Source organism: Cupressus sempervirens, chromosome 3 (genome assembly GCF_028749045.1).
Source record: "Cupressus sempervirens isolate cs-2001-9-10 chromosome 3, ASM2874904v1, whole genome shotgun sequence".
NCBI classification, from domain to species: domain Eukaryota; kingdom Viridiplantae; phylum Streptophyta; class Pinopsida; order Cupressales; family Cupressaceae; genus Cupressus; species Cupressus sempervirens.
Window position 1 is genome coordinate 600,016,698 of NC_143120.1, and position 144,179 is coordinate 600,160,876.

The window sequence follows — 144,179 nt, forward strand, 5'->3', positions numbered from 1 at the left end:
AGCTCCAACCAATCACTTTAGAGAGTTGAAAAAAGCTCCTGAACAACTTCCATGAACTAGCTAATAAATGAACACAAGAATAATTTTGATGACTTGCAATTGAGTGGACCTTTTAGGGGTTTGGCTTCCTAGTATTCATTTGTTGGAAGGGTTGATTTAGGAAAAGTTTTTAGTCACGTGAATTAAGTTCTAGACAGTGTCGGAAACTCATGGTCAAGTGTAGGAACAAGTTCTTTAGTTATAGATGCCAATTTAATTCTCTCTGGTGGCACACAAATACAATAGAGTGTGAGTAATAATACATATTATTTAATACACCTTCTAGTATCACCAATGCCATTTTCATTTGGAAACATAAGCATGTATGGTTTTTCTATTATGGATGGTTCATCCTTAGCATAATAGAGTGGCTCTTCTATAACCTAGATTGATTCAAATCAAGACCAAACATCACAACAGAAGCAACATAAATAATGAGTGTCAACTCCAACCTCACAAAAAAAAATGTAGCAAATTAAATACCACCGCCATAGGTTTCATCTTAACAAATTCAAGTCCCAAGAACTATACTATAGCTTGCTAGACAACAGATGAATGAGAAACCAAATGCTAGGAATTTTCAATAGCTAGGAAATCAAAAACTTGGAGAATAACTTTATGGTCAAGTAATTATGACTCCAATATTTGAAAAGAGTGACCAAATGTTGCAACCAACTCAAATGTTGAAGCGTGTAAAATAAGAAGGTATAATACAACAAGAAGCTCAAAAAAAATACAGAGGTTGTCTACATTGTTTTGGCTACCCATATTTAGAGGAAATAATCTTTACAATGCCCCTCACAATAGTTGTAGGGTATTGTGTAATATCAGATTTTGTAACAAAAACAACAACAATAGTTGTTTTAGTCTTTACCAGAACATGTTCAATGTTCTCATCTTCAAAAACAAGAACAATAATTATGCCACCATTTGCAACATCACAATATCTAGCCCCCACATTTGACCAATCAACCTACATTTGAGAATGGTCTATGTGTTTATCACTTCATGCAGTATATTTACCATCAGTGACATCATGAACCTGGGAATAGTATTACTTTTTGGAGGAGTTTTGTGGCTGAATACTTTGCTCCTCGTGCTAAAAAAAAGGTGGTGTCTGTAGAAAAATGGGAATGTTAGAAATCTCACTCTTTTGAAAAATCAAGATGTGGATACAACTCAGGAGACATTTCAACTACAAAAAACTGAACAATGGTTAGTTTCATTCCAAAAGCATTTAAATCCATGTTTCTATAGGAACTATGGAACTAGAGCTACAAAAACTACTGAGTAGATAAGGCCAAGTTAGGGAGATATATAGGTGAAGATGTGCACACTAGCAATGATACCTATGCAACTCATTCAGAAGAAGAATCAAACAGAAGTAGGTGATACAAGATTAGATTGTTGAGCTTGAATATGAGCATAGATCTGGGGAATATATTTTAGTTGATACTTGTTCTGTCACTAAATTTTCTCATTCTATTTTGTTGGATTTAATTATTTGAGATCCCAACTACTCTTGGAGAGTGGAAATGACTAGCTATTTTCTTGTTACAATAATGTTGATTAATAAATCAACAATATAGAAACAAGGAAAGAAAACCCCTAAAAGAGAGCATTAGCTTTTCCTCTTTACAATATCTAATTAATCATGAGAAGAGAATCAATTTTATCATTGAGTAGTAATTTTGATAAGTAAAGAACATAATGTGCACCAAAAAATTTGTAATGTCCCCATTTTAGCAGTTGACCTAGTGTGTGTGTGTTAGCCTTGTTCTACATGGTCTTGAGGGCTAACGAAGGGTTTAATGGGATCCTGGAGTGTTTTGGCCTAGTCATTTCCAGTTTGGGCCAAAACGAAGTTGATTTACTCAATTTCAGGCATACTTACTATTTTTAGTAAGTCAACAAACACAGTCCAAGTCCATTTTGGTGATTGGATTTGATACTCCTCGGTGAGAGCTTTCTGATGAGCTATCACTCGCATTATTCAGAGTCTGATTGCTAATACATTTTAATGCTTGAAGTTTTATTAAAGTAACGTCTAATTTAATTGTAAAATATTAAAGTGTTACTTTAATATTTATTTTATGGGGATGTGTACCCAAGGGAGACATAAGGGGTATTTTAATATATGTTTTATATATTACACATATTTTATCCCACATTGCCCATACGAGTTGAGCGGACCCTTGGTAATAGAATAAAAGGAAGCATTTGTGGCTTCATTAGGCAAGTTGAATATGAGAAGAAATTGGTGTGTGAGTTGTAGCTCCATTCTTGGCATTTGAGGACGTTTATCCTCTCTTGTAATATTCTAGATGTCATTCCCTTGGGGTTTGGCCTTTGGAATTCTTTGTTATCGGCTTCATTATCAGGTAGTTTAGTTGCATTTCCAGCTACAGGCAGATTTGGTATTTTGCTCATATCTTCTTCACTACTTGTCCGACGCTTATGCCGCTTTGAGAGAATGCTATTACGAAGGTAGTGGACTGATTGAAGGACAAAGCACTGTACCAGCAAGTTCGAAAGCATGGGCTGGAGTATTATGTCAATAATGCTGAAGTAATTAGTGAGTTGATAAATCTGCCATGTATTTGGTTTTATGAATTCTGAAAATAACATTTTATTGGCAGTAGTTCATTTCCACTTTGCATATTATTGTAGTTTCTTTCTTGTTTATATTGTATGATACCAATTCCATGCACAAAACACAACAAACAAATAAACTTTTGATTTTTGAAGTTATAAGGGGTTTAAACATTAAACAGAGAAATAAGAGGTTGAATGCAAACTGTTTAACATAATTCCTTTTAGCAATTTGGTTTAGTTTTTTGGGACATTCAGGGGTGCCCATTACAAATTTAGCAGTTTCAATGCAAGAAATAAAGTATTCAAGATAAAAACAAATTATTCAAAAGAGAAAGTTTCTTACCAAGGATACCAACTTCATTGGGTGAAGAGATGCTAAATGTTTTTTAGCAACTCCCCCCACCTCCACTGCAACTCCATCCCTAACCACCATCATGCCTCCTGTTGCAACATTAGTTGTTTCATCTCCCCCTATTCGTTATCGATGCTTCCTTGTTTTTCTACTAGGGCATTCAAACTTATGCTTCTACATTTTCAATTATGTTGTCATGGATGTCCATACCCTTTTCCAAAGATTCCATTTCAACATAGGCTAGAATGATAAAGGTGAAGGTTGTAGAGTCTGTCTTTACACCTCTCAACTATATTTCTTTGAAATCTTTTAAAGCCTTTTTAACAAACCCTTTCTGTGCATATCCCATGATCAAGGTAGCTTATGACATCAAATCTCTTTAGGTCATTCTGTAAAATAGCTCCTACATATTGTCTATGCTTCCACGTTTTGCATGTTGTTTATGTTTTCAAATCACTTTTAGGCATTCTGTTAAATCTACTCTTAAATAAGCTTTGATAGATGTTCATGCCCTATTCTAGAACTCCAATATGAGCACATATAGTGATAATGCACGAGTAGTATTCTTAACACCAACTAGTTCCATGTGCTTAAAAGTTTTTAGTGTCTTTCCAAAAAAAAAAAAAGCATATCCTACTATTATTTTTGTCCATGACACCACATTTCTTTGAGGCATTTTTTCAAATATATCATGTGTCTTTCCTATCCTTCAATATTTTACGTACATGTCTACAAGGGAACTTGCAACTATGACATCCCAAGAAAATATCCTCCCATTACTCTTTGATGGATGTGCATACCTTATTTCAAAGATCCCATCTTGGCACGGGCTGTGAGTTCACTGGAAAATATAAATAGATCAAGTTGAAACCCTCTCTATTTCATAGAGTTGAAGAGTGTGACTGCCTCACAAGGAAATGCATGACTTGGGATTGGAGTCACTCCAGTCGCGATGTGAGCCTATGCTGAGCATCTATTCCTACCCTTTCTCCATTATCCATTGCACTCTGCACATCCTCCTCCTCGTAGGTCAGTATCCATCTCCAATTTGATATTTTGGCATGCACCTATTGTGGCAAAACATGAAATCCTGTGAATTAGTGCTTTTATGAGCAACGAGATAATTCATGATCTAAAAGAATTCAGAGAAGATGAAAAAAATATCTACATAAAATCTTTGAATCGTATGCATGTCTGGAGGCACAGGGCGATAATCACTATCTCGCCACATTATTTCTCACTCAACACCATCTGAAAGTATAGAGATTTAAAAACCCACACCGTGAGAACAATCGCCATCTCCAACTGACCTTCCTGGGATTGCTTCGAGCGCCATCAAAGTTGTCTCCGTGGTCGCATTGGTCTCGTCAAGCACCACATTTGAATATTTTAATTATGCTTTTATTGTATAGTATAATTAATCATATTTAAATTTGATTGTAGTTATTTTTTGAAAAAGATCTTATTATAATTGTTGATATGATTGATTGTTTTCACTTAGGTTCCGATTGGTTGCTGGCATAGGAATAGAAAATTGGAATAGAAAAATAGAATGAGAATGGAAATGGGAAATGGGAATAGAAAAGGGCAATTCCAATCGTGTTTGGTGCAATTGGAATTCGACTAGGAATATGTTAATCCATTGTTTGGTTGTACAAAAATGGAATAGGAATAAGATTAAGTTTTGTATTTTTAAAAACATTTCTCCTAAAAAAAAAAATTAATTTATTATTTTTTGGTTAATTCAATTTCATTTTTTTAAACAAATAGATATAATTTTAAAAAATGTTATTAAAAAAAAATTTAAAAAAAAATTAACAAAAAAATTCAAAAAAAAAAGTTAAATTTTTTTTTAATTCAAAAAATAAATTAATTTTTAAAAAAAAAATCAAAACAATTTATTTATTTATTTTTAATTTTTTTTAAAAAAATTTAATGGAAAATCAGAATGGGAATGGAAATGGCCTATTCCAATAAAAGATATTTTTTGGCATAGACATATGCTCATTTTAGGGGCAAAATTGGAATATGTCTTCCTATTCCCAATTCCGATCGAGCTTACCAAACAGTGAATATAAAACATATTCTAATTTCCTTTTCCTATTCCACTCATATTCCAGCAACCAAACGAGGCCTTAGTGAGTTTGTGAGCATGTAAAATATTAAGAAACAAGTTTGTATTTTTCATTTTTAAATTAAACATATTTTTTCAATACAATTTAAATATAATTTTATTAATTTAAAAGTGACGAGTACAAATTTATTTCGTAGTATTGATAAATAAAAGATATTTTTACATCAAGTTAAAAACAATAAATGTTGTTTTAAATGTACATAATCTAAAATGCACAAAGAGAAAAGAATCAATTATATAATACTAGTTATAATCAAATACAAAAATGATAGTAATATAATTTTTTTAATAAAATAGGGGTTATTGTTTATTAAAGTAAGAAGAAAAATAATGTAGAGACATTAAACGACCTTGTCAATATCCATGAATTGATATTGCTATATTTGATGGACATTTTAAGTGTATTGCAAATCACTTGGCCTACCCAACCCATAAAAAAACTTGGCATACCATAACAAAGAAAAAAAATAAAGAAATCTCCATAAACTTAGATAAGACCCAATTTATAAACCACAAACATTTGAAAGTATCTTACTAATATATGTAAAACCCTAATCACCATCATCAGGAATGATATGTATGAACTTATAATACACTCAAATACAAAGACCAAAGGAACTTGTGTGGCTTTTGTATTTGCATTTCAATATTTGCTCACATAACATCTTACCAAAGAATAGTAATTATCATGATTGGAAATGGGATTCCCATGAAATCTACTTCTCCCATTGATCTCAACCAAGAATCCTTCTCTAGTACACTTTTCTTCTCCTTTGGGCCATTCGTTGCCAACTCAAAGATGGATCCTTTGATGCATAGAAAGCCCTATACTCTTTAGATGCAAATTGAATGGGATAAACACTTTTCATATTCCATTGACCATTCTATAGAAAAATACACTTTTCTTTTGTGTTAATATTATAATTTAAGCAAATTTAAAAAGTTTTATATTTAAATTTATAATAATTAAAATAACAATATGATTATTTAAGATAAATATTAATTTTTTTGTGAAAGTACTCTGTAAAAGTCCTTTCTTATGTATTAGTGTGGGTAAAGTTTACATAAAAAATATTATAGAATGCTATCAATTATGTATAAACTTATTTTAAATGAGAAGACACAAAATCAATCTTTATATTCTAGTTGTTTTAGTTTTCCTTCAAAAAATTCAAATCTCATATTCTAGAGTGTTTGTATTAAACAAGATTTAGGAGTCCTCCAAAAAATCCTTTTATTTTATTGTATCCCCTTAAAACCTTATTTTTATAAACCAAAATTGTATGGATCTAAAAATGTCTATCTCATAAAAAAAATTGAATTGTAGAATAAATGAGTTACCGACTAGAAAAATTAAATGAGTATTGGTCATTAATACATAGATTCAACTTGGGCTTGTGTTAATGTCAATGCTAATGTTACTCCTACAAATAAAAAAATAATCTAATGAAATTATACTTATCTAAAAAGTGGAGAGAGTTTGTGGAAAACATATAAAGGAACCCTACCAAAGCAAAAAAAAAAAAAAAAAAAGCTAAAATGTATCCATACAAAATGGTCGATGCATTGCTCCAAATGTAGATTCAATAAAAATGATCTTAAGTTAGCTTCTAGTTGAATATCAGTTCAGAGGACATTTGAGGAATTTGACTAATTATGATATATTAATATGAAATAAACTCCATTTGTGAGTAATAAAAGTTAAAAATAAATAAATAATGAAAGTATTAATAAAATAAAAATATGTCGATCGTTCATTTAGTCATTTGTTTAGGTGACTAATTATTAGTGACCTATTGTTTAGTAAATTATTTAATAATTCATTTGGTCATGTATCTTTGTCCAAGCTTATGATTTTAGTTTATGACCAAATTAGTCATTTATTTAACCACTTAAACTTATAAATTGTAAAATATTACTAATGTTTGATCATTTTTAGTCATGCAACTAAAACTTTTAGTCTTATGACTAAAAGTTTTAGTCACATGGTCAATTATTTTCCAAAATTCTACATTTCCATCATTTTTTGCAACTTTGAGAATTTGTACAACTCCATGGAGTTTTGGAACTTCAAATTTTTCTACGACCTCAAAATTTGTTGGGATATCCACACTTATTGCAACATCAGAACTTGAAAAAAATTCATCACTTCCAATAATTTCAACAGGTTGATCTATCTACACTAATACATTAGATATTGCATGTTGGCAACTAGCAGATTCCAACTCTAAATGGATCCTTTGATGGAGGCGATAATAGTTAGGAAGCAAAAGGATGTTTGGATTCTGAACTTATCCAAGATACTTCAAATTTCTTGTTATGTTACCCATAAAACCTTTCAAAACCTCATCCTTTACATGTAAATCCTTCTAAACTATTAGGGTACTGTTGGTCAGAGCCTCATAATGCATTGGAGTGTTACAGATCTGCATGTCTAAACGAGTGGGATGTAACCATAGAGAGACATTATCCATTAGAGACTCTTCTCTACTTTCAAAACCTTGTGTGTTCATATTATTTCTACAATAAACATGTATCCCAGAGTATCCATGCTCTTTCTCTTCATTGAATGAGGACATAAACTCCTCTTGATCATCTTCATCATTTTGTCCTCCTACGCATTTATCATATGATTTAAACACCATTACACTAAACTGCAAAGGTTGTTCCTCCATGATTTGGGGAGGCTAATCTAAAACATCATTGTACCCATATCCATTTTCACTTGGACTCATACCTATAATACCATTATTCTCATTATTGATGTTATCATAGGGGTCATAATTTATGCTCTGATTTTGAGAATAATTATTTTGGATAACAAGTTGTCTTGGATAATTGCCTTGGTTTCTTGAAGAATTTAACTTTATTATGATGAGTTCATTGGACAAAAGAGACATCATCTTCTTCATGACCTTAAACTCACTAGCCATATTATTCTTGAATTTAGCAAGTGGAGAAGTCTTTTTGATGCAAGAGCATCCAGTGGTGTAAGGGCAATCCTGTATCACCCAAAAATATACTTAGTGTTTTAGTTTATGTTTAATGTGTCTTTATTTCTAGATACCCATTGGGGTCGAATGGAGATTCCAACTCTCATAGTTCCACCATTGATTTTCTGAGTTAAAGTATTTCAGCACCTTGGGATACATACCAATACAGAAAATAGGTTATTTTGTATTTGAGCCACAATTATGATGAGTTAGAGGGTGCAAGTTGGAGGCATGATTATACTTTTAATTTAAAGCACTCCAAAAAAAATTAGGTCAAAAGACTTTATGGTTTGAAAGTTATTACAGTTTTAAGTTGCCTGGAGACCCCTTAAGAATGCTTCAAAGTCATATTTGATGCACTACATATCCTCTACGGGCACAAAAAATGGGAGATGAGAAAAGCTAGTCTATAAGGCTATACAACGCTTGGAGAGCTTTCTAAAAATGTAAATGGTTTGTCAATCAGAGTCCCAGATCAAAAGTTATGCCTCCTAGAAGTTGGACTACCATTTCTAGATTCTTCTAATTTTACACTGACTTCAGACATGTTTTCTAGAACCTTCTATTTTTGCAGTGGATTCCAAATGGCATATTTTAGAATGTATTCCTAACCCTAAACCTAATTTGGGCTACTTAAGTTCATTCATTGCATTGTAAACACAATTTTTGGTAGAGTTTGGGAGAAGGTACAGTGAGAAAAGTTTTTCTCCAGAATCAGATAACATTGTAATTCATAGGACATGTCATTGAGTTTGTTTTCATGGTACTGAATGTAACATCATATCACTTTTGATAGTAATATTCCCCTTTTCCTGTTGTGTTCATTTTTTCTTGGGTTATGCCCTCATCAAGTGGTATCAGAGTGAGTTTTCCTAAGTATGTAGATAAAGCATTAACTGTGAGGCAATTTGCACCAGGACTGTGTGAGTTGTGGGTTTTGATATAGCAAGAAGATGCCTCCATGAAGGGAGTGTGGTGTAAGGGTCAATGTTGTTTCTCCTGAGGTTAGAGCCCTCCATAGACAAGTTCGGGCATTGTAAGAAGAGATCCATAGAGGGATGAATATTGTCATAGGCGACAGAAGTGAAGAGGAAAATAAAGAAGAAGGAGATATTGGGAAGGAAGGGGAAGTAGACAAAGAAGTCCTAAACAATGTAGAGGAGAAGCTTTTTAGGGCCATTTCCAAGCTGGGAAAAGACCTAAAAGTGATGTCACATATTTTTGGGAAATCTAAACCTAGATGAGTTGATCAAATAGATCAATGAGCTAGAGGAATATTTTTAGTATGAGGATATCAGGGACCCTAATAGGGTTAAGTTTGTGAAAGCTAAAATGAAAGGCCATGCCAAAATCTGGTGGCAAGAGATTCAATTGGAAAGAAATAGAAGAGGAAAGGAGAAAATCACAAGATGGGTTTGCATGATGGAACAAATTAAAGAATCAGTTCATTCCTATTTATTATGAGCTTGATTTGTTCAAGAAGATGCAAGGGTTAAAGCAAGCGGAAAAATCTATCTAGGAATACATAGAGGAATTTTATTGAGTCCTTATTAGGGTGGCACATGTGGAAGCAAACAAGGAGAAGGTTGCCCATTACCTTAATGGGTTGAGACCTAGCATTCAAGAGGAGTTAAGTCTGGTTAGAATGATTAGCATTGAAGAGGCATACTAGTTTTCCTTGCGAGTTAAGGAGAAATTAAACAAGTAGTTTGATAGAAGGTAAAGAGGGTGCAATCAAGGAGGAAGAGGCAGTGACAAGTCATTTAGAGACTGAAATGAGAACCAGAAAAAAATGAAGATGTGGGTACCAGCTAAAACTAGAGGAATGAGGGTTTCAACCGCTCCCATGATCAAAACTTTAGAGATTAGAGAGGAAGAGGTAGAGGATGTGGACAAGATTTAGGAAGAGGAGGCTTCTATGATACCTATTTTCATTACAATGAAGAAGCTCATCATGCCTACAAATTCCCTAAATGCCAAGGAAGGACAAATAGGAGAGTTGATGGTCAAGAAAAGGTTGCTCATGTGGATGATGATTTATAGTCATCACATTTAGAGGATGCAGAAAGAGGAGAGGTTTTGGTTAATGAAAGGATCTTAGACAAAGGAGGATTTTGTTTCGTACTAGGTGCAAGTGTGAGGGTAAATGTTGTGATGTGATTGTTGATGGTGGGAGCACTAACAACTTGGTGTCAGAAGAGATGGTCTCAAAGATAAAGCTCAAGAGGGAAAAACACCCCCATCCCTATTGGATTTCTTGGGTGCAGGATGATCATAAGGTCCTGGTTAGTGAGCAATGTTTGGTAAAATTCAAGATTGAGACTTACAATGATGAGGCTCTCTGTGACATCATCCCAATGGATGTTTTCCATTTATTATTGGGAAGGTTGTGGCAGTTTGACAGGCATGGTAGACATGATGGTCATGCAAATACATACTCTCTGACAAAGGATGGAGTTCACCACAAATTGAAGCCCTTGATAAAGGAGGGTGAAAAGGTATGCAATAGTGCTAGGATATGTCTTGTCGAAGAATTTTTTTTGGATGTCATGAAACATTAGCATATGTGTTATGCTTGAATTCCTAGAAAGGATAAGGAAGGTAGTAGTGAAGTTCCACTTGAAGTTTTGAGTCTATTAAGTGAGTATGGAGATGTCATCTCTGATAATGTTCCAGAAGGGTTCCTGCTAATAAGAAAATCAATCATCAAATAGATTTAGTCCCTGGAGCTAGTTTGCCTAACAAGACTGCTCATAGGATGACTCTTACTAAGACTAAGGAGCTAAACAAACAAATTCAGGAGCTATTGAGGAAAGTTTTGATTCGAGAGAGCCTAAGCCCATGTGCAGTACCTACAGTGCTGGCAACAAAGAAGGATGGAGAGTGGAGAATGTGTACAGACTCTCGGGCTATAAATAAAATAACCATCAAGTACCAATTTCCTTTGCCAAGGATGGATGATCTTATGGACTACTTGAGTGGGGCTCTATACTTCACAAGGATAGATCTCAAGAGTGGCTATCACCAGATACAAATACAAGAGGGAGATGAGTGAAGACTGCATTCAAGACCAAGGAGGGTTTATATGAGTGGTTATTCATGCCCTTTGGACTAATCAATGCACTAGGCACCTTCATGCAGCTTATGAATGAGGTATTAAAGAAAATTTTGGGAAAATTTGTTATTGTCTATCTGGATGATATTTTGATTTTCAATAAGTCTTTGGATGAACATTTATTGCACATTCGTAGTATCCTTGAAAATTGTTGATTAATTTGAAGAAGTGTAGCTTTGTCAAAAGGGAGTTAGTCTATTTGGGGTTTGTTATATCAGCCGAAGGTCTCAAAATGGACCCAAAGAAGGTGAAGGTCATCTTGGAATGGCCTACTCAAAGGTTTTCCATTGAGGTGAGGTCAGTCCATGGTTTGGCTAGTTTTTACAGGAAGTTCATTAGGAATTTTAGTAGTATATGTGCACCCCTAATTGAAAAAATGATGGGGAATATAAAAGAGTTCAGGTGGACTACAAGAGCTGTAAGGAGTTTTGAATTGTTGAAGAAGAAGGTGACAGAGAAACCTATGTTGGCACTTCCTGATTTCAACAAAGTGTTCCAAGTGGATTGCAATGCTAGTAGAAGTGATATTGGGGTTGTGTTGAGCCAAGAAGGTAAGCCTATTACCTATTTTAGTGAAAAAATGAATGATGCAAAGAAGAAGTATTATGTTTATGATCAAGAATTTTATGCTATAGTTCAGGCCTTAAAGAAATGGAGGCATTATTTGTTGCCAAAAGAGTTTGTTTTGTATACTGATCATCAGGCATTACAGTACCTAAACAACCAAGGTAAATTGAATCAGAGACATTTGAAATGGGTAGAGTTATGCAAAGCTATACATTTATATTGAAACATAGAAGCGAAAGGTCTAATAGGGTTGTAGATGCATTAATTAGGAGATAATTATTGCTTACAATAATGCAGGTTGAAGTGGTTGGGTCTAATGAACTTAAGAATCTATACCCTGAGGATCTTGACTTTGCAGAGGCTTGGAAGGCTTGTAAAGAATTTGTTACTCTAGACAGGACTAGGTGGCTAGATTACATGATTTAGGATGGTATGTTGTTCAAAGGCAGTCAATCGTGTATTCCAAGAAGTTCCATGAGGGAGAACTTGATCAAGGAGAAACACAATGGAGGGATGACAAGACACTTTGGTCAAGATAAGACCATTGCCATTATTAGTGAACATTATTTTTGGCCTCAATTGTCATAGGATGTGAAGAAGTTTGTGCAAAGTTGTCGAGTATGTAAAACAACCAAAGGATTTAGTTACAATATTGGATTCTATCAACCATTGATTGTTCCATTGAAGCCTTGGGAGGACATAAGTATGGATTTTTTCTTGGATTGCCAAGGACATAAAGGGTTAATGACTCAGTATTTGTGGTAGTTGATAGGTTCTCCAAGATGGCACATTTCATTCCATGCCACAAAATGCATGATGCAGTGTATATTGCAGATTTGTTTTTCAGAGAGGTGTTGAGGCTACACGGTCTCCCAAAAAGTATTGTTTATGATCGAGATACTAAATTTGTTAGGTATTTTTGGAAGACTTTGTGGAAGAAGTTGAAGATAAAATCAAAGTTCAATTTTGTACATCATTCACAAACTGATGGACAAACAAAAGTAGTGAATAGAAGTCTGGGCAATTTGTTGAGGTATTTAGTAGGAGATAAGCCCAAGGGATGGGTAGCACAAGCAAAATTTGCTTATAATAATTTTTTGAATAGGACTACTAGTAGATCATCATTCCAAATTGTGTATGGGAGTAGTCCAAAGACTGCACCAGAGTTGAGGAAGATGGAGTAGGAGAGGAAAAGTGCTAAGACATAAGACTTTGTTGAACATGTCAAGAATCTACATGAGGAGGTACATGCACATATTACCAAGATGAACCTACATTATAAGGCTAGAGCAGATCAAATGAGGAGACATAAGGAGTTCCAAGTTGGGGATATGGTTAAGGTATACTTGAGGAAGGGACGATTTCCAATGGGTACCTACAACAAGCTGAAGATGAAGAAATTTGGTCCTTGCAAATTTTTGAAGAAACATGATTTAGGAAATGCATATGAGGTGGAGTTGCTAAATGGGCTTCACATTTCTCCTATTTTCAATATTGCAGACTTAACAAAATATCATGATGATGGTGCAAAGGAGGAGTTGATGCTAGAGCCATGTGCACTTCCTACTTCTAAGAAGGAAGAGATTGAAGAAATTTTGGATAGTCGTGTGGGTTGGAGCACCATAAACAAGCAGTATGAATAATACCTGGTGAAGTGGAAAGGAAAAATAGTGGAAGATTCAACTTGGGCATCTGCAACAGAGGTTGCCCATTTAGGTTTTCCTCTACTAGCTATAAAGTGATAGGGTCACTTTTGTCATGCCCAAACTACGAGGGCAAAACCACACAATTTTTTTTTTTTTGAATATTAATAAAAAATTAGAAATGCTCTAAGTTTAATAAGGTTGAGTTTAAAATCAAAAGGTATGATTAGATCATCAAAATTAAAACTTTCATAGTTTAGTCGGTTAATTAATTTAAACAAATCCAAATTTAATTAATGAAAGTTTTAACACATTGATATTCCATCTACTAAGATTCTCTTCATTACATCATAAGTTATAAACTCTTGTGGAGGAATACATTGTTAAACTGAAGCTCTCATTATAAAATAATATTGACGTTTATTTCATTTCAAATTAAATCTAAAATAATAAATTTAAATTTCCTTTATAACATTATAATTAAAGATGGATTTAACATTTATTACATAGCATCTTTTATCTCATATAAAGTTATCATTACAAGAAAGAAATTATAATCAAGTTCCAATAGATCAAGTTCAATTACAAATCTCATGGACAATTATCGATTTACAATTTAATCGATATTGTAAAGTCACTAAGAAAAACAATCAACTAGTAAAAACATATTATATATATATATAATTTATTAACTTTAAATGTTTCGACTACTTTAACACAATAATTAACTATCAAAAAACTACTAAAAATCAATTAACAACTAGCTAAATCTAAATTTGATCTAATCATAAGCAGAATAAGTGACTAAATTTTAAATAAAACTTAACTTTAAAACTTAAATAAAATTAAGACTAACTAACTAAAGCATGCAAGTAAACTAATAATACTAAATATAAATTAAAATTTAAACAAATAACTCAAAACAAATAGCCATTAATCAAACAAAATTTAATAACTATCTTAATGTAAAACTAGCTAAATTTTAAAAGGAAAAGTAACATACTAGAACTTTATCTAATCAATTTAAAACTTAACCAATTAACGTTTAACTATGTAACCATTTAATTTCTAAGTATTAATTTCAACTAAATTATAAAGAAACTTTATTTAAAAAATCTACTTACCAAACTAATCTTCTTAAACTAACTTTAAAAAAAGAACTAACTAAATTATTAACAATAACAAAATTAATAACTAATTTAAAACTTAAATAAGTTAAACTAACTATTAATATAAACTAATCTTTCTAACAATGCTATACTATCAAAATTACTAACATTTTAAACTAACTAAAAAAATAAATAAATAAATAAATAAAACTATCATAAACATAAAATACTAACCTAACAACAACTTATAAACTAAAATTAACTAAACATAAATTTAAAACTAAACTAACCCTATACCCTAACCTACATCCTATACTCCCCTAAGACCCTACACCCTACACCTAACTCCCACTAACCCAGGCGCTTCCCAAGCGCTGCGCTTGGGACAGCGCGCTGCCCAAGTGGAGGGGGCGGGTACTGACCAAAGCCTGCCATTAAAAGTGGCGTCCAAGCCAAGAGAGAAAGGATTAAACAAAAAAATGTTAATCTCCTTCCTTTACACATTGCAAGAGGGGTAATAACCATGGAGGTGACAGGGTGACGTCACCCATATGATTTCAAAAAGACTAGCAACATAAACATTTTAAAAATTGCGTTTATAAACTGACGTGCATGGAGAGAAGACATGCATTGATGAAATAAAGTTTTATAGGTAAGAAAGTAGATATTTAGGATAATAAAATTTCTATGATATTTTTATTCACTTGGTGTTTATTTTCTTATTGTTTTTTAATTTTAATCTAATTTTTCAATAAGCAAAAAGGATCTTTTTAGAGAATCTTTTGATTCTCTGTTACCAAATGAATTAATTTGAATCTCCCATACAAAAGACAGAGAGTTTTACTCTCTTGCAACATTTATTTTTTTGAAAATTTTCTAAGTATAGATTTCAAGGCCATGCATGAATATATATTTTTTTGTCTATATTTTTGAATAGAATTAAAACATGGATACAATAGTTTGAAGCATATTAACACCATATTTAATATGATCTCCTATACAACTTGAATTGCAATATATCAACCATAGACGTTATTTTCTTTCCTTAACATAATTATCATTTTGAACATATAAGGAACATATAAGGAACTTGAAAATTTGTTCAATTAAACCATCATCAAATCCTCTTATTCCTGATGTGCATCCATCTAATTTGAAATTTCGATTAAATCACAAGATAAATAATTAGACTCAAAACACCAATTTTATTGGCAAACTTGATTCAAAGGCTCAGCCGGGAAAGAACCAGGAAGAAAACTCGGCTTCGTTGCCATTTACAACAAAAATTAAAAATACAATTTACAATAGGATATCAATCTCAAATTTCAACAATTTAATCAAATTTTCTTCATGACCCTCATCAAGGGATTTATAATGTTTTCTGCAACACATTTCTAGAACCATGGATGGAACAGAATCTGATCAGGTGACAACAAGCATGTCCAAGAAACAATTCAAACATGCATAATCATACAAAGTTTTCACAAAGGGATTCACAATGAATCAAAACTAGGGAAAGGTGGATTCTTCCAACCAGGAGAAGTCAAGCACAACACCAAACAGATGCCCAATCGGGGCTATATACCAAGAACTTCCGCTCTTCCATTTCAATATACCATAATCATACAAGGTTTGTGCTGACAGGTAGGGGCCCATAACACCCTACCCTTTCTCCCTCTTCTCATCCTGAGAAGAGACTCTACACTGGTTGGAGTCCGACTAAACAGACCTTCCCAAAATTGGTCACTTCTGCCCTCTCCAAGGGTGAGTAATACCAAAACACCCATGCAAGAAAATCTCAAAATTTCAAACATATACATGAAAATAAATCATACAAAATAACATGGTTTTCAAATCTTCCCAACATACCCACAAACAGACAAACATTTAAACAACAACAAGGTAGTATAAGCATGAAACAAACCTGGAAACTGAACAAGGGAGATGAGAATTTCCTACCTTCACAAGAGGTAATGGCAATGAACAAGTTTGAGTAGAGTTTCCCTTTCCTTGCTTCAATCTTCAAAACTCCTCTCTAAATGTAGAGATTGGGTAACAACCTCCACTAGTCCAAGAAGGGCCTCTAAATAAGCCCCAAACTCAACCACCAAAAGGATCAATAACTTCCCCCACCCACTTACAATTCTAGAAACTCCTAACTCAACCCACACCATGGTTAAACACTAAGTGGAGGTGGGGTGAGACAACTCATGGCAACCACTTGCAAGTTTCGCACATAGGCAAAAAGAGACTTTTTGAGTGGCCTCAAAAGTCAATAAAAGGGGCTTAGGGGTTGGAAAAGACCCCTAACCCATACCCATAACCTTTGGGTATAATACTCTCATGTTTTAAGCCTTAAGAAAAAGGTTTAGACCCAAACAAAATCTAGGAATAAAATAGGACCATCTAACAACTCTAATCAAAACAGATTAAGCACTAATCCAAATTAAGGGTGACTAAACTCAATTAAGAACCCAATTAGTAAATTGACACTAACTTAAACCAACTTGGGTCCAAAGGTTACACAACTAACCCTAATCAACATACTGAAGAACATAACCAATTTACGAGTGTCAAGCGACACTAACAGAACATAGTTACGAACATTAACATTAACTAAACAGAGAGAGATACATACATACATCTCACAATACAATACTTGAATTACGAACAATAAAGTTTCCAAAATTAATGTAGTGCCTGCCCCTAGTTTACATTTTCAAGCTACATTTCTGATATCATTGCCAAACTCTTTTAGCCCAATTTATGTTTGATGATTAGTATTATTATTTTAGATATTATCAGATGTTGTTTTACACTCAGTTTATTATATGATGAGATTACTTGGTACTCTATATTTCATGCATGTATGATGATTATTCAATGGTTTCAGTTATCGATGATGATTAGTTAGATGGTTTATTATTCCATGTGCTTCTTATAGATACTTACCCCATACTGCATGTGTATGGTGTGTGTTTGTTTTATTTATGTATGGTGTTTCTGATGTGGTTAAGGAAGAGAGTCGTAGTCACCTGCTAGTCGGGATCTACACGATGCACCACTTCCTGCCATTGTCTGTTTAGCTTAGAATATTGTGTTTGTACATGCGTGGATTTTATGCAGGTTGCAGGTATCGAGTATCGACTTCCCTGAATTGTCAGGATGAGCGTACCCTATCGCACTGTCTCAATGGTAAGAGAGGGGAGATAAACTCTTAAGTCCAAATCCTAAACCCTTTAGCCAATTGTCCTAATTGATAATTAGGACAAGTATCTGAGTTAAGTACCCTCTGAATGCATCAAATGATGTAATTTCGTGATTATAACCCTTTTGTATGATTTGGTATGTATTTTTCTATGATGGGTTTTCGTATGTTGCTTTATGAGTCCTTGGTGTATTTTCTATTAATTAAGTATAATTAAAAAGATTAATTAATGATTTAATTTAATAGAGAATTATTATGATATCTTTATATTTAATTAATTAATAAAAGAATTAAATTTGGAGATTAAAGTTCAAAGATAAATTTAGAACAGGATAATATTTATTTAATTTAATAATAATATATTTGGAGTTCATTTTTAAATAAATGCTAAATATTATTGTTATTTAAATTAATTAAATATTTTATCAATTAAGTTCTAAAATAAATTAAAAGTTGAAAGATATTAAATTATTAAGAATTCTAGATTGCATGATCTAAACATGAGTTTAAATATGAGAATTAAATTAAAAGATTAAATTATAGAAATTAATAATGTTATTTTAATTTCTTAAAAGTGCACATAAGATTAAAGTAATAAATTAATTAAGAATAGAAGTCAAGTGGAATATTAAATAAAGGTATTTTATAATTCAACTTAATGTGCATGAAAGTTGAATGCAAAAGAATAAGAAAAGATAATAAAGGTTAATTTGGAGTTAACTGAGTTGTGCAAAGAGTCTTCTCGGGTAAACGCACAATTAGTGCCCCGAATTGAGCAGAAATTGCTTATCACAACTTTGGGGGTTCATTTTTGGGATATACGAAGTTGGACGGGAATTTTTGGGAGACAATTTTTGGAAGCGAATTTCAGAAAGCTGATACCAAGAAAGTTTCCCAAAGGAAGGTTATTGAGAGGAGCGAATTCCTTTACAGTTCCTGGAGATTGCATAATAGCATCAGGATCAGGTAGGGTCTTGTGTTTTCGATTATCAATTTATTACGCAATTATCCTTTCCTGTCTTCTTCGTGTCTGGGGTTTGTAGATCTGAATTCTCTATGATGAAAGTTTTAACTTTTCAATATTGCAAATTTATTAATTGCTCTTCAATAATTTCTATATCTATGGAGACTGGAAGAGTTATTAGAAACCCTTGTTTTCTAGATTAAGAAATTAAGACTTAATTTGGTAAGGGTTTTGTTTTGAAATTGAAAATTCTAGATTAAAATATATATATCCTTTGGAGGAAATTGTTTTTTTTATAAAATTAAACAAAACTAATTAAAAATAAAACTTAATTTGTTTTTAAAATAATGATGAAAATTTAAAACAAAAAAATATATATATATAAAATATATATTGGAGTGGGGCGGGGCCACCACTTCCCACGCCCCACACCCACGCTGCCGTGGCAGGTGGTACTACTGCGCAGTAGCAGTAACACCTGCGGCCGCAGGGTATGGCAGGCCGGCGGGCCTTTAAACACGCCAAAATTTTATTAAAAGAAATAAAAACGATTTAATTTTTATTAATCATTTTTTTTAAAAAACGTTTTAAAATTGTTTTAATTAATATAATTATTATTTAATTTAAACTTTATTACATTTGAAATTATATTGAAATTTTATTAATATTTATTAATAATTTTATAAATAAATAAATTATTAATAAATGTAATATGGTCCTTTATGTATTATTAATTAATTTTATTTAAAGTTTGATTTAAATTAAGATTTAATTAAATCAAAAATTTGTTTAAGCAAGTTTAATATTATAATACTATTTTTAATGAAAGTGTAGATCATTATAATCAAAGATCAACAAGTATTATTATTAATTTAAATATTACCCTTAGATTGTTTTAGGACTTTGAATTAAATCAACTAGGGGTAATTAAGTGTTTCATTTGGAGTTAGGAACGGGATAATTTGTAAAAGTGAACTATGGATTCTATCTGTTTAAAACATACGTTCAACTGGAAATGGAAATCTCACATTAACTCAATAGTATATTATCAATCAAATTGAACTATAAAACTTTCTACTTGAATATAAACACTGAAAACTGAAACCTTATTGTTTAACTCATCTGTATGTTTTCAAATTAACACCAATTGTGAGACTATGATGTTTTCTATATATTGTCTATGCTTTTAGTGTTATGGGGTTGGTTTAGCTTTGACCAGTTTAGGATGTTACCAGAGGCTCGGGGTTTGTGAATGTGAGGCTAGGATGATTTGTTCTCGATCTTTTCAAACCAACCAAGGTAATGTGATAGTATGCTCTATGATGGATGTATTTACTGTTTGTTATTGCTTTCCAGTTTCCTTGTGTGAAGCTGAGGTGTATGTATTTGAGATACCTAACTTAACCATTTTTGAGTCTCGATTAGTTATATTTGATAACCATTTCTGAGTCTCGATCAGTTATACTTGTATTACCTTCTGGTTGCTTAGACTGAAATGTTTGTTATATTCTTGATGATGTCATGTGTTGACTTGACCATTTGGAGTCTTCGATCAGTATTATAATTTACTTTTGAGATACTTTCTGGTTGCTCATTGGAGAACCATTGGTTTTTGTGACTTATCATTGATGCCTTCAGTTGCTGATAGAGAACTGTCGTGATCATATGATTACTATTTGATATTATCTGTTGCTCATGAAGAACTGATGTAATTTTGTGGATTATCTTTTATGATGTTTTTCAGTTGCTTGTATAGGACTGAGGTGGTTTTATTATGATTTTTTGATTTATGATTTCATGAGCCTAGGGTAGGTTATCTATGTGTAGAGTCGGGAAGTGGCTTGCAATGGGGGTCGGAGCCCTAAGAGGCTGCCTTGAGAAACCCATTGTAAGTCGTTTTTAATAAGTGAAAACATTTACACTAAATGAGAGAAAATGAACCTAACAAGATAATTGTATGTTCTCTCCCATGCCTTGAGTGCTAGTACAGACTAAGATGGGGTAGAGAGAACGCTTGGTTACGACCTTGCATTCCATAGTAGGCCTCGTCAGTACGAGAGGATACTAGTGGCCGCAGGATCAGTAGGGACCCGGGATTCCTAAGGGATTGCTCGGGTAACTTCTACATGACTTTTGCGATGGCACTTTCCTGCTTGCATATTAGGTTTCCTACATGTCTTGTGGTACCTCTGGGATTTAGATGTCGATCTTTTTAAGAACCCTTGAGTTAGCATACTTATAGGATTTCCTGGACTTAGAGAGTAGTTATGATTATAGGTTTTGTTATCCTATTTGGGACTTGAGACTATCTCCTCAGCGCGGTGGGAGTGGACCATTTAGGTTCCATGCGGTTGGGTGGTAGTGCTTTTACTCTTACCATTGAGATCCGTTCCGTGGTCACCGTGGCTGGAGTTTTCGTGATTGGCATTTACCTTCACTGTGTTCTTGGATTATTATGATGGATGGTTAGAATTTATGATAGATGTTTTATCATTATGGATGTATGGATGTATCATGTATGGTGAATAGTTTCATATATTTTTACTTTACTTTGTATCATGGATTTGAGGATGTTGTATCTTGATCTTTACATATGTATATTCTTTTAAGCCTTTCATACCCTGTGACTTGTACAGTGGATGATTGAGCATTCCGAATTAATTTGCCAAGAGGCATTCGGAACAAATGTATAATATGGACATGGGACTTCTGATTATTCTTTCATATTTATGTGATATTTGTTAGACTTAGAATTAATTAAATTTAAATGTGACTCAACGTCTTGGGATCTTTAAGAAATGTATCTTGCAATGTATGTTTGTCGATGATTACATGTTATTGCTTCCGCTACTATGTGTTTGATGTGTATGTTATACTTTCTTACTTTAAAAAAAAAAAATGTTTAGCAAACTTAGTGAAACTTTAGGTTAATTCTTTTGGATCCCTTGGCGGGGCGTTACAATCAACACATAGAAATCAGTTCTGTTCCTCCATCGGTTTCCTCGGCTAAAATATTTGCACACTCATTGCACACATTAGTAGTCCCATAAAATCACATGTACATATGTATATATACGTATCAGAAATCACATAAATTAAATCATACATCAATAAGGGTTTCTTCATCCTACTTAATTCTTAATCATAAAGATTCCAAAAATCAATGTGTTAATCCTACATTTTACTTAATTCATCATCATGCATAAACATAAAGCCTTAAATGACAAACATCAATATATCTGAAAGTAACATCACATAACATGAAATAATATAATATGTTCTAAGTATCAGATAATGTCTCGACATCTCGAGTCGTGAGTATCAAAATGATAAAGTAATAACTAAGGCTACGAAGGGTCGGGGTGAGGCCTCACAACTTTTCAATCTACCCTGGGTGTCTGATGCAGGAGCATCCAATGGTGTAAGGGCAATCTTGTATCACCCAAAAATATGCTTAGTGTTAGTTTCTGTTTAATGTGTCTTTATTTCTAGATACCCATTTGGGTCAAATAGAGATTCCAACTCTCATAGTTCCACTATTGGTTTTCTGGGTTAAAGTTTTTCAGCACCTTGGAATATGTGCCAATGCAGAAAATAGGTTATTTTATAATTGATCCATAATTATGATGAGTTAGAGGGTGTAAGTTGGAGGGATGATTATACTTGTAATTAAAGCACTCCAAAAAAAAGGTCAAAAGGTTTTACGATTTAAAAGTTATTGTAGTTTTAAGTTGCCTAGAGACCCCCTTAAGAATGCTACAAAGTTAGATTTGAGGCACTAAATGGCCTCATATAGGCCCAAAAAATGGGGTCCAAGAAAACCTAGTCCATAGGGCTATAGAGTGCTTCTTAGAAATGTAAACAGTTCGTCAATCAGAGTCCCAAATCAAAAGTTATGCCTACTAGAAGTTTGATTACCATTTTTGGATTCTTCTAATTTTACACCGACCTCTGACATGTTTTCTAGAACCTTCTATTTTGGTAGTGGATGCCAAATACAATATTTTAGGATGTATTCCTAACCCTAAACCTAATTTGGGCTACTTAAGGTCATTTATTGCATTGTAAACACAATTTTTGGTAGAATTTGGGAGAAGGTACTGTGAGAAAGGTTTTTCTCTAGAATCTAATAATTTTTTAAGCCATAGGACATGTCATTGAGTTTATTTTCTTTGTGCAAAAAGTAATAGCATATCAATTCTGATAATAATATTCTCCTTTTCTATTATGTTCATTTTGTCTTGGGTTGTGCCCTCATCCCTTTTGCTCAAAGAATTCAATCTTTTGGGGCTCATACCCTAAATATGTAATTGTTGGCATTGGAGCAGTAATAACCTGTGGTAGTAAAGGAACTGGATTCAACATGGGCAATTTATTGGGCATAGTAGATTCTCTTGATAGAAATGGTGGTATGACTACTATATTATTCAAAATGAAGGAAGACACAAAGTTCCCTCCACCATGGGTATCTACTTGTTTCACGAATGTTACAACCTCTTTGAAGACCTTTTCAATGGTATCGATGTCTTTGGGTGGGAGCCTTCTTAGAAAAATAGAAATTTAATGAATCCATTGTTCCCAAATAGATATGGATGACAACCTCTTGTGGTATAGTGTAAGGAAACTCCATTCTTTGATACATCATATAGAAGCAATGATTAAAACATGAAATAGTCTCGTGTGGATCCCTCTTGATTGAGATGAACCAATGATGTAGGTTACTTGGATCAATATACATCTTGAATTATGCCAAAAACTTGCTATTAGAAGAGTTCCAATCCCTTATTGATGCTAGTGGCAGATTGAGGTACCAATTAAATGCCATTTCCCCTTCAGTGTAAGGGAAAAGGCGATAGACCACATCCATATGCTAAATATGGTTTTGATTACAGATTTCCTTAAAAATTTTAATATGATCTTCTTTTGTCTATGATTCTTCGTAGATGAACTGTGGGAAAAGCTTTTTAGGATTTTTGGGCAAGTCGTGTAATGGACCGGTTAGGTTCAAAAGTGAACTTTGGGCATTGAAGAAAACCATGGCGGATAATGATGGGAATAGGTAAAGTAGAATGTAGAGTGCATGATGATGACAAAATTTGTGATGTCAGTGGGTGGAGCCTAGGTATCCCTTCATCGCTACATGATTACAAAAATGATTCAGTCCCATGAACTCTTGCTTCTCAAGTGAAGACCTCAATGCTTGTTGAAAGGGAGACAATTGATCAAGATCTTCCAGTTTAAGTTTACTCTAAAAAGTGCACCTTCAAAAAGTGGTCCTTTAAAAAGTGCACCTTCAAAAAGTGAGCCTTTAAAAAGTGCACCTTCTAATAGTGATAAACTTGGAAAATTTTAGAACATCCAAAAACTGTAGAACTTTCAAACAACAACTTGGGTTTTTTGGCAGAATGGTTTGTGGTCCTCTTTCTAGTGCCACTTCTATTAAGCGATCATTTTGTATGATGTTGAATGACATAAATCCTTTCAAATATCTCTTAAAAATATGATCAATGACCAACTCCAAGGTTCCAGATGGTTGTTTATTAACCTGCTGGGTAACTCAATTGAAGATAACTGTGTATGTTCACAAGGACGCCTTTGCTGGTACCCACAACTCTACACACCTATTGTTGAAATGTAACTAGAAAAGAAATATTTTATTTATATTTTATATTTTATGATGAATGCAATTTATTAATGCAACTATATGAATTCCTATTTTAACCAATTATTTGAAAAGAAAATAACAAAGATGGAGTAACAAGAGATTAAAGCAAATTACTAAAAGAGAAATTCCTAATGGACATAAGCCAACGTAACAACATGTCTGGGAATTAAATTATCAAAAGGATCCGGTAGGAAATCAATGAAATTAGGAGCAACACTTCCTCAACTCCACTGATGCAATTGTTGATGGGAACTTCAATAATAACCAAAAGATGTTTCACGTTTCATCAAATTGCGAGGACACAGAAAGTGCACTCACACAAGACAGAACACTATGCAAGAACAAAGATAATCCTTTCTCCAATTCATCACAACAACGAAATTTGTTAACACTAGGTAAACACCAGAACTAAAAGATCGCACAATTATAAAAACACAATAAAACCATTGGCTCTAGTATTATTCATGAACATGCATTCATAAAATAACATACTTTGACAAGAATAACTATACAAAAAATGAGAGCACCAATAGCATATATTATTGCATAAAAATAATGGCCTGGAGTACATATTACATCCATGTATTTAAAATAAATCTTCTCCTCCTTTTGTGTTAGGAGTGAGAGCTCTTATAATACAAACTCATGCTAAAAAACTAATAAAATAAAGTTAATTACATACAAACTAACTCTCTAAATGGTACTATGTAGGTCTCCACCCTTGTTTATATGAATTAACAGGTGCATGAGCTTTTACATGACTTAAAGCAATAAAAGAAGAAGAAGATAAGAAGAGAGAATTCATGAGATGATCTAAGAGTCACTAGGACTTCTAAAAATACAAGTTTGGCCTTCTCTAAGTGTTTCTGGGAGTTGAACTACCATCATAATGTGTTTTTCGATGCATGGAATGCTAAAAAACAATAACTGCCAGTTATTGTCAGCACACTACTTCTCCTTCAAAACTTTCGGAGCACCTTCAAAAAATGATTCTTCAAAAAGTGCACTTTGGCACCTTCAAAAAGCGACCCTTCAAAAAAATGCACCTTCACACCTGCACACATTCAAAAAGTAGTCCTTCAAAAAGTGAACTTGTGCACCTTCAAAAAGTGGTCCTTCAAAAAACACGCCTTCAAAAAACCCAAGGTGCTCAATTCACCCAAAAATTGAAGTTCTTCATTTTGAAAATAGTTTATGGGTTTTGCTCAAATGAGGTTTAGGACCACTCTTGTCTACTTGTTTTGCTCCTTTTGATGATTTTTTGTCTCTTTATTGAGCCCAACATTGTCATAGAATTGAACTCCTTCTACTTCTTCTATCTAAAATCCCAAGACGCCTGTGTTGAATATGCCCATGCAATACCATGGTAATTTTTGGTGCTACGGATGATAAGGATGCCATGATGACCTACACAAAAGAGAAAAATCAGTATACTAGTGCTAGGGGTTAAAAATGATGCTAATTGACCAAACTCGTAAACCCAAACTACAAAGTTTCCACTCCCTGATGCACCTTGGAAGATACCCTATTTTGATGAATGAGCTTTTGTGAGCCAAAAAAAGGGGGTCCAAATTTTTGAAATAAAAAATGGGGTGTGTGTTGTGGAACCACAACACTATCTTCCTCCATTTATTTGCAAGCACTCATATGGAGCACAAACCTTGTTAGAGAATGAAGAACATCCATGCAGATCATATGTTCAAATTGATGACCTAGGATGTTCTCCATCACCATGGCCACAATGTTTTTGTATTCCATAATTGTTTTGTTCAACCAACCAACAACATAGTATCTAACAATTGATGAGACATGTGTGCTGTACTCACCCTTAGGTTGTAAATAACATCAATCACCTTTTCTTCAACATTGTCCATATATTCCTTGAAGTACCTTCCAAGGTTTGTTCCTTGTTGATGCGTTGCTTCCCAACATGCCTAATCTCCCCGTCTTCTAGATTTTTTTCATGTATCATAAGTAATGCATTATAAAAACATGTCCTTGATGTGGGCAAGTTTTGACTATGAGATCCTAGTTCAATATTGTCCACATTGGTGCCTTAACTTGATTCATTCTCTCAACATGCCCAATACTAGCTCTCGTCATTCTTTCAAAGGTTTGAAAGGTTGGTCCAACTTGCTACATTCCCATTGCAACTTTTTTCGATCATTGAAATAATTAAAGATTCATGCACACTCAACTTCCCTTGTAAGATTTGGAACATTCCCATTCATTGTTTCTATGACACTTGTATACCCTAGTTTTTTCCACGAGATCTTTAGCTTCTATAGTTTGATTCAAGATTCCAACATTGGATACAAGCTCAATGGATTTAGAGACTAGTTGAGTGGGGTTCTAGTTGATGCAAAGCCTAATATACTTGCTAAAATCATTCTTTTCAATGCCTTTACCCACCTTTATGAATCTACTCAACTCGTTTCCTATCATCTTCATAGTATCTAGGTCCCATATTCAAACAATAAATTGAACAACAAAATTCATACATGAATATCATCAATTTGTGCCTTTAAGGGGTTACAATTAGGTTCCCAATCTTTGATGAATATTCCATGCCCTCCCATTATATAGGTCCTTGATTTAGAATCTATTGCTTCACTTGTCCCATTTCAGAAATGATCAAAATGAAATCATTTGGAAGGGTTTTTGTCTCAATTTTGAAGGGCCACATCTTCTCACACCATTTCATTATTTTAGACATGACTAGCCATACACTTTCCCATTTAATAAAGAAACCCTTTTCCCAAAACCACTTCATGGAATCATTCCAACATACATTGTCAACATTGATTGAAACAAAGGGATCTTTTCTAGATGAAAAATATACCTTGGATGATTGGTTTTTGATTGTGTCTCCCTTAGACTTGGTTGAATCATAATCCAATTTCGAGCACCAAAATTTCTTCTCTACCTTGTTCCACCCAAAGTCATTATGCTCGAGGTGTGTCCCATATCCATGTTCCATTTTTAACCAAAACCTCTCAGATCTTGTTATCTTAAGAAAATCATTGAAACATCTTTTGGGTTCAAGCCAAGCCGCTGCCCATTCAAAGAATCTTTCAGTCTGACTCATTCAGTTGGTTCCCAAATAGAGACAATATATGAAGATTTGGTTTATTGGATATTATGATCCCACAATGTTTGAGAAATCTCTACCCTCCCTGCAAAACCTTTCCAATGACTGCTTCCTCTATTGCCTGTCATCCTCCTTTTTCTTATTGCAAATTTTCAAGATAGACATTATTTGAAAAATCAAATTTTACTCTTTCATATAACAACTTTTATTTAATTTTCTTTTGACACAACCATTACATCTATAAGAGCGAATAGATTTTTACAAGTCATGAGATTCATAAGTTGCTTATAGATTCAATTGTATGAATTTTTTTTAATGAACATTTGAGTCACACTCTTTCATCCATGATAGAGTGATAATGATAAAGAGTATAAGAAAAGGTAGAAAGAAAAAGGAAAATAAAGAAAAGAAAAGGAGGACCAACTTACCATTATTATTATTATATTACATGCCTTTTTAATCTTAAATCATCTAACTGTTATCTTTTATGTAATATCAATCATTCAAGTTAGAATTTTTAATACATACTTGGAACCGTTGTAAGGAGTGAGCAACGGAAAACGTATAAAATGAAATAGAGAAACCTACGAGAAGAGATCTCAGGTGCGGGGGAGGAAGACAGGAACCAAAATGACTGAGATTCTGACAAGGAAATTTAGTACGTAGAAAGGGGGAAAAGGAGGACGTTTCCACGGTAAAAAAAAAGGAGAAAACGAGAAAAAAAAGGAGAGGAGAAAATGGCAGCGGCCTTAGAAGATGTGGAGAAGGAGAATGGAGAGGGTAGCTGCAACGCTGCTTGTAGTGGGCACCTGTCAGGTATTTCTGCTTAGCTGTATTCACACCCTACATTCTTCATTTTTTGTGTGATTCCAACTCCCCCTATTTATTCTCGTACAAATCGGAAATTTTACTTAGGTGGTAGTCGAAAAGAAGAAAATTATTGACAAGTTAAACAAGATAAAAATCCTACTCACTTCTCGTCACTATTCGCTTTCCTGCCGTCAGTACCAGTGTCAGATAGGGTTTCTGTACTTTGTTTTGCCGCTTGTGGTAGCGGTAATGGCGGATTGGCAGGTTTGCGAAACGCCCCCCACGCCGGAAATTGAGCACGCTGGTGTAGCAAACGGTATTGGGAGCCCGGAAAGCTTGGATTACTCTCAGTCGGCGCCGGCGGCGGAGAATTATTCGCCCGGGAAAGAAGGGGCGAGTTATTCGCCGGTGAAGGCGAGTTCAAAGGGGGAGGGATGGCCGTACGCGCCGGAGGGATGGCCAGGGGCCGGTGACAAATGGTGTTGGCGGGTGGGTAAGAGGAGGAGTCCCAAGGGCTACTGGCTGGACCGTTACCTGATCTTGCCCAAGCGCTTGCAGAAGGGAGGCAGGCGAGTCTATTTCTTTAGCAAGAGGTCTGTCCAAGAGTACATTAATACGGAGTTTCCTGGGACTGATATTGAGAGTTTTTTCAGCACGTTTCAGTGGGAGGTTCCCTGCATTACTGAAGGTTCCTTTTCTCATTCAATTTTGTGTGTTATGTTGAGGATTTTGTTCAGAGCTCTCTGTCTGCATGTTTTGTTATTTTGAGCTTTATTTGTGCATTGGAGAATTTGCCAATGTTATCCCGCTGATATATCACGAGTCCGATTACCAATGTTGGAAATTGCATGCACGATTAACTCCAAAAGAGTCTGATTGTTACTTGGTATGTTATAGATGTGATAGAGGAGCTCTTTTCCTAGGCCAGACAATGGTAGCCAGTAGATTGACTATTAAACTGTTAAGGTTTGACGTAAACTAGATGTATCCGTTTGCATCTGATTTCGTTATGGATTAAATGGAAGTGAAACAAAATTTTTTTCGTGCACCATGGTTGTAGACCTTCAGTTCAATGAGTAAAGGTGTCACTGGTTGACAAATTGCAAGAGAGATATTGAACTACTAGCTCTGCTTATATGTTAGTGTCACTGTTTGTTCAGTCACATAGAGACGTGGGAGCATGCCGAACAAGTCGGATACAGGATTAATTAAGTAATACCATATCTATATTAAAAATTTAAATCTAATAGCTATAATTATAGTTACTAGAATAAATGAATATGGGGGCAGCGATGTGGTCGTTGTATAAGCCATCATTGTTCATTTGTGACTGACATTAAGTAGTGTTCCACCACCCACTGGGGAAGGGGACGGGTTTCAGGGATAGGGAACAAAGAGCCTAAGTTCTGGACGGCTTGACACGACAGAGGGGGGTGGCAGGGGGCGGTGCTGATATACATGTAGTATTAGAAAAACTAGTAATGAAAATATGTATAAAAATTACATTTTAAGTGAAAAAACAGTAAGATTCCAAATACTAAATGCTAAGATATGGATTGTATGTGTCAAATATGACTGCTGATTATGACTGATATTTTATTGACAGTCATACTGTCATTCATCACTGATGTTATGAAGCCTTTATACATTGAAATTAACCATATATGAAAATGGAATTGGATTATGAATCGTTGGATATATATGATAATAGTGCTACATGAATTGCAAACAGAGAAACACCAACCTAGAAACCTCACTTCTGATTTTTATTTAGGGTTAGCCAGCAGAATCAGCAATAATGTATGGAATAGCAGCCCTCATAAGTTTTCCATATTATGTTTGCAAATGATCTGAATATATTTTTTCATTTGGCTTAAAATATATGTATATATCTGAGTTGCTTGCAAATATGTATTAAAGCAAAAAAAAAAATAACACACTTTACTTCTGGGTATCCCCGAGATATCTCAGGGACTTTTGAGTGCCTTCGGCTGTCCCTTGGCAGTGGTGGGGGATGCCCTGTCCCTGTCCACATCCCCAAATCCCCAAGACGTACCTGTTTTGGAAAAGCGTGGCCCAAGGGATGGAAATGTTTCCTCGCCCTTCACTGATATTAAGTAATGGAAAATTGAATTGGTCTGGTTGAGGTTTTGAATTTGAATAGTTGTTCGTACAGTCACTCGTGTTTCAACTGGACACCATTTTTGCTAACATTTCAATTGATATCAAAATGATGGTAATTATGATTTGTTGATGTATGTCCCATCAAGCCCTTACACAGTCAATGCTGTAGCTGAAAGAGAGACAAACCAGTTTTCATTATGGAACTTTTCTCCAAAGTGAAATGAAAAGCACCTTTCCATGAAATATATCTCTTTGGATTAAAAGGGAGATATAAAATAAAGGTTATTATGACCTTTTGGTTATTTAAAATTGAGATAAATAAAAAAAAGAGACAAACGAGTTTTCATTATGGAACTTTTCTCCAAAGTGAAATGAAAAGCACCTTTCCATGAAATATAACTCTTTGGATTAAAAGGGATATATAAAATAAAGGTTATTATGACCTTATGGTTATTTAAAATTGAGATCAATAAAACAATATTTGTAAAAGCCCTTCAAAAGTTAGGAATAATTGTATGTATTAAATAATTAGTAAAGGCAATTATACAAAGCATCTATGTGAGACTTGTAAATAGCAAGGAGATCCCTCAAGGAAGTAGAAGGTAAATTATACAAAGCATCTACGTGAGACTTGTAAATAGCTATGAGATCACTCAAGGAAGTATAGGGTGTGGTGGGCTATGGAAATTGGAGAAGTGGCATGTAGGATATGTCTAACTCATGGCATAAGGTACACTTAGGATTGGCCTAGTTAAGGGCTTTGTGTTGAGAAGTTGCTGTTGTGCATGTTTTATATGCCATTTTCTGAATTGAACTCTTTTTTTCGTGGAGTATGCTGTGGTTATAAAGGAGGAAACCTTTGAGATATAATGGGGGTGACAGTGGCTATTCCAATTGGTCTAATTTATATAAATATTGAATTTGTTGTATAATTTGGGTTGTTCAATCAAGATGTCTCATTGCTTTCAATCAAGATATGATAATAGTTTTTTTTTAAAATTCATCTTTGAGTATAGTATAATAAAAATGTGCCATTTCATATTAATGAATTTTCTAAAAAAAATATAAATAACTTTGGGAAATCACATTTTTGTATCTGATTAAAATAATCAAGTTTTCAATCTCTGATTTTTTTCTTATGCTTTTAAATTCCATATTCACTAGCATTTGATGTACTCCTTTGAATATGTATATCCAACATTATTGTTCACATTAACTTGTGAGTTATCAAATTCTATATTTTTGAAACTAACTTATAACCTTAGTACATATAAATCTGGTTTCTTCATTTGCTTTTTGGTACTAGTAAAGTCTTGGATCATCAATGTGTGTGCATATCAATGTTCAATATCTTATCTTGGGTCAGTGTTTCTCTGAAAAATCCCTATTTATGCCTTAGTTTAACATAAGTTATTATGCCCACAGCTATTCGATAGTCTTTCTTTGTGCGCTATTGAGTGAGATATTGGTCTGGGAGCTCATTTGTTTTTTGATATGGTAGGCTACCATTTCCTAAGATACATATCTTGTAAACCTATCATATTTGAGTTTCAAGACTATCCTTCAGTCTATTGAAGCCTTTATGCACTTTATTATGCATATGCTTTCAACTATTCAATCCCATTGTCTATTCACACTCTAATATGTATTTGATGTGGTCTACGCATCACTTTTTGCCTTTTTGACCTAAGAATGATTTGTTTCATAGGTTCTTTTGTTTTAAGTCTTCAATGATCAGTTTTCAATGATAGTAGGGTGGTAAGTAAGTGGATAACTTGGCTTGCATTTCAAGATGACCAAAGACTAGTACATTGGTTTTCAAAGAGTGGATAGTAGTTGTTATTGATGTCTCTTTATATGTAGTTGTACACTTTTGATTCTAATTTGTAGTGTGTGATATCCAAAGTTTTGGCTTACATGTCATTCTATTGAAGCCTCTATGTATTTTGTTATGCATATACTTTGAATGGATTAATCCTGTTCACTATTCACATTCTAATATGTACTCAGTGTTAATGTTTTAAACAAGGACTCAAGAAAACAACAAAACAACAAAGCAACAAAACAACAAATGAACTAAGAGACGCGAAAAATTTATCTTGGGAAAACACTCCACTTGAGGGAATAAAACCTAACCACACCAAGAATAGAAGTGAGTACAATCTGAATCAATGAAAAATCTTAGTATGAGACCAATTCCTTAATTCCCTAAAAATACATATCATCCTCTCAGCCATTATATAAGACATCAGTTAAGATTTATCTTGATTGTCTTAACATACAAGAACCAATTGTCTCCACACAAGAGACTCTCCAGCTGTGCATCTTCCTTTTACTTTTAATGGAAGACTCATCACAAGTCTCTTCAATTCTTAATTGAATGCTCTTCATATATCCTAGTGAGAGTCTCCTCATATAATTCCCGAGGCTATATCATCAACACTTCCTGTTAGCTAGGGAGTTACTGTTCTTGATATCTGAGTATTGTAGTGATATCAACCATGTCTACTCCCAAAGGGTGGGTCCTTCATGGGTACTCTCATGAATGGAAATGCTTATGAACACAAACGCTCATCATGGAATCACTCAACATGATGTTGCCATTTCATTATGATGTTCGCCATGGCTACTCCCAGAGGGTGAATAAACACAAGCACTAAGTCATGAAATCTATCACATGACATCCATCATGGCTACTCCCAGAGGGTAGAACAAGGGCTTTTACCTATAACTTCTCTCACAAAGAAGAATGCATTAAAAAGGGCTTGCATCTCAAACTTCTCTCATAGAGAAGAATGAATTAACAAGGGTTTGCACCTCAAACTTCTCTCACAGAGGAGAATGCATCAACAAGCATTGCACGTCAAGCTTATCTCGTAGAGAATAATGCATCAACAAGCGTTACACCTCAAGCTTCTCTCATAGATCAACAAGGGCTTTCACCTCAAACTTATCTCGTAGAGAAGAATGCATTAACAAGGGCTTTCACCTCAAATTTCTTTGTCTTAGAGAAAAATGCATTACAAGGAAGTACTATTGATGCTAAAACTCCCTCTCATGCAAGGGCACAATACTCTCACAACTTGATTATCACAATAAATTTCAGATGACTTCAATGTCTGACCAAACAAGGATCTTTTGTAGTCGCATTGCTACACGAGCTTGTTCATCCTTTGCCAAGGACTTGGCCAACAAAAAATGATAGCTCTTTTGCGGATGTATGAAAACCCTTGCAACATTAAACAAAGGAAACTACTTGTAAGGGAGAATTTTTGACAAAAATATGGGCAATAATTTTAGTGCTATTGTCATTGTATCGACTTTTCCATCTCTAAGATCCCACTTCCCGCTCTTTAATCTTTCTCTACAACAGGGTCATAGCATATAATGGACAGTTACAAATTGCCCTTAAAACAACTTTTAGAAATGGCCCTAGAAAGAGCTTGTAGAAATAAAAAGAAATTCTTTTTATCTTTGCAATGCCAATTTGAGGGGGCAACCTCTAAATAGAGCATACGGTCGAAACATAAATATTCTAAGATGAATTTCTAATTGAGAAGTCATTACAATATACAGAGTTTTGGTAAAGGCAATTACTACCATCCTATGTAAGTGTGATAAATATTTTACCATAACTAGTGGGATGCCGTAGAAAGCATTCCTCGCTTAATGCTACTTAAGAGTGACTTACGAAGCATGGGCACCCCACTAATACTAGTTTCCATAAAATAGCACGAGGTACATAATAGGTAAGGTAATCATGTAGGTTGGAATGCACAATTATTATGTTGAAATTTATTTTGAGTACATAGATAGAATCAACAATAGGTGATTACATAGGATGGGTTATGTATGTTACGAGTGTTGATAATTATTGAATGATACTTTTGTAAAATTTATATTGAAGAAGAAAAAAACGTCCATGTCAAAGATAAAAGGGCACATGAATGATCAAATTAAGAAATTTAAAATGTAGGAGATCTAGCATTTCAAACTTTTGTCACCTCCACAATTGCAAAAGATAGATAATGCTTATTCATGTGGCTTTCTGTAAAATCACATGTATGGCTCTAGTTATGTTAGGGATCAACATAGTTTTTTTGTAGAATCTATGAATTATTGAAAATTTGGAACTTGAGAAATAAAATTATATATGAAGTTAACTTGAAATAGGTTTACTTCGATGTTGATAGTGCTATATATGATTGATTATGTTTTTGAGTTTTATTATAGATACATCTTTAGCGATTGAGGACGACTAATTTATAGGGGATAGATTTCATGGCATTTTTGCCCCTACATGGAAAGAGAATTATATAATTATTTGGAATTAAAAGAGAGAAAATAAAGGTTGCTATGAGCTTTTGATTATGAAAATGGAGATTAGTAAAGAATATAAGGAAAGGCTCTTAAAAAAATGAGAGGAATAGAAGATTATTGAAAGCATCTATTTGAGACTTGGAAATGACATGAAGATCACTCAGTAATGTGGTTTGGTGCGGTGTTCATAGCGGAGGAGCATAAAGAGTATGTCTTAGGGCTCAGGGTACTCAGGATTGCCTTGGCTTTGACTGTGTTAAGTAGTTCCTCTCTTGTGCATGTTTTACATGTGTTCTTAATTGAATGGTTTTCCTCGTAAATTGTGCCATAGCTACGACGGCCAAGACCATTGAGATCTTGGGGTGAGTGATTATTTTAGGTGATCTTTTTTTGGATAAGTATCGAATCATTTATCAATACAAGATATTTGGAAAATACAAAATATTATAAATCTGGATTGTCATATGTTTCACTTCTTTTGATCAATAATAATTTGTTTAACTTTAAATTATGTTTGATTATAATATAATAAAGTACAAATGTTTAAATTAATCATACTAACTCCCTTGCAAATATCTATTTAACTTCTAGGCAAATTATTTACCAGAATGCATGTATTATCTTTGAAGATTATGTATAACTTGTTGCTGCTGCAATTGTTTGAAGTGAAGGCATTATTGAGAATCAGTAGATGAATTTTAGAGTTGGTCTAGCATGTTGATCATCGACACAAAACTTTGTAGTTCATTTTTAGAGATGAGATGAAAATGTTGAAGCTTTGCCTTTTCAATATTGCATATGAAGAAAAAGTAGGTAAAATGAATTTCATATTTATCTAGTACTAAGTAATATGTAGTAATTTAGGTACTTTGATATAACAATTTATTTGGTGTTGGATTCATTTGTACTAATATATATATATATATATATATTTGTACTAATATATATATATATATATATATTAGTACAAATGAATCCAACACCAAATAAATTGTTATATCGAAGTACCTAAATTATATATATATATATATATATATATATATATATATATATATATATATATATATATATATATATATATATATTAGTACAAATGAATCCAACACCAAATAAATTGTTATATCAAAGTACCTAAATTACTACATATATATATATATCCCAAGATACACCTACATAACATACAAAGTCTAAAACATATATACATAACATATATATAGATATGTTATGTATGTATGTTTTAGACTTTGTAAACATACATACATAACACACACACATATATATATATATATATATATATATATATATATGTTTTAGACTTTGTATGTTATGTAGGAGCATCTTGGGATATATATATATATATATATATATATATATATATATATATATATATATATATATATATATATATATATATATATATATATATATATATATATATATATATATATATATATATATGTATGTATGTATGTATGTATGTTTTAGACTTTGTATGTTATGTAGGAGCATCTTGGGTTTGGAGTAATTTTTCATCAACAAAAATGTTTAGTTTCCAGTTTATGCTAGTTTGTTAGTTTGGAAGATCAATCAAATGGTTCTTATTGTCTAGTTGTGTTCATAAGTTTGTAGCTTATTTGGATCAATCTTGCTTGAGCTATGAATTGTTCTCTCTCGTTTAGCGTGTTCTTGTCTGTTCTTGGACTTGATCGTGGAATTTGGATTTGTGATGGAGATCTACGACTTGCGATCTTTGATGGTGCATCTAGCTATGTTCTTGGATTGTACGAGGACCTAAATCTAGAACCGCAAGCTCTCAAACGGTTTATGCCTTGAGTTCCTTATGATTTGAGACCAAACCTATTTTGTAATATGTTTCATGTTCTTGGGAAATGATAAGGATCTTGAGACTGGCTTGTGCTATGCGATGCCTATATATTGTAATGTAATGTTATCTAGAAAGGTAGAATTGATGGTAGTTGATTAGATGAAGGATAGGTATCATTACAATTGGATTAAGGTCTCTAACTAAAGATTGTAATCATGCAGGCTTGTTGTAGCCTAGCATGCATGGGGTTATATGTGTTGTTAATTGAATGTAATTTGATTCCTGATTGATATTAGATCTAGACATATGGACGATGAGGTTGAAAGAATTGCAAGAGTCCTTAATGGCTTGAGTATATCTATTGAAGATGAGGTTAGTTTGGTTAAGATGGAAAGCATTGTGGAAACTTAACAATTTACCTTGAAGATTGAGGAGAAATTGGACAAGAGGCAAGAACATAGACAAAGTGGAAGAGCAGACAAATTTCAAAGAGGTAAGGCATTTAGCACAGGGGAAGATCTTATTTAGATCCGAGGAAAGGCAAAGTGGAGTGGAAAGAAGAAAGTTCATACCAAGGAAGAGGAGGAAGTTACCCTAGAGATAACAACTATAGGAGAGAAGATAGGAGTTTATACAAGGAAACTTGTTTAAAATGTCGAGAAGAAGGTCATAGAGCTTTTGAGTGCACACAAGAAAATTCAAGCAAGGAAACTTGTAGCAATGCTAGAAATGTATTTATAGAAGAAGAGCCACTTGGATCTATGAATTAATCGAAAGATAGAGAAGCCTTGATTTTTGAGAAGAGCATTATAACCTGATCTAGAATTGGTAGTGAGGAAAAGTTTGTATAATACCAAATGTAAAGTTGAAGGAAAGTGTTGCAAAGTCATCATTGACAATGGAAGTTCAAATAACCTAGCATTAGAGGAATTAGTTACCAAGGATGAAATATTCGAAGCCATATCAGATTGCATGGATAAAAGATGATTATAAGGTATTGGTAAGTAAACAATGTGTAGTGAAATTGAAAATTAGATCTTATCATAATGGAGTCCTTTTTGATATCATGCCGATTGATTATTGTCATATCTTGTTGGGTAGACCTTAACAGTATGATAGAAAAGCATTTTAGCAAATCAAATGAAGCAAGCATTTTTACCTTTGGTAGGAGATCCTAGGAATGAAAATTGTACCATAGTAAGGGCTTGTTTGGTTGAAGGAAGAAAATTCTCTGATGGTATGTAGAAAGAGACTCTGTGTTATGTTTTAATTATGAAGAAACGTACTTTTGAAATAATGAATGAGCAACCTAATTATTGACAAAATTTGAAGACATATTGTACCTGATGGATTACATGTTGTTAGAAGTATTAATCATTGTATGGATCTAATTCTAGGAGTAAGTTTATCAAGCAAAGGACTATACCAAATGATACTTGTAGAGAATGAATAATTGAATAGGCGAGTACAACAATTGTTAAGGAAAGGTCTGATCAGAGAAAGTTTTGAGTGCTTGTGTAGTACCTACCTAAGAAGAATGGAGAACGTGTACTGATACCAGAGCTATCAACAAGATCACCACAAGATATAGATTTCCTTTGCATAGAATAGATGACATAATGGATTGTTTTAGTGGAGCAGAGTACATTATTAAGATTGATTTGAACAGTGGTTATCATCAAATCAGAATAAGAGAAGCTGATGAAGAATGGAAGACCACCTAAGACAAATGAGGGTTTTTATGAATAGTTGGTTATGCCTTTTGGTTAAACAAATGCAGCTGGTACTTTTATGAGGCTAATGAATGAAGTATTGAAGAATTTCTTAGGTAAATTTATAATTGTGTACTTGGATGTATTTTGATTTTTAGTAAGAGTCAGGAAGAATATTCGTTGCATCTAAGACAAACATTATAGAGATTGAAAGAAGAAAAGTTGATCAATATCTAGAAATGCTATTCCTTTATCTTGGATTCATGATTTCAGATGATGGTTTGATGATGGATCTTGAGAAGGTTAAAGCAATTATGGAAGGACCTACATTGGAGAGTATTAGGGAAGTCAGTTTTATTGAAAGCTTATGAGGAAATTTAGTTCGGTTTGTAATCCTATGAACAGAGAACATGGGAGGTGTTTGGAAAGATTTCAGATGGACACATGGAGCAAATTGGAGTTTTGAGTTATTGAACCAAGATATTTCTGAGCAACCTGTATTGGCTTTACCGGATTTCAACAATATATTTTAAGTGGATTGTAGTGCAATTGGAGTTGTGTCAAGTCAAGAAGGTACTTGTTGTTTTTTATAGTGAAAAGTTGAATGATGCCAAGAGGAAATATTCAGTCCATGATCAAGAGTTCTATGTCATAGTTCAAGACTTGAAGAAGTGGAGGCATTACTTGTTACCTAAGGAGTTTGTGTTGTATATTGATCATAAGGCATTGTAGTATTTGAGTAGGCAAGGAAAATTAAATCAAAGACACATGAGATGGGTTGAGTTCTTGCAGAGTTGTACTATGTTAAAACATAGGAGTAGAAAGTGAAATAGAGTAGATGATGCATTGAGTAGAAGGAACAAAGATGAAAATAGAAGTACTTGGGTTTGATGAATTGAAGACCTTATATGAGACAAATCCCGATTTTGCAAATGCATGCAGGGCTTGCACAAAACCATCTATAGCTGATTGAAGCAAGTGGTTAAATTATTTTATTTATGATGATATGTTATTCAAACGAGCTCAATTATGCATACGTAAAGGATCAATAGGGGATGATCTAATTAAGGAGAAACATATTGGAGGACTTGCAAAACATTTTGGCATGGACAAGACAATAAGTTAGGTGAGTGAGAGGTATTATTGGCCACACATTTAAAAGGTGGTTGCTAAAATGTGGGTTTGTTAATACCTTTGCTTGTACCTAGTAGACGTAAGGAGGATATTAGCATGAATTTTGCTTTGGGATTATCAAAGACACAATGAGATAATGATTCTATATTTGTATTGGTGGATAGATTTTCTAAAATGTTACACTTCATTTATTGTAAGAAGACAGCATATGTAGTTAATGTAGATGACTTATTCTTCAAGGAAATTGCATGGATCAACAAGGAGTATAGCTGCAGAAAGTGATAGAAAATTTGTAGAATATTTCTGGAGGATGCTTTTGGAGGAAGTTGAATACTTTTACTTTTCATCTGCAAACTGATGGTCAAACATAGGTTGTAAACAAGAGTTTAGGGAATTTATTGAGGAGCTTGTTTGGAGATAAGGTTGAGAATTGGGATTGGTTTTAGTACAAGAAGAGTTTGCATATAATAGTTCGATAAATAGAATCATAGGAAAGACACCAATTGAAGTAGTTACTCGCATGAGCCCTAAGGGAGTTCCAGAGTTAAGGGATCTAAAGCAAGAGGACAAAGGGACTGTCGAAGCAAAGGAGTTTGTGAATGTGAATTTTATGAAGTCATTGCATGAGGAAGTCAAGCATCATTTGGAAAATATGAATCAAAAGTACAAGGAGAAGGCTGATAGGACTAGGAGACATAAGAAAGGAGATGAGGTTATGGTTCATTTGAAGAAAGGAAGATAAATAAGTTTGGACCTTGTAAGCTCTTGAAGAGGTTTGTTTCCAAAAATGCTTATGATGTGGAGTTACCTAAGGATATGGATATTTCACGTATATTCAATGTTGCAGATTTGTATGAGTATCATGAAGCTGATGGGAATTCAAATGATGGTTGAGACGTGAAGCAACAATATCCTAAGAAGCAGTTGGGTAGGATAGAGAAAATATTGAACAACAGAGTTGGAAGAAGTACATGAGGTAGAGAATATAAAGAGTATCTGATTAAGTGGAAAGATAGACCAATTGAAGATTCCTCATGGATTACTCAAGTTGAGTTTTGGTTCTCAGGTATCAAAGTGAGAGACTCAATTTCTTATCAACCCTAGGTCTTCGATGTAGGAGCATCTTGGGTTTAGAGCAATCTTGCATCTTCCAAATTATTTTGTTTCCAATTTATGCCAGCTTGTCAGTCTGAAAGATTAATTCAACGTTTCTTTTTATTGACGAGTTAGCTATTTTGACGATTGGAGTATATTGAGGACCTATTTTGGATCATGTTCCTAAGTTAACAACTTATTTGGATCAATCTTTCTCTAGTTATGAATTGTTCGTTCTCGAGTAGCGTGTTCTTATTTGTTGTTGGACTTGATCATGACATTTGGATTTGCAATAAATTTGTGGCTTGCCATCTTCAGTGATGCATCTAGCTATGTTCTTGGATTGTGTGAGGGCCTAAATGTAGAACCACAAGCTCTCAAACAATTTATGCCTTGAGCTCCTAAAGATTTGGGACCATGCCTATTTTGTAATATGTTTCCTATTCTTGGGGAATGATATGGATCTTGAGGCCAACTTGCATGTTGTAATGCTTATATATTGTAATGCAATGTATCGCTGGAAATACATAAATGATGGTAGGTGATTAGATGAAGGATAGGTATCATTAGAATTGGATCAAGGTCTTTGTCCGAAGATTGTAATTAAATAGGCTTGTTGTAGCTTAGCGTGTACGAGGTATGTATGTTGCCAATTGAATGTAATTCGATTCTCTATTGAATAAAGGCAGATTTGGCATATTCCTCTCTCTTCCTATTTGTTTTCCTTGTGTTTTATCTTACTTCATGCTTGGACATGTCACGTATCTTATTGAGGTCCCACCATTTGTGGCTGTATATAATCACATAACATGCACAAACAAACTAAAGCCATGAAAGCTAGCTCAAGAGTGGATGCCAATTTGTCAAACTTGAAAATCATGATTGATATTCATTATTCAATATTAAATAATAAAATTGTAAATATTTGTTGTATTACTCTTCATAAGAGCATTACCATTATCATTGAGATTAGACTAAGCTACAGTAGAAGAACCACAAAAGCATTGTTGGCATTGAGACTATATGTTGACTATTTGACTCTAAAAATAAGATTGCTCGGAAGCAACAACAACCAAGTCAACTTACTTTGGTTCTACATACCACAGTTTTGATGCCCCTTCCATTCGAATCAAGTTGCTTTGGTTCTGCCCAACTCAACTTTTATGCCCCTTTCATCCACGTCAAGCTGCTTTGGCTCTACATAACACAACTTTGATACCCCTTTCTCATAGCCAATTTTCTTGTACAAAAGAAGGGGCATTTATTGTCCTTATAAACAATTTTTTTAATGTAATGTCCTCAAAACAATTAAATAACTGAATAAAATTAATTGTTTATATGGCCCTGAAATTAGTGATATCGTAGACGCCCTTTTTATTAATTAATTTAGTTATAAATTATTAGGTCATGTCGGCCCCTTTGTGACCCTCCAGGAAACTTCCCAAAGCCCTTTATAAGGCCGTATTTGGCATTGCAGTAGGTATTGGTGAATTTTATGTTTCCTTTGTGTTTGCAATTCTAGTCGGAATTCTGCATTGTTCATTGTTTTAGAGGTGAGAGATCCTCCATTTTTTGGCATTTGTAGTTTCGGTGGGAGTCACCCCTCACTCTGTTCTTGCTTGTGGCTCAATTTTGTAAGGTCTTCACTTGAGAACAAGCTTGCATTCAAGTATTAGATTAAATATATGTATATGTTCCAAATCTTTCATCTTATGCACGAAGTTGAGTGTTCCATTTAAACATTTGTGGGGTCTTTGTATTCAATATCAAACTATAATCGGAAGTGCTCTAGAGGGCTGCCATCTTGTAATACAATCTTGTGTAATACTAAAGATTGTAAGTGGTCGTGTAGTGTGAACTATATGTGTGTATGGCTGTACAGTGTGAATCATATGGGCGTTGCCTAGTAAGTATGAACCATCCGGGTGTAACCATTCACTGTATAGGTGAAGCATAGTCATCGTATGGGAAGATTTTACCGTACGTAGGGATGCCATACAGTGGAGTTGTGCCAATGAAGGGTGTTGTATAGTGTATGGTGCCATTCAAAACATTGCACTTTACCTTTTTAGATTGATGCATATAAAGAAAAATCACTTATCTGTAGTTAGCTACCCATTAGAAGTGAAAGCAATTGAGGCTGTTGGTGGCATTGGAGACTTGATTGTGGGGAAAAACCATATTTATTTGGTTCTTAGTTTCCATTACGGATATGATTACCAGGCATTGTGAGTTGGGTAAATGGCCATGCAATTTTTTGAGGGCTAGCTACATTTTTACCAAACATACATATTTAGGCCAATATATATAAAATCACCCTAGATTCATATATTCATGGACCATTCATAGGACAAACAAAACAACCATAGAATACCACTCAATAGTCCATGTCATTGTCAATGTCAATATGATTAAAACATAGTGATTCTCATATTGTTCTTTATCATCAACATGGTCAGTGACATTAGATGCTATCTAATTTTATTTAAAGAGAATGGGATTCATAGTTAGAATGTTTCACATAATTCAAAGGGATGGAATTTCTTGATCAACTATATCATGTTTTGCTCAATCCTACAGGTTTAAGCTCTATACTATATTTGTAGAAGTGTGGGTGCAAGCAGGTGTGTTAGGGTCCCAATATTAGGATGCAGGGAAGTCCACATCTAAGACATATTTGAAATGAGAATTGAATCTATTAAAAATTGAAATATATGGATGTTGAATCAAATTATCATCAATATGAAGTTGAAGAATAACTACTAAAATATGATAGATTCTACTTTGCTATATGGTGTTGAAAGCACCCTCGTTGCATGAGAAATTGTGTATATTAATTTTGTATTACATTATCTTCACGATCTCAAAGGACTGTTAGAAAGTAGGCTTTGGATCACCTAGTAGTCAATTTATAATGTGATTAAATGTAATGTCCCCTTTTTGACAGGCACCAGCTACTTATTTTAGTTTAGCCTTTATTTTCCTTGGAGGCTAAAAAGGAAGAAATAAGGGGGAAAAGATATATTAAATTAATTACTAATAAGGTTACTAAACAATGAAATATTAAAAAGTAACTTTATATTTAAGTGATTTAATATTAAAGTGACTAACATAATAAAATATCAAAAAGTCACTTAAAAGAATAAAGTACTGGATTCCTCTAGAAGCTTCTTGGAGTTGCTTGTAAAATCTTTATAAGGAGCCTTTGGGGGGTCATTTTACACATCTTGAGTTGCATATTCATCTATTGTGCTGAGAGCCTTAGTGCTTGCATACTTGCTTGAGGGTTTGAAGACTCTAAGGTGCCAATTTTGGTTGTGAGATATCAACCCTAGTTGGGAGTGAAGGAATTGGTATTTAGCCAATTCATTTGTGATTAATTTGAGATAATATTCAGTGATTTTTGTTCAGCCTGTGCACCTAATTTTTGACATCAGTTGGCAAGGAGAAAGGTTTCAGTTTTCGCAGCGGATCTGAAAAAGCAAAGCGAAAAAGCAGAGCCGAAAAAGTAATCCGAAAAAGCAGATCCGAAAAGGCAGTCCGAAAAAGCAAAGCGAAAAAGCAGAGCCGAAAAAGCAGTCCGAAAAAGCAGATCCGAAAAAGCAGTCCGAAAAAGCAAAGCGAAAAAGCAGAGCCGAAAAAGCAGTTCGAAAAAGTAGATTCGAAAAAGAAGTCCGAAAAAGCAAATCCGAAAAAAGAAAAGCCAAAAAACATATCATCTCAGCTACTTATTCCAGGTTCTTTTGGTATTTACAGTTGGCAATTGTAGATGGATACATTTGACAAGTAATATATGTCTTTTTGTTACCAAAGTATTTAGTCATTGTAAACATTGAAGTATTGAAGGGAAATCAACTTAATTCAGCTGTTCAGTTTGTATGCCAAATGTTTGTAAAAATGTCTCATTGCATAGTCATTCATAGGATGCATGCCAAGTGTTTGTGAAAATACCTCTTGGCTGTAGGTGTGCATTTTACATTAGAATTTCATGTACTTGCATTTGGAAAATAATAAAAAGAAGTTGCATATCACTTTGATTTCCAATTAGTTATTTTGCAATCATTTGTATTCATCAATATCAAAGGCAGAAAAACAGGGATAAAACTTCAAAAATTGTTAAGGAACTTTACATTAAAATACTTGAATGATTGATGTCAGTTAAACTATTTTCATCAAATAATACATTTCCAGTATCTTGGGAAACATTTTTCAAAGCATGCGCACTAATGGTTTAGAGGGCTAGGATAATATTAAAGAAAAAAACCATTTAACCACTTCCACATAATTGTGGGAATACTATTTCTGATTTTTAACAAACATATAGGTAAGGTATTCCTTAGTTCACTTTCAAGTGAGAAACTGATTATGTTTTAAGACTCCCGCTGGATTCACAAGGGGATTGTTTTTCTATATACCTCTTTACTTTTACATAATTATGGGAATACGATTTTTGATTTTTAATAAACATAAGGGCAAGGCATTCCATAGATCACTTTCAAGTGAGAAACATGTGAGATTTTAACATCACCACCACATTGCAAATAGGGGACCCCCTCTTTTCGCTCTTAGTTGTTAGGTTTTGCTAGTTGAGGTGACAATCCAGAATGTAAAAGTTAAGGAGTGTTTGAATAATCAAGTTGTTGGGTTGTGAATGCAAATTGGAGTGTTCAGATTAAGGTTCTGCATTAATATTTTGGCTAGTCAAACAGTCTAAAATTTATTATGAAGGGTTATTTTATGCACAAGGGCCTTAAAATTCTTATAAAAATTGATTTTCCAACTTCAAATGTGAAACCTCGTAACTAAAATCAAAGTTTCTTTATAAAAATTCATAAAATCTCGATGGAAATAGATGTTTTCCACTTAAATTGATGAAATTTGGATGAAGATAGAATTCCCCCACTTAAATTGATGAAAATCGGATGAAAGTAAAATTTTACCACTTAAAATGATGAAAATCTAAAAATCCGGACTGAGGTAGAAATTCCCCACTTGAAATGCTGAAAATCCACATGGAGGTAGAACTTCCCTACTTAAAAGAATGAAAGTCTGGATGGAGGTAGAATTATGGAAAAAAATACAAAGTGTTTGAACAAAGTAAAGAGTCCAGATGTAGAATACTTTTCCCCCTTGGATTTATATTTAGAAAATTTTAAGGCATTTACTTTACCTCGATGAAGATGATTTTTCTCCTTTTTCAACACTCAAAAATTTCTGAGCTCCCACGTTAGGAATTCCGAATGGAGTATGAAATTCCTCTTTGTCCAGATGAACATAGAAATCCCCCAAATCCAAATGGAGCTCGATTATCACCTTTATGGCTATTGAAGAGAAGTGAAAAAATTCTAAGTATGGAAATGAAAATTTATCCTTATGGGGATCAAATTTCCCCTTTTTTGGACAAACCAAGATAAAATGGCCAAGTGTTCTGATGGGAATTTATTCCTATGGAGATCAAATTTTGCCCCTTGGACAAGTGAGAAGAAGTAAGGAGGAATCCTAATGGGGTTTGAATTTCCCCTTTTGGGAATGAAGAAGGGCGACTTGGAAAATAAAAACAATCTTTAGATAAGTCAATTCCCCTTAGTAAAATAAAATAGAAATAAAATAAATAATATTTGCATGAGTTTCTGGGTGGCTTGTTTTAATCCCACATTTTGTGGGTGAAATGAAAACCCAAAACCACTTTAAAAGAGCATGCATTAGCATTGAGAGAATACAAGGGATTGACTTAGTGATCAAAGGCAGTGAAAATAAAAGCTAGAAAGTTGAATAGAAGGCGCCCAACCATAAGGAGGCTGACAATTGATCCAAAGAAATGAGGAGGCATCAACAATTGCCATGAAATCTGATATGACTGATTGCTGATGTAAATTTTTTTTTTAATCCTAGCCTGCAAGGAAGAAATTTACAAGGTAAGCTGGTAAAGAGCAAGTGTATTCAAATTTTAATCCAAAAATTTTCTCCACGGGGGTGGATTTTTGCAAAAATCCTTGAATTTTCCTTATTCCCTGAACTACATCAAATCTGATTGCAAGGGTCTTCTCAAAGGAAAAGCTAGAGTGTCAAGGCCATTTTAATGATATCAAGGGGCTGTTAGCGTATGTCCTCAGAGCAAACTCTGAAATTTCATCCATACGGTGTGACTATTTTTTGGGAAAAAAAAAACCAAGCTCTTAAAACATTACAAACTTGTTTGCGGATTGATTGTGAGGTTAAAAGATTATTTTGTGGACTCGTTGGAAAGGCTGAAACTTGTGAGTTTGCAGACTAAGTCTCAAAATTTCACCATGAGGTTTAGTTTTCTTTGACAAATATTCTATCTTATGTTGTCAAGTCTAATGGATTTTAATTGCAGACCTATTGGAGTGATTCGATGCCCATTCCAAGGCTAAGAGGGATCTGAAACAACATTTGTCTTCATACTAAAGTCTGTAATTACCTGAACAGGGGTGATTTTCAGAAAAATTTTCATAATTCACCAACTTACGAAGTCATTATAAGGGCTGTTGCTGAGAGTTTGGGGATATTCTTGCACAAAAAACATCGGGTTTAAAGGTTAAAATCATCCAGAAAGAGGCAAGTTTCAAAAGTTGTCTTAAGAAAATCTGTATTTTTCATAATGGTGAAGGTGGATTTATCGTTATAATTCATAATGTAACCTTAGATATGATGTAAAATGAGTTTTGACTAGGTGTTATGACTGATTTCAATGTGGTTTCAGACTTACCATGCACTGTCCTCAGAAAATCAGGGTTCATACTTTGGTGATGAGGACTGATTTTTGTCATTTTGAAATTTGGTCATTTAAAGATATGTTTGGACATTCTTAAGGTCTGATTATACATGCGTGTGGAGTGTGCGAACTAAGTCTTCATACTTAGTTTTCAGAATTTAGGGACCTCAAAAGTCCGATTTTGTTTTTATGCAAATTCAAGGCATTAGGGGTTAAATTTGCTCAGTTTGGTTAATCCTAAGACTTTATTCAAATCCATATTTCATTTGCAGCCTACACTGAATTTTTTAAAAGTCTTTGAGTTGGGTTCGAGGATTAAAGTAAATGTTTAAAAGGTCTGAAATTTGTTCCTTATTTGAGTCCCTTAAACTATACTGACTTCGAGCTTTTCTACCAAGAATCGTGTCTGTATTAAAGGCAGCGATAGTTACCTAGAAGTGAACAAAAGAAGGCGGAAGACAAGTTCAAGCTCAAGGCCAAGGATAGGAATGAGGGAGGAATAGTTTAGAGCAATCAATTTCGAAGGATAACATTTTTAAAGATAATGCAAGGTAGCGGATAAGGAAAGTAGAAGGATTTAATAAGGCAATTACAACATAGTTAGTTCTTCAACAAGGCAAAAGGGACTTGATACACTCAAGGAGACTTGGAGGATTCAAGGTCAAGCCTTCATCAAGCAGGAACACGGATGAGTCCAGATTTAAAAACAAGGAATCCATGGACAAGTTCAAGTTTAAATTCAACGTCATTAATGTGTACACCTATGTAGGGAAAATTTCCACTTGATTAAATTCTTGAAGAGCAAGTGCTATCTTATTGGGAGATTAACTTGTCCTTGTTCACATCAGTTATCCATAACAATCAAATGAATTCAATTCATGGACAAGTTTATAGGGACTCCAATCTGTCCCAATGAGAGATAAAGGCTAAAGGATTCCAAGCCAAGGAGGTAACACATAAGGGCGTCCCAAACAATGGGAGATGAAGACTCCAGTACATAAGAATGATCAAAATATACAAGGAGGAACAAGTCTACAAATGAAGAAGGATTACCATCATCAAGGTTTCGAGAACATGAAGATTTGCCAGTCCATGATTAATAAGGGGAAATCCATCACTTCAATAAAAATGAGTATCAAGGACAATTTCAAGTATAAGTTTGATGAGAGAATTTCCTAAAGGAGAGGATAAGAGACAAAATTGAAACAAGGATCATAGATGAGCAAGTTGAGGTGGCATCATGTCATCATTCAACCAATTAGAGAGCTCCAAGGTGACATGCCTAAGATCATCCATTCATAGCTAGACATGCGGAACTGATTATTTTCTCATAGGTTCATCCTCAAGGGGGCGTGGAATGCAATTTTTCTCATTTTGGTTATTATGTTGGTGCCTTATTTTTATTGGCTATTTGTGGTTGTCCTTACTAGGGTTTGTCATGGATTAATCTGTGCCACTGGTTTCAAATTAATCGTATCTGTTCATTGTATTTGGGGTTGCTATGCAAACTTCACTCCTCTCATTTGTAACACAAAGAGAATCATTAGAGAATTGTTGCTAATATGCTGCCAATTTTTTCTAATATTCATTGTTGTGTTTTCTATGGTGAATAATTGTGATCTAGTTGGAGTATTGCATGATCGACATTCTTCATTTAGAATAAATTTGATTTTAAGTTGTTTAGTCAGAATTTTCTTCGAGTAATTTAGTTGGATAAAAGTAATTGTGAATGCATCATTGCTTGGCTCAATCATAGACCAAACCACTAGCTTCTTACTGATTGTTAGTCTTTGCTTATATGAACTTAACTTCAGTCCTTACTAGGTCTTTGGTTTGCATCCATTGATGGGATCAATGAAGTGGTAGTGATTTGAACATCATTTGAGCACCCCTTAGAAGCTTGCACTAGGTGAGCAGACTCTATGACAAGAATCCATCTAGTAGAATCCAAGAATATTCACTCTTTCTTGCATTCTTACGTAGAAGTAATCAAGACTCATAAGTTTAAGTTTAATTGCACTTCACAATTGGAAGACAAATTATATTTTCATTGCACAGTATCAATGGAAGTTAAGTTGACAAAATCTTAGTGAGCAATGTAAGTCCCTTTATAATAAGCAACACATCAATTTATTATCATTGAGATCTACCTTAAGAAGGAACCTTGGAGTCACCTTATGATCTTTCATTATCTTAGCATAAGTGGCGTCTTTGTTGTTAATGAAGTAACTCTGTCATCATACTGGTCTGAATCTGCCGATCATACAGTTCCTATATAAGCATGAAATCGCTGAATGAAGAGGCTTGGTATTGCCTTCATTGTGATCGGCATCTCCTTGGGGCACTTTGATTAAAATCAGATTGCATAAATTGGTTAGTTTAATCACTAACTAATTGTTATCCAACTAGAGACGCCGATTTACATGGAAGCATTTGTAGGGCTGACCTAGAGAGGGACATGCCGTTTCTAAGGACATGCCCCTTGGGTGTTATATGTGGTGTAAATTTGGATAAAGGACACACAATCACAAATAAAGTCTGCTCCTTTAGCATCTTACTGCCTCATTAGATTTATAGAAGAAATAAATATTTATTGCAGAACTATACATCATTGCAAAACACTTAACAGAGGTCTAGTATAAACAAAGATCATCTTCAGCAAGAGTAAAGGTATTACATCTGTATTGACATATCAGAATTTGCAGAAACTTTACATGGTATTAGAGCTCTGTTAGTCGAACCTTGGCTCTGCAAATTAGTAATCAGACTTAATTAATAGCTAGCTTCATCCTTATACCCACAATGGCTGCAACGACTAATGCAATCAGACCCGAAGATAGAGTCAATGGTAAAGACCATTTCATTGCATGGAAATTCATAATTATGATGGCTCTTGACAAAAATGATGTATCACAGTTCGTTGATAAGGAATCCAAGCAACCTGATATTGAACCTAATAAAACTACCTAGATCAAAGGAAACAGGAAAGCCATGATAATCATATTAGATGGAGTAAAACATGAAATAGTACCTATGCTAATGAAACATCAGACGACATTCAAAATGATGAGTGCAGTAATCAATGCATATGAGGTTAATAATAAAACCAGAGCCCTGTCACTAAAAATGCAACTAAATCATATAAAAATGAGGAAGGGAGAATCTATGAATTCATACTTCCTAAGGGTGGCTAGTCTAAGAGATGAACTTACAAGCATTGGGTTATAATTGATGATGAAGAATTAACATTAATGGCAATAGATGGATTACCAGATTCATGGGAAATATTCTCACAAGGAGTAAGTGCTAGAGACAAACTTCCAGACTTAAATAGACTTAAACGAGATTGCCTTCAAGAAGAATCTAGGCAACTCAAGAAAGGAGGAAAATTGAAAAACGAAGATGAAAAACTTCATGTTCTCAACACAAATTCATATAAAGGTAAGAAGAAGCACTTCAAGAAGAAGGGTAATCAAATAAATGACAAACCTAAGAGAGATTTATCCAAATTAAAATGCTTCAAATGTGAAAAATTTGGACACTATAAATCTAATTGCCCAGAGATTACAAAGCAGCAAGTAAATTGTACAAACGTTACTAGGAAAGAGGAAAACTATGATCTTAAGAAACATGTATTGTATTCAACACTACTAAATGAAGTATCAAGCAAAGAATGGGTAATTGATATTGGATCATCTCGACACATTACAGGATACAAAGAAGTACTAGACTCAATATTAGAAGAAGTTAATGACGAAGTTGCTATAGGTGATAATTCCACTCATTCTGTCAAAAGAATTGGGAACTGCACCTTGAAACTGAAGTCAGGTATTTCTCTCCATCTTAAAAGAGTACTCTATGTATCAGGAATCAAAAGGAATCTAATCTCTATTACAGCACTTGAAGATGTTGAACATAATGTTGCATTCATGGACGATAAAGTAATGACTTGCTCTAAGAACTCTTCATTTAAAAAATCAAAGTTGATTGGTCAAAGAAAGGGATACTTGTATGAATTAAATAGAGAACCTATTCAAGCCTTAATTCATGAAGCTGCTGATATAAATGAAATGTGGCATAGAAGGTTAGGAAATCTAAACTTCAAAGCCTTATCGACTATGGAGAAGATGGTTACTGGTTTACTTAAGTTGAATAAAGATAATTCAAGCGTATGCAAAGGATGCGCTCTAGGTAAGAACACCAAAAGTCCATTTCAAGATAGCACTAGAAAAACTAACAATGTTTTAAATTAGTCCACTCAAATTTATGTGGACCTATATTTGCTCCTTCTCTTGGAGGATTCTGGTACTATATATACTTTTTATAGATGATTTCTCTAGGAAAACATGGATTTACTTCTTAAAATGTAAAGGAACAAAAGAAATCCTTAAGAGATTTAAAGAATTCAAATCCTTAATTGAAAACCTATCAGGACACAAAATTAAAACTCTTAAGAGTGATAATGGAGGGGAGTATACTTTATATTTGTTTAAAGATTTTTGTAAAGAAGCAGGAATTAAGAGGGAGTATACTGTTCCTTATAACCCTTAGCAAAATGGGGTAGTAGGAAGGAAGAATAGAACAATTATAAAAGCAACAAGAGCTATGATATTTGATCAAAATTTAGAATATTATCTTTGGGCATAAGCCTCATGTACTGCTATCTATATTCAAAACAGAAGTCCTCACTCCCATCTTAGAGATAAAAATCCCGAAGAAGTCTTTTCTAAGGTTAAACCAAATATAAGTCATCTTAGGATATTTGGGTGCCCAGTATACATACATGTTCCGAAGGAAAAGAGAACTAAGTTAGAACCCTCTGGGAGGAAAGGTATTTTTGTCGGGTATAGTGAAACATCTAAAGCATATAGAGTTTTCATACTTGGTTAGAAAAACATTGAACTTAGTAGGGATGCAATATTTGAAGAAGATTTAGCATTCAAAAGAGACCTAAGTTTTGAAGATCCTACACATATACTTAGTTATGAAGAAAATCACGAATTTGAGTTTTAGAGGAAGAACATGAAGAAATTGAAAGTGAAATTCAAAATCTTAAACTTTAGGAAACTCAAAATCCTAAGAAAAGACCACTTTGGGCTATCAAGATCGTAGAGGAAGCACAAGACTTCGCTGCACCATCTGGGACCTTCAGAGAAGGCAAAAGACCCAAAAGATTTTCTAGTTGTGTAGCGAACATGAGTGATTTGTCTAAATCAAAACCAACCAATGTTTTAGATGCTATTAAACATACATTTTGGGAAATTGTTCTAAGGCCTGAAGGAAAATTTGTTGTTTCTTTTATGTGGATATTTAAAATCAAGCATGTTGTTGATAGTAGCATTTAAAAATATAAAGCGAGATTCGTAGCCAAAGGAATCTCTTAGAAGGAGAGAATTGATTATGAAGAAACCTTTGCTCCAGTTGCCAGATACACCTCTGTAAGAGCAGTCCTAGCTATTGCAGCTTCGAAGGGATGGAAAGTACATTAGATGGATATGAAAACAACATTTCTGAATGGAAAGATTACAGAAGAGGTATTTCTGGAACAACCTGAAGGATTTGAAACTCATAATCCTTAAATCTTTGTTTGCAGACTCGAGAAAGCTCTCTATGGGCTTAAACAGGCTCCCAGGGCATGGTATGAAAGAATCAATACATATCTCACCAGTTTAGGATTCTCTAAGAATGAAGCTGATCCAAATCTCTATTATAAAAGTAACAAAGATGATATGATATGTTGATGATTTACTAATAACAGGTGATGATCATCTTATAGATTAATGCAAGAAAGATCTAATCAAAGAATTTGATATGAAAGATTTAGGACTCCTTCATTACTTCCTAGGACTGGTCTGACAACATCATACTTAATCAAGAAAAGTATACATTAGACATCTTGAAGAGATTTGGAATGTGGAACTGCAGACCTATGTCTTCTCCAATGGAGACTAATCTACACAAACTTAAGGAAGCAACGGTTGAATCACACTCCATAGATTTTATTCTTTATAGACAGATGATTGGGTCTCTTATGTACTTGGTAAAACAAGACCTGATATTTGCTATGCCGTTAATGCCTTAAGTCAGTTTATGTGTGAGCCAAAGGAGATTCACCTAGTTTTAGTAAAACACATTATGAGATGCTTACAAGACACTCTTAATCTTGGGCTCAAGTATGAGAAAGTTGACTTGGACTTACATGGGTTCACAGACTCAGATTGGGTTGGAAGTGTTACTGATAGGAAAATCACTTCAGGATGTTGTTTCAGTTTAGGCTCAACGATGATATTATGGATATGCAGGAAGCAGGCATCAGGAGCACAAAGTTCCGTAGAAGCTTAATGCATTGCAACAACAATGGCCTCTCGGGAAGCAGTTTGGCTTAGAAAGTTACTTGTGGGATTATTTGGTCAACCCATGAATCCCACTATTATTCACTATGATAATCAGAGTTCCATCAAGCTTTTTGTGAATGCAGTTTTTCATGACAGGTCCAAGCATATTGAAATTGCTTACCATTATGTAAGAGATATGGTAGACAGGAAAACTTTCCAGTTAGAATACATTTGTACTGCAGAGCAGACAATAGATATTCTTACCAAATCTCTCTCTTGAGTGAAGATAGATCACTTCAAAAAAAGACTTGGTATGGTTGAATTATAATACATTTGTATTCTTTAATTATTAATGAAATTATTGTGTTAAAATTATTATTCTCAGGCTATTGATTATTATGGGCTTCACTATTTGTATTCATTATCTAAGAGGCGACAATCTCTGAGATAATGAACACCTGTATAAAAGACATTATGAGAGATGACGATCTCTAAGATAATGTATTGAACAATAGAGAACTACTGTCAGATTTGGATGAGTTCAAGATCTTATTGTGATATAGACATTTCCATGCCTATGAATCACAATTTGGATAAAGGAAGAATTTAATTATTCTTTGTTCCTAGCCATCCTGTGTACTGGTAGATCTTAACTGAGGATCATATTGTGATATAGGTCTATTAGCACCTATGGGTCACAACTTGGATAAAGGGAGAATTTAATGACTCTCTGGTTTTTATCTTATATATTGCATTCCATGTAATACTGTTATCACAAGTGATAAGTCATAGCACAGGTATAGTAATATGACATAATATTATGTGTTCAATGATATCACATGCTTAGAAGATTCAGAAAGATATAGAGTATCAATCTATGTTTATTCATCTTAATTAATGGTGCTAGATGTGTTATCTCTTAGTATGATTATCAAGTTAAGAGGGAGTGTTAATGAAGTAACTCTGTCATCATACTGGTCTGAATCTGCCGATCATACAGATCCTATATAAGCATTTAATTGCTGAATGAAGAGGCCTGATATTGCCTTCATTGTGATCAACATCTCCTTGGGGCACTTTGATTAAAATCAGATTGCATAAATTGGTTAGTCTAATCACTAACTAATTGTTATCCAACTAGAGATGCCGATTTCCATGGAAGCATTTGTAGGGCCGACCTGGAGAGGGACATGTCCTTTCTAAGGATATGCCCCTTGGGTGTTATATGGGGTGTAAATGTGGATAAAGGACACACAATCACAAATACAGTCCGCTCCTTTAGCATCTTACTGCCTCATTCGATTTATAGAAGAAATAAATATTTATTGCAGAACTATACATCATTGCAAAACACTTAGCAGAGGTTTGGTATAAACAAAGATCACCTTCAGCAAGAGTAAAGGTATTACATCTGTATTGACCTATCAGAATTCGCAGAAACTTTATATTTGTTGAAGAGAGGATTCCATATTTGGAGTTTCGTCCTGAAACATTGAGCATTCTATCCTGTCTTTTGTAAGGGAAAAAAACTCACATCAACAAAACTGATTATGTTTTAAGATCCCTTCTAGATTCTCAGAAAGGGATTGTTTTTCTATATACCTTAATTCATACAAAACCTCCCTTGCAGAATCCCATGAGGATATATTGTATTTTTATTTACCTTGGGCATCATACCTAAAAACTCACCAGGGTTGAACCTTTGCCTCCTCTACTGAGTAAACAGACTGCTATTAAGCTCACTCAGATCTAAAATTTATGGGTTATTTCATTTGCTAGATGTCCAAAGGCTATTTACTTATCGTAAAAAAAGCCAAACACACATCATCATTGGTATCAACTTTAAGTCTCAAGTTCTTGGTAATGAAATAAAAAAACAATAGTAATTATAAATTTGAAATTGTGATTTGGATAGGATTTGGTCTAATGCTTTATAAAAACCCATCTTTGTGAGGTTGGTGGCCAAAGTTGGTTTTGCTGCATTCTCATTATAACACATTGCAAAATATACACAATTGAATAATGAAAAGCTGCTCAAGGGAAATTGGACAAAGAAGTTACTGTAAAGCAGATTATAAAAAAAGATGCTGCCGTGAAGTAGATTTTAAAAGAATTAGTTATAAAGTTGTATCCTACTACCCAAAATCATTCTCGTTGCTAGAATGGACTAGTCCTTCTGAACATTTTTGGGCTGTTTTCTTTTTAGTCTGTTGAATATTTTCTTGAGTTTGTTGATCATCCACTTTTTTAGTTAATGGCTTTATGAAATTACCTGCTATTGTAACAACAATTATTTAGAAATAGAAGGCTATTTGATGGGGTGGCAGGGTTTGCAGTTTGTTGCATCTAACATGCACAACTAAGCAGCAGTGAGTGAACATACAGTCAAATATTGTGTCAAATGGAAGTTTACTTCCTAGTTGAATTTCTGCATATGCTAGCTTTGTTTTTTTGATCTTTCTATCAAAGTGTTTTATTCAGTTGTTCTGAAGGGTATTTTATTTTGTGATGTCATTATGTGCATTTTACCTTTATTGTCTACATTAATCACCTTCCCTATAAATTTTATAATTTGAAATTTACTGTGAGATTATATTGTATTCTCAAGTCACTTCCAGCTTGGTACATCTATTGGATTAGTTTCGGACTTGTAAAATGTTTTTTTGCATTAAGGTTGCCAATGAAATATTTATTTGCGAGAAAGTAGAAACATAAGTAATATCTAGATTTTCTCAACTGAAGACCAGTTTTTAGTCCATATAATATACATCGATGCCCCTTAGTGAATTCATTTTACTGGCAACTACAGGGAAAATCGCTACCTGTGGAAAGCGTGGGAGGGAACTAGAAGTAGCTGGGAATGTTGCCAGTGATGAGAGGGTCTGTAAAGCTGGAAATCCCAAATGTGGTATACAAACTCACAAGCACAAGTCACTTAAGGCCATGAATTGTGATATATGTTGCATTGAATTTGGATTTTGCCGTGAATGTTCTTGTATTCTTTGTGGGAAGGCTACTGACCAGAGTGAGGGGGAGTATACTTCTATTCGTTGTGAAGGGAAACTAAATGAAGAGTTTGTTTGTGGGCATGTTGCTCACCTAGAGTGTGCTCTTCTTTGTCACATGGCGGGTGTTGAGCGAAGCATTGGTTTAGATGTGGAATATTATTGTAGACGTTGTGACAAGAAGACAGACTTGATGATGCATATTGTGGGTTTGCTTCGTGCATCAGGGTGCCTCAAAATACGGGCTAATGTTGAGAAGAACTTAAGTATTGCACAACGTATCTTGCAGGGTACACGGAAGGCTGCTAGAAGAAGCTTACACAATATTATTAATTCAGCTGTACAGAAGGTGTGCTTAAAGTTCCTACTTATTTTTCTTTCCAATGAATCCATATACTGTGTGACATTAAACATTTTCCTCTCTATAAATTTATTTTCCAAGCTTTTAAAGTTGTAAGACTCAAATCTGATGTTACCTTATTTAAGTCTCAAAGCTATGTATGTCCTCTATTGTGTTGGTTATTTTCTTAGACTGATTGGAAACGTTTGCCAGCTTCACAGTGGAATGGATCTGGAAGATATTGTGGAGTTGCATCAAGAGTCAGTGGCAGTGGAAGCAGGTAAGGAATTTTCAAATTTAAGAATCTGGATATTTAATGCAAAAGACATTTGTTTTCTTTGCTTATTTTGAATAAAGGCATTCAACAGTTTGGGTTAAGGAAATTTTTTCATGCACATGGAGTATGGATTCTGTCCTGTATGGATTATTTACCTAGATCAAACTGGGAACAATCACTCTTCAGTCTTCTTAGAAAATTATCTCCTAGACCAAACTGGCTAACAATCCTCTTATTAAAATTATCTTCTGCTTTTGCTTGTAGTCTAATGTCAGTCTCGCCAGAAAAGCATTTTCTAAACTGATATGTGTAGATGTGGACCTGTAGCGTATATATGAAACATCCTCATTAGCATGAGATTGAGTATGATAAAGAATGGCATTTATATTATTTCGAGGTGTTATTGAAATTGAACAGCTTGGGAATAATACCAGCAAAGATGATTGGTGGAAGTCAAGCAACACAGAAACTTATTATTCAAAACCTTAGTTCCCGATTCAGATGCGGGATGCAGTTTTTTTTTTTTTTTTTCTCGGTTGGGGGTGTGGGAAGCAGATGCGTATTTATATATAAACTATATATAAAAAAATTAGAACATTTGACAGCTTGTAACTTCACCAATACATATTCAAATACTCAATAAGTTTATAAAATATAAACCATATCAATGATCTGAATATCATATGCGTTTATGTTCATGATTCCAGTGCAAATCAGCAATTTACCACAACTACAAAATCAAAATATAGTTTATCATCCAATGTCACAACTGCAAATCAAAATATATTTCATAAGTATATCACAGTTTGACTTACTGTGGAAATTATCTCCTACTTATCAATTGATGAGCTTAAGGGGCTTTCTAATAAATGGTTCAGAAGGCATAACACTTGGTGAAGATTTTGCAGATGGGGTTGCAAGCAGAGTGGGTTTAACCATGGAGGAAACGCTGTAGTTAAGCAGGCTCAAGCTGGAGTAGTACTGGGATGGTTCACCTGGATCCAATGAGTGTTAAGTGTTCCACTTATTCTCAAGAGAGATGGATTCGCGTTGAATCGCTACTCATGAAATATGGGCCAATGAGTTTGACTCAAAAACTACACAGTTAAATCCTGATAGCAATATCACAATTTGACTTACTGTGGAAATTATATCCTACTTATCAATTGATGAGCTTAAGGGGCTTTCTAATAAATGGTTCATAAGGCACAACACTTAGTGAAGGTTTTGCAAATGGGGTTGCAAGCAGAGTGGGTTTAACCATGGAGGGAACTTTGTAGTTAAGCGCGCTCAAGCTGGAGTAGTACTGGGATGGCTGACCTCCTGGGAAGTCTCGGTGCTTCACCTAGAACCAATGAGTGCTAAGTGTTCCATTTATTCTCATTAGAGATGGATTTGTGTCGAATCACTACTCATGAAATATGGGTCAATGAGTTTTACTCAAGAAACTACACAGTTAGATCTTGATAGCAATATCTCAAATTATAGTTCACATCATTCAATGTTTATCAACCCTAATCCGTGTCACATGGATTCGCAGAAAACTCATCATCATCTCAATCTCCTCCAATTGCTACAAGTTCAAGATCATTTGAACAAAAAATTGTTCCACTTGCGCTAGATACACATGTCATGATATTATTATCATCATCATCCGTGATTGTGGTAATATATTGAATCATTGCATCCAAGATTGCAAACTCAAGTTCTACATGCCAAAGCTTGGCCGCCCCTTCCTAGATCCTCCTTATGTGACAAAAGATGCAAGTTGGTATGAATGAAAACCAAGTCTTTAGCTTTTTAGAGCCCAACCGGTTGCACTTTATTGAGTGGATAAAGGAGTATGTACTCCAACTCCTTTCGGCAGCAGAAGAACTTGCAACCAAGACAATGTTCACAATTACAAAATTAATTATTAAGCTAAAACATAAAAATGAAAACCAATTTAAAGAATTGTAGAATACATGTGCTAAAAAAAAGTTAAAATAAAACTTACTTCAGAGAGGATTTTGATTGCAAGAGGTTGTAGATGCTTGAACAGTGGACCATGGAGGTACCACCCTGTAATAGCTCCCATGTCACATTGGTCCTTTATTGCAAGAAGATTAAGTTTGGTTCTTGAAGTAGACAATCCAAATTCAGTCCCAACCTTTCTGTGAGTGTCCTCATCGAGGAAGAGTCTTGCAAAAGCTTTGTAGCACCCACTAGCAACTTCTTCATCTACATATGGTGGTACTCTATCAGGTATACCAAGTACTCTCTCGTTATAGTACTTTGGAGATCAGGCATATGCATGGAGGTGCAATGAGGTAGTCATCTTTTCCTAATGATGATGAATGATTGATTCAAGTTTATTGCAAAAGGCTTCACACTTTGTGGGGTCTTCCTCATGTGCTTGTATTGAAAGTTTTACCTTCTCAATCATTCTGTCCATGCCATCATATACATCCCCCAAGAATGATATTTCCCATGTCACATTGGTCCTTTATTGCAAGACTAAGTTTGGTTCCCAAAGCAGATAATCCAAATTCAGTCCTAACCTTTCAGTGAGTGTCCTCGTCTAGGAAGAGTCTTGCAAAAGCTTTTTAGGACCCACTAACAACTTCTTCATCTGCATATGGTGCTACTCTATTAGGTTTACCAAGTACTTCCTCATTATAGTACTTTGGAGATAAGTGTATGTAATGTCCCCTTTTTAGCATTCATAGCATGATGTTGTTGTTAGCCTATTTCCCCACGGTCTCGTAGGCTAACCAGAACATTAAAGGGGTTACAGTTGCAGGTCTTTCTGAGGGGTTTTGAGGCAACTTTGGGCATACTTACTATTTATAGTAAGTCATCTTGGACATGGGTGGACATCCAGTGGCAACGGTATGTGGATGGTAATTGTTTAAAATCGACAAGAAGACTTGTTTATCATTGATAAGATTTGTTATGCATTGATAAAACTATTTTATAAAGTTAAATTTAAATATTTAACTTTATTAATGCATAGACTATAGTTTGTGGAAAATATTTAAATTAAAAGTCCCTTTTAGTTTATAACACATTGGAGACATAAGTTAACATAAAGGGAGTTATGTTTTATCCCACATTGAGAAAACGAAGGATGAAGCTCTTGTGAGAACACTATAAAAGAAATGGAAGAGCTTCTTTTAAGGATGGTTGGAAATATCAAAGAAATTGGGGAATTTGCTGGAGATTATGTCTCAATAGTTTGGAGGACGAAATCCCTTCAAGCTGAAAATCTTGACGCCATTGAAAGATATGGTCTTGAGATTCAACATAGTAGCAATCCGAAAAAGTAGGTACGAAAAAGCAGTCCAAAAAAACGGAATAAAAAAAGCAAGCTAAAAAAGCGGATACAAAAAAGCAGTCCGAAAAAAGCGGAACCGAAAAAGCAGGCCGAAAAAGCAGTTCGAAAAAGCAGGCTGAAAAAAGCAGGCCGAAAAAGCAGTTCGTAAAAAGCAAAGCAGAAGGGGCAGCATTGAAGGAAATTATTGCAGCCATCTACAACCAAGTTCTTTTGTTAGTATTGTTTTTTAGGGTGTTATAAACTTTCAGCTGTAATTGTGCATTATACCAGCATTATCATTTTGTAATCCATGTAAATGCCAAAGTCTTGGCCATATTTCATGAGCATTGTATTTTTTCATTGCAAATTAATAAGATAATAGTTGCTGGTGTCATTTAAGCAATTCAATATCACTATTTATCAGCTAGTTAGTTTGCATACCAACTGTTTGTAAAAGTGTCAGTTGGCTGCAGGTGTTAATTTCTCATGCTTAGCTCATATATATGCACTGAATATTGTCAAAATTAGTAGCACACTCATGTTGGGTCATTGTGTAGTCCATTATAGTCTTCTAGCACAAGATTCTCATTGATGCAAAATTGTAAAAAGAGTCATTTAAAGCCAGCTGAAATACTATATCAGTCATACATCCCTTGCATGTGAATTGTTTGATGAAATTCCTTGAGCCTTCATCAGCATTTTTTGAGAGCAGATTTGAGGAGGGTTATTACAGTGGTATCAGAGCTTGCTTGCAAAGTGTTTGATGAAATGTCAAACAACTGAAGTATAAAGATTTTTGGTGTCTGAAGAAGTTATAACCTATTGGGGTTATTACAGTGGTATCAGAGCTTGCTTGCAAAGTGTTTGACGAAATGTCAAACCACTGAAGTATAAAGTTTTTTGGTGTTTGAAGAAGTTATAACCTATTGGGGTTATTACAGTGTAACAACCACTTTTCCTAGGTCTCAACTAACAACTAACATATCAAAGAAATATAGTTATTATTTCATTTTCATAGGAAGATAGTTATATCAGTTACGTTCGATTTGAATGAGATTAAAAGTTATAATTACTTAAATGGAAAACTCATAACTAACATCTGAAAACACCATCAATGAATTTACTATGGAGATTAAAAAATTTACATACCATGGAATTCGAACTGAAAATCAATGTAGGGATGCTTCTGCGATCACCCAAATTAGTCTACAAATATCAATATCAAATGATGATTACCATCAAATACCACTATATCATTTAGGGCATCACATAGCACTGTATCAATTAGGGCATCAATTACCATTGAATCATTTAAGGCATCAAATACCACTGTATCATTTAGGGCTTCAGATACCACTATCATAAAGGGCTTCAGATACCACTGTATCATTCCTTTCCTTTTGATTGCTTAACTGTGGCAATAACATAAAATTAGAAGATATGCTCATAATCATTATTTTTATAAATGAAAGACTGAAATAACAATCCATTAGATAAATATATCTCTCACAAATAAATATATTCCACGTTCAGTTAGAAGATCAACCGATCTAACTGGTTGCCAATTATATTGATAATAAGCGCTGTTTTGTTTTAAAGAAATAACTGTAATGATGATGCAACTCAATTAATTTCACCTTCTACTTGAATATAAAAAATACCTGTTTGCGACAAACGTTTGAATGCATAGCTTATCTTTATTTGATTCACGTTTGACATCTTGTGGAGAGGGAAACATTGTCAGGAGCTTAACCTCCCAACCATGGACCTTAAACTTATCCCCGCACTTTTTTTAACTAGAAAGACCCTCCCTACCTGGACTACACATGGAACACCTGGTCAGCCACTGAGCATCCTAGTATCTAATCACACCATTCGACTTGACAATAGGAGAAAACAGTAAACATAATCATGCATGAGCTATTAAATGATTCCTTTTAAAAATAATAAACATTGTTATGTCACATCTGATTTTGTTTCATGTTATTGCAGATTCCTTTCTCTCACCTCTTCACCCTTTTCCTTGGCTATACAACCGGGTGAGTCCCAGGTGTTTGAATCTTAGAGCAACCAACTCTTTCTGTTGATTCTCAACTGTTTCATGAATAATATATGTTCTAGCTTATCACAATCTGTGATTTGAAGAATGTGTTCTTCAAGACTTGTAGAAAATATCATTTGATTCTGATTCTAGTGGCATAAATATATCTTGATTTCATAACATGGTTTCTTGGCTTATATTTGCCATAAACAAACTAACATAGAGAAGGTCAATCCTATGATGTTAAGTAAAATGATTTGCATCATGTTGTAAATTGTAGCTTATTGCTGTATGATTAAAATGCAGTATCAACTGATAAAGAAAACATATAGCAATACTTGGGTTTCGTTTTACCACATAACCTGATATAATATGGAAGAAAAGATGATGTCTTGCTGGATGCTGTGATTCAACTCTTCCTTGAAATGATCTTCAGATGCCAAAAACCCGTACAAAATGTCACGTTTTCAATAAGAAGATTTATACAAAGCAAAAAAGAGATTGGCAATAGACGTAGAGATATATCAGATGATATTGCAGAGATATCGGGTGGTAGATGGAAGTCAGAGGCTTGGAAAATATAACAGTTGAGTGCTTGGTAAATAATATATCTCCTCTGCCACTCTCTCTACTTCTTAAATAAAAAGGTAACGTGTCTCTTTGGCTTCCAAGAAGTTGTAACATAAAAAGAATATCTTGGCTGTTGAACGCCAAATAAAAATGGCAAGTGTTTCAATCGGTTTTCAAGTAAGAAAAATGAATAAAAAAATGGAAAAAGATTTTAAGGTTATAAATCGAAATTAATTATGGTTTATATCTATTTACATGCATGTAGATATACTTATGAGGTGGCATAATTTTATTATAAATTTTTTTTTATTATGGTGTCACATTATTCTTATAACTATGTGTACATACATAGCTATATATTATAATAATATAGAGAAAAGATCAATGAAAAATCTTTAAGGTACGTATTATTTTTAATTAAAATAATTAATGTTTTAAATGTTTATTTAATAGCTCATGCGGTTCTATCGATTGTATTCTGATGTTCAAGTCGCTAGGTCCTCAACCATGGTGATTCAGGATTCATACCTAGGTGATGCTCCTGAGCTCAATTCTTTTTTGACAATGCTTCCACCCCTTTGACGTGCTTCCTACAAGGAAATTCTCCGCAGTTAAATCATATTACCATAACAATTTATTTAATCATAAATAATCATAACGGCTAACCACCTTTTCAATTCTATGAATTCATGATAAATAATCAACTAACATGTTATCTTCACATGAAATTATAACGACTAACCATCTTACCATTTCGTAGGATTATAACAAATTTAACTATCAACTGACTTACATGTGAACCTCAACAGCTATATGAACATTTTAAATTAGGTCAAAAATTGGGATGTAACATTAAGGCATATGCAAGGAGGTGCAATGGGGTAGTCATCTTTTCCCAAGGATGATAAATGATTGATTCAAGTTTATTGCAGAAGGCTTCACATTTTGTGGGGTCTTCCTTATGTGCTTGTATTGAAAGTTTTACCTTCTCAACCATTATGTCTATACCATCATATACATCCCCCCAAACAAGGCTGATCTAAATCAGTAAAGCAGAGTATAGTCATGATAGGGTTTGTGAAATCTAATACAAATCGCACACGATCCCACCTCTTGTCATCCAAGATCAATGCCTTGACCTTTTGTACCCTCTCTAAATTTGAAGCCTTCCATATACTCCTTTGGGTTGAAAAAACCATTTGGCTTAATGCCTCTTGCACCTTGAAAAGTCGTCTCATAACAATAGTATAAGATGCGAACTGATTTTCAACCGCCTAAGTAAATCATAACAATATGTCAATAAATATTGAACATGACATATAATATATTCAAATAATTTAATTAAATAAATATATATTAAATTTAGTATTTACTAATTACAAATTTACAATTTGAATTTACCTTTAGCAACCCCAAATTGGAGAATGATTTGAATATGGATTGTGACATGTGGTGGTTTCTCACAAACGTTTGTATCTCCTCCCCCTCTTGGTAAATTCGCTTCACCCAATCTATTTAGGTGCCAATTTGTTGCATGACCAAGTTTAGGGACTATACGGTGTAGTGTCGAAAAAAATATGGTTATACCGACCCTCAACCAAAGCAATTGCACCCCTACAATTTTTTGTATTATCTATAATCATTTGAACTACATTCTCACTACCACCATCTCTATGGCCTCAATATTGGAATTTTGGAAATGAATTATGAATCTTTCACTTCCCCTTCATAATTAACAACCTTCAAGAACATTGCCCCTTTGTGTGACACTGCAATCACATTAATCGATGGCCGGTTTCTCATATCTTTTCATCCATTTGAAACGATAGAAACACCCAAACTTCTCCATGAATATCTAATTGGTTGAAGAACTCTATCTATCCAAACCCTCTCTTTTGTGAACATAGTAGTACTCAACTTTTCATATCTGGGACTTGTGTAATCATTCAGTGCTTTAAGTATGGCGCTACCATTTCCTTCTAATATGGCGATCTCACCAAATTGAAAGGAAGACTGTTAGCGTAGAATATCGTGCAATGGCTTGATTAGCAAGATCTCATGCCTCTATTATCAATGCTTTGTCCAATGGACCTCTTTTGTGGGAAATAGTTTCCACTTCTTCCTCTTTCACTTTCATCATAGGTACTTGCAAGAATGGGTGTTTGGAGGATACAATTGGCTCCTTGGGTAATTGCATTGTTTTCTTTGAGGATGGATGTTGATTAACACTTTGTTTTGACCTTCTAGCCAATTTATCAGCAGCTTTTTCTTTTACAAATGAAGCTATTTGGGCATTAGACAAACCCTTCCCATCTATTCCTTTGCACACTGAAAACCCTTTACCAATAGGGCCCAAAAACAAAGTTTTACCCGAGAGTAAGAGCCATTGAATGGTTTGCCTTTGTTGCTTTGAAAATAATTACATTTCCAAAGATAGGACCCACCTCCAGAAACTTGTGATATTCTTGTGGTATGTCTCCATAAAGGAGATGCCACATCAACTTTAAACCTGTTAGTTGTTTGGCCCACTGAACTTTGACTCTCGATGGCGGCCATCTATAAGAAATTAAATTAATTTAAATTTAAAAAAAACAATGAACATCAAGCATATAAGTGCAAAAAAATGATAGAATACTAATTCAATAGATTGGTAAACTTCTTGACTTACTCCACAAAAAAAGTTAAAAAAAACTTGAAAGAATTCTTCACAAACTTGAAAAAATTCATGAAAGAACACAAGAATGGGATTAAATGCTTACCTTGGCTGCCTAAAACTCGTTTGTTGAAGCTATCTCTTGCTCTACGAACGATCCTCTTCGAAAATCATCAACTTTTCTTCAAAATACAAAAATGGAGAGCAAATGAGAAAAGAGAGTAGATACAAACAAAATAGAGGTAGTAGTGGTCAAATGGCCTCTTTTAGGCTGTTTTGGGGTTCCAAGGAAAAAATAGATTAAAAAATCTATTTCCACGTGTGTTTTAGGTGAAAAAATATTAAAAAATGCTTTAAACGCATTTTTGGGCTTATGTTATGGAAGCCTGTGGATGATCTTGGATGTGTTCAGAAGTTGGCCGAAAGCCATTCCCAGCTAGTTGGATGTGATTAGAAGTTATTGCCAATTGCATCCGGCTGGCTAAGGATGACTTTCGGCCAACTTCCGAACGCCCCTGCTCCTGCAATGGCTTCCCCAAGCCTCAACTTTTGCATCTAGAGTTGTAGGGGCCAAATTGGCTTCCAAATTCAAAACCTCAGTTAAATTAAAAATGCCAAAGATGGATTATTATGAAGTACTTGGAGATGATGGTCAACTCAAAATCCAACTACATAACCATTGCAATTATTTTATATCTGATGCAGGAGCATCCTGGGTTTCTTGCATATCTTGCACTTTGTTTTTTTCCTGTTGGTGCCGAGTGATTTCCTTTGGGTGCTGAGTTCGTAGTTGTTGCCGAGTGCCAGTTTCTGCGAAATCTTCATCTGCCGAGTTATCTGTCTGGTTCCAGTTTGGTTCGATTTGGCTTGCATTTAATTTTCGTATAGGTAGTTAATATTTGTTATGGGCCGACTTGTGGCTTTCCTTATTCTAGAATCGTCTGTAAACCATTTTGGCTAGTATTTAAAGAGGTCTAGGTTTGAGTTTAGGAGCGAAGGAGGGAGTAGGAGAAGTGGGGAAGCAGAACTGAAAGGGCGAATTTGCCGTTGGATCTTCAAATGTGAATGTATTTGTAATTGGCCGTAATCCAAAAGGCCTTACAACTGGGTATGTACGTTGAATATTTGATGAATCAATAAAGATATTCTTGTTCTCTCTCTCCTTGGTGCTGTAGTTTGTGTTGTGTTTTCCACTGTGTTAACTCTTGCAGGGTGGTTTGGATAGTTGGGTGAGCCTTTGGCCCTAGTTATTTTGCCTTTGCCTGCGTCAACATCAAATAGTTGATGCAAGAGCATCTTGCATCACAAAATAAAAGGGGGCATAATTTAAATTTAAAAAAAAAACTGTGGAGAGAGAAAGTGATGAAAATTTGAGGAAAAACAATAATAAAACAAAATAAAAATAACAATAGAGAGAAAGGCTTTTCATAGGTGGCATTATTTTGTATTTAATATTTGTTGCAAGTTGACTTGTGGCTTAAATATGCATTTAATGTAAGAGTTTATTTACTTTGTAACTTGTTAAGCCGACTTGTGGCTTAGTTGGGTATAAGTAAGGGGTCTTGTGGAGTCCTAAGTCATAATCATCTAGCTTGGAGAAGAAGATGTGGAAGAGGAGCAAAGTTGAGCAGAGCTAGTAGTTGCGGCTTGGGAAACAAGAAGGTTGCTTGGTGGTTTGCGAAAACGAGTTTAGATTCTTCTTGGGGTTTCTACTAGATTGTGGATCTGGGCTAGTTAGGGTTTGGATCTTGCGAGATCTTGCAGAGCTTGTTGCTGTATTTGCTTATGTATTTGGTCGTAACTCGGAAGGCCTTACAGCTGGGCATGTTGGATGTAAAGCTTATGATTATATTATGAGAATTAGCATTATTTTGGATCCAACTCTATGATAGCTGTACGATGTCCAGGTTGCACAATGACACTATGACACTTCCCTTTTTTTAGCGTAGCCTCTCTAGGTCCATACAATGTCTGTCTGGTTGTGATCCCTTTTCCTTCTATGCTTTGTACGATGCTTTCTCTCCTCTGCTCTCTATGATGTCTTTTACTTGTTATGGGCTGTACGACCTCTGTGAATTGTCTTTTACTTGTGTTGTAGGATCGTACAAATTTCTTTCCTTGTGACACTAGCTGTATGGTGTGCTTCCCTTGCTACTGTATGATATGGTATTCTATTTTTTTGTGTTTGTGTGTAATCTGTACAACCATACGACATGTGGGCTCCTGATTGATGTCCTGAGTGTGCCTAATCGATGCTATCTACACGGGTTGTACACAAACAACTACTCCTAACTGTACGGTATCTCCTTTGCTCCTTTTACTGGCCATACGATATGTGGATTCACTTTTTATCTCATTCTGGGGGTCGTACGGTGTATGGTAAACTAGTATCTTCAAGCCTTTCTATATGGTGATCTTCTGCTGGTGCCGTACGTGTTTTTGTTTCTTGGTTGCTATTCTTATACCATATGGTGTCCGTCGATTCACTACTATACTCTTTCCTCTTGTTCTCTTCCACATATACTTATAATAATTAACTATTTTTATTTATTTAGTATTCTTATATATATATTTTACCACTTATTACTATATTTTTATACTGCGAGTTATTCGCTCGGGGGAGTCTTCTTTTCTCCCATAACATTTTCTTCTTTCATGGTAGATTTTTAATTTGGACCCATTTACTGCATCTGTCACCTCCTTTTCCCCCAACGTCCATAGTTTTATTGCTCCGTTATCGCCCACTTCACGAATTTAATATGGCCATACCCACTTCACTTTAAATTTGCTTGATTTGATTTTGTTGCGCTCATTATATTTTAAAACTAATTCGCTTGGCTGGACCCTGTTTAGTTTCAAGTGCTTGTCGTGCCATACCTTGTGTCTACACTATGACACTTCAGTGGCCCATTGGACTTGTAATTGTCGTTCGTCGAGTTGATTCAGGTTGTACAATCTTTCCTTGAGGTTTTCCATATCTCCCAACTTGTTTTCAATCGCTATTTGCAGATTTGGTACCATGAACTCTGTTGGTACTACGACTTCCTGACCATAAATTAGATGGAATGGATTGTGTCCCATGGTCACTTTATTAGAGGTACGGTATGCCCATAATGTCGATGATAGCTTTTCCTTCCAATCCTCACCTTCAACTGCGAACGACTTGTAGATTATTGCAACCAAGATTTTGTTTGTGGCTTCCACTCGTCCGTTTGCTCTAGGATAGTATGGGCTCAATAGAGAATGGTATATTTTGAATTCCTTGGTCGGTAGTTGAGTGACGTGATTGACAAAATGTCCCCCACGGTCGCTTGTCAACTCTATCGGGATCCTGTACCTTGTGATGATCTGCTTGTAGATGAATCTCGCCGTGCTCAGTGCAGAGTTGTTTGGTAGGGCCCGCGCCTCTACCCACTTGGTAAGGTACTCCGTTGCTACAATAATGTACCTGCATCTTTGGGTTTTGCTCACCTTGAGGGGTCCGACAAAGTCCAACCCCCAATGTTCAAATTATTCTTGCGTGTGTGAAGGGTTCAAAGGCATGAAATTCCTCTTGAGTAGCTTTCCAACTATTTGACATGTATCGCATGCAACGACCCACTCCCTGGTGTTGTTGTGCATGGTTAGCCACCATAATCCTGCCAGGAGTATCTTTCGTGCAGTTGTATCTAGCCGCATATGTCCTCTTGCGGGTCCTTCATGTGCTTCCTTCAATACCTTAGGTATTTCTTCCTCTAGAACACATTGTCGTAAAATCTGGTTGGGTCCCATCTTATACAACCACTCGTTGATCAATTGGAATGTTCGACTTCTCAGCACCAGTTTCCTCCTCTCGCTTAGTGGCATTTCTCGAGGAAATTGCCCCGTCGAAAGATATTCTTTGGTACTCGCATACCAGGATGGTAGTATGACAATCTGGAATAGTTGTGCGTCGGGGAAGTCGTCATTAACTCCCTCCGGCGGTTCTCCTGATCTGATTCTAGATAGATGATCTGCACTAACGTGGCTTTTCCTGGGCCGTATCACAATTTTAAATGTAAACTCTTGCAACAAAAGTAGCCATCTACTTATGCGTCCTTGTATGATCGGTTTATTCACTAGATATAGCAAGGTTTGATGATCTATGTAGAATACGAATGGAGTTGCTAGTAGGTAGTGTCTAAACATCTGCACGGCGTACACCATTCTAAGAGCCTCCCGCTTTGTCGTACTATAATTCTTTTCTGCCTCAGACAGTAGTCTACTCGCGAAGTTCACTAGATTGTCCAATCCGTGATCACCTGTCTGTGCCAACGTTGCTTCGGTTGCGTAGTTTGATGTGTTGACATGTACGTGAAACTCCTTGTCCTAGTTTAGTTAAGCTTGGATAGGTGTTGTGGCTAATAGTGTTTTCAATCCCTCAAAGGCTTCATTCTGTTCCATTTCCCATTTGTAGGGTTCTCTCTTGTAGGTTAGTTTCTTTAGTGGGTAAGATATTTTGGCAAAGTTCTTGATAAACATTTGATAATATCCTATGTGTCCTAGGAATGATTCTACTTCAATCACATCTATCAAAGGTGACATTTCTAAAATTACCTGGACTTTGTTAGGATCTGTCTTTAAGCCTACTTTGCATATGATATGTCCCAATAGTTCCCCTGGTGTACCATAAATCTGGACTTCTTCAGATTCAGTGCTAGTCGCGCTCGTCTACATCTTTCCATGCATTCCCTGAGTGCGGTCAAATGCTTGTCCTCCACGCTGAAGACTGACCAATCGTCCAAGAATGCTTTGAAGTTTTCGACGGACATCTTGTCGAAGATGTGCATGATAATTCTTTGGAACGTTGCCGGGTCATTACATAGAGCGAACATCATTCTGTTGTAGACGTATATTCCATCTTCTACTATGAAGGTTGTTTTGAGCTTATCTTCTTCTGCAACGGATATCTGGTTGTATTTGGAAAATCCATCCATGAATGAATAGATTTCATGCCTTGCCACTTCTTCCAAAATACTGTCAGTGAACGGTATTGGGAATGGGTCTTTAATCATTACCGCATTCAAGCATCAAAAGTCTACACATATCCTTATTTGAGTGGTATCTTTTTTTAGAGATATAACAATTGGGGATACCTAATCACTCGTCTGTACCCTAAAAATAATGCCTGCTTCTAGCATTCTGTTAATCTCATCTGTGACCCATGCAACATAGTTTTTGTTCATCCGGTATGGTCGTTTCTGTACGAGTATTGCTCCTTCTATCAGTGGGATGCGGTGGACGCACAATTTCAGCGGTACCCCTTTCAGGTCTTTATTCGTGCATGCAAAAACAATTTCAGCAGTACCCCTTTCAGGTCTTTATTCGTGCATGCAAAAACATTCTTATATTCCATAAATATTTTGAACGTTGCCGCTTTCAGGACTAGATTCCAGTCATCTCCTACAAATATGTTCTTCGGATTAGCCTCGTCCCCTAAGCTCACTATCTTCATCGTGGGTTCTTCGTATTTAATAGGCTTATCATCACTAAATGTATGTGCGGGTGTTTCATTTATTTGTGCCTCTCCTTCTTTGAATTCTTTGTATTCTGTTGGAAATTCGTTCTTTTCTTCTCCCTAGCTTCTTTCCTTGACGCCTAACATTTGATAGCTCGAAAAGAGCTCATAATCCTCCATTTGCCAATGGAGTAGGCCATTCACCGAATCCAAGTCGTCATTGTCAGATCCTCCTTCCAGTCTCAGGATTCCTTCTTTGTCGGGTTCCATTTGCTTTTTCCCTTCATTGTCCCCTTCTTCGCCTTCGAAGTCTGACGCTGCCTCTTCTCCCACCATTTGGGTGTGTAGGTCGATTGCAAACCTCTGACCTCCTTTTTTCGAAGACAGTGTGTTCTTTTTCCAGTCGTGTTTTACTTTCACGTGCACCAGCCAACCCCTTCCGAGGATGGCATCGTACCCTTTCCTTTTCAACGAAATGACCACAAAGTCCAGTAAGAATGGTTGTGTCCCAATCATTGCGGGTTGTGCCATTAAGGTCTTCAGGGGTTTGATCCCTTGTTGTTTGACGGTGAGCAGTTGGAATGTAGGTGGCCATAGAGTAGGTTGCCCCAACTTCCTCCATATTTCTTTAGGCAATATGTTTACGCTCAACCCTTCGTCTATGATGGTGTCCATGAGGGTAGTTTCGAGAATACCCATTTCGACTATAACAGGGTGTATTCCCGTGTTCAATGCAGTAGCATTGGGTTTGTCGTGGTTGTTTGCTTCCACCTTGTGTGTCCTTCCTTGGCTCTTATACTGCCTTTGGGGATGGTTTCATGTTCAAGATTGTGGTTCGTAACTGAGGCATTGCAAGAAGAAGGTCGTTCAATTTCATGGGAACCTTAGCTTGCATTACCTATCGTATGATACTTTGTTCTGCCTGGTTCCTCCTTGAGGTGCCGACAGTGTCCTTTGTTTGTGGTTTTTCAGTCTCCGTCTCTTTTTCTATTTTTGCTTGCGCTTGCTGTATCCTTGTCTTTTCTTCTTCTGGATCTGGATACGTTTTCACTTGCGCACGAGTGATTACTAGTGTTTCCTTGTCACATGTTTCGATAGTTAACAGGTTCACCCTCTGCACAACAGTTACGGTGTTCCCTTCATAGTCAGTCTCTGGCGAAGTGTCTCCAAAGGTTGCACACACAACATTGTATCATTGGTCGTCCACTTGGATCGTACTGTATCCGACTACGACCTTGTTATTATTATCGTCGTTGCTGCCCTGTTCGCGTCGATTGTTGTTTCAGTACCGTCCTGAGGTTGCTGCATCATTGTTCGCATTTGTTCCCGCTCTCGAAGTGGACATTTCTTACGTTAGTAATACTTGTTGGTGTCCCTTCATTTTCATATTGAACGAGCATTCCTTGGTGGAATATCCTGCAATTTGGTGGATATTGCAAAATTGGTTCTCAAGATAGGAGCCCTTTGTGTGGCCCTCCTCGCAATCTGTACACCATAGTTCCCCTTCTCTCCCCTTTTCTCACTTGGCCAGGATTCTTTTTCATGTTTTTGAACTCTTTCATCATACGTAGCATATCCTTCTGTAGTGCCCAAACCTTTTTACTTGATTCCTTGTCGCTGTTGCTTTAAGAAGATGAATCTTCTGAGTTTGACGATTTGTCTTTCTTCTTTTGCTTGTTTTTTGTTCACTTTCCAAGTCCATTGTGTGGTTATATGCATCAACATATGATGCTAGAGGTACAATATTCCTCTTTTTCCGTAGTGCTGGTTGTAACCTTTCGACAAATCACCTTTTCTTCAACCCGTCTACTGGTTGGCTTTCCATTTTTCCTACCAACTCCTTTAGCCTCACATATATTCAAACTGTTTCATTCTTGCCTTGTTTGGTACTGTAGATTTCTGCTACTATCTCATTATCATCCCAAAGTAGTCAGAACTCTGCTATGAACTCTTTCTTGATGTCCTACCATGTAGTTAACTTCTTTGGATCAGTGTCTGAAAACCAATCAATCACTACACCTCGTAGGGTAGCCGAAAACTGTCGGGCCCAATTATCCTGATCCGTTACACCGTTCGTAGTCTAGATTGTTTCACATGCTTTACAATGTCTGATTGAATCAACCATCCCATCGCCATTAAATTTTGGCAATTTTCCCTTTGGTCCTGCCATTGTTAATTTCTTTTGTATTTGTGGTACTTGTTGCGCACCCGCATTGTTTTGTGTACTCGCGTTGTTCTGCTGCGCACTCGCGCTATTTCGAGCACTTGCGCTGTTTTGAGCACTCACACTGTTCAGCTGTGCACCCATACTGTTCCAAGCACTTGTGCTATTTTACACAACCGCGCTACTTCTGATAACCATATTACTTTATGGTGTAAAGAGGTCTCCTACAAGCAAAGTTATTTGATTCTCAACTTGTATCCATTCGTTAGGTGTGTCGGGAATGAAGAGTTCATCCCACGCTTGTGCTCCTTCGACACCTTGAGCCGTACGGGTTCCTTCCCTTCCGTTCAGATTCTGTACCCTTGGTGTATACAAGTTTGGGAACTCCTCCCTTGTCTCTTCTACCAAATTCAATCTTTGTCGCGTTTCCTCAAGCAAGTCCTTGACACTCAGTCTGCTAGGTGAATGCACTCCCTTGGTCCGTGCTCCTCCACCACTTTGGTGCCCATCGTTGAGCTGCTGAAACTTCTGCCTTCGCTATGCCTATTGTGTGAGGATTAATGGTTCCCATGTTGTGTGTATCTCATGTTTACCGTACAAGGTAAACGATTTAGTAATGCATTCAGACAATAGACAAGAACATGTAACATTGAAGTATTCCTTTTATTATTCGCATGTATGCAGAAGATACTACAATATTTGATATGCCTGATTACAATGGTGACTACAAAATCCATTCCGGATGGTGTACATATACCTTTTCGAAGGAGTGACTCAACTGTCACGCGCCCATTCAGATACTATTCTACCTGTCGGCTACAATATAGATTTTACCGACAACATCATCGCCCCCAAAAGAAAAGTCGTCTCCGGACGACATTACAAAAACTAACGAGATAGATTAATAAAACGGAATATATTAACTATGACTAACTATAACAGGATAGATTTGTTTTCGTCGCATCACATTCACATTTCTTCCATGCCTGCACCAAACTGGTCTCCAAAAACATGTTGCATTTGTAGCCTCTGCTAACACAATACTGTCACCTTAGCCAATCTGACTTTGATAGCCACCCTTGCCGAATTCTCTGCTTCCAAAGCTTGGGTACGCCGAGCCAAGTGTTGCTCTACTACCTCCAACTGGATGATCAGCTCCTCCCGAGCTCTGTATGCATCCACCAAGACAACCTCACGCCAAACAGCTACTCCGAGTGCCTCAAAGCGTAGCACCTCTTGAAAGGCTTCTCTAGTCCCCCTTTCCACCTTTGGCAGATAGACACTCCATGCTTGTAGTAGCTCTAGGTCTCATCAACTTGTCACACTTACCACGATTGATAATTGAATTGACTGGGGGTCTATGGGGCATCGCCCCCAGCAGGTTCGAGGGGCACACTCTCAAACCCACACAAAAGTCCATGGAACACACCATTTTTTTGATTATCTTCCAATCCCACACTATTTCTACCAACTGCTTATGTTTTCTTCATTACCTGTTTTTGTCGGTCCCTCCAATACCATACGTTTTCCATTCTCAACTGTTTTGATTTGTTATCTTTTTTTAATTTTAATTTTAGAAAACCTCCTATCACCCTTCTTCTGTGTTAACGGGTGTATTGCAATCTGCTTCCCTTCAAGTGAGTCTGTACGGTGATCTCAAACTTGTGTGTTGTATAGCTGACTGTGCCTATGCCGTACGGCCTCCCCACTCCGATTGTTGCTACCGTATAGTATGGTTCTCCTGTTGCCGATGTTTGTACGAGTTCGTTGTACGATCTCTCTCCTTCACCGTACAGTCAATAATCACGTATAATGCTTGCACAACAGGTTTTTTTTTTCCTTTGGTTTATCGTACAATTGATATGCTCCAGGAATGTCGTACAGATTAGACCCAGGAATGCCGTACAGTTCTTTACCAACAGTCATACGGCCTTTTCAGGTGTTGATATATCTTATTCCTCTTGGGCTGTACGACCAAGACTCTTTCCTCCAATACCTGTACGAGCTCTTACAATATTATGCCGTACGGACAATGTTTTTTCCCTCCACGTTCGTATAGATTATGTAATCTCCTCTTGGGCGTACGGTTCCTATCTCATTCCTTGTTGACAATTTCTTCATAAGCCTTACGTTATGTGTTTATTGCTTTTGTGATCTATTTCTATCCCTACGGCCGTACGGTCATCGTTTTAGTACTAGCTTTCCCTCTGTGAGTCGTACAATGGTTTCTATTAACACTTTATCCCCTTAAAAGCTGTACGATCTGTCCTTTCTTTCCGCTTCTTGTTTGAAGGCCGTATGGTGTTAGTTCATTTATCTCTATCAAACACTTGTACTGATCGTACGGTGTCAACATTTCCTTGCATGTTTCTTTTCTCAGCCGTATGGTCAAAATTCTCCTTCATTGCTTGTTCGTATGGTCTCCATCCCACATATAAAATGTCGTAGGGTGCCTTTTTTCACTTTTCTAATTTCGTACGGTGTGTTTTAATACTTCTTTAGTCTGTAATTGCTCTTTGTACGGTATGATCTCCCTTTGGTGGCCGTACTGTAGGGAACTTATGCGTACTTCATCTGAGCTGTACCGACAAATTTTCCTCCCTCCCAGTACGGCCATATGGTGTCTTTCATTTGTTCACTGTTCAATTTACTTTGTTCTCCGACGAATGTTATCTTTCTCTATTCAACAATATTTATAGTCTTTTCTTTCTTTTTTTTTCTTGGTGGCTGTATAGTATCTACTGTACAGTGGTGGATTCCTTGGTTTTATAGCCGTACCATACACAGATGATCCCTTTGACTAATGTTCTCCTGCCTATCAAATAAAAAGATTTCATTTTACACTTAATTTGCATATATACATTAATATTCATTTTTTTAGATCGTCTCTCAGTTGCTCATCCATGGAGGTGCGTTATTTATTTCATGATAGACTTTCAGCATCGACCCATTCATTGCATCGGCTACTTCTTTCCCATCGAGTGTCCATAATTTTATTGCTCTGTTATCGCCCATTTCGCAGATTTTGTATGGCCCGACCCACTTTATTTTAAATTTGCCTGGTCTGATCTCGTTGCGCCCATTATACTTCAACACTAGTTGTCTCAATTGAAATCTGTTCCACTTCTTGTCGTTCCATGCCTTATGCCTGTTCTGTGTAACCTTCGTGGGTCCTTGTGCCTGCAATTGTCGCTCATCAAGTTTATTTAAATTATACCATCCCTCCTTCAGAGTTTCCATATCTCCAAGCTTGTTTTTGATCGCAATCCTCGAACTTGGTACGATGACTTCCGTCAGTTGCTACTCCTTGTCGTTAATAACTGTATTCTTGATTATAGAACCGTCACTCCGTACAATTGCAGTTTTTATTAAGCCTTTCCTATTTGTTTTCTATGTAGACCGTACGATGTGTTTTCCTTGCTGCCGACATCTTTCTACTAAATCTGTGGTGCGGTGTAACTTTTTCTTTCCGTGTGGTCTATTCACCATGTACCGTATGGTGGAATCTTTCCTTTTACTGGGTTTGTACGGTATGTTCTTCCCTTAAGCTTTAGTTGTAACCGCCTTACCTTCTTCCGCTTTTTCGTATTCCTTCGGACATTCATTTTCCTCACCTTTCTCACCTTTGTCAACCCTTAACATACTACAGCTCGGAAAGAGCTTGTAATCCTCCATCTGCCAGTGGAATAGGTCGTTCATTGAGTCTAGATCGTCGTTCTTTGGTCCACCTTCCATCCATAGAACTCCCTCATCCGGTTCCATTTGCTTCTTACCTTCGTCCTCTCCTTCTGAATTAGACAATCCGGCTTCTTCTCCCACCATTTGTGTGTGTAAATCAATAATAAATTGCTGTCCTTTGCTCTCCATTGATAGTGTATTCTTCTTCCAGTCATGTTTAACCTTTGCTTGTACGAGCCATCCTTGTCCAAGAATGACATCATATCCCCTTTTTTTAGCGGTTATGACTACAAAGTCGAGCAGGAATGGTTGTTTTCCAATAGTCACTGGTTGTGCCATCAAGATCCCAAGAGGCTTAATGCCATGTTGGTCTGCAGTTAGCAATTGGAGGGTGGGTGGCCACAACGTTGGCTGCCCCAATTTATTCCAGGTATCTTCTGGTAGGACATTTACTCCTGAACTTCTGTTCACAATTGTGTCTGATAGGATGGTTCCCAATATACCCATTTCTACGACTGTCGGATGCCTTTCTGATGTGAGGGCTAGCAACATTGGGTCTGCTGCTTTCCTTATCCTTGCTAGGTTCTTCTGGTAGTTTAGTAGCCGAAGCCATGTTTGTGAGTGCCATTCGTAGTTGGGGCATTGCGAGGATCAGATCATTTAATTTTACTGGCACTTCAGTTTGTAATATCTGCCTTATGATGTTCTGTTCTGCTCAGTTCCTCATTGAGGTATCTACAGTGTCCTTGTTCTCCGTTTGTAATTTCTCTGTTTGCATCCCTTTCTCAATTTGTGCTCATGCTTCTTCTAGTCTCTTCTTTTCTTTTGTTGGGTCTGGGTACAACTTTGCCTGTTTACGTGTGATTGCTAGGACTTCCTCTTCGTTCATTCTTGCTTTGATTTTGATTAAATTCACTCCTGATTTCGATTTCGGGCACTTGGTGTCTTCATGGTCTTTGGGACCACACCATCTGCATAACATTTTTGGTGTGTTTGTTGTTGTACAGTTTCGTGCAAAGTGGCCCGACAAGTTGCACGCTCGACATTGAACCATCGGTCGGTTGTTCACATCATACTGAATTCAACTGCGGCCTCCGTTATTATTATTTTTTTGTTGTTGTTGGTATTGTTGTTCTGTCCCCTTCTGTTGTTTTTGTACCCACTCGAGGTGGCACCGTCATTGTTTGTGTTTCCGTTTCCTCCCGATGTGGATGCTTCCTGTGTCAAGAGCACTTGTTGATGCCCTCTTGTTCTCATATTGAATAGACATTCCTTTGTGGAATGCCCCACGATTTGGCATATATCACAAAACTGATTCTTCAGATAGGATCCCTTAGTGTGACCTTCCGTCTTGCATTTTGTGCACCATAGCTCGTTTTCTTTAGTCTGGCTATTCCTTTTCTGCATATTCTTAAATTCTTTCATCATCCTGATCATATCCTTCTGGAGAGCTCAGACCTTCTTACTGCCCTTTTCATCCCCACTACTATTTTCAGAAGGGGATTCATTCGAGTCAAATGATCTGCTTTTCTTCTTCTTTGTTTACTGTTCACTTTCTAAGTCCATCGCTCGATTGTATGCTTTAGTGTATGATGATGGCGGTACAATCTTCATTTTCCTTTTAACTCTGGGCGTAGTCCTTCTATAAATCATCTCTTTTTCAACCCATTTGTTGGCTTACTTTCCATTTTATTTACTAATTCTTTTAGCTTTCTAGCATATACACGGATTGTTTCATTTTTTCCTTGTTTCGTGGTGTATATTTCTGCTACTATCTCATTGTCATCTTGTAGTAGTTGAAACCCTATTATAAATTCATTCTTTATGTTTTCCCATGTGGTTAGCTTTGCCGGATCGGTGTCTGAAAACCAATCGATTGCTACACCTTGCAAGGTGGCTGAAAATTGGCTTGCCCATTCGTCATGATCGTTTTCTCCATTCGCTGTCCAAATCATTTTGCAAGTTTTGCAGTGTTTGATTGGGTCAGTCGTGCAATCCTTGTCGAACTTTGGTAACTTTTCCTTTGGACCGGCCATTAGTACCCTTTCTTTCTTTTGTTGTGCGTTGTTGTCTGTACTCGCGTTGTTCTGTACTTCCATGCCGCTCTGAACACCCGTGTTACGGACACCTACGTTCTCAAGTAGCGTGAAGGCTTCCTCAAGGACTTGGTTGTTTCAACCAAATTGTATCTGCTTGTTAGGTGTTTCAGGGACGAAGAGTTCACCCAACGCTCGAGTTCCTTCGACACTCCGACCTGCGCTGGTCCTTTCCCTTCCGTCCGGATTCCCCCTGGGTGTATACTAGTTTGCCAATTCTTCCTTTGTTCCTTCGATCACCCTTCGCTTCTCTCGGGCTTCTTCTATCAACCTTTCCCTTGATCGACTTGGCGACTGCACTCTGTTCGTCAGTGCTCCCGTGGTACCGTGCTCACTTCCTGTGCCATCACTGTTTACCCTTCAGCGAGTTCTTGGAGTTTGTGCCTCCGGTCGCTTTGTTGTGTGCGGTTTAATACTTCCCGTGCCACCCTTATGCCGTCATCTTTTGGATTCTTATTTCTATCTTTATTCAATGTTTTCGACATTCATAGCACCCAGTCCTTATAGGCAACGACGCCAAATGTTTACCATACAGGGTAAATAGTTTATTAATGCATTCAGACAATAGACAAGAACATGTAACACAGAAGTATTCCTTTTATTATTCGCATGTATGTAGAAGATACTACAATATTCGATATGCTTGATTACAATGATGATTACAAAATCCATTCCGAATGGTGTACATTTATCTTTCCGAATGGATGACTCAACCATCACGCGCCTATTCAGATACTATTCTACCCATTGGCTACAATACAGGTTTTACTGACAGCATCTCATCCTTGTCTTTTATTGTGTTCCTATCCTTATTGAGCAAAGTCGGCATTAATCTTCATAAATCCTCTTTTGTACCAGGCTCGACTGGCAACGGCGCCAAATGTTTATCATACAGGGTAAACGAATACTCATCGCATTAATAGATTCTAATGTAACACGTAACATATACTTTATTCATATAAGTAGATATGCAATTCCAATTACAATAATGATGATTCATAAATCCATTCAGATGATGTACATATACTTCTCGAAGGGGTGAGTCAACTGTCACGCAACCTTTTGGATACTAACTCAACCCCTTGGCTACAATATAGTTTTTAGCGACAACATGAATTTCATAATTGAAACTCTGGGAAAATCAAGGGTGGTTTTGAATTTTGCAATTGAAACTTTGGGAAAATCAAGGCAGCTTTGAGTTTCATAGTTGAAACTTTGGGAAAATCAAGGGCAGTTTTGAATTTCATAATTGAAACTCTGAGAAAATCAAGGGCAGAACGTTCTTTCCTGCACAGAAATAAAGAGTCATTCAAATCTCATGCTTGTGGATTCTAGGATGGCATTTCAGTACTGATGTTTCAATACTCGCTAAAAAATAAACAAAACTAGGGCAATGGACATAGAGGGGCTGCACTTGGAGAATAAAATGACAAGTTTGGCAAGGAGTGTGTTGACAGAATTCTTTTATGTCAATGGTTTGGCATAGGCTGCTTGTTCCTAGTTTTAGTGCAGTCAAGATTTATTTCTCACTTGTGCAAAGCATTACAATAATGATACCTGTGAGATTCAAGGCAAAGATAGTGAGTGCTGTGAAATTATAGTGAAGCCTAGTCCAAATTTTGTTCAGAGACTTTATCTTTATGTCCTATGAGGAATTATAAACAGTGGATCTAGATCAATGTGAGAACACCATGAAGGAGATTATGAAAGATTTCCTGAAGCACATTGGCAAACATTGGTATGAGAAGGAAAGGGCTTCTGAGACTGTAAAGTGTAAAGTGATGAGAGTTTTGAGGTCTGAGCGTAAAGATGCTGAATTGTGTGATAGGGCATTAAGAAGCCAAAATGGTCAAACCTGGGATGTTCTAAATCACAAGCCTGATGTGCAAGTTTCAAACAGGGCATTTAAATGTCAGACAGTTACAGTCTTGCAGATGGTAAGTACTTGTATGGGAAGTTGTCAAATCTAAATTTGAAAAGTTACGGATCAACGATTTAAAAGTAATTATGTTGGATTGGAAGCAAGTATAGAGGACTGCTGGGCAAATTTCGATGAATTGAGAGTTCAAGAGGTGTGACTATTGGCATCTACAGGGAAACTATAGACATTCTTGAATATGAACATGAAATTCGGTCTCCCTTCATGAAAACAACCAAGTAATACAAAACCATCTAGCTTCTATGGGTTGTTTCACCAGAGAAAACACCACAATGAAGGATCTATTAGGAGGGTGATTGATTGGATGGCCGCCAGTGATACTCAATAGAGCAAAAGAAAGGATAAATAGCCATAAACGAAGAAAAATCAAAGCTTGAGCAGCCAAGCAACAACATTTCCTTTAATACCCATTTTGGAAACTACGAAAGGGTATTAGAGGTATTGGGAGTGTTGTTGATATAGCATCGGGAGTTATATGAGGAGACTCTCACCGGGATATATGAAGAGACATCCGATTGGGAAGCCATTAACGGAGCAAAATCAAAGCCTAAGCAGCCAAGCAATTTCTCCTTGAGTACCCATTTTGGAAACTATGGAAGGGTATTAGAGGTATTGGGAGTGTTGATGATACAGCGTCGGGAGTTATATGAGGACACTTTCACTGAGACATGAAGAGACATCCAATTGGGAATTGAAGACTCATGTTTGGAGTCATGAAGAGTCTTCCCAAAGGGAGATGAATTGTTATCCGCGTGGGCAGCTGAAGAGTCTCCCATGTGGAGACTATTGGTTCTTGTATGTTTCAAGATAAATCTTTTAGTCATTTATAGCATTTTGGGCTGGTGATGGAGGTTTTTACCGATGTCTTATATTATTGCAGAGAGGATGATCTGTATTTTTGAGGATTAAGAGTTTGATCTCAGATTAAGGATCTTTCATTGATTCAGATTGTACTCAGACTTCTATTTTTATTAAATCAAGAGATTATTCTTGGTGTGGCTGGGTTTTTCATCCTTACGTGGAGGGTTTTCCCAGGATAAGTTTTCTGTGTCTCTTTGTTCATTTGTTGTTTTACTACTCATCTTGTTAATTTTGGTAGCGTGAAAGCTGTTCCATTTGCCCTAGTTAAACTATATTTGTTTTTCCGAGAATACCTTGGTTAATATATGATGCAGGAGCATCTTGGGTTTGCTCGCAATCCTGCATGTTTGGAGGGATTTTGGTTAAGTGTTGTGGAGCATCGAGCTTGGATTTTGGTGGATTTATGCTTTTCATGGTTAGGGATGTGCTGGAGACACATTAGGGAACCTTTCCTCATGATTGCATAGAGATTGGATGGATTGAGTTGAAGTTTGAACTGTTTTTACCTTGCTGCTGGAACTGTGTTTTTTCTGGTTTCTGGGTGCCTGTTGTAGAGCGTATAACTAATTATCCTTAATGAATGAGAGGCTGCACACTTCACGGATTGAAGAGGGCCTAGAGTACTATTGTTGGTTAAGGGTGCAAGTCCTAATTCATTATAGGTTGGGAGATATGGCAATTCTCCTAGAGTATCGATTTTTGGTAGTTTCGTGCGACAGTCTGCTGTGTGTGACTTTCGGGATGGATGTGCACTTTTCCTTGGGGAATCGACCTTTGTGCACTTAAGGGGTTGTAGAGGACCTAAATTACTATCTATGGTTCGAAGCGTGAGCTCTAATTCAATCAGAGCTAGGAGATATCGCGATTTTACTCGGATATCAATTTTGGGCATTTAATCTCTGTTGGAGGCCGACTTGTGGTATTTAATTTATGTATGGGCATTTAATCTGTGTTCTAGGCCAACTTGTGGCTTAGTTGGGTATGAGTAGGGGGTCTTGTGGAGTCTTTTATTCATTCATTCGGAGGAGTGAATGTCGGAGCAACTGAAGGGCGAGTTTTCCTAAGCCTGTGGACAGAGCGCCGAATGTGAGGCAGTCTACAACAGGATTGTGATGAAGTTGTGAATGTGTGGATAGAGCATCGAATGTGAGGCAATCTACGACAGGATTGTGATGAAGTTGTGAATGTGTGGACAGAGCACTGAATGTGAAGCCGTTTACACTTGGATCTTGGTTAAGTTGGAGAAGAGCTAGGGCTGCAGTTGGAAAACAAGGAGATTGCTTGGTGGGCTTGCGAGCACAAGTTTAGATTTCTTTGGTGGTTTCTTCCAGACTGCTGTTATGTTACAGACTTGGGCTAGCTGGGATTGGTTTTTGTAAGTTGGATCTTGAGGGATCTTGTAGAACTGCTATTGTAATTGCTATTGTATTTGGCTGTAACTGGGAAGACCTTACAGCCTAGCACATTGCATGTAATAGTTATATTTATGAATACATTAGTGTAATTTGGTATCATATTTTGCATTATTGCTTCTTGTTGTTGTCTACGTGGTTATATTGTTGGGGGCTAGGACATCTCCTTTGGGGATACTCCTGCCTTGCACTGCGTCAATAAATATTTGTTTAATTATTAGTTTCTTGCAATTGATTCAATTTTGGTTTTTAAGAGGTCTTTTATCTCAACCGTTGATTGAGAATAAATCTCGGGCATTGATTTTTCAGCGAGAGTAGTATAAAATGGGGGCTAGGGGGCATTTGGAAAGCATCAAGTTTTGAGAATCATTTGCAGTGATAGCAAATGTATTTGTACTGATAGCAAATAAATCTTGTGGTGGCAGCAAGAGCGCAGCGATAGTGTTGTGATTAGCAGTGGGGAAATATCAGCGGGAGAAATTGGGAGTTGTTGGAGTTTTGCCAATAAGAGGCAGGGAATTTTTGTACCTTTTAATTTGCTGATCTGCAGAACTGGTTTTCCCATAGGGTTTTTTCCAAGGGCAATTTGTTCGAAAATAGTGTGTTAATTGTGTTGCAAATTTCTTTCCGTATTTATTTTTGTGAAATTGAAGCTTTGTTATTTTTTATTTTTGTTGTGGTTTAATTTTCAGCAGTTGAATAATCTTTTAAAATAGGAGATTAATAATCAGTGATTGCAATAGTAATTTTCACATGGTATTAGAGCGGTGTGGAGGTAGAAAAAGTTTGCACTAGGAAATGATTTGAGGGTTTATAAAATCTAGTTTGATCTCTGTGGAATTATTATTGCTTTTATCCCTTGAGATGGCTTCAACTAGTTTGAGAGATCAAGACAGATTGGATGGTGCCTCGAATTTCAGTCTTTGAAAATTTGGTGTTGGAAGAGAATGGTATCAAGGATTTTGTTACTAGTGTTGTAGCTATGCCTATAAATGCAACAACTTGCGGCATACAAGAAGGATGATGCCAATCCTTGATAGTGTCAAGGACCATATTGTTCCATATATCTCAGAGTTAGATATAGCGAAGAAAATGTGGGATGCCATTCTCAATCTGTACCAAAATGCTACCACTAACAAAAAGTTGATCCTTATGGAAAAGTTGAAGAATACTCGAATAAACAAGGGAGAAGACGTCACAAGCTGCCTCACTAGGTGTAGACTTGTCAAGGAGGAGTTAGCAGCTGTTGTAGATAGCCCTAGTGATTATGAGCTAGTGAGAATAACTTTGAATGGGTTTACTAAGCAGTGGAGTATCTTTGTTCAAGTTGTTATGAGACAAGACACCTTACCGAGTTGGGATCAACCATGGAGTGATTTCACTCGGAAGTAGTTTGGACCAATTCTTGTCAGTGGGGCCAATAAGAGTCAACAAAGTGAGGTGGAACAAGAAAACATTGCCTTAGTGGGAAAAGGGAAAGCAAAGAAGGGTTCTAGTAAAGGATCTAATTCACAAAGTGAGAAGGAGGACCTATCTAAGATCAAGTGCTCTGGTTGTCATGAGTATGGTCACTATGTTAGTGATTGCCCAGAAAAGAAGAAGGCAAAGAAGCAGGTGGCAGCTTCAACAATGGTTGAAAATCTCTCTAGTAGATTAGAGTATGAGTTTGCACTCATAGCTTGTATGGTTAGCTCAACTTCACAATGTTAGAAATAGATAATATTGAGAGGGGGGGGGGGGGGGGGAGTGAATCAGTATTGTCAATTCTTTAACTCACAATTGAATATTATTAATTACTTTATCATGTGCATATGAAAATAAACCAGTAGTGCTGATTAATATAAACAACCATACACAAAGAGAGATCATAACACCATATTTTGTTAACTAGGGAAACCCTGGCCAAGGGAAAACTCTGGTGGGGATGGAACCTACTAGATGATTCACTTTATAAAGAATTCGCTTAAGGATATTGACCCTGTTAGGAGTCTATGAAGCATGTATAGTGTCTCAAGTCCCTGTTAGGAGACTAGGCTTTCTTAGAAGCCTCAACTTTGTTAGGAGTTGCTTCAACCCTGTTAGGAGTTGGTGAATCATATACAAATGTGTGCAAGAAGAGCCCACTGCCCTAACATGCAACTATACGATAAGTTCTTCAAGAAATAGGTATACATACAATATTGTGTTATTTGCTGTACTTCGCAAATCTTCTCATTGACGATTCTTCACACAAGAGCGACTGCGCACATATTAATTTGCATCATGTCTTCGCATCATATAGCAAAGTATCGCATTCACTTGTTAATCGCATTTCACAAGATCATATCGATTTCACATTTACTGATCATTGAATCATCATCCACCCTTTTTCACTCACCTGTTTTTTTTAACTTCGCAAACAAAGTTCTTTACTTATACAAAACATTTTGGTAAATTCTTCCTTAGTCGGCTCATATAACATTATTAGAGTCGGCTCAACAAGAAATTATAACTCAAAACAATAAATCAAATTGTTAAACACATTCTGTTGATATGCTCTGTTCTATACTGTGTCATCACTGCATCACTAATTCCTTCATAACTCGAACTCGGTTGATTATACGGACATGCACATTAGTATACGTCATCATTATGATGTCATGCATCTCTGATCAATTGCGCAAGAGAATATTCTGTTATCATCAAAACTGTCCTGCTGTTGTAACACTGTCTAATACTTAGACAATTTTCTTCTGCAACTGAATGAGGCTAATCTGCAAAACAAATATGTTGCCATAAATGACAACCATAACTTAACTTATCTGGTTGATTGGACATATTGCCAACAATCTCCCCCTTTGGCATTGATGGCAACATTTTGGGAAAATTGGCTAAGTCCCAAACATGCTGTCATGCCAATCAAAACAAATAGCTATAGCATAACATTAAAAAAATATTTGTATTTATGTTATGAAAGACTACATCCCTTATCGCTTCCTGTTGCAACTTATTCCTCCCCCATACATATTATACATATTACAATTTCTTACAATACAATTTTCCATATATCTCCCTTGTTGACATCAATGACAAAGGTATCAAAAGACTGTCAAAATTTGGTAGCTGCATATCAAAACTTGGAAAAACAATCACTGAAATTGGTCTTTAACTGCTCAAAGTGTTTCTTCCAACTGTCCTTCAGTGCATCAGATACACTGATAAGCGCACATAAAACATATGCTGCCAATTCTGTTGCGTTCAAGTCTGTAGCCACAAACTTGTCATATGAAGATTTTGGAGTCGAGCATTCTTCCAATTGATTTTCCAATAATGTTATTTGAGGTAATAAGTGTACTCTCAAAAGAGTGAATCTCTTCAGAATTTTCTCATTTTCTGCATGTATTTCCCTTATATTGTCATGAAGTAGCTGTATTGTGTGCTCACTTGTGTTTATTCTCTGATTCTACTTCAAAAAGTTGTCAGTGACTGTCTGAAGCTCAATCACTTTCTCCTTGATCTGATCATCAAAATCTTTCAGATGAATGTATGCTAAGTTGCACTTAGCATATGCCTGTTTTCCTTCCTCTATGCACTACCTTAGTGCTTTAATACATATATTCAAAGTTTCCATATCATTTCTCATGTTAGTGCACAGTGTTTAGAAGTTTACCATCGAGTGTAGTGAACTCATCATCAAAAGCTTTGTACAAAATTGTTGCGCGCTGTTGAATATCTGCTGGGGTGTCAACAGGGCTTACTACCTTTTCCATCTTCTCCAAAACTGTAGTCAAAGTCTTCTCAATTGACTTGACTGATTTCTTCTTCTCAAGAAGTTTGCTCAGAGAAGATATAAGATTCTTCGCTTCATCTTCTTCATCAGATTGAGCTGGAGCTATTGCTGCTGCTGTTTGGGTAGGAGGAATGGAAATTCCTACAGCTACTGCTGCTGTCAAAGGCACACTTGAGATACCTACTTCAGTGCTGGTCTCGTGTGGTCCCCTGATCCTCTTCTTCATCAGAGCTATTGTAATCCACAATATTGCCAACAATGGTGGTACCAAAATCCTTGAATGGATCCTCTGTTTTGTCAATTGTCACTTTGGTGTTGTCTGCTTGCATAGAGTCACTGCCAATAGTGATGTGTGGAGAAGAGCTTGGTGCAGTTGCTGGTTTAGAACTGTGAGGAGGACTGCAAGCTGTAGGACTATCTTCCTTTGTCTGTGCACTCTCCTTAGTTGTCTAGCTGGCTTCTTTTTGCTACGCACTTACTTTAGGCATTTGGCATGCCTCTTCTGTCTGCAGACTATCTCTAGGCATCTGGCTTGCCTCCTTTGTCTGCGCACTTACCTTAGGCATAGTGGACATGAATGAAACTATAGCCTCTTGAGTTTCTTTATTAACTTCCTAATAATTTCCTCCCATGAGGAGAATAGATCTTTTCTTATGTCTCAGTAATGGTGCTATAGCTTTCAAAATTTCTTTTTATCTTCTTCACTATTTACAGAACATAACTTTTTTACCATGTTAATTCTTCTTTGTTTATCCTCTTCTATAACTCTGCTCTTCCTATTTAGCAATCTATTATACAAATCTTCGGGTATCTGCCCTTTTATACTATCAAATCGCTTATCTTTCAGAATCATGTTCCTAACTACAACATTTTCTAGCTGTCTCCTATCCATGTTATTATACAAGTCATAGTATTTATTTAATTGTACAAAATTGTTATCATTAATGATTTGCAATGTTTAGGTTTTCTACCTTTGGCTTCCATGCTTTGCGCCCTGCTGATGTCTTGGCTTCTTGATCAGCTGCTTCAACTGGTCTGTCACTAGTCTCTTCGTCAGATTCAGATGAGCTAATCTGTAGAGTTTTTCTCCTTTTGCTTGGGCCACTGTAGTCTGTTTCACTCTCCTTTTAGGATGGGTTATGATCCTTGTAGACTTTCTTGTAGCAAATGTTTCTTTTGTCTTTACTAGTTTGCTTGGAGGTTGCTGCTGTGCAACTATTGCATAAGGCACAGAAGGAGTTTGTGCACTTGTTTGGGCAACTGTGACCTCTTCAGTAGGTCCTGCCATTGCAATGGGTGTAGGGGTTAAAAGCTTAGCTTGGCCACTCGCCTTCATTTCCATAGCTATTCGCTTTACCTCATCAAATTCTTTCCTTGTCATTCCAGATTCTTTCAAGATAGAATCAATAACTTTCTCCACCTTTTTCTTGGAGTCCTTTATTACTTGACTAGTTTTCACTTGTCTCATTTTCTCAGTATATGTTTCCCATCTGGGACAGTTAGAATCAACTTCAGGATGAAGGATTATCTGCGCATGCCCTTCAATTAAATTCTTACTTATCTCATATCCCATAGGTTCAATGAACTTTACCCGAGGAACTACTGCCTCCATACATGTGAAATTTGTCTCAACCATAAAACATAATTCATCCTTATACTTCTCTACTAGTGTTGGAGGTATTCTATACCTTTTCTTCATTTTTGTTTGAAAAGACTTCATTATTCTGTCCAAGTCACTGTCTCTGATTGTGATACCAAGAAACTTCTTAGTAGCATAGAAAAATATGTGAGTTAGTAGGGATTCAAATCTAAAAACTGCACTCCTTGATTTCTTGATTCTTGATATGTTATCCAATAATTGTGTTGTGACAATGTCGCACATGTTAACTTCACCTCTTACTGCCAAGTAAGCTCCATGAAGAAATCCTGCAAGGATTGAATCTATCCTAGATCCATGATTATACTTATATCCCAAAATTTTGCAAATGCATCTCACTCCATCATCTTGAATTGAGTTGACTTTCATGTTCCTCCCATCAAAATATGTGTTGAGATTTGCCTCAACAAGTTTGCGCACATCCTTGATGTTTATTAGGTTACTGCCTTGATTGCTCAAACCCGTAACCTTATGAATCAGGTCATTGTCAATACAAATGATAGCATCTCCTAGCCATAGAAGATCATCATTTACTCTGCTAAGAATTATCCTTGTCGATTCGTTATTATAAAAATCCATGTAGAACATATGCTTAACTAGGTTAAGACGTTCCAGAAATCTATGTTCAGGTTTCAGTGATAAATCATTGTTGCACATCCTCTCCAAATCCTTGTGAATCTCTGAATCGCCTATGCTTTCAATCTTACAATGAATATAACCGCTGATATCTTCTACGTGGAGAACATTTTCTGGAACTCGCGAAAATGCTCCAATGGGGTCATCGAGTAAAGAAACAAATGGGTGTTTCTTGAAATTATACCTAGGCCTATTGCTTACATTATAAACTTCTTGCCTTGCCATTCTTGAAGGATTATGCTCAATAATTCAGAAAATACCTCAATTTTGCATATTAGGGTTTTCGGCGACTTCGCGTGTTTGCAGGCTTCTCAAATTCTCCAAATCTCGCTTCAATCTTGCACACAAACTTCACACAAGCAAATGATGTATGCAAGTCAGTTTGCGTCCTTTAAATCTTTTGCAATCTATACTGCGCAATAAATGCATATCTGCCACTAGTTCAATATACTGTCTCTGTGCATTAGAGAGTTTGATCCTTTCATATATCCTCATCCTGATCATATCAAGCAATGCGCACTTCACTATAGACTTCTCTCAATGTCTACTACATACTGTCAACTGTGCAACCCTTGATACTTCCTCTAGCATCAGTTATCAACTACTTATACTTTGTTCCACTGAGAACGCTCCATTCTGGTGAGAAGAGTCACAGACAATAAGTGACTTCATCGTCTTGTCAGGTACATCTTTTAGAACTGCATGAGAACTTTCTGGTTCCTTTGCCTCCACAAATGATTCTTTTAATTCATTTGTTTGCTCTTTTACTTTAATTCTTCTATTGTTCCTTTTGTAATTCTGATTCCTGTTTAGGTCTCTTCTGTCCATTTTGCAAAACCTCGCTATGTGTTCAAAGTTGTTACATAACTGACATACAGGTACATCTCTTTTCTGTTCATTCAGCTTGTCATCAGGTGTTTTGCAATTCCTTTCAATGTGTCCAAGATTGTTGCATCTGTAGCAAACAATTTGTCTTCTTTCTCCACATTCATTACTGTGAGATCTTCTGTTTCCTGCATGGTTAGTGTTCCTATGCATCCTACTATTTGTGTTATCACTATCAAATTTAGGTTTCTTACAATCTACTGCATAATGACCATATCCATGACAATTATGAGAATACAATTTTGAAATAGGTTTGAAAGACTTACCTTTGCAATTGACTTATGTGTCTTCATGTTCATCACACCAGGCAAAAGATTCCTTTCTTTTGTTACTCATATCTTGATTAGATTCTTCGACTTTCTCAGAGTGAGCAACATTCACTATCTTTAGATGTATCATCTGTCTTGCTTAGGTCTTTATTGACTTCAGGAGTAATAAGTTCTTTTGTTTCAACAAGTTTCTTAGTGGATTGACCAAGAAAGAATCCAAGTCCAGTGTTATCATAACTGAGTCTTTGCGCACATATTTGTTCTTCAATTTTATCACCGCTAGTATATGATTTCTCAAGTTGTTGCTTTGTTTGTACCAATTCACCTTTCACAATAGTGTTGTATTTCTCTAATTCTGCATATTCTAACTTAATAGATTCTAGTTTTGATGTTACCTTGCTTAACTGGGATCTCAGATCTACATTTTCAACTTTTATTTCAGAGTCAATCTTTTCTCCATTTTTCTTAAGACTTAGCTTAAGTTTAACTATCTTTAATTCATGTTTTAGGATCTCATTTTCTTTCCTTAGATCTTCAATGTCATCATCATTTGTTTGATTAGTAGGTCCTTTTTGTTTTAGGTCATCTATTTTGTCCTTCAATTCACCAATGTAGGCTTTTGCATCCTTGTATTTGTCTTTGAGGCCATCTCTTTGATCAGTAAGAAGATCACTCTGTTTCAAGTGCTTCTTCAAGATTTTTCTTCAGTTGTTCTATATCCATAGGGATCTTATTCAAGCTGTTAAGCCTCTTCTGAATAGCCAAGCTCTGATACCAATTGTTAAAAATAGATAATACTGAGAGGGGGGGGGGGGGGGGGGGGGGGGGGTGAATCAGTATTTTCAATCCTTTAACCCAAAACTGAATATTATTAATTACTTTATCATGTGCATATGAAAATAAACCAATAGTGATGATTAATATAAACAACCATACACAAAGAGAGATCATAACACCATATTTTGTTAACTAGGGAAACCCTGGCCAAGGGAAAACCCCGGTGGGGATGGAACCTACTAAATGAATCACTATATAAAGAATCCGGTTAAGGATATTGACCCTGTTAGGAGTCTATGAAGCATGTATAGTGTCGCGAGTCCATGTTAGGAGATTAGGCCTTGTTAGAAGCCTCAACCCTGTTAGGAGTTGGTGAATCATATACAAATGTGTGCAAGAAGAGTCCACTGCCCTAACATGCAACTATACAATAAGTTCTTCAAGAAATAGGTATACATACAATACTAAGTTATTTGCTGTACTTCGCAAATCTTTTGATTGATGATTCTTCACACGAGCGATTGCGCACATATTAATCTGCATCATATCTTTGCATCATATAGCAAAGTATCGCATTCACTTGTTACTCGCATTTCACAAGATCATATCGATTTCGCATTTATTGATCAATGAATCATCATCCACCCTTTTTCACACACACTTGTTTTTTAACTTTGCAAATAAAGTTCTTTACTTGTACAAAACATTTTGGTAAATTCTTCCCTAGGCGGCTCATATAACATTATTAGAGTCGGCTCAACAAGAAATTATAACTCAAAACAATAAATCAAATTGTTAAACACATTCTACTGATATGCTCTGTTTTGCGCTGTCATCACTGCATCATTAATTCCTTCATAACTTGAACTTGGTTGATTGTACGGACATGCACATTGGTATACGTCATCATTATGACGTCATGCATCTCTGGTCAACTGCACAAGAGAATATTCCAAGGGAATATTTTGTTATCATCAAAACTGTCCTGCTGCTGTAACATTGTCTGATACTTGGACAATTTTCTTCTGCGACTGAATGAGGCTAATCTGCAAAACAAATATGTTGCCATAAATGACAACCATAACTTACCTTATCTGATTGATTGGACATATTGCCAACACACAGTGTGTTTGATATATAGATAGTGGGGTGTTATTTCATATGACAAGAGTTAGATAGTACTTCTCTAGTTATAAGGAGAACGCCAGTATCCAAATCTCTATGGGAAACTTGTCCAAACTCAACCCACTTGTGAAAGACACTATTCTGTTTCAAAGAGAAAATAGAAAGATAATTCCACTTCATGATGCATTGCATGTGCCAGGCTTAGGTAGGAATTCGATTTCTGTATTTGTCCTTCAAGATAAGGGGTATACTTGCTCATTAGAGGGGAACATGTGTTGATCAAGCACAAGGATTGGAAATCACTGATAATTATTGGAGTTAGGAGTGGCCGCGTTTATAGGTTGCAGTTTGATACTCCTAAGGCACTCATGAGCAACAACAGTCCGAGAGATCTTGGAGAGCTTTGGCATAGAAGGATGGGATTTATTCATCATGGAGAACTTAAATTGCTTTGTGAGACAACGATAGGTGTTCTAGAAGTGAGCACATAGCATGATGATGTATGCAAGGAATGTGTGTTGGGGAAGTTTGCAAAGGCATCTTTTCCAAGGAGTGACACCAGATGTGAGGGTGTTCTTGATCTAGTACATTCATATGTGTGTGGACCAATGTCGATGAAATCTCTCACAGGATATGAGTACTATGTTACTTTTATTGATGATTTCTCTAGGAAGACTTGGATATACTTCTTGAAGACCAAGGACGAAGTTTTTAGTCGATTCCAAGAGTTTGAGGCTCTTGTGGAGAACTCGATAGGAAGGAAGATAAAGGTTCTTCGTTCAAACAATGGAGGCGAGTACAAAGGAAATGACTTTCAAGAGTTCTCTACTAGAGAAAGAATCAAGAGAGTGGATTGTTCCTTACAATCAGCAGCAGAATGGAGTTGTTGAGAGGAAGAATCATTCTATATCAGAGACAACAAGGGCTATGCTACATGACCAAGACATGTCCCGCTACTTATGAGCATAAGCATGTAGTACAATAATTTATATGTAGATCAGGGTTCCAGACAAGGAACTAGGGAAGATGACACTAGAGGAAGCTTTCACATGTAAGAAGCCAGATGTTAGTTACTTCAAGACATTTGGGAGTTTCGCATATTGTTATATTCTAGGTGATACACGTACCAAGTTAGATTAGATTGTAGAGAGGGGGTAATTTGTTGGGTACAATGAAACCTCAAAGGTATATAGGATTTTTATTCCAAGGACTAGAAGAATTATAGTCAGATGTGACGTCAAGTTCATGGAGGACAAGGCATTTAGAATGTCCAAGGATTTGCCAGCTGCTGATCAGAATGAGCAGCCAACAGAAGCTCCAAGGATAACTCGACCAAGTCAAGGGCAGCAAATCTCAAGTACAATTACTAGTACAAGTATAGGCTCAGGTGGTGAAGATTCAAAAAATATGGAGCAATCGGTGTAGTAGGAAGTGCATCAAGAAGACTAGAGGTTGATATTCCATCCTTTGCAGTTGGCATTGGGGACTGTGAGGTTCAAGAGATACAAAGAGATACATAGTAGCTAGCATGGTGACATGTGAAGCTATATGGCTTTGGAAGTTGCTAGTAGCCTTGTTTGGTCAGAGGGTTGAAACTACTGTGATACACTGCAACAATTAGAGTTGCAACAAGTTGTTTGAGAATCCATTGTTTCATTATAGGTCTAAACATATAGACATCATATATCACTTCATCAGGGATTGTGTACAATAGGATTGTTCAGGTACTATACATACCTACAGATGAGTAGCTAGCAGACATTATGACTAAGGCATTGGGGAAGGCAAAATTCATCTTCTTCAGAGATAAGTTGGGTTTCATGCAGATCTGTGTCCTTGTTAATTTTGGTAGCATGAAAGCTATTCCATTTGCCCTAATTAAACTATTTTGATTTTCCAAGAGTACCTTGGTTAATAAATATTTGTTTGATTAAGCTTTTTGCAAACGATCCAGTTTTGGTTGTTAAGAGGTCTTTTATCTCAGCCGTTGATTTTTCAGCGAGAGTAGTATAAAAGGGGGGCTAGTGGGGGCATTTGGAAAACATTAATTTTTGAGAATCATTGCAATGATAGCAAATAAAGCTTGCAGAGGCAGCAAAGGCACAGTGATAGCATTGGGATTAGCAGTGAGGAAATATCAGCGGGAGAAATTGGGTGTTGTTGGAGTTCTGCCAGTAAGAGACAAGGAATTTTTGTAGCTCTTAATTTGCTGAAGTCAATAAATTTTCCATCTACAGAACTGGTTTTCCCTTGGGGGTTTTTCCAGGGACAATTTGTCCGAAAATATTGTGTTAATTGTGTTGCGAATTTATTTCCGTATTTATTATTGTGAAATTGCATTTGTGTTATTTTTCATTATCAGTTGTAGATTAATTTTTAGCAGTTAAATAATCTTTTAAGATAGGAGATTAATGATCAGTGACTGCAATAGTAATTTTCACACATCTTGATTCGTGGCTGAAGACATTAACAGGGAGGAGACAAAGAAAAGTTGGACTTCACCTTGCAGTGGGGACATAAAAGCGCGAGTCTATTAAAATAAAAATAAGAAAGAAAGTGTTTAAAGTTTCTATATGTTCATTCTGCGAAATCAAAAGAGTATTCTCTGCAATACAATTTTGCATGTTGCATTTATCCTTTGTCGTCTGCTCAGCCCATTGGACCAATGCCCTTCACATAGTCTAATTAACCCATCCCTTAACCTTATACACCTTAACTCCCTTGATCCCATCTTGCCTAAGGAGGACAGAGTGAGGATAGTTACAGTAGAGACGGCAAACACAAAATTTGAGGCTTGAAAGGTTCCTGAGAGGGTTGCATAATCTGTTTTGAGAATGTAAAAGTTGCAGCCTCAATGCAAATGTGTGTTCAATCTGTGTTTGAGCTCATGTCCCCACCCCTCAAAACCTCTGTTGTCCTCAGAGATCTGGAAACATTCTGGAATGCATGCCCAAATCGAGAATGGCATGAAATTTATGGAGGTGCCTGGCTGTCTGCATGGTGGTTGGGAATGTCTCTTGACAATCCTGGGGAAGGCTAGGCGTCCCCTGGAGAAAAAACATTTTTTATGAATCCAAAAAAAATGTTCAGAACATTAGAAAAAAGATTGTTAAATATATCATAACATGATTATAACAACAGGATAACATGACGTAATTTAACACAGCAGCAATAAATATATTTTGACAGCAATTAAATTAATCATGACAGTAGTGACAATGGCCAATATAACAGAAATAAATATATCATGATTCAAATTCATAGTTGATGGTATAAGTTGTTTGACCGTTAGCACTAACATCAATAATTCAGATTTCTGATTCGTTGTAAAACATATGTTGCAAACTTAATTTTTTGATATGCTATTAAAGGTGCATTTTCCATAGACTGTATGGTGTGTGTGAGAAGTAGATAGACACTTTTATTGGAATGTTGTTGGTATGCAGCATTCTGCAGAATCACTTCAACATTGCCATGTTATTTCTGTTGTTATACTGATGGTCATTAACTAGTAAGAATTTCTCTCTAACACACAAGTGCGCACACACTCCCCATTGTTCTGAAAAAAGGGCCTTGGACTGCTGTACCTCAAATGCATCCATGTCACACACACACACGCTTCCCTGTTCCAAAAAAGACGGCCCTCGGACTGCTGTCCCTAAAATGCATCCTGTCATTTTTGTCCCTAAATGGTCTGGAACATAGGTTACAATCTCGATAAAATAGTTGATTGCCTTAATGGTAAAGATGCATAAAAACTGCTGCACAGCCGTCAAACACATGGTTGAGTGTTGGTTCTTGCAATTAATGATGGTAAACCATCCTTGTGTGGTTGATTCCTGTAAGATGTGTCATGCAGATGCTAATAGCATAATTGTAGACACTTGTTTTGAATTGATACAAGATTATTTTTTCCATGTATCTAATAATTAATTTCAGTTGAATTGAAATGAAAACTAAACCCCCCTCAACTCGATTTCAGCTCCTTCCATATTACTCCACGTGCTGCTGCTACAATTCCTTAATTATCTGGCTTATATAATGTTCAGCCCTATGCATGTTTCAATGGCGCTATGTTGTCACCATCCAAGGTGGACTTTCTTTGTTGGATTTTCGTTCAAGCAGATTAGAATTATGTCTTTAATGGATATTCAAGCTCCTTTTTACCTACTTATGTTAAAAAATATCAAATTATATATCAATGTGAACACAAATTAATTTATATTTTACTGAGCCATATGGTGCGTTATGTATTGCTGGCACGCCTTTAATACTCTTTTAAGTTCAAAACGTGGAGTACTGTTGGATTTTCGAAGGTCCTGTTAACTGGTAGAAATAAATTTTTCTTTAACACGGGACATTTCCTGTTGGTCACTTTCAATTTATAGACTCCTATTCAACTTAATATTCAAGTTTTGTGGCAAAATAGCATTTTAAGCATGCTAATTATTTTACAAATGTTATTCTTAAATTGTGAGGTGGCTTCTGCATGCAGGGAAGACGGCAATAGAGAGTGAAAAAGTCAACTATCAACGAAAACCTCTAAGTATTACTCCTGTTTCTCTTGTCAGCCCGAGAGGTAAGCAATACACTTTTTTAATCTATATTTCCTGACACTTTTCATCTTCGTATATTAGGGAAACATTTTGTCATCAAGATGCTCTGGGTTTACTACACTGGAGTGGTTTGGATTGTCAATAAATCATTGCTTTGATGACTTTATTCCGTTAAGTCATCTATAACTGGTACCGCTAAGCATTTGCCAGTACCAGGAAGCAATGATGACATCTGAAAAATCAACCATTTGGGTTTTTTCAAGCTTTAGTTTCTTTCTCAATTGGCAAAGCTATTTCTAATATGTCTAGTTTGTCTGTAGGTGAAGCAATGCAACAGCCAGGCTATATTCCTTCTGTCATAGTTGAAGAAACCAGATCAAGTAAACCTCCTTTTCAAACTGTGTTTGGAGATAGAAGCCTACTATCTGAACCATTGCAACTGGAAGGTCCCATTTTTGATGAGTCGACTTCTCAGAAAAGTTCATTGCTTCATGAGAGAGTACGTGGAAGGTCAATGGTGCTTCCAGAAGACGCTAGTGGAGCTGCAGACCTGCTTAGTTCCCCTGTGCATATCACAGCTTTGAAATTTGAGAATAGAATTAATCAAGCCTTGCATGGCCTAAGAAGGTCTCAAGAAGCAGAATACAAGCTGGCTCAAGAAAGGCTGTATGCTCAGAAAGATTTTCTTTTATCACTCTTTAAGCAGCTGGACATAGCAAATAGTAAATTCACAAATTGTTCATCCTCATCGTCCTTAGAAAACTTTGATAACTTGCTTGTTGGCGTCTCTGATCAAGTTGGGAGGCTTCGGAAAGAAAATGCAAAATTTGGACAAATGCTCACAATTACAAATGGGTTTGGCCATACTCAGAAGGATATATTAAGGGATTATTTTGGAGTATCTCTTGAAGATGGACGTCTAAATCTCTAATTGGCCATTTTGTCTGTGGAGTACTCATCTATCACTGGCTCTCTTTCAAAGAAGATTTTGCTTTGCTGCACAGAAGCCAAGGCACATTTTTCTGCCACTTATCGTTTTATGTCACGGGTTTGACTGTTATGCAGGGTATGACAGTTGAACCATATATTCCTTGCTATGTATCTTCATTACTAGAAAAATTGGGATCTTGTTCGTTGACTTGCACGTAAGGTCTCGACAACAGAGGGAAGCAGGGGATCAATTTTAAATTTTGTTTTCTTGGTATGATCAGTCAATTGCAACATGTAAATTTATTGTTGCTTGTAACAAAATCTGTAACAGTTGCTATGTTATTCTTACTAAAGTTCGCAATTTTGAAGCTCATTTCCATCCGTTTCCAGTTGTTGTATCATTATTTAATGACGCCAAAAGCTACCAGGCGTTCAATTTTCCAAATCTTCTTGTTTGAGTCATTCTGACACAAAACTCTTTACGGCCCAACAAAATTTCACTTGAAAGATGTCCCTGCTGGGCTCAGTGACGATATGCAACAGAATGGTATTGGTGAGTGGGTTTGTATGATGGTTCATTCGGGGTAGTCAACAGGCAATAATTCACAACCAAAGTTATTTTTCCTTGTTTGACGGAATTTCTCAAAATAACCATGCCATTAAAAGCAATAATGAGCCCTTTTAATCGTATTCTGGTATGTTCTACCAAGTTTCTGGGACGGGGGATCACAAGAACGGTGGCTGCATTTGGGGGACCATTTTTTTTAGGCCATTTTAAGGGATGAGAAGTGAGACTAAAGGCTATGACAAACATGGAAAATTTAAAAAATTTAAGGATATGTAAAATATTCACATGATAAATATATACATCATAGAATTTTTAAATCACAACAATATAGTTTATATGAATGTGTAGAAGATAAAAATATTAACATTAGAAAGTAGAGCCCAATGTCAGGATGTGAGACTTAATCAGCTTGATCAACCAATGCTTACCTAAACAGCTTGATCAACCAATGCTTACTGTAGACAGCAACTATTTGGTAGGAGTTTTCGATCCTCAATTAACTTTATCAATTGAACAAACTCCCGACCAAAGCATTCAGGCTCCACCGATGCCTAAGAAAAGAGGAAGCAAACCAAAGAGTGTTCAGACAACGGCAGAAATTGCTGCTGGTATTCAGTCAACTCTGGATGGCAAGTTCACTCCATCAAAGTGAGAATCAAAGAGAACTAAGTGTGTTCTCCTTGTCAGCGCTGAAGACTGCCTCATGGAATGTTAGAGGTCCGAATGCCTCTGACAAGAGATGTAGAATCAAGCAGAAGCTGGATTCTATGAAGGTGGATATCATTTTGTTACAAGAAACAAAAATGTTGCAAGACTCATTTTATAAGACTATAGGCAGCTGGCGGCATTGGCAATCTTTTCATCAACAGGGTAATGGTGCTTCAGGGGGTTTGGCAGTTTTATGGGACCCCGAAATGGTTCAATCCAAAATTGTAGCTCAGCCTGATAATTATCAAATTTTAAACATCATTGTTTATGATCTTTCGTTCATCTTGATTAATGTATATGGCCCTGTGACAACAAATGATAAGCTAAACCTTTGGTCGAAATGGTTGAAATTGACTTGTAGTATTTAGTCTCAATCTAATCAACATATTATTGTGGGTGGAGACTTTAATGCCATTCTAAAGGCATCAGAAAAGATTGGTGGTATCTCTCCTCAACTGAAAACTATCACAGATTTCTTGAATTTTGTGGCAGATAACAATTTAATGGATATTGAGCCTACTAAGGGTTCCTTCACATGGATGAATAAAAGAGCTAATTTTTCTTAGATTGCAGTCAGATTTGATAGGCTTTTGGTAGCTATTGACTGGACATTAGTAGACATCACATTTCATTCAGAAATTTTGGCTTTGCCTAGGTTTAGATCACTTTCCTATTACCTTACAGCTGGTACTTCCCTTATCTAACATTGGGTTTCAAGATCAGCCATCTTTCAAATTTGAAAAAATGTGGCTTCGACACCCTTAATTCTCGCCTCTTATGAAGCAATGGTGGGTGAGTGCTCCGAGGTGTGATGATTCCAAAATGCATCAATTTGCATAGAAACTCAAGTTTATTAAGAAGCAAATCAAAAAATGAAATGAATTGACTTTCAAAAATATCTTTAAAGAAAAAGATTCTGTCAAACAACAGCTAGCTGATGTTCTTGATAAATCTATCAGTCAGGGTTTGGACAATGAAAATTACTTCAAGCAGAAGCAACTTCAAGAGGATTAGGAAGAACTTTGTTCTTGTGAAGAGATATATTGGCACCAAAAATCTCGGGAGCTTTGGTTGCGAGAGGGAGATAAAAATACAAAATTCTTTCATGCTTCTGCAAAACAAAAGAGAGCTGCTAATCGTATATTTTTTCTTCAAAATATTGAATCTGGTAATCTAATCTTGGATGCCCATGGCATCCAACAAGGAGTAAGACTTTTCAAAGATCTTCTTGCACCAACAATCCAGCCTACTCCCTTAGAAGCCCAAATTCAAGATTCTTTTGAAGCTATCCCCTCCATTGTTTTAGAATCTAATAATGCAGATTTGATGGCTCCATTCACAATCTTTGAAGTTAGAAAAGTTGTTTTCTCTCTACATCCAGATAAATCTCTTGGACTAGATGGATTTTCAGCAGTGTTTATTGGGTGGGACCTCCTTAGTGTTCTAAAAAAATCAAGGAAAAGTAAAGGAAAAGTAAAGCTTTGTTAAAATACTTCAACTCAACTAACATTGCCATATTCTGAACGTTAAGAATCCCAAATCTTTTCAGATTTCAGACCGATTTCACTATGCAACACAATTTACAAGATCATTACTAAGGCAATCTATATGAGATCACAACAATTGATTCCAAATCTTGTATCAAAGGAACAAGGCAGCGTTGTCCCAGACAGAGAAACTATGGAAGGGGCTTTAGTTGCACATGAGGCTCTTCATTCAACTTTTTGGCAAAAAGAGGGATAAAAATTTATTAAGACAGAAAGGAATAAAACAAGGAGAGCTCAACAAGGAGCTCGATTCTGAGCAACAAGATCATCAAATTCTTGCACCATCTGAAAGGACAGTTGCCTCCTATCCCTAATATTCCAACCCGGATCATGACTAGAAGCCCATTTGGCTAAACAATCAGCAGTTCTATTCCATTCACGAGGAATATACGTGAACCTAATGAACTGAAAAGAGGAAGAGAAGAAAAGAATCTGCTTAACAACAGTGGCCAGCTGTCAAATAACATCCTCAAGCTCTTGCGAAGAAAGCATGTTCACCACCACCTGGGAATCAAACTTACAAATAATCTTACTCCATCCCCGCAAGCAACACTGTTCCACAGCATATAAAATAGCCTTAGCTTCCATGAGATTGTTAGTATAATCACCCTTATGAACTGAGAAGAAAAATTTAACATCCCTAGAACTACAACGAGCCACTCCGCCAATACCAGCCGGACCAGGATTCCCACGGGAAGAACCATCAGTGTTAATTTTCAGAACTTCACAGGGAGGAGGAGTCTAGTGCCCATCCCGGTTAACCCGACCCTTCTTGTGCTGGTGAAGTTGCCTGGACATAGAAGGAAACCTATGAGCTGCAACCCCATCCTGCAGATGAAAATTGAGGCAATTACAGATAGCAAGATCAACCGGATCCATACCCCCATCAAGCTCACACTTCATAAGAATAGTTTCTTGAAGAGAATGTGATATTTTCCACCAAAGATGCAAAACACCAAGCCGAACATCTTGGAATATGCGACGATTCCTCTCCAACCAGATATGCCAAAGCATGAAAGATGGGCCAGCAATCTAAGCAGCATGGAGAGAAGAAGACTTGGAGGGAGCACTACCCAAGCGGGCCCAGAACTCAGGCAAAGAGGAAGCATGCCGACAAGAGCAACCCCAAGCGCTCCACCAAAGGTGCCATATCTGAGTAGAATAGGAGCAATGGAAGAACAGATGAGAGACAAACTCCTCTCCATTACCACACAAAACACAATAAGAGGGGCCCTGAAATCCACGTTTAGAAAGATTATCTCAGGTAAGACAACGGTTGTGAGCCACTAGCCACATGAAAAAATTGCACTTGGACCAAGAAACTTTATTCCAAACTTGCTTCCACCAAGGGACCTCAACATCCCCAAATAATTGTCTAGTTATCTCTTGATACCCAGCAGAGACATGATATTTACCAGACAAGGTACCACCCCAAGCCAAAACATCTGGACCAAGCAAAGAAGAACACTCTCTAGAGGCCAGAATTTGAGAAAGCTCCTGACGATCCATGTCTGTACCTCCAGGAGGCCAATCAGAAGAATGCTTCCATCTGTAACCAACACCAGGTCCCAATTGATAAGGAGTCTTGTAATGAGCCACTTTATCCCATCCAGCGGCAAGAAAAGAGTCACAAAGAGGCTGAAGATGAGGGTATATGGATAAAATGGAAGGGAATCCATCCCAAGCATCAGACCAAAACAAAGCCTGAGAACCTCCTTTACATATCCATAACAGACCCCTCTTCACCAACATCGCACCTATCTTCAAAGTATGCCAAACCATTGAGCCACGACCTTCAAGAGGAAGTGCAGAAATAGAGTAAGGATCAACACCATGAAAATATTTATGAGTGATAATACAAGCTCAAAGTTGATGTTGTCCAGAGCACCATCGCCAATAAAGTTTAGCAGCCAAAGCTTGACTACTCAATAGAGCAGATCGAAGACCAAGACCACCCTCCTTTTTAGGCCTACAAATAGTTGCCCAATTAACCAAGCTCCATTTAGTACTACGCAAATTACCACTCCAAAGAAATTGTCGAGAAAGAGCATCAAACTCCTTGAGAAAGTAAATAGGTGCAGCGTGAACCATGCTTCTATAAGTAGGAAGAGCTTGGATAACAGCTTGAAGAAGAGTAACCCGGGCAGCAGTAGAAAGCCATCTATGAGTCCAATGATTTACTTTATCCTGAAGCTTGGTAATCAATTTTTTCCAAAAGAGACGTGGTTGCCTGGAAACAACAATAGGAATGCCAAGATAAGTCAAAGAAAGTGAACCTATCTGAAACCGTAGGATACCAACAATCCTGTGCTGAATAGAATCAGGAGTGTTAAAAAAGTAAATGAAAGATTTGTGCTCATTAACTTTCTGGCCTGAAGCTGCCAAATAAACGTCCAAAGCATGTCGAAAGGCTTCAGCTTCCTTGATCCTAGCAAGACCGGCAAGAGCAGAATCATCAACAAATTGAAGATGGGAAAGAGAAGGTAAGCCATTACCCCACCGCCAGCCTTGAATAGAATTCTGGGACACCTGATGCTTAATGAATTTGCCCAAGCCTTCAGCCATGATGATGAATAGATATGGGGAGAGAGGGTCACCTTGGCGGAGGCCTCTAGAAGCACCAAATAGTTGAGAAGGTTGACCATTAACAAGAACAGAAAAAGAGGCAGAAGTAACACAACTCATAATCCAACTCACCCAGTCAGAGCTAAATCCAAAAGAAAGAAGAATACTCCTTAGGAAGCTCCATTTAACTCTATCATAGGCCTTAGCCATATCCAGCTTAACAAACATGGCTCTCTCCCTTGAAGTAGCCATAGAGTGAATAGCCTCAGTAGCAATAACCACCCCATCCAAAATTTGTCTGCCAGCAACAAAACCACCTTGTTCTTCTGAGATAATAATGGGAAGCCACCTTTTCAGTCTCTCAGCAATCAACTTAGTAATAACTTTGTAAACCACATTACATAAGGCAATTGTTCTAAAAAACTCCAATTGATTAGCACCCTCTCTCTTAGGAATAAGAGTCAAGAATGTAGAGTTCAAAGCTCGAAGCATCTGCTTGCTAGCATAGGATTCTTTAACCACCTCCAACAAATCATGATTAATGATGTCCCAAAATTCCTGAAAGAATTCAACTGGAAAGCCATCAGGACCAGGAGCCTTCCCCTTAGGCATGCCAAAGACCACCTCCTCCAGCTCTTCTAAAGAGATAGGACGCATGAGATAATCATTCATTTCCTGAGTGATAAGGGAAGGAATACAGGACAAAATAATATTTTCTTCATTATTAGCAGGAGGAGAGTCCTCAGAGAAGAGGGTAGAGAAGTACGAAATAGCCTCCTGGAACAAAGCTGGCAAGGAATTCAGTTGGATACCTTGAGAATTAACCAAAGAAGAGATAGTGCTCTGATTCCGGCGAGATTGCACTATTTTATGGAAAAAGGCAGTGTTTCGATCACCTTCCTGGAGCCAAAAAATTCCCTCTCGAAGTATTTATCAATGGTGTTCCAGCTAGCTACTTCACATCTACTCAAGGGATCAGACAAGGTGATCCCTTATCCCCGATTCTCTTTATTCTTTATTTTAATGGCTGAAGCTTTTAGTAGACTTATCTAGTGAACGCATGATCTTGGTCTTTGGCAAGGCACAATGATAGGTGACACAAATATTTCAATCACTCATTCTCTTTTTGTAGATGACACTCTGCTCTTTGGAGTCACCAATGTTAAGGATGCCAAGCAGATTAAGCAAACATTGGATCTGTATTCAATCGTCTCTAACAAAAAATTAATCACCATAAATCAAAAGTTTATTTTTTCAATTCTAACTAGAATATATCTAATAGAATTGTTTCAATTTTGGGGTTCTCCGAAGACTTTCTTCTTTTGGTTTATCTTGGCATTCCCTTTTTTACGAGAGCCAACAAAATCAACTTTTGGTTACTTATCATTGAGAGAATCAAGGCTAGGATAGTGGCTTGGAAAGCTAGATGGCTTTCACTTGCAGGGAAAATTCTTCTTGTTAAAATGATGCTTTTAGCCATTCCCAATTATTACCTTTCAGTGTTGAAAGCTCCCACATTAGTCATCCAAATTATTCAAAATATCTCGAAAGACTTTTTATGGGTAGGAAATTTAAATGGGGAAACAAAAATTCCACTTGTCTCACTGCAAGATATGACACAAGTCAAAACACATGGTGGAGCTAGCATTCATGATATGAAACAAAGAAGCAAAGCTTTTGGAGGAAAGTTAGTATGGAAAATGTATTCCAAGCCAGATAATAAATGGTGTCAAATCATGCAACGCAAAGATCTAGATAACCCTTGCCCGTCCAAAGTTCTCTCCATACAAAATCCCTCCAAAGGTTCAACCATCTGGAACTTCATGATGGCATCTAGAGATATTGCCACCCAATACATTACTTGGGAGGTGAATAGTGGTGACAGGGCCAGCTTTTGGCCTGACTCTTGGAGTGCTTTACCCCCTCTCATTCATGCAACATCTTTGGATGACATAGTTGCTTCTTCTGAAGAAATTTGGGGTAAATCGCTGGTGGATTATGATTCTAGAGTTTGTTTGTTTTCTAAAAGTGTAATCTGGAAGGATTTGGATGAACTTCCTATTTCAATGCAAAATAGGATCTGATTTTTGGCAATTATGTCAGATAGAGTGGTCTTCTTATTAGGGAAGGAAGGCAAGTTGGTCTTCTTATCAGGGAAGGAAGACAAGTTGATATGGCTACGAGAAAATTGAGTTCTTATAGCATTAAAGATGGTTACAGGATTATCTGGCAGCAGTATCCAAATAATATTTACAGCCACACTTTCTCATTATGTTGGAATCAATCCAATCTCCCCAAAGCTGGGTGCTTCACATGGATAGCACTTAAAAAAAGAGCCCTCACAAGTGATCGGCTTGCTAAATTCAATATTGCCCAACCTTTCAACTACCGCTTATATGATTTTGAATTGGAAGATTCAAACCATCTTTTCCTGAATTGCCCTTTTGCACTTCAATGCTGGTAATTTGTTCTTTGCAAGCTTCACTACCCTACTCCTCTTTCTAACAAACTATGGGATCTCTTTCATGCATTGCTACAATTACACTCCTCTTATCTCTTTTTCAGCTTATGGAAATGCATTCCGACTATTGTAGTTGGGCTATTTGGTGGGAACGAACTACAATTTTTTTTTTGCAATTTCTCTTCATCTATTAGCTCTATTTTGATAGGCATAGAAAAATCCATATCGAAAGTTGTTAATGCCAGTCATCATAGAGTCAAATGCAATCTAGTTTTGTCCATTTGGGATAGCTCCGTGATTTGGAATTGGAAAGGTGTCCATATTTCTATTGGTTGACAACAACAAATTCACTCATGTTCTTCTCTTAACAAAGATTCAATCCACTGGATTCCTCTTGTTTGTGGTACATGCAAAATCAATTTTGATGGTGCCTCCTGTGGCAATCTGAGTAAGTCGTGGATTGGCATTTGTATTCAAGATCATCTTGGTGATGTTCTTGCCATTAAAGCATCCTCCATTCCATTGGGGACAAACAACATGGATGAGGCTTCTGCCCTTTTCGAAGGATTAATTTTGGCTAAGCAAGGGGGATTTCAATCAATTCAAGTTGAAGGCGATTCCATGGGTATAATTGATGCATGCATAAAATGAGAACCATATTCTTGGAAATTATCATACATCCTTCAACAAATTTGGCTTCTTTTTGATGCATTCAAAGTGATTCACATTTCTCACACTCTAAGGGAAGGAAATATGCTGGCAGACTATCTTGCTAACTTAGGATGTAATGGGGAGAATATTGATGACTTAAATCCTAGGGATTTTATAAAATTTGACAAGGTATTTCAAAAATTGATAGTGGAAGATAAAAAGTATTTTATTTTTCATGTAAATCTTATGTAATCTCAGTTACCAATTTCCACTTGTATATGGTGAGGATTTCAGGTTTTCTTCCTAATTCTTTCCCAAAAGAGTCTTTGAATTAGTTTTACAAAAAAAATAAAAATAAAAATAAAAATATATGGTGGTTTGTCCACTTTTGCTTAAAAATAAATAAATATTGGATATACACCAAAATGCTTGAAGACTACAAGTTTGCACCATCAATGTGAAAATAATAAAGTTGAAAATGCCATAAATGGATGAAGAATACTAGGCCAAAAATATTAGGCCAAATGCTGGCCTAATTTTTGGTATTCGCAACTTTGTCATACCGCAAATGTGAAAGTAAAAAAGTTGCAAATGCCAAAAATTGTAAAAATAGTGATGGAAACTATTAGGCCAATTCCTTCTTTGTGTCTCTTTATCAAATTGGGCGGCATCCTTTGGATCAAAATTCACAATAAAGTGGATTCCATCATTTCAGTCAACATCCATCATTAAATGGACTTTGTCGATGGTTGATGATCTTGGAGTTGTGACACTGTAAAAGAATGCCAACTTTTGATAATCTTGGAGCGCTTAAAACACTATGACACCCCCAACTTTGCATGTTTAGAGGTCATCATATTCCTCTTACTGGAAAGAATAAACATACTATGTGGACCAATTCCTCTTTCCAACAAAGGAATTAACTTGGGAAAGGAGGTGGATAATGAGCACCCTCAATTCTTGTTCATCCTTTCCATAATAGGATCACAATTTAAGTCAATGTAGCTCTATGAACATATGTCTCTTGTTTGTTGAATATTGGGCCATTAGGATTAGTAAAGGTAAACCATTGTATGTGAAGTAAACTTGACATCTTCAATTGAATACATCTTTTGAAAGACCTCTATGATCACTTGTTTCATAGTTTTTGTCATCATAAGTGGCAATTTGTAATGTCTTTGAAGTAGAGCATACCTAATTTATCCAAAAGTAAAAATTCCATAACAAAAACTTACGGTAGCTATCAAATTGTTAATAGAAATAATGGAATAACATCTAATATATAGATATCATTTATAGCTTAATGTCAAGAAACAACCATAATGGGATTGAAGAGGAGACCACAACATGGTACTTGGAACATTTTCCACGAGTAAGCTGGTGTGTGATACAACAACACTTGGTCCACAAGTCGTAGGAACCTTGTCAATTCAATATTGGGAGACCTATTCTGATATTGATATCAAGATTTAACTGTGTAGTTTTTTGAGTCAAACTCACCCATGCGTCAAGAGTAATGGTTCACATGAACCCATCTCTCATAAGAATAAATGGAACACTTAGCACTCATTGCATCTAGGTGATGCTCATTGAGGTAAAGCACTAGGGCTTCCTAGGAGGTCACCCATCCCAACATTACAACTCGAGCATGCTCAACTACAAAGTTTCCTTCGTGGTTAAGCCTACTCTACTTGCAACACCACTTACAAAATCTTCAACAAGTGCTGGGTGGCCTATTTAGAACTGGAACTTGTCTCTGCTTCCATATTCATGTTTTCTTATTAACCCATATGTTATCACTTCCATTCTTTAGTTCACTCCTCTCAACCAACCATTGGGGAGGAAAGAAAAATAGGGTACAATACAACATCACCGAATGACTAAGTCCAAGGCTACGATACTACACCCTTGGCCTACAAGTGGCAAGAACCCTACCCATCCAACATGGGGTAACCTATCTTTGCCCCCTACTTGTATTTCCTCCACATTACTGTACCGGGGGAAAATTGGCATCAATGATATAACAATGCAAACTAGATGGAACAAGTTTAACATTTTCTTCCTAAGCCATTCAACACAAGAGAAAGAGGGGCTTCCAACCATAACTCTCAACAAGCCCTAGGTTTGATTAGCAAGAACCAAAGTCTGATAAGGGGATACCAATACAAAATCTAGAAACTTATCAAGGAAGTACACTAGCGAGGCCTATTTTATGCAATGTTATGAGATCGATTAGGAGCAAATGAAATCTAAGTAATGAATGCAAGATGATTATATCTTTGAATTGTATACACACAACCCAATATAGATATGAAAATAAGAAAATGCTAAGACACAAAATAAGAGGTGAAGGACTCACCTTGAAATGCACTTGGAAAGAGTGCCTTTTTGCTCAAAAAAAAAAGATCCAGGTTTGATTATGAAAATCCATCTGCAGATTCCCAAATGGAATGAAAAACCCAGAAATTAATTGTCTGGAAATGCAACAAAGAATAGGTCGACCTGGTGGCAACTGCGCAAAAAAATTCCCATGGGGTTGACTTGTTCCTGTTTCACTGTAATGAAGTCGAACTGAGTTCTCAAGAAGGCTCTCGGGGAGTAGTTTCTAGATACACAATCACCAATTCAATACCCTACAAGCTTGTGATAGATCTAGTGTGTGAGGCTAGCTATAAAGGGGTTTTAACTTAGTTAATGCCCCAATGGTGATTTTCACCTCCACGAATAGCTGTTAAGAAAGATGTGTGTATATATAGTGTTTGTGTATCCTAGATTTGTAGATCTAGAATGTAAATATGCTAAGAATCTACTCTTTGAGTGAAACCCTAACATGTAAGTGTGCAATGTCAACACTATCAAGATTTATAGTAGACATATCAAGGTTGATAGCTTTCAACATGTCTATGATACACACATTCAACCCTAAGTCATTAATTAAAGTTCTACGAATGAGATTCCCATTAATAAGAACTACAACCATAAGATAATCATACTACTCTTAAACTTCCTTAGGAGGTAAATCATCTTTAGTAAATACTATTCGAAGAGGAGCAGGCACACCATGCATACACTTCAAGAAAGAATTAATTTTTTCTTGATTATGAGGGGGTGTAGGAAGGGTAGACAAAGCCTTTTTTAAAGCTTCATGATGGGTAGGAGAGGTTTGAAGAAGTTCCCATATGGAGATATTAGCGGGAGTAGCACATAACTGCTCAACTAAATCATACTCTTTTCCAAAGGAACTAGGAAAACAAGGTGCTTGAGGAAGCACTCGTTGAGAAATAGATAAAGGTATAGGTGTGACCAAAATAGTAGATTAAGGATTATTCTATGTCTGATAAGCATATGCAATTGAAGTTTAGTTGGGGTTTTCCTTAAGAACTATAAGAGGCTTCTTATCTCGAGGAACTCCCTTAAGAGTGAGAACAAGTTGTTAAGGAGGAAATCCTGTAAGAGTGATAAGAGGTTGGGAATATCACATGGGTTCAATATTACAAATAGTATCACACAAAGGGGGCTACAATAGAACCCTATTGTAATGATTTATCTTGAAAGATGTAGAGGAATATGTGGGAGGAATGGATTCAATTAAGATCTCATTATTTTCATCCAACCCTTCGCTACTAGAGACCTTTAAAGGTTTACTAACAAATGCATCATCAAAATACTCATGAAAGAAATCATACACCTTAAAAGTAAAAGAAACTACTCAAAATGAATGAAATGCAAATATTTTTATATTTTTCCCTTTAAACAAAAGTAAAATGGAAAACCTAATAATACAAGATTTTATTTTGTGTTTTATGTTTACAAATGCAATGCATAAAACAAAAGAGAGATCTAAACACCAAGACCAAACAAGGAGGGTTCACATCGAGTTCACCAAAATGTTCGAGGGAAAAATGACACCAATGATAATAGTGCAAACTAGATGGAACAAGTTTAACACTTTCTCCCTAAGCCATTCAGTACAGAGAAAGAGAGGCTTCCAACCATAACTCTCAACAAGCCTTAGGTTTGATTAGAAAAAACCCAAGTGTGATGAGAGGATTCCAAGACAAAATCTAGACAAATTTATTAAGTACACTAGCAAGGCCTCTTTCATAAAATGTAATGAGATTGATTAAGAGAAAATGAAATCCACATAATGTATGGAAGATGATTATAGATCTAAATTAATGTACACAAACAACCCATTATAGATCTAAAAATAAGTAAATATTAAGAGACAAAATAAGAGATAGAGGAATCACCTTGAAATGTGCTTGGAAGAGTGTTTTTTTTCTCAAAAAATAATAGATCAAGGACCATTTCTGAAGATCCGTTCGTGGATTCTTTGGAAAAGAAATAGGGAACATGTTCACCTGGTGGTAACTGTGTGAAAGGATTCCCACGAGGTTGACACGTTCTAGGGACACTATAATGAAGTCAAACCAACTTCTCCAAAAATATCTTGAGGATTAGTTTTCGGATCTGCAATCACCAATTTGATATCCTATAACCACATGAAAAATCTAGTGTGTGTGGATGCTTATTAAAGGGTTATGCCTTAGTCAACCCCCCATTTTGGTGATTTCCACCTCCACAAATAGATGTTAAGAAATATATTATGTGTGTATGTAGTGTTTGTGTATCCTAGCTTTGCAGATCTAGAATGCAAATATGCTAAAATGCTAAGAATCTACTCTACAAGTGAAACTCTAGCATGCAATTGTGCAATATATGTAAATGTATGAAGGTGCAAATAACTAGATCTAAATATAGTGTAGAAATAATACCAATCCCCCAAGGCTAAAGTACTCTAACCACCTTTGAGATCCCCTTTCACCTCCATGGTAATATGCCATGTTTGAATGCTTGATGTTGAATTATAGCCTCACTTTCCAATGAAGAATAAGAAAACAACCATTTTCTTCCACCTCACAATTTCTCTATGTCAGATTGAGTTATTTTTGAGTGCTTTCCTCTTTCAATCCTTCTCCATTCATGTGCAAAATGAGGAGTTTTATGTCCTTTTGTAGTGACTTTTCCAAAATTACCTTACGAGAGCTGACTATAATGAGAAAGATTTTACCAAAAGATTTTAATGATACCGAAGTTGACACCACATGAATCTCTTGGAACAGGTCGACTTGGGTCAACCTAGTCTAGAAGGTCAACCTTCAGATTCTAAACATTCTAGTTTCTAGGTTTGCAGGAGTTCCAAGTGTAATCAATGTCAGAGCATGATAATATGAGATCAAATTTGGGATATGAGGCCTAGAAGGAGGATAATGCTTGCAAGTTGAATCCTACCTTATCCAATGTGTGAGAGAAAGGGAAATCAAGGAGACCTTATCATGCCCTACCTTAATTTCACCTAGGAGAAAGAAGAGAAAAGAGGGAAACTGTATGCTCAAGGTGCAATTGTGAAATGAAAATACACTAAAGAGGAGCTAAAAGGTACTAAAATTAAGTGCATCCAATTAAGATAGTACAGTTACAGGATTCAGACTTGACAAGATGAATTCTGGCTTAGAATCAGACTCAATCTCCACACTCAATAAAATAAAAAGCCCAATAAAATTCAAAGATTTTTAAGGATTTAAAACTTTTTCCATCAACCATTTAATCAATTAACATCAAAGAAACAATAATTGAGATAAATAGAAGTTACTTTGCATACATACAGAAGTTTACATTGATCATATAAGCATAACTATAAATTTGTGAAGGAAATAAGTTAAACAAAAATTATATAAAAGGTACAAGTTATTTATTATCAACATGTTGAGTATTGTGTTCGCATTGAAGACTGTTGGTGGTATCTCCCTTGAACTGGATTATGAGGTTTCTCATTTGAAGTGGCGTATTATTATCAAGTCTTTACAACGTATTTTATATTTTATTCTTCTATCATGCAAGTTATTTCTTACTAATTGCACTTACATTTTTGTTCATAATAGATTAGAAAGATCATTATAAATTTGACTTTGTCAAATGATTAGTTTAGTGGATATTTTTGTTTAGTCTTTCACAAACCTTAAAATTGTCCTTTTATTATTGTAGAGATGTCCAATTATTTAAAAGAAAAATATTTTATTTGTTGCAATGCTTTCAAATTTTATAGTGTTGTTTTAAATTTTAATACCTAGTTCTAGGGCTTTTTGATTACAATCTGTGATATGACACTTCTTTTTTGATAATTATTTTAGTGAAATCCCATATGTATCTTCTTTATTAAAAAAAAATATTATGTTTTATGCTTGGTACATGTAAAACATTTTTTACTACTCCATGTTGGATTCTTTATTGGGAATCACATTACACATTTTTGGAACTTGCTATTGCAATATGATTGTATGACCCAAATAAAATCATTATTTTTATTTTACTTTATGGCTCAGCTAGTTGTGATAGTCATGGCTACGAGACTCACTGAGTCAAGAGAGTCCATGAAATATGTGATTCCTAACAAGACTTTGCAGGAGTAGATCAAGTTAGTCTCAAGAGACTGAAAGATTCTAGAGCCCTAACTTAGCTCAGGATTTACAAAGTCTTGTAACACTGATTTCCTCACTAACATCTCCACAACTTTTTGTAGGATAATAATTAATTTGTAGTAAATATATTCAAAATCAAGATTGATTGGTATTTCACATTAGCAACTATTTAGAAACACATAGAGATTATAATACTAAGCAACATCATTGTTGGCAAGAAAGTGTTGAATGAGTGTTTAGATGTTGTCATTGATGGAAACATATCTCATTTGCATGGTCTCTTGGATTAGCAATTGGTTTTGGTAAAATTTTGTATATGAAGAATGCCTAAGTCGAGAGAAGGAATATACGATGCAGTCAAACAATTTTTGTCAGCGACAATAATAGAGTTATCAAATATGGCTATGACTATGGGATAATTGTATATATAATGTTATGAATCTTTCAGTATAATTATTTTTGTTTATGTGATGGATATAATGTACTTTGGTGATACAAAGCGCAACAGGTTCAGTATAGCTACAAAGTGTAATAGGTTTAGTCTAGTAGAGTTACATGTCAGATTATGAGATCAAGCAAATTTTCCTAGCTAATTGAATTGTTTTGACAATTAAATTGCTTGGAAATGGTGGAACGACATCCAAGGACTTATGATGAAGGGTTTTCCCCTTAATATCACAAACACATAACATAAACAAAGAAAACACAACAATTGGTGAGAACAAAATATGGGCTTCTTATTATTGTTGCAAATGTGGAATTACAAAATTTGAAATACAATATGTAAACCCACATGGGCACCTTCATTATAATAATTTGTAACACAGAGTTATGAACTATCACCTAGAGTTATTCTAGATAATGTATGATCATTCCTTAAATAAGCATTTTTATACCACCTGGGAAGTTTCTAGACATAAAACTCTAACTCTTGAGATTGACTAACTCTAAAATGACATATAGAGTTGGCTCAATACACCTTTGATACTTATTTTGGAAATTTTGGTCAGACCAAATTTGGAAGGCCATAGATGTCTAACTGTTGCTTCGATTGAATATTATAACCACTTTTCATAAACCCCAACTTTGATCTATAGCGCTTGACTCGTGCTAGCTCAAGTTGACCCCATTTCAGAGCCCATTCGGGGCCTCTAAGGTCTTCAAAATTGAGCCTAAATATTTTATACCAAAATTGTACACCAAAAATCCATAATAAATTCATGAGTACTCATGATATGACATTGAGCATCAAGTGGTAGGATGATATATCCAAGATGAACATCCACCTTTGAAATTAGGACATTTAGAGATCGTATGATTAACTTACTAAGAAGAAAGCCTCTAGAAATAAAAACTCTACACTAAGACAACCCTTATTGAAGAAAAAAAAAGGAAATATTTTTGGGTGATGCAAGATTGTGCTTACATCGAGGATGCTCCTACATCAAGCACCCAGGGTAATTTGAGAAGTGACCCCATCATGTCTCAGGTGTTCAGAGAAAAACTAAGGCTATTAACCTCCTTTGCTAGCTATAATGAATCTTCTATTGGCTTCCCTTTCCATTTGACCAGGTACTCTTCATAAGTTTTTTTCCTTGTACATTTGCCAACACGGTTGTTCAATATCTCCTCAATCTCCTTTGTAGCTGAACTAGTTGTTGGAATACTCCAATGTGCTTCTACAACTTCTTCTCCATCACCTCCTTCATAATACTTTGACAAATCTGAAATGTTAAATACTAGTGAAATATTCAATTCAACAGGCAACTCCACTTCATAAACATTTACTAAATCATGCCTCTTCACTATCTTGCATGATCCAAGCTTTTTCATTTTCATCTTATTATATGTACTCACAAGAAAATGCTCCTTTCTCAAATGAACCATGACTTCATCTCTAATTTGAAATTTCTTATACCTCCTTTTCACACATGCCTTAGCTTTATATGGTCTATTCATCTTAATAATGCACTTTCTCACCTCCTCATGGATATTCTTCAAATGTTTAACGAATTCTTTTGCTTCATCACTACTTATTTCTCCCTTTTCCAATTGTTTAAATTCACAATCATCTGTAGGACTGCTCCCATATACAATCTAGAGTGGTGATTTACTAGTACTCTTGTTGTTAAAATTATTGTTATGTAAATTATGGTTGTGGTGAAATCAGATCCCATCCCTTCAGTTTATCTCCAACCAAGCATCTCAACAAATTCCACAAACTCTAATTCACAACTTTGGTTTATCCATAAGTCTGTGGATGATGCGATGAATTAAAATTAAAATCTGTCTTCAATTTCTTTCACCAAAAATACCAAATCATACCCTTGTAGTGTCCTTGGTAAACCAAGAATGAAATCTATGTTGACATCCTCCCATAGCTTCTTTGGTACAGGTAATGGCTAGTCATACAACCCAATATTCTACTTTACACCTTTTCCCATTTGACATACTCTATAACTTTGCACAAACTTCTTCACATGTTGTTGCAACTATGGCTAGTAATAATTCTCAGCAACCAAAGCAATGGTCTTATCTCTACCAAAGTGTTCAACCAACCCTCCAATATGCTTCTCCTTGATGAGATTCTCTCTCATAGAACTTCTGGGAATGCACATTTGACTTCCTTTGAACATCATACCATCTTTGATTATGAAACCCAACCCCTTTGTTTTGTCAAGTGTAACAGGTTCTGTACAAGCCTTTTGAGCTTCACCAAAATTAAGATCCTCCAAATACAAATTCTTGAGTTCCTTGAACCCAACTACCTCAATCTGTATCTCTATTAGCAAAAGCTATTTTCTACTAAGAGCATCTATAACTCTATTGGACTTCCCACTCATGTGTTTCAAAATAAATGTACAACTCTCAAAAAATTCAACCCACTTCAAATGTCTTCAGTTCAATTTTTTTTGAATATTCAAATATTGCAAAGCTTGATGATAGATATACAAAACAAAATCCTTAGGAAGAAGATATCGTTTCCACTTCTTTAATGACTGGACTATAACATAAAATTCTTGATCACAAACATAATATTTTCTTTTGGAATCATTCAAATTCTCACTAAAATAATTATCAAGTCTACTTCTTGGCTCAAAACAACTCCTATTGTAGTACCACTAGCATCATAGTGTAGTTGAAACACGTTAAGATCTAGAATTGCCAAAACAAGATTCTTTGTAACTTTGTGTTTCAACAGATTAAAACTTTTCTCCACTCCTATAGTCCACTTAAATTCTTTCCCATCTCCTGTCATTGTTTCATTCAAAGGTCCACAAATACTGCTAAAACCTCTTATAAAATTATTGTAAAAACTAGCTAGTCTATGAAAAGATCTTACCTCAGTCGCACTCCTTGGAGTAGGCCATTCAAGGTTAGCCTTGACTTTCTCATGGTTCATTTTTAGACCTTCTACTGATACTACAAATCCCAAGTACACCAAATCTTTTACAAAAACTACACTTCTTTAGACTTATTAGTATCTTTTCTTCCCTCAACTTATCAAACACATTACAAATATGCATCAAATGCTCCTTCAATGTCTTGCTAGATATCAAAATATCATCTAGGTAAAAATTGCCAAACTTACCCAAAAACTCCTTTAGTACCTCATTTATGAGCCTCATGAAAGTGCTCCATGCATTGGTTAGCTCAAAAGATATGACTAACCACTTGTAAAATCCTTCCCTTGTCTTGAAGGTAGTCTTCCAATCATCTCCTTCTCTAATGTAGATTTGATGGTACCCACTCTTTAGATTTATCTTTGTGAAATACACAACTTCATTCAAATAGTCTATAATATCATCCATCTATGGCAATGGAAATCTATATTTGATTATGATCTTGTTGATAGCCTGCGAATCTATGCACATCCTCCATTCTCTATTTTTCTTTGTGCTAATCCTTCTACTACAACACATGGACTCAAGCTCTCTTAAGCTCTCTCGAATCAACCCCTCTGAAATAGCTCATGCACTTATCTATTCAATTCCTCACTTTTTGTTGGTGTCATTCTATGCACTACCTTGATTAGCAAATTGGCTCCTAGAATCAAGTCCATATGGTGACTGATATTCCTTGCTGGGGATAATCCATTAGGTACATTATCTGACACAATATCAAGAAACTCTCCCAACAAGTTTACAACTTCTGCAAGTACTTCCTCTACTTCTTCTTTACCATCTTTTGGGATTATAACAAAACACATATGCTCACACTTCATACCTTGTAGAAACTCCTTTCCATCAAAAACATATTTTGGAAACACTACATACATTTTCTTCTTTCTCCTTCAATGGCTTCAACTTATGTTTCACTCCATCCTTTGTCTGACTGTAGGTATTTATTTGCCAATCATGTACAACATGCTTGTCAAACTACCACAACCTACCTAGAAACACATGAAATATGTCCATAGGTATGTGTTGACTATCATTTTATATGATGCTTAATGATAGGAATCATTTTGAACTCCTCTTTTGAAAAGATGATCTGGGATCAACTCCAAGGTTTTGGACAATCTTGCGACCTACTGGAATCCACTCAGTTGAAGATAAATGTGTTTGTTCACAAATAGGCCTTTGTTGGTTCAAACCAATTTCAAATAAGATGATCAATCTGCTCGCTATTTCAAAATTAACCACAAAAAGAGATATGTTTTTGGTATTTTCTATTTTTTTAATTAGTGCAATCTAACAATGCAACTATATGAATTCCTAATTTAACCAAGGGTTAGAAAAGAAAATAATGAAGATAAGTAATGAGAGAAGAAAGAAAATAACATGAAAGGGAAATTCCTAATGGACATAAACCATGATAACAACATGTTTATGAGTTAAATCATTGAAAAGATCAAGGAGGAAACCAATGAAAGTAGGAGAAACAATTCATCAAATCCACTGATGCAATAGTCAATGGGAATTTAGTAAAATTGAAATTTGTTTCACTTCTTATCAAATCACAAGTCCACAAAAAGTACACTCATGTAAGATGAGAAGCTATGCAGGAACAATAGGGTGATCTCTTCTCCAACTCTGTATATCAGCGAAATTCTTCAACACATGACAAACACCAAAACTAAAATATCACACAATAAAATCAACACAACAAAACTATTGGCTCCATTATTATCATGAACAAGAATCCACAAAAATAACACACTCCAGTAAGAATAACTACACTCAGAATGTGAGCATGAAAAGCATATATTATTGCATCAAAATGACCACTTGGAATATAGGTTACATTCTTAAATTGATAAGAAATCATATCCTTAATTTGTGTTGAGAGTGGGAGATCTCTTCATGCAAATATATGCTTAAAACTAATAAAAAAAATCTAATTATGTACAAACTGACTCTCCAAATGGTGCTAAGTAGGACTCCACCCTTTTTTATATCAATTAATTGGTGCATGAGCCTTTACATGTCTTAAAAACAAAGAAAGAAATTGTAGATAAGAAGAAGGACGTTATAACAGGATCTAGGAATCACTGGAAGCTTGGCCTTCTCTTAATGTTTCTAGGAGTTAAACTGAAACCAAAATGCATTTTTGGTACATGAAAAGCTCTAAATTTTGAACTAGCAATTAATTGTTGGTGCACCTTTGACTTATTCAGAATTTCCATCGCACCTTTGCATCAATTAATTAGTGCATGAGCCTTTGCATGTCTTAAAAAAAATGAAAGAAATTGTAGATAAGAAGAAGGAAGTTATAAGAGGATCTGGGAATCACTGGAAGCTTGGCCTTTTCTGAATGTTTCTAGGAGTTAAACCGTTGCCAGAATGCATTTTTAGTGCATGGAAAGCTCTAAATTTTGAACTAGCAGTTAATTGTCAGTGCACCTTTGACTTATTCAAAATTTCCATCGCACCTTTGGAGTAGCGCACCTTGATGAAATTTGTGCAAGATGCTCAATTCACCAAAAAATGAAAGTTCTCAGCTTTGAAAATAGTTTCTGGATTTCTCTTAGACGAGGTTTGGGAGCACTCTAGTGTACTTATTTTACCATTTTTGATGATTTATACCCTCTTTATAGCCCAAAATTGTCATAGATTTGAACTCCTTCTGCTTCTTCTATCTAAAATCCCAAGGCACCTATGTTGAATCTCATCATTAATAGTTGCATAAGATGAGGAACCTATTCTAGTTCATGTGTCCAACCTCTGTATCTTTGATCTTAAATGTAAATTCATGAATCAAAAATTGTGCATGAATCCTTTGAAGGTGAAGGTTACTAGCTTAGGTGAGATCTCTATTGTTGCTGACAATGAAGATGCTATGATAATCTGTGCACACACGCGTTATGCGCCACACCTTTATGTTACACACACTTGGTCACCTTCTCATGATGCACATCTTTGTGCATTGTGAAGTCCATTCCTTTATTTTTTCTTCTCTTTGACTGCCTAATCCTTCTTGGTCAAAGACCAGGTGATCTAGATTATCTAGAATGATCAAATGTTTGAAAATTTTTCATATTTTTTAAACAAGATTTTTTAGGCATTTGTAACTGGCTTTTTTGGAGGTCTTCTACTCAAAATTTCAAGTTAAAACTTTCATCGATCCCTAAAATTGAGCAGATGAAGGGTCACTATTTTAGGGATTGAAATTAGATTTTTAATTATTCTTTCCGATGGTGTAAAAAATTTTAAATTCTGAGCTCTAGGTCAAAAGTTATGATCCTGACAAGTTAAGGATGCCTTTTTATCTGCACAAAGAAGCAAACATTAGTTATCTTATATTGGAAGACCTGAAAGAGGACTCCACAAGACTTAGACTATTAAAAATTGGGTCAATACCAGTCAAAATAGATAAGACAGAAGATTTCCCCCCTCCCCCCCTCCCCACCCCCCCCACAAAAAAAAAATCTAGTTTTGTGCACTAGTGCACCTTGGAAGGTGTGCTAGGTAAGAAAATTTTCCTTGGAGATGGAAAAGTACATAGCTGCACACTAGTGCACATGTGCACCTTGACAAGGTGTGCATGGTGCACATATGCACAACTATGCACTTGTGCATTGTGACATTGTGCAAGTACAAGGGGGGACCAGAGTGCGCACCTTTGCAGGTGTGCACCTTGTGAAGGCAGGGATGCACACATGCACATGTGCGCATCCCTAGAGCAGGGGTGAAGTGCACAAGTGTGCATGTGTGCACTTTAAGAACACGAAGTCTTCAACTTGAAATTTTTCTCTGTTTGATTTTCTGACCCTTTCCGATCAGAGGCAGGGGTTTGACCTAGACCCAGCGGAGGGTCCAAAATAATTGGGGCTTCAGACTAGATCACTCATAGGGAATTTTTAAACTAGGAGGTCCCCATTTTGTGATTCAAAATGAGGCCTATGTTGTGATACCACAATAGTATGATATCACAAAGCAATGCATCCTAGTAGCTTCCAATCTTGAACTTCACTAGGCACTTCTCATTGACCATGACCTTCTGGTCATATGGCACCTAGGCAATATGGTACGGACATGAGTGTTTTTGCCTCTTGAGATTTGACTTTGTGACCATATTTTTTGACACTAGATTTTCACTACTTCCACCATCAATAATCAAATCATGACACTTATCTTCACATTTGTACGTGGTGCGAAACAAACTTCTCTCCACTCAATAAGACTCTCCTATTAACTAGGACCTCTCCTCTTTTAGCATATTCAAAATGGGATGATTTGACATCTTAATCAACATGCACAACTCTGGCATGAACTTTTGTTCTCTGATCTTTCCTTCCTTAATGCTAATACCATTCAAATACTCCATGACCTTCTTCCTTACAGTGAAAGCATTTGTCATGAAAGCCTCCTCTTCCAGATTCTTTCCCTCTCCTCTTCCTCTTTGATCTCTATTTCTTTGATTGTGGAAATGATTGGAATTTTTTCCCCTCTAGTTCTAACTGCTACTTCTAGCTTCATCCTTGTTCTTATGATCATCATTTCGGCCCCCATAAGACTATCCACCAGATCTTCCACTACAACCTCTACTACTATTTTTGTTATCAAGCATTTTGCTTAGCTTCTCCTTAACTCTTAGGGAAAACTAGTATGCCTCCTCAATATTGGTCATTCTAACTAGATTCACCTTCTTATGAATGCTTGGATTTAACCCATTAAGATAACAAACATCTTTCTCCTTATCAACTTTCATAGGGCCAATTATAATGATAACTCGATAGAACTCCTTAGTATACTCTTGAGTAGATGTTCTTGCTTGCTTCAACCCTTGTATTTTCTTCAACAAATCAAGCTCACAATCCATGAGAATGAATTTTTGCTTCAATTTATCTATCATCTGATCCCATTTGGTGATTTTTTCTTTCCCTCTTCTATTTCAATCCAATTGAATCTCCTACCACAATATCTTCACACATCCCTTCAGTTTCACCTTCACAAACTTGACCCCATCAGGATCTTCAATATCTTCATACTCAAAGTATTTCTCCAATTCATTGACCTAATTAATCAAATCCTCTAGGTTAAGATTTCTAAAAAATGTGGAAACCTCAAACTTAGGTCTTTTTCCAATCTTGGAGATAGCCTTGAAAAGTCTTTCTTCTTTTGGGTTCAAAATCGCTTCTACTTCAATATTTTCTTCTTCTTCATCCTCATCCTCACTTTCATCTCTTACAAAAAGATTTATTTCTCTACATATTTGTTCTTCCAATGCTTGCATTTATCTCTGGAGGGCCCAAAAACTGTCAAGTGTAATAGAAATGATTCTTCCATCACGCTCTCTTTATGGAGGTATTTTTGGTCTTCCACTAAAACCATAGTGCAAATCGCCTCACAATCAATGATCTATCTAGACACTCAACTTAAACCACGATCTTGGTGCAATTGCCTCACATTCAATGATTTGTTTACACACTCAGGAAGTCCTTCTTTGATACCACGTGATGAAGGGTGATCCCCTTAATACCACAAACACATAACAAAAAAAATTGGCGAAAACAAAATATGGACTTCTTATTATCTATTCATATGCAAAATTATAAAATTTTGAAATACAATATGCAAACCCACATGGGAGCTTTTATTATAATAATTTACAATATAGAGCTGCAAACTATCACCTAGAGTTGTCCTAGAAAATGTATGAGCATTCCTTAAATAGACATTTTTACATTGCTCGAGAAGTTTCTAGACATCAAACCCTAACCCTTGAGACCAACTAACTCTAAAATGACGTATAGAGTCAGCTCGATATACCTTTGACACTTATTTTGAAAATTTTGGTCAGGCCAACTTTGGAAGGCCATAACTCTCTAACTGCTTCTTTGATTGTTAATTATAACCACTTTTTGGAATCCTCAACTTCTGATCTACAAGGTGTAACTCACACAAGCTCCAAACAACCCCATTATTTAGCCCATCTAAGGCCTCTAAGGTTGTCAATGGTGAGGCTAAAGTTTTTATACCAAAATTGCACACCAAGAAATCCATAATAAATTCACAAATACTAATGATATAACATCGAGCCTCAATAGGTAGGCTGATATATCCAAGATGAACATCCACCTCTGGAATTAGGAAATTTTGAGCTCGTATGACTGACTTACTAAGTAGAAAGCCTCCAGAAACAACAACTCTACACTGAGACAACCCTTGTTCAAGAAAAAAAAGGAAATATTTATGGGTGATGCAAGATTGCTCTTGCACCCAGGATGCTTCTGCATCAACTTAATTCTTGGATAATATGGTACTATTTTTCATATTGGTGTTTTTGTGGAAACATTTGGTGAAGTGTTATGTAATCCAAAAAATTAACAATTGTTAAGGGTATAAAGGAAAGACTTATTTGGTATGTGAGCATGGGATACATGATATGTGATATGCGATGTGTGAGCCTTGATGCGAGACCAAAGCATATGTGAGCTAGATTGGGACTAGTCAAGTATTTTGATGTCATGTACAAATATTTATTGTTGTAATACTTTTATTTTATTTCGATAGTAAGTTCAAAAGATGGATTTAACCTTGAATCTTAAGAAAGTGTACTTTCTTTTGTTCTCAACTCTTAACAAGGTTGTATACCTCTAACAAGGTCTTGTCCTTTAACAAGGACCAATGTACTAAATTCTATGTAACAAATCCTAACATGGTCAAATCTCTTAATATGGACTTTTTTGATTAATGCATCGTCTTGCGGGTTCAATCCCCACGATGATTTTCCATTGGCCACAATGTTCCTAAGAAAAAAATCATCGTGTTATGATTTCTATATTTATGTATGCTTTACTTTTATGTATTGTTATTTATTAATTGTTATGGTTAAGTTACAAAGTTTTTAATTGATTTAAAAATGGTGCAACATTGATTCACCCCCTATCAATGTTGCTTGATCCTAAAAATTGGTATAAAAGCTTGGTTCATTAGAAGAAATCATAAAACTTGAGGAGGAACTTAATGGATACAACCAACTTATGAAGTAATTTTGATGCAGCACTTGAAGATTTAAATAGAAAAAATGCAAGTAAGGAAAGGTTAAACTTAAAGCTTCGAGATTCTCAAGATTACATAAGAAAACTCAAGGAGCATAGTGATATTTCAAGAGTAAAGAGGAAGGAACATTTTGAGAAGATCAATGAGCCAAGTCAAATGAGAATGAATCAAATCTGGTTGAGAAACTTCAAGGAAAACTTGTGCAAGAAAACTTATATCTTGACAAACTCTATTCAAGTAATGAGAAACTTGATAAGAAATTGAAACAATAGAAACCTATGGGTGACATGATTGAAATTTGTTACTATGGTAGTGATAGTATTAAGGAAACTTACAAGACCCAATTCAAACATTATTTAGATTGAAGAATCTACAGAGAAAAACCAAGAAGATCAAAGACAAATGCTATGCATGCAACAAATATGGACACATGAAGAAAAATTGAAAAGGTAATAATGATACTTATTATTTTAGTGATTATCATTTCAATTGTTGGCTTTATGCACATGAGTCAAATGAATACAAAGATACATCTAATTGGAGGAAAAATGAGAGAACTACACGTAGTTCTAATGCTAGAAGACATATCAGGAGTAACAATATCATATCTAATAGAGTTACAAGTTATAAGTGCAAAAAATTTGGACATATGGCTAGAGATTGTAGATTAAAAGTAAATAAGAATGGAGTAGTATATGGAAATTCAATTGTTACATGTTTCAAATGTAATAATATAGGGCATACAACTTGATACTATAGATTTAATGTATTTTAAGAATGCCTAATGGTAGAAGCAATAATTAAAATGGAAGAAGGAACAACGGATCCAATCAGATAAACTATGAAAATATTAATATTACATTCGTAAAGGAAAGAAAGAATGAAAATGAGAAAGTATACAAAGAGAAGGATATGCATTTTTTATTAGATAAGAGAGAGTTAGTGCCAAGAATTGAACCTTCTACATCAACTTAAATTGGCTAAGCATGGCCTTAGGGGGAGCAGTCTTGCAAATAATATCTTCCCTCCAAATTTGCAAAGTTAAGAGGTGTGAGCGTGTATTGAGTTGAATCAAGGATGAGAGATACAATATCTATGATCACATGTCTTGATGTAGTGATTTGAGGCATCTCTATGAATTTTCATGGCTTTTGTCTCACATTTTTTTTAGGATACAACCTAACAGATTAATTATAGAGAAATTTGTGATGATTTAATGGGTAAATTAGAACCAACTATCACCAGTTGTGTTTCCAGAGCTTAAGTAGAGCACAATAAAGGAGATTTGAGCATATGAGTAAAGGTTATCAAAGATTTTTTGCAAACTCTACTTTGATGATGTGAAGGTATTTACTCTATCCTTGAGATATTTGTTTGAGGTTTACTACAATTGATTAAGCATGTATATAACTCAATTTTATGATATTAAGGCGAGAACAAGCTATCATTCCTAGAAACACCTATTTAAGTCCTTAGAGGATGATCCTGAGGTTGCATTCTCACAAATAACTAATAAAGTACTTCTTATTGAATATATTAGAGCCTACATACATTATAAATATGAAACCATTGGGAATCCCAACATTTGGAATGATTTAAAGGACATATATAATGAGGATATAACCTATAAGACTAGATTCAAATATTTAGAAACCCTTCATATAGTTCAAGCTATGGATTTTAAAGAATTAGAAAATTAGAGGGGATTGAGATTGTCTCGAGATGAATTCATGATCAATTATTTTGGTTAGAACTAGTGAAAATCACTAAGGAGCTAATTCATCTTGTGGCTGGTTTTGATACTAGTATTATACCTATTGAGAAAAAGCTAGTGAAGAAGGAGGTTGAGAAGAACACGTGATCTAAATGGTATAAGCATTCCATGATCCTCATAGATATCAGATGAAAATATATAAGGCTTATTTCCAAGATTATGGGGTATAAGATGATTACAACAACATGCACAATTTAGTTTTTGCATGTATTATTCAAACTCATTATAAGATGGTAGTTGAGCATGAGGACTTTGATATATGTGAGATCATAAAAAATAATAATTGGAAAATATAAGATAGATTAAGCATGAAAAATTGAAAGTATTTAGGTCTGGATTATTGATCTAGAATATAGTCTTCCATATTATACTTACGTTCCCAAAATGTGTCCTCATGCATGAAGAGATGCATATCAACAAAAACTATAATCATTGAGTATTATAAAATGCAAGATAAGAAGAAGATAGATAATTATTTTTTTAGTTTTTTCAAAGGATTTCAAAGAGAAATGAAGCAAAGAGAAAGGATTCCAAAGGGAATAGTAGTGAATTATGCAGACACGATGTGTTTTATGGTGGAAATAACTTTCACTTATATAGAATCAATTTAACCAAAGGTTCAATGAATCCCACCCATGATATATGAAGTAGATCCATTCAAATTTGTACAACATTTAGATTCTATTATTTTATTTGAAAATGACCCTAATGTAGAGAGATGAAGTACTTATAAATAGAAGTATAGAAAGGTGAGAGAAGAGCTCACTAGAGTTCTTAGGAATAGGAAAATAGAAAAGATTGTTGATAAGGTAGAACTAAAAAAGGAATCACCAAAGAAAAAATGAAAAGTCTAAGGAAAGAGAGTGAGGTAGCTAAGCAAGAAAAAATTGAAGTATTTTCTCCTTAGAGAGCATTGGAGAAATAAAATATTGATATGCAACCACTGGAAGTGCTAGATACACCATCATAAGTGCTTGCAAAGTCCGAGGTCACTACTACATTTGAGAGAGCCACAAGAAAATCTTCAAGGATATATAGTCCACCTAGAAAGAAAGAACAAACTAAATAAAAAGCCACAACAAAAACTTATAGAACTCCCAAACCCAAGGATAAGACTAAGGGAGCTAGTCCAAAGAGCCTAAAGTCACTGGGGCTAAGAAGACAACTATAAAAAAACACAAAAAAAGTAAACACATATGATCAAATGAATAAATGGAAACCTGATATGAAGAGAATAACATAAAGAATTCAAAAGGATGGTATGAATAGTTAGTTGCGTAAATACAATGACAAGTATGAACCTGAATATTAGAAGACTATTATTTCCATTTTGCTAAAATTTTAGAAGAATTTGATAAATATTTACAGAAGCACCCCTAATGAATTATTTGAGAGGTTATATGTGAGAGGAAAGGAGTATTAGAGGAAAATCAAATATTTAGAGAAAATAGTCACCATGACCTCAATTCTCTAATTACTTATGGTGAAATGCATAATATTCTAAATAAGAAAAATGAGGACTATCAATCTTAGGACCAACACGTAGAATGACATTGGAGAAGAAACATAGAGGGTGATCTCTAAGGTATTTATTGAAATTGATTATAAGGGTGTACCGACACATAAACCTAGGCCTAAGAGGATCATAATTAGAGAGCATATAGCTGCACCTGCGAATTAAGGTATCAATGATATAAAACATGTTAATAATTTTTTCACTATAGTGCAAGATCCAAATTTATCTGTTTTAGGAATGCCAATAACCTTAGGGCTTTCTAAGGAAAAGAAGGAGATGAATGTACCATTATATGAAATTTAATTCCCAATCAAGAAATTAAGGAAATCATGCTTGAAGCCCAAGATATGATCGAGGATGCAAAAGAGGAAGGAAAGAAAGAGAAAGAGAAGGAGAAGAAGGAAAAATAAGATATAATGACAAAAGTAGAGATCAAAGAGGTGATCAGTGAAGGTAAATCCTTTAATGGTCACAATTGGTGAGGCATAAATGTACAATGTTGAGTTGGAGCATTCATCTCCACATCATGTTAAGCTTAACATTGACCCTACTGATAAGGGTAATATTCCCAAGAAGACTAAGATGACAATTGGGAAATTTTCAAGTTTCATGGAGACCCCCACTACTTTTGACAAGATTTCATTTTTGGAAAGTGATATTAGCAAGACATTTGCAAGTTCTAACAATGAAGGTGACTTATAATCCTTTGATGAGAATGAAAGGACAAAGATATCCATGCTGGGTTTTGCTAAGGAAAAAGAGAGATATGAGAGGAAAGGTAAGAAGAAGGATAGTGTGTTATGTAGAGCACTAGACTATTTTAACAAGATATTGCCTATGCCTTATAATTTATAGATTAGTGAGGTAGTAGATACTTGGATAAATTACTAGATGAATTTGATACTCACTTTAAGACTTTGGAGAAAGAAATTGAGGCCAATGCAAAAAAGAAATATAAAGAAGAGAGGTTCAATAAGGTATGTGCCTCTATGACTAGTAACACTATGCTAGTTGATATGTATATTAAAGAAGTGAATGCTTGTATTTCGTAAGGTAGAAAAAAATATATTCATTTCATTAGATCAGATAAGTATGTAGCTGATGTTGAGAAGGTGGTTAAGAAAGAGGAAGAATTTTTGGATAAGTTGGCTAATGTATATGAGAAATCTAGTCAAGTAGTGTTTTATTTTGACAAATAAGTTAGTAAGGTTATGGATAAGATTAGTACACTTTAGAGAAAAAAGGACATAGTTTTGAGAATGTTTGTAGAAATGAGGAGTCTCATTATTCCTAAGATTAAGATCATGTAGAACAATATGGAATTTCTTGAGATAATAAACAAATGATATTACATATTTAGACCTACTAATCTAGAGCCAATTGTAGTAGCACTTGATGCTCTATTTGGAGAGATTCAAGTTCTAGAAATTTTGAAGAAGACTTGGGATACTAAATTTCAAGCATTTAAAGTTAAATTTCATAGATATTTTGAGGTTTGTGTAGATATAGTTTGTCTAGATGCAAAATTTTGATCATTGTACATATGATAAATAAGTTATGATATCTCACCTTTTGTATTGATGTCAAAGGGGGATTAGTACTGTGAAAAATGATACATGTACAATCTAATGTAAGGGGGAGTATAATCTATGGTTGATATCAAGGGATGAATGTATTGACAAATCAAGCTACTAAGAAATTTTTTTCTTTTGGCATTGCCACTTAGTCATTTTTCACTTAGTGTTTCCACTAATGTCCAAGGGGGAGATTGTTGGCAAGTGAGTGTTGAATGAATGTTTAGATGTTGTCATTGATGGAAACACACAACATTTTAATGGTCACTTGGATTACAAAATTATTTTTTGTAAAGTTTTGGTGAGCAACAACGATAAAGTTATCAGATATGGATATAAATTTGGGATATATATATATATATATATATATATATATATATATATATATATATATATATATATATATATATATATATATATATATATATATATGAGATTTTCTTATTATTTATTGTGTTTATATTATGGAGATTATGTATTTTAGTGATGTAAAGTGTAACAAGTTCGATATAACAGAGTTACATGACATGTTATAAGATTTAGAGAATTGGCCTAACTAATTAAATTGATTCAAATATTTAATTTCTTGGCATTGGAGGAATGACATCCAAGTGTAGGACTAGAAAAAGAGTTAGAATACATAAATGAGAGAACCACAAATCTCATAAACTATGCAAACAATTATATCCTAACATAAAAGCCATTTGAAATCAAAATAGATTAAAACAAGAATCCCCTTTTCAAATGTAGTTCCTATGCTCTCCTTTCTTCTCCATAATATTGAAGCTCATATATCTCTTGATCTTGATAAGATGAACCTACAAAATGATTGCAAGATAATAAAGGTATGATGTTGTCAAAATGAAAAGATAGTGAGAATATTAGGAGAATGTGATTAGAAAAAACAAGTGCAAAGAGGCTCAATTCATAGGGTTTGAGATCCAAAATGAAAATTTGGAAGGAAAAGTGTGTAATTGGAAACTGTCATAGTTAAATTACAAAATTTAGAAAATTTACTTAATTAAAAGAATAAAATTAGAAAATATGTCATAAAATAACACATTATGAAAAATTGTAAGAGATGTGCATAGAAATATGCAAAAACATTTGGTAGAAGAATTGGAAAATGAAAGGGAAGGTGTAAGAAAAGGAAAGGCAAGTGTAAGAGTTAGAAAAAAGGAAGGTGAAAGAGTGGAAGATAGAAAATAGGAAGTGGAAGCACAATTAGTGGGAATGTGTATGAGCTAGATTTTTGAATTAAAAAACTCATAAATCCATCACAAATTAGAAATTAGGAAATAGAAAATTCTGAAAATTCATGGAAGTGGAAGAATTAATTAATTAAATATTAATTAATTGGGAATGAATAATAGAAGAGGAGGAATTAATAATATGAGATAGATTAAATGATTAATACATAGGAATAGACTATGTGTTATCTAATCCTATAGGAAAAACTATCAAATTGATTAGCCAAAATGATGAAATAAATGCAAGATAACCCTATTGAATGATTGCGATCAAAATGCCAATATATGCAATGATATTGGAAAGGATCAAGACCATGATTGAATTGATGAAATAAGTGATGCCAGATTGATTGACACAAAATGATGACCCATCAAGGACACATGACAAGGATTAATGAAATATGACATCTAATGAACATTGCAAATGCCATAGGTTGATTGAAATTGATTGATATGATTTATCATATTAAAATCAACAGACATAGTCAATGTTGTTAAATTGATTACATAAGGACATGATTATACATTGAAGGACTCATTATGAAGGGTGCTCCCCTTAATACCATAAACTCATAAAAAAACAAAGAAACAACAACAAATGCGAGAATAAAATATGGACTTCTTATTGCACCACAAATGTGGAATTACAAAATTCACAAGTACAAAATGCTCACCCACATGGGCTCCTTCATTACAGTAATATGCAAGACAAGCTGTGAACTATCACTCAGAGCTGTTCTAGACAATGTTCAGGCCTTTCTTAAATAAGTAATTTTATGTAGCTTAGGAATGCTAAAGACATTGAAACTTAATACCTAGGGTCGACAGACCCTAACATTACATATAGAGTTGGCCAAATACATCATTGACAATTATTTTAGATATTTCAAGTAGCCCAAATTTAGAAGGCCATAACTCTTGATCCGTTGCTCCGATTGGCTATTATAACCACTTTTCAGAAATGCCAACTCTTGATCTATAGGCTTATAATGGTGCTAGTGCCTTTCTATTGAGTTTTTAGACCTCATCCAAGCACTCTAAGGCCTCCAATGGTGAACTTGAAGATTTTTCTACAAATATATATACTAAAAATCTATAATAACTTCTCCGATACTTAAGCTATAGTAATGAGATTTTTATGGTAGGCTTAGAACTCTAAAATGAACCTTCATATAGAAAATGAGAACATTTCGACCTCGTATGACAAACTTACTAAAAATAGCAAGTTCCCATAAATAGTAACTACCCTGTCTACTAGTCCTTATTAAAATAGAAAATACTGAAAAGAAAATATTTTTTTGGGTGATGCAAGATTGCTCTTACACCTAGGATGCTCTTGAATCAGATGCATCAACTCAATGACCAAATTACTGACAGATGATGAAAAATCACTAAGAGACATGACAACACCAAAGATCAAATCAATAAAATGATGACATGCTAATGAAGGTATGCTCTAATACCACTGATGAAGGTACACTTTGATACAACTTGATGAGGGCACAATCCAAGACCAAAATGAGCACAATAGGAAAATAGGAATATTATTATTAGAAGTAATATGCTATTATATTCAGTACAATGAAAATAGAACCAATGACATGCCCTATGGATTACAATGTTATTAGATTCTGGAGAAAAACCTTTCTCATAGTACCTTCTCCCAAACTCCACCAAAAACTGCATTTACAATGCTAGAAATGTTCTTAAGTAACCCAAATTAGGTTTAGGGTTAGGAATAAATTTTAGAATATGCCATTTGGCATCCACCACCAAAATAGAAGGTTCAATAAAACTTGTTAGAAGTTAGTGTAAAATTAGAACAATCCAGAAATGGTAGTCCAACTTCTGGGAGGCAAACTTTTGATCTGGGACTCCAATTGACGAACCGTTTACATTTCTAGAAATCTCTCCAAGCGCTCTATAGCCCTCTGGACTAGCTTTTCTCATCTCCCATTTTTTGGGTTTGTATGAGGCTAGTTAGTGCCTCAAATCTAACTTTTAAGTGCTCTTAGGGGGTCTCTAGGCAACTTAAAACTGTAATAACTTTCAAACCATAAAGCCTTTTGACCTGATTCTTTTTCTGGAGTGCTTTTAAATTACAAGTATAATCATCCCTCCAACTTATACCCTCTAAATTATCATAATTATGGCTCAATTACAAAATAACCTATCTTTTACATTGGCACATATCCCAAGGTGCTCAAAAACTCTAACCTAGAAAACTAATAGTGGAACTATGAGAGTTGGAATCTCTATTTGACCCAAATAGGTATCCATAAATGAAAACACATTAAAAAAAAGTAACACTAAGTATATTTTTGGGTGATATCAGATTTCCCTTACACCACTGGATGCTCCTATATCAGACAACTAGGGTAGATTGAAAAGTGACCCTATCACTTTATAGCTGGTAGAGGAAAACCCAAATGGGAAGCCTTTGCTATGGATATCCAAGTTAAATCTTCCACTGGTCATTCTTTCCACTTCACTAGGTATTCTTCATATTGCCTATTTCTAGTACTTTGACCCACACAACTATCTAGAATTTCTTCAATCTCTTCCTTTTCAGAAGTAGGAATTGGACATGGCTCCGATATCAACTCCTCATTTGCACCATCATCATTATATTCTATTAAGTATACAATATTGAAAGAAGGAGAAATGTGAATCCCATCTGGAAAATACACCTCATATGCATTTCTCGAATCATATTTCTTCAAAATTTTGTGGGGGCCAAATTTCTTAATCTTCAGGTTGTTGTACGTACTCGCTGGAAATCGTTCCTTCCTCAAGTATACCATAACCAAATCTCCAACTTGGAACTCCTTATGTCTCCTCTTTTGATCTTCCCTAGCCTTATACTATAGGTTCATCTTGGTAATATGTGCATGTACCTCCTTATGTAGGTTCTTGACATGTTTAGTAAAGTCTTCTGCCTCAACACTTGTCCTCTCCCCTTTCTCTATCTTCCTCATCTTTGGTGTAGTCCTTGGACTACTCCCATACACAATTTTGAAAGGTGATCTACCAGTACTCCTATTCACAGAATTATTGTAAACAAATTCTGCATGTGGTAGAATCAAATCCCATCCATTGGGCTTATCTCCTACTAAACACATTAGCAAATTGCCCAAACTTCTGTTTACTTCTTCTATTTGTTCATCAGTCTATGGATGATGTGAAAAACTAAACTTCAATTATGTCTTCAACTTCTTCCACAAAGTCCTCTAGAAATACCCAACAAATTTAGTATCTCTATGAAAAAAATGCTTTTTGGGAGACCATGTAGCCTCACCACATCTCTAAAAAACAAATCTGCAATATGCACTACATCATGAGTCTTGTGGTATGGAATGAAATGTGCAATCTTGGAGAACCTATCAACCATCACAAATACTGAGTCATTACCCCTTTGTGTCCTTGGAAATCCAAGAAAAAAATCTATACCTATGTCCTCTCAAGTCTTCGATGGAATAGGGAATGGCTGATAGAGTCCAGTATTGTGACTAAATCCTTTGGGTGTTTGCCATACTTTACAACTTTGCACAAAATTCTTCACATCCTGTGAAAATTGAGGCCAAAAATAATGTTCTCTAATAATGGCAATGGTCTTATCTTTACCAAAGTGTCTTGCCATCCCTCTACTGTGATTCTCCCGCATGGAACTCCTTGGAATACACAATTGACTTCCCTTGAACTACATACCATCCTGAATCATGTAATTTACCCACCTGTTCTTGTCTAGAGTAACAGGTCCTTTACAAGCCTTCCAAGCCTCTACAAAGTCAGGATCCTCAGGGTAAAAATTATTGAGTTCATCAAACCCAACCACTTCAACCTACATTACTGTCAGCAACAACTATCTCCTACTTAATGCATCTTCAACCCTATTAGACCTTCTACTTCTATGTTTCAATACAAATGTATAGCTTTGCATGAACTCTACCCATTTCAAATGTCTCTGATTCAATTTACCTTGGCTATTTAGTTACTACAATGCCTGGTGATCAGTGTACAAAATAAATTCTTTTGGAAACAAATAACGCCTCCATTTCTTTAAGGGTTAAACTATTGCATAGAATTCTTGATCATAAACATAATACTTCTTTGCATCATTGATTTTTTCACTAAAATAAGAAATAGGCTTACCTTCTTGGCTCAACAAAACCTCGATAGCACTTCCAGTAGCATCACAATCCACCTAGAACACTGTGTTGAAATTAGGAAGTGCCAACATAGGTTGCTCTGTCACCTTCTTCTTCAAAAATTCAAAAATCCTTGTAGGTCTTTTAGTCCACTTGAACTCTTTTCTATCCCCCCTCATTGTTTCAGTTAGGGGTGCACATATACTACTAAAATTCATAGAAAACTTTATATAAAAACTAGCTATACCATGGAATGACCTCATCTCAATGGAAAACCTTGGAGTAGGCCATTCCAAGATGACCTTCACCTTCTCTGGGTCCATTTTGAGACCCTCAGCTGATATAACAAACCCCAAATAGACTAACTCCCTTTTGACAAAGCTACATTTCTTCAAATTAACCAACAAGTTCTCTTCCCTCAACCTTTCAAGGACACTACGTATGTGCAATAAATATTCATCCAAAGACTTACTGAAAATCAAAATATCATCCAGATAGATAATAACAAATTTTCCCAAGCTGCATGAAGGTGTTTAGTGCATTGGTTAGTACAAAGGGCATGAAAAACCACTTATATAGACCCTTGTTGGTCTTAAATGTAGTCCTCCACTCATTTTGCTCTTGTATTCGTATCTGGTGATAGCCAATCTTGAGATCTATCTTTGTGAAGTACTGAGCTTTGCTCAAGTAGACCATAAGATCATCCATCCTTGGCAAAGGAAATTTGTACTTGATGGTTATTTTATTTATAGCCTAAGAGTCTATACACATTCTCCACTCTCCATCCTTCTTTGGTGCCAATACTGTAGGTACTACACATGGACTTAGGCTCTCTCAAATTAAACCTTTCCTCAACAACTCCTAAATTTTTTTTTTTAGCTCCTTAGTTTCAATAGGAGTCATCCTATGAGTAGCCTTGTTAGTCAAACTAGCTCTAGGGACTAAATCTATTTGATGACTGATTTGCCTTATTGGCAGCAACCCTTCTAAAAAATTATTAGAGATGACATCTCCATACTCACTTAATAGACCTGAAACTTCAAGTGGAACTTCACTACTACCTTCCTTATCCTTTCTAGGAATTAAAGCATAATACATATGCTGATGCTTCATGCCATCTGAATTTTTTCTTCCATCAACAAGACATAACCTAGCACTACTGCATACCTTTTCACCCTCCTTTATTAAGGGCTTCAATTTGTGGTGAACTCCATCCTTTTTCAGAGAGTATGTATTTGCATGACCATCATGTATAGAATGTTTATCAAACTACCATGGCCTTCCCAACAATAAATTTCAGACATCAATTGGGATTATGTCACAAAGAGCCTTGTCATGGTAGCTCCCAATCTTGAAATTTACCAAACATTGCTCATTAACTAGGACCTTATAATCATCCTACATCCAAGAAATCTAATAAGGTTGGGGTGTTTCTCCTTCTTGAGCTTTAGCTTTGAGACCATCTCCTCTAACACTAAGTTGTCAGTGCTTCCACCATCAACAATCACGTCACAACATTTACCCTCACACTTGCACCTGGTATGAAACAAACTCATCTTTTGTCTAGGTTCAGTCTCACTGCTCAGTAAGACCCTTTCATTTACTATAACCTCTCCTCTTTTTGCATCCTCTAAATGTGATGGCTGTGCATCATCATCCACATGAACAACCCTTGCTTGACCATCAACTCTCCTATCTGTGTTTCCTTGGCATTGAGGCCATTTGTAGGCACAATGACCTTCTTCATTGTAATGAAAACAAGTACCACAGAAGCCTCCTCTTCCTAAACCTTTTCCATGTCCTCTACCTCTTCCTCTTTGATCTCCAAAGTTTTGATCACGGGAGCATTTGAAACTCACATTCCTCTAGTTTCGGCTAGTACCCACATCTTTATTTTTCTTTTGGTTCTCATTTTGGCCTCCAAATGACCTGCCATCGCCCCTTCCTCCTTGATTTCACCCTCTTTTCCTTCCCTCAAATTTTTTGATTAGCTTCTCCTCAACTCGCAAGGCAAACTGGTATGCATCTTCAATACTAGTCATTCTACCCAAACATAATTCCTCCTGAATGCTATGTCTTAGCCCATTAAGGTAATTAGCAACCTTCTCCTTGTTTGCTTCCACATACCCTACCCTAATAAGGACTTTGGAAAATTCCTCTATGTATTCATGGATAGTTTTTACTACTTGCTTTAACCCTTGCATCTTCTTGAATAAATCAAGCTCATAATTAACAAGAATGAACTACTTCTTTAGTTTGTCCACCATGCAATCCCATCTTGTGATTTTCTCCTTTCCTCTTCTATTTCTTTCCAACTGAATCTCTTGCTACCAGATTTTGGCATGACCTTTGCAAACTTAACCCAATCAGGGTCCTTGATATCTTCATATTCAAAATATTGCTCTAGGTCATTGATCCAGTTGATCAACTCATTCAGGTTTAGATTTCTTGAAAACATGCCAACATAAATTTTAGGTCTTTTTGCAAGCTTGGAAATGACCCTAAAAAGCTTCTCCTTTGCCTGGCTTAGTACTTCTCTATCTCCTTCCCTTTCCTACCCAATATTTCCTTCTTCTTCATTTTCCTCCTCACTTCTATCACCTACAACAATATTCATTCCTCTACGGATTCCTCTTGCAATGCCTGAACTTTTCTTTGGAGGGCTCTAACCTCAGGAGGAACAACTTCGACCCTTCCACCATGCTCTCTTTGTGGAGGCATCTTCTTGCTATATCAAAATCCATAACCATACAATCTTGGTGCAAACTACCTCATAGTCGGTGCTCTATCTACACACTGAAGAAAACTTTCTTTGATACCACTTGATTATGGTACACTCTGATACCACTTGATGAAGGTACACTCTGATACCACTTGATAAGGGCACAATCTAACACCAAAATGAGAAAAATAGGAAAAAGGGAATATTATTATCAGAAGTGATATGCTATTACATTCAATACAATGAAAACAAACCCAATGATGTGCCTTATGGCTTGCAATGTTATTAGATTCTGGAGAAAAAACCTTTCTCACAGTACCTTCTTCCAAACTCCACCAAAAACTGTATCTACAATGCTAGAAATGTTCTTAAGTAACCCAAATTAGGTTTGGGGTTAGGAATACATTTTAGAATATGCCATTTTCCATCCACCACCAAAATATAAGGTTCTAGAAAACTCATCAAAAGTCAGTGTAAAATTAGAAGAATCCAAAAATGGTAGTCCAACTTCCGGGAGGCATAACTTTTGATCTAGGACTCTGATTGATGAATCGTTTACATTTTTAGAAAGCCCTCCAAGCACTCTATAGCCCTATAGAATATATTTTCTTGTTCCCCATTTTTTGGGCTCGTACAAGGCCATTTAGTGCCTCAAATCTAACTTTGAAGTGTTCTTAAGGGGTCTCCAGGCAACTTAAAACTACAATAACTTTCAAATCGTAAAGCCTTTTGACCTAATTCTTTCTTTGGAGTGCTTTAAATTACAATTATAATCATCCCTCCAAATTACACACTCTAAATCATCATAATTATGAATCAATTACAAAATAACCTATTTTCTACATTGGCATGTATCCCAAGGTGCTCAAAAACTCTAACCCAAAAAACCAATAGTGGAACTATGAGAATTAGAATCTTTATTTGACCCAAATGGGTATCCAGAAATGAAAACACATTAAATAGAAACTAACACTAAGCATATTTTTGGGTGATACAGGATTTCCCTTACACCACTGGATGCTCTTGCATCACATGCCAAGGACACATGACATGAATTAGTGATTGTTGATAAGGCACTGAAGGATATAACAATTCCTAAATGTTTGATTATGATAAGATGATGACATTGAAATGGTTTTGAATTGATTCTAAGATGGTTTGAATTTGATTAAAATAGGTTGAAGATGATGAAAAGCACACCTAAAGATATTAAGAGAACATTGCGAAACAAGTATAAATGATGCTCAAGTTGGCCAAAATATTGAAATTGGTGAATTGAGAAAATGGGACACATTAGGATGTAAATATGATGAAAGAATAGGCACAAACCATCTTTGAGAGTCTAGATTTTGCTCCTTTTTGATACAATTCTCATAAGAGCATTGTGTCAAAGAATAAAGACAAAAGATCATGCCCCGATGAAATTGAAAGGAGGTAAATTGACTCAATGATAATATTTTTAAAAGAGAAAAAAAATGAGAAAGATTTATGAAAGAAATATTAATAGAAAAAGGAAATGAAACTGAGAAGAGTTAGAAAATGGTGAATCTTGATTTCATAGGAACATTTTATGTCATAAGAGCTTCATTTTGATGTGGAAAATATAGTACAACACATAATGGCATAGAGAGTAAGAGCGCAAATGTATGCATTTTGTGTAAAAACAAACTCATTATTGATAAAGACTATTTTTATCCATCCTGATGCATATGACATATGTGCCCCAAAATATTTTGAAAAACACTTCACAAGAAGAGGAAAATAAAAAATTAAATCGATAAAAAGTGACTCACTAAACCAAGTAAGCCCGCAATCATTCTGGACTTATTGTCAAAGTTGATAGTTTGTGTTTATGTTTTTGATAATGATCAATGTATCTAGTTTTAGGAAGGATACATCTTGTCTAAGACAAATGACATGTTGATAAAGGGTTGATTGATATTTTAAAAAATTGATATGACAAGTTTGATCTAATTGATTGTTGACGTGATTGGATAGTTCATCTGTTAAAGCATGATTTTATTTAAGTGCAATGTTTTAAGTACGAGTCTTCATGTGCAAGTGTTTTGAAAAAGGAGTGATTATTTAAAGTGATTTTGTACAAGGTTTATTGCAAGTTTTTAGTGGATTTTATAATTTTTTGAGTTTTTTAATTTTAATTTTTTTTTTTTGTTGTTGTGGGTTTTCAGGATATTTTCCAAATTGTAGTGTTATTTTAGGATGTTTTATCATTTTTAGGGATTTTTTTCCAAGATGTTTTATGGATTTTTCTAGGTCTTTAAAGTATGTACAAAGCAAGAGTTTCCTCCAATGTCTAGCAAGGCAATTAAGTTGTGGATGGATGATGGAAAAAGGTCACTCATAATGTCTTCAAGGTTTTTTTGGGTCACCAAGGACTATCCACAGAAATGGGAGGACATATTTATGCAAGCTCAAGGGATGAATATGTTAATAAAAGGTTATTGAAACTTTAGAAATTATATGGTAGGTGATGCATGAAGGGAAATGCGATCATCCCATAAAGCCATATGAGATCAGTATGCACATGTAGTATTCAAAGATATATTGAATGACTTCTAATAAGAAAATACAAGTACATACTACTATGTCATAAAAATAGAAAAAAAAACATAGTTGATTTCTCACAATTAAAACCTTAAAGGAAAGTGATTGCAATTTACTGATCCAAATAAATTTCAACAACATTACTACATACAAATTATTATTCTACAATCATGAAATTAGAAGAATGAGACAGTATAGAAAAAAAGAGATATACATTGGGAAGACCTTTCTAGGTAAAAACCCCACCCTCAAAGCCATCAAGCTAATATATTATTCAACAAAAAGTTACAATACATTTTTTAGCCTTCACATGGAGATTTACATCTTGCTCCATCCTAGGGAAATCTAGTAGCATAACCCCGTGGAAAGAACTTCTCATCTCTCTCTTACATATGTTGAGAAACACTTTGAATTTATAGAGTTTTGATACAAATGGAGATAATTTCTAAAGAATCTACATTTAGTGTATTTACAACTTACTTAGAAGCTTCCTTTATGCACAACTCTTGCATAAATAACAAAAAAATAGACTTTTTATTTTTGTTCCAAGTCTATCCCTTTGGAAGATTTGGTCTTATTTAGTATCTTCCAAAAATGCATTAAAAAAATAAAATAAAGAATCCTAAGGTTGAGTCACCTTATCCCAACAATCTCCTAATTGATGAAGACCTTACAAGAGTCAAACTGATGAAACTATATTATCACAACCATCCATGAAACCACATAAACCTTAGCACATGATCTTGTTCTCTAACTAGACACCTATCCAAACAACACAAGCATAAGATCCTAGTGATAACCAAGACTAAAAAATACTTCCACCACTCCACTAAGCTCATGAGCTATACAAAAGCATAAAAAACATCAACTTCTTAGCCCAATACAAGTGTAAAGTAATCCTCTAGAAAACAAGATAAAACATTAGCCATAACAACAACCAAACTGGTTGCTTCAATTCAACTGATAAACCCATGAGATTGGAAATATCATCCATAGAAAATACTAATCCATCCAATCACCCATACTTCAAAGGTATCCAACATCAAGAAACTCATGCCAACAATATGACCAACCCACAATCTCCAACCTCAAGTTCCATGTGCAAAGTAATCGATGAAGACAAAAAAAAATATAAGAACTCCCATTGCATGAGTAATTTCAAATCTTAAAATCAAAGGCATATCAAGTCTACTAATAACAACACAAATAAAGTATAACCATGTAGTACCAAGGACTATCCACAAAGATATGCAAATCCTATAGAAAAAATTCTACAAGAAACATCTCTCTTATTCCATCTCCACAACTCTCCCATGTTCTCCACATCCAAAAAAGAAAAGAGATAAAGGAACCACCATGTTATCACCAAAAAACAATGAATTACAAGTGGTAACATATGACCATAAAATGTGACCACCATAGCTCCAACAAAAAAACTAAATAAGAAAAACAATGTTATGAGAACCCAAACATCCAGGAAGATAACCAAGACCAAATAGAAAACCTGCAAATCATAAGCATGTAGTGTATGCTTCCACAAAAAATTCTAAATGCTATTTGTGCAAAGTATGATCTCTTTCACAACCTCAAGAGAAAATCTATCACAACATTCAAAACCATTCAACTTCAAGAGATCAAACATAGCATGATGTCATGAATCTACATCGATGTAAGCCTCTCATACTATCATCATAAATGAAAAAAAACAAAAATGCAAGGAGATTACCATGTCCTCCAAAACCATCTAACTATAGATCAATATCCATGAAAATGAAAGAAAATATAAAGCACCTGAAAGTAACATTGGCCAATAACTCCTTTTTCACATCAACACTTCGTTGATGATACTATCATTGGGGGAGAGGCTTCTGTGCAGGAGGCAAAAGCCACGAAGGATGTCCTAGATATCTAATCCAGAGTGTCGGGCCAACTAATTAATTGGGATAAGAGCTCCTTAAATTTTACTAACACTCCAGAGGATAGACAGAGGAAAATCTCTAGCATTCTGGGTTGTAATGTAGGAAATTTTCCCTCTACCTATCTTGGGCTTCCTTTGGGTTTGACTCCTCCTAACTCCTTTTGGAATGGCATTGTGGACAGGTTCAGTAAAAAGATTTTAGGCTAGAAAGGAGCTATCCTCAGTCAAGCTGGAAAATGTCAGCTAGTTAAATCCACCCTTCATAATTTGCCAATGTACACCTTAAGCCTCTTTGTGATCCTAGTTAAATTTGCAGAGAGGATCAAGAAAATTCAGAGGGATTTCTTATGGTCAAGTGTTGAAGGGAAAAAAAGATACCCTCTAGTTGCCTGGGACAAATTTTTCCTTCTTAAGCATTATGGAGGTCTTGGCATAAGGAAGCTTTCTCACCTTAATAAGGCTCTTTTGGCAAAGCAATTATGGCGTATCTTCAATAGTACTAGGGAATGGAGAGACAGATTGGTCAACAAGTACATTAAGAGGCCTTCTATCCAGTTCTGCCTCTTTAGTGAGGACATTCCTAAAGGTTATGCTATCTGGAATGGTTTACTTAAAGCTAGGGACCTAGCAAAGGCCAAAGTTTCTTGGAGATTGGGAAATGGGTGGGATATCCAGTTCTGGTCTGATAATTGGCTTTTTCAGGGCCCCTAATGAACAATCCGATCTATGATGTTTGGGTGAACCACTATATCGAACTTTTTGGGCTGAAAGTCATTAATTATAGGAACAACTAGGGTTGGATAGATCTATCTATAATCTTTGAAGATCTAAGTCCAATCATGTTAATGTTAAATTCAATAGTTCTCAGCAACGAGAGGGATGAGATGATCTGGGGGGACAACTCCAGTGGTAATTACTCTGTTGCTTTGAGGTATATGGATCTTTGGAGCTCTAAAGAGAGACCTCCTTGGTTGAAAGCTTGGATCCCAGGCCTCACTCCAAAAATCAATATATTTTATTGGCTGGCCTTACAGAACAAAATTCTCACTCAGGACAACCTATTAAAAAGAGGTCAGATTCTGCCAAGCAGATGTAGTTTATGTAAGAACCAGCTGGAAACTGGCAATCACTTGCTCATTCATTGTACCTTCTCTAGGTAGGTCTAAGACTTCCTAACCCAAGAATTAGGGATTAGCTGGTGCATGCCAAATAATCTCCCGGATTTTTTCTGCCATTAGAAATCCTTTTTCTATTCCCCTGTTTTGTAGGATTTACGTACCTAGATATTACCCCACTTTTGTTGGAGCATATGGAAGGAGAGAAACAATAGAATCTTTAAGGACAGAGAGGAACCTACCATTGTTCTCAGGAAAAAGATTAACAAAAATATAAAGGAAAAATACCTAGTAAGGAAGGGGGGAGATATCGAAATGGGCGGTAGGAAAATGGAGAAGGAAAAAGAAAGACTATTAAAAAGACAAGAAGCCAAGTGGCTTTTCCCCTTAGAAGGATGGCATAAAGCCAATTTTGACGGGGCCTCGAAGGGAAATCCTGGCTCCTCGAGATGTGGAGGCATTATTAGGAATGAATTCAGGGATGGAGTTGCGGCCTTCTCTCTCCCACTTGGATTCCAAACTAATCACTTTGTGGAATCAAGTGCAGCCTGTCATGTGGTGAAACTAACTTTTGAAGTTGGAGTTACCAATTTATGGCTTGAAGGGGACTCGAATAATATTATTAAAAGTTTAAATGGAAAATTGCATTATTCTTGGTCAATTGGAAATCTTATTAATGAGACACATGAGACTCTTGCTAAATTTGAAAGAGTCCATGTCACTCATGTTTTTTGGGAAGAAAATTCGGTGGCAGATTGGTTTGCTAATAATGGTGTCCAATCTGACCAAAAAATGACTTAGCAATTAGGAAAGAGTTTTTTGGTGAATGTTAAGAGTCTGATCAAGCTGGATAAGATCCAAGGGAGTATGGAGGAGATCAAACTACTATTATGAATAGAAAAGGCTTATGGGGAAAGGGTACTACTCATAAAGGCTGCATTGGTAAATGCAAGAAGTGGGAATTATTTAATTTTATTTGGTACGCTTCATGGGTCTTTTGTCACATTCGTAATCTAAGCAAAGACAAGAAATATTTCTTCAACCACCCTCAAAAACACGGAGAACCCTATTAGATGGTGAGGTTTTAGAGAGTTGTGTGTATGAGAATTGTGGGAGAGAAAAGTACCAAAATGGTGGGAGAAATGCAAAAAAGAACCGGTAGGAAAAATAGAGAAATGGAGAAGCAGGGAGAAAGTTTGGGAGCAACTGGTTCAGGGCAGGATTTCAAGGTATATCACAAAGCTGCATGGCTACAACCAAAATGTGACTAACAACATGGTCAATTCATGGAAGGATGGTAGAGTCAAGGTGAATGGGATAGCTTTTTTGATTAAGGAGGAGGTGATCTCGGTTGTGACTGAGATTCCAATGGTGGGCTTTAAGTTCTTTAGGGATAAAAAGCTTTCGGCCAGTGTTGTGAAGGACTTTGCCAACAATCCTAAGGAGCTAAATGCCCTGAAAAAAAGTGATACATTTTATGATCCAGAGTCTATAATGAAGATTTTGAGGTATGTTCTACGCATTGTCATTGAGTACATTACTCTTGACCCTAGGTTTGATTGTGTTCGCACCCACCATTTTGTTCTTTAGAATCATTTTTGTCATGATAGCAAAGTTTCTTTCCCTTTCTATTTGTTGAATTCTATGAGCAATGTGGTGTCAATCTTCAAAAACAAACCCTCTTCTAACCTTGCTCTACATGAGGGGCTGTTACTGCTCATCTATGAGCACTTCAAGGTTCAGACGATTAGTAACATCCCATCGCAAGCTGGAAATGAGGAAATTGATAGCTCTAGCTATTCCTCTAATTTGGATGATATTCAGAGCATTAGTTTTGAGGAAGGAGGGCTTACCTTCGCGGGTAAAAAAGCTTCGCCAAATGTTAAGAAGTCTCCCTCCCCCATCATCCCTAGAAGAATTAATCCTAGAGATCATGATTAGAAGAAGACTGAGAAGGAGGAACAGGACACCTGTGATGAAGAGGAGGTGATGGAGTCTAAAGATGAGGAAAAGGAAAGGCAGGAGGAAAAAATGGATTCCCAAGGTGGGAAGAAACACAAGAGGGTGGGCATGGATGATGAGAGGTTACAGTAGGACTTGGACTCTTCCCCGATCCCTCTCTCCCCTGTCCATCCCTAGGCCCATCTGGAGGTGCAGACTCAGGATAGTTTTGGTGCTGAGTCTGGGGAG

General features: G+C 35.7%; 1 protein-coding gene across 2 annotated transcripts; it reads left to right on the forward strand.

Annotated features, from left to right (window-relative positions):
- Nucleotides 1-27,999: 27,999 nt before the first annotated feature.
- Nucleotides 28,000-98,350, forward strand: LOC149568097 (uncharacterized). 2 transcript variants are annotated; one of them, XM_089821099.1, is made up of 5 exons: nt 28,000-28,291; nt 56,376-56,920; nt 57,125-57,191; nt 96,987-97,070; nt 97,368-98,350. In XM_089821099.1, exons 1-5 carry the CDS (start codon nt 28,213-28,215, stop codon nt 97,976-97,978), a joined length of 1,386 nt encoding a protein of 461 aa, XP_089677225.1. In that variant the 5' UTR covers nt 28,000-28,212; the 3' UTR covers nt 97,979-98,350. The 2 variants fall into 2 exon arrangements, with proteins under 2 accessions (XP_089677225.1, XP_089677223.1); XM_089821097.1 differs by having other exon boundaries at nt 28,028-28,973.
- The last annotated feature ends 45,829 nt before the right edge of the window (nt 98,351-144,179 follow it).

Excerpts from the sequence above, each read along its gene's own strand:
- LOC149568097 (XM_089821097.1), top strand. The coding sequence starts at position 28,535 with ATGGCGGATTGGCAGGTTTGCGAAACGCCCCCCACGCCGGAAATTGAG. Across the intron at positions 28,974-56,375 it reads GGTTCCCTGCATTACTGAAG|GGAAAATCGCTACCTGTGGA; the intron begins GTTCCTTTTCTC and ends TGGCAACTACAG. Across the intron at positions 56,921-57,124 it reads TTAATTCAGCTGTACAGAAG|CTTCACAGTGGAATGGATCT; the intron begins GTGTGCTTAAAG and ends AACGTTTGCCAG.